Raw genomic sequence first — 144,179 nt, 5'->3', positions numbered from 1 at the left:
CATTGATGCTATGGACCTAGATTACTAGATGAATTGATAAGATTACGTGAAAGGAATTGTCTTACCAGCACATAGCGAATAGTATAACATAGTAATTAAAGTTGAGCGTTCAGCTATAACTATAACTTTACAATAATTTGTCATTTGTTGAGGTAACGTTATATGGAAAGTTAGCGATAGAGAATAATATATATTGTAGAGGGTTTACAAAGTAAGTAAGTTCATTGGGTGATGAGACATGTTGAATTAATGTTGAATTGAATTGTTTGAAGAAGGTTAAGTAGGTTTATTGGGATGATATGAAGAACATGTCTAGATAGTTGAATATGGAAAGTTATTGGATTATTGGTAATTATTATTATTACATTATATAGTTTGTTTAAACAACATTGACTTATGCAGACAGTTCATTCAACAACAAAAAAAGATAATCTGTTTATGGTACGTTGAACAATGGGATATCGTTTTTAATATTAGGATGATGGATTAAATAAACATTTTTTGTGAGTTATGAAGTTATTAAACAATAGGTGTATATTTTATGACATCAATACAACAGGTTGCAAGGATTAAATTAATAGAAAGGGGTTATAGGTTTATATTAGAAGGTGTGGTGTACTTCAGGAAATGTGTTATTATCTAGTGTCTTCTAAGTGGGAGTTTTTTTTCCAGGATTGATGGAAGTCTCCTATAGTATTATGTTAGGGGTAAAGTAGGAGATAACGTATCAAACAATTTTTAAATCGATGCTGGGTCAGAGGAGTACGTGATTGTATTGGATAATGTATGACATTTTACATGTAGAGGGAAGTTAGGAACAATAAAAGGGGAAACTGTCACGTCTGTTGTATAAAGGATTGGACCAAGGTGCAGCGTGGTATGCGTACATAGTCGTTTATTCTAATAAACACCGACAAAATAACAAAATCCAACAGAACGTAAAGTTCAAGAGGCTAAACATAAAACAAGCCAAACAAAACAGAAACAGAATCAGAAACAAGATCCCACAACATAGGTAGGCAAAATGGCTACCTAGGTATGATCCCCAATCAGAGACAACGATCGACAGCTGCCTCTGATTAGGAACCACACCCGGCCAACATAGAAATATATAACATAGAATGTCAACATTCACACCCTGACCAAACTAACTAGAGAATAACAGGGTTCTCAAGGTCAGGGCGTGACAGTAACCCCCCAAATGCGCGGACTCCGGCCGCAAAAACCTGACTCAATAGGGGAGGGTCCGGGTGGGCATCCTGCCTCGGTGGCTGCTCCTTTGCACACCTGGTCCGGTCTGGACCCCGGCGTGATGCTTCCCCTCTCAGTCCTCCCACGATGCACCAAGCCCTGTCTGGACCCTGGTGTGGAAGCCCTCGACCCTGGAGAGGCGTTGACGTCTGGTTCCGGCTCGGCAGTCCTCCCGCGATGCACCAAGTCCTGTCTGGACCCTGGTGTGGGAGGCCCCGATCCTGGAGAGGGATTGACGTCTGGTTCCGGCTCGGACCCCGGTGGAGCAGATGGCTCCGGCATGGAGGAAGAGTAGACGACCGGACCCGGACAAGGCACCGGTGGAGCCGGACTGCTCTGGCTCCGGACTGGAGTTTACAATGATTCTTTTAAATTGATTACCCTTCAGACTTCATCCTCTGTAATTCTCACAATGATTATTCAACCCCTAAATCTGCTCCTTTTGATCCCATATCAAATTATCTATTATCGTTTACTGTATCAACAACCTAGGAAATATCAGTTTCTGTCACGCCCTGACCTTGAGAACCCTGTTATTCTCTAGTTAGTTTGGTCAGGGTGTGAATGTTGACATTCTATGTTATATATTTCTATAATATATATAATAAATTATCAACCCTGCAAGCAATTCAAGACAATATTATTATGGTGGGGGATTATAATACTGTTTTAAATAGCTCAATGGTCCGTAAAGGAAATCACACCACAAACAATCACCCACATGCCCTTAAGGAAATCGTGAATGTCATGGATACATTAGAACCAGTAGATATATGGAGGCTTAAATATCCTGATCTAGTGAGATATACATGGCGGAGACTCAATCAAACTAGTCGTCTTGACTTCTTTCTTATCTCATTCTCGTTGGCACCAAAAGTTTAAAAAGTGTTGATAGGGGACAGAATGCGGTCGGACCATCATACCATCATACCACCATTGTTCTCCCGAGTGGCGCAGTGTTTTAAGGCACTGCATCGCAGTGCTAGCTGTGCCACTAGCGATCCTGGTTCGAATCCAGGCTCTGTCGTAGCCGGCCGCGACCGGGAGACCCATGGGGCGGCGCACAATTGGCCCAGCGTCGTCCAGGGTAGGGGAGGGAATGGCCGGCAGGGATGTAGCTCAGTTGGTAGAGCATGGCATTTGCAACGCCAGGGTTGTGGGTTCGATTCCAGTATAAAAATAAAAATGTATGCACTCACTAACTGTAAGTCGCTCTGGATAAGAGCGTCTGCTAAATGACTAAAATGTAAAAATGTAAAATAATTGGCATATACATTACTCTTACTGAATTTCCATGTGGGCGAGGATATTGGAAATTTAATCAAAGCCTATTGGATGATAATTAATTTTTAACTAGGACAAAGGAATTTATAACTGACTTTTTCCGACATAACATAGGAACAGCAAATCCCCTTATTGTATGGGACACCTTTAAATGTGCCTTTAGAGGCCATGCAATTCAGTACTCATCTCGAAAACAAAAGCAATTTAGGTCAAAATAGATTATACTAACAAAGGAAATAGAAAGTCTAACAGAACAGATAGATGGCAATAAAAACTGTAACATAGAGGCTCAGAATAAATTAGAGGAAAAATAAAAAGAAATTGAGAAACTTATTCAAGAAAGATCAAGTGTAATATATTATAAAAAATAAAGCAAACTGGATGGAATATGGGGAAAATGCACCCAGTTCTTTTTTAATCTTCAACATAGGAATGCTACCAAAAATGATTTAATGAAACTGGTTACTATTGACGGAGTAACCCATGATTCACCAAATGACATGAGATTTTTTTTCTATTGATATTGTAAAATTAACAGCCATACAGAAAGACTCATGTGAAGGTGAAATTACAGAGGAGGAACTTCTGAATGCAATTAAAGACTTTATGTCCGGGAAAACTCCAGGGTTGGATGGCATACCAGTCGAGGTATACCAAACCTTTTTTGATATACTAAGAGGACCGTTATTAGCATGTTTTAACCACTCCTATGTAAATGGTAGATTATCTGACACTCAAGAAGAAAGTCTGATCTCATTATTGATAATTTAATCAGATTGAAATAGCGACTGGGGATGAAAAAGCGTGAACAGGCTGGTTCTACTGTTTTCTACTGAAACAGGATACAAGTGGAAAATATAAAGATCCAGTCCATTAAAAAAATTGGAGGCCCCTTACACTTCAGTGTTGTGATGCAATGATTCTAGCTAAATGTATAGCGCATAGAATTAAAAAGGTATTGTCGGATATTATTCATTCTAATCAGACTGGTTTTTTACATGGAAGATACATTGGAGATAATATAAGGCAAGTATTGGAAACAATATAACACTATGGAAAATCTGGGAAACCAGGCCTGCTATTCATTGCAGACCACGAAAAGGCATTTGATAAAGTACGACTGGGGTTTATATATAAATGCCTGGAGCATTTAGATTTTGGAGAATCTCTTATAAAATGGGTCAAAATCATGTATAGTAACCCTAGGTGTAAAATAGTAAATAATGGCTATTTCTCCTAAAGTTTTAAACTGTCAAGAGGAGTGAAACAAGGTTGTCCACTATCGGCATATCTATTTATTGTGGCCATCGAGATGTTAGCTATTAAAATCAGATCCAACAATAATATCAGGGGATTAGAAATCCAGGGCTTAAAAACAAATGTGTCATTGTACGCTGATGATTCATGTTTTCTTTTAAATCCACAAGTAGAATCCCTCCACAGCCTCATAGAGGATCTAGATACATTTTCTAACCTCTCTGGATTACAACCAAATTATGACAAATGTACTATATTACGTATTGGATCACTAAAAAATACTATTTTAACATTACCATGTAGTTTACCAATAAAATGGTCTGATGGTGATGTGGATATACTCGGAATGCATATCCCAAAGGAAATACATTATCTCACTTCAATACATTTTTATAGAAAGTTAGCAAAAATAGATAAGATCTTGCTACCATGGAAAGGTAAATACCTGTCTCTTTAGTATTATCCCAGTTTACCTATTTGCTTATGGCCTTGCCTACGCCTAGCGAACAGTTTTTTAAATTATGTGAGAAAAAAATATTCCATTTTATTTGGAACGGCAAGCCAGACAAAATTAAACGGTCCTATTTATATAATGAATATGAATTCGGAGGAAAGAAATTATTAAATATTAAAGCATTAGACCTATCACTAAAAGCTTCAGTCATACAAAAGTTATACTTAAATCCGAACTGGTTCTCTAGCAAATTAGGAAGATTTTCTCACCCAATGTTCAAGAAAGGGCTTTTTCCCCTTTATTCAGATTACAACTCATTTGCAGTTATTTGAAAAGGAAATCATCTCCCAAATATCACTATTTCTAAAACAAGCCACAGAAAGTTGGTTGCAATTTCAATTTAATCCTCCAGAAACGACAGAACAAATAATGCAACAAATATTGTGGTTAAATTCAAATATACTAATTGACAAAAAAAAAAAAAAAATTGACAAAATGTTTAAAAAAGGTATAATCTTCGTAAATGATATCATCGGTAGGACTGGTGGAGTTATGTCGCACATGCAGCTAACAAAAACATATGGAAATGTCTGCTCTACCCAAAATTACAACCAAATAATTGCAGCCTTACCGCAAAAGTGGAAGAGGAAAGTGGAAGGGGGAGAAAGTAAGGAACTTGTCTGTCGGCCTTGCATTAAATAACATAATTGGTTAAGGAAAACTGTGATAAATAAAAAAGTATATCAGTTTCACTTGAGGACCAAAGGATTGACAGCCGTCCCATATAGATTGCAAAATAGTTGGGAAGAGATCTTTGACGTACCGATCCCATGGCATAGTGTTTATGAACTGACATGCAAAACGACACCGGATTCAAAAATTTGAATCTTTCAATTTAAATTATTATATAAAATTCTTGCTACCAATAGAATGTTATTTATATGGGGGATACAATCTTCCCAGCTCTGCAGATTTTGCTGTGAAGAGACAGAATCATTAGATCATTTGTTTTGGTTCTGTCCATTTGTAGCATGTTTTTGGACACAGGTCCAGGAATGGCTAAAGGATATTTACCTGGAGCTAACCTTGCAGATAGCATTACTGGGTGATCTGAAAAGTCATAGTCAATCAATCAATAATATAATAATACTTTTAGCAAATATGTTTATTTTTAATTCACAATCTGTAGAAGCAATGAGAATAGAAAGGTTCAGAACTTTTGTAAAACATCACAGTACGGTTGAAATATATATGGCACATAGAAATCCTATATGGATGGTGTTAAGAGATAGATGGGCGGTATTGAATAGAGTTGAAGGATGGGACTAATAACAAATAACAACAAATAATAACAAAGATAGCTAATAATGTAAGCATACTGTGTCCATAATAAGTATATAGGTTGTATGTTGGGAGCTTTTGGGAAAGAGCACAGTTAGAAAGATATGGCATATAGAAGCAAACCGGATGGAAATCATGAAAATGATCGGAGAGGTTGAGAGTAGAGGAAGATCAGGAGAAAAAACAAACAAAATATAATTATTGTAAAATTGACTGTGTCCATAAAATGTAGATAGTAGGTATAAGCTGGAAGTAGAGGCCTAAGCATTGTTGTTCACTAGTTTACTCCAAGTAGGGAAAGGGTGGTGGGGTTGGAAAGTAATAAAGGGGAATATATATATATTTTTTAAGGATATGTATGTGTATGTATATACGTATGTGTGTATGTATGTGTGTGTATGTGTGTATATGTGTATATATATGTGTATATATATATATATATATGTATATGTATGTGTATGTATATGTATGTATATACAGTGGGGAAAAAAAGTATTTAGTCAGCCACCAATTGTGCAAGTTCTCCCACTTAAAAAGATGAGAGAGGCCTGTAATTTTCATCATAGGTACACATCAACTATGACAGACAAATTGAGATTTTTTTTTTCAGAAAATCACATTGTAGGATTTTTTATTAATTTATTTGCAAATTATGGTGGAAAATAAGTATTTGGTCACCTACAAACAAGCAAGATTTCTGGCTCTCACAGACCTGTAACTTCTTCTTTAAGAGGCTCCTCTGTCCTCCACTCGTTACCTGTATTAATGGCACCTGTTTGAACTTGTTATCAGTATAAAAGACACCTGTCCACAACCTCAAACAGTCACACTCCAAACTCCACTATGGCCAAGACCAAAGAGCTGTCAAAGGACACCAGAAACAAAATTGTAGACCTGCACCAGGCTGGAAGACTGAATCTGCAATAGGTAAGCAGCTTGGTTTGAAGAAATCAACTGTGGGAGCAATTATTAGGAAATGGAAGACATACAAGACCACTGATAATCTCCCTCGATCTGGGGCTCCACCCAAGATCTCACCCCGTGGGGTCAAAATGATCACAAGAACGGTGAGCAAAAATCCCAGAACCACACGGGGGGGACCTAGTGAATGACCTGCAGAGAGCTGGGACCAAAGTAACAAAGCCTACCATCAGTAACACACTACGCCGCCAGGGACTCAAATCCTGCAGTGCCAGACGTGTCTCCCTGCTTAAGCCAGTACATGTCCAGGCCCGTCTGAAGTTTGCTAGAGTGCATTTGGATGATCCAGAAGAGGATTGGGAGAATGTCATATGGTCAGATGAAACCAAAATATAACTTTTTGGTAAAAAATCAACTCGTCGTGTTTGGAGGACAAAGAATGCTGAGTTGCATCCAAAGAACACCATACCTACTGTGAAGCATGGGGGTGGAAACATCATGCTTTGGGGCTGTTTTTCTGCAAAGGGACCAGGACGACTGATCCGTGTAAAGGAAAGAATGAATGGGGCCATGTATCGTGAGATTTTGAGTGAAAACCTCCTTCCATCAGCAAGGGCATTGAAGATGAAACGTGGCTGGGTCTTTCAGCATGACAATGATCCCAAACACACCGCCCGGGCAACGAAGGAGTGGCTTCGTAAAAAGCATTTCAAGGTCCTGGAGTGGCCTAGCCAGTCTCCAGATCTCAGCCCCATAGAACATCTTTGGAGGGAGTTGAAAGTCCGTGTTGCCCAGCGACAGCCCCAAAACATCACTGCTCTAGAGGAGATCTGCATGGAGGAATGGGCCAAAATACCAGCAACAGTGTTTGAAAACCTTGTGAAGACTTACAGAAAACATTTGACCTGTGTCATTGCCAACAAAGGGTATATAACAAAGTATTGAGAAACTTTTGTTATTGACCAAATACTTATTTTCCACCATAATTTGCAAATAAATTCATTAAAAATCCTACAATGTGATTTTCTGGATTTTTTTTTCTCATTTTGTCTGTCATAGTTGACGTGTACCTATGATGGAAATTACAGGCCTCTCTCATCTTTTTAAGTGGGAGAACTTGCACAATTGGTGGCTGACTAAATACTTTTTTTCCCCACTGTATGTATGTACAGTGGGGAGAACAAGTATTTGATACACTGCCGATTTTGCAGGTTTTCCTACTTACAAAGCATGTAGAGGTCTGTAATTTTGATCACTTCAACTGTGAGAGACAGAATCTAAAACAAAAATCCAGAAAATCACATTGTATGATTTTTAAGTAATTAATTTGCATTCTATTGCATGACATAAGTATTTGATCACCTACCAACCAGTAAGAATTCCAGCTCTCACAGACCCATTAGTTTTTCTTTAAGAAGCCCTCCTGTTCTCCACTCAATACCTGTATTAACTGCACCTGTTTGAACTCGTTAACTGTATAAAAGACACCTGTCCACACACTCAATCAAACAGACTCCAACCTCTCCACAATGGCCAAGACCAGAGAGCTGTGTAAGGACATCAGGGATAAAATTGTAGACCTGCACAAGGCTGGGATGGGCTACAGGACAATAGGCAAGCAGCTTGGTGAGAAGGCAACAACTGTTGGCGCAATTATTAGAAAATGGAAAAAGTTCAAGATGACGGTCAATCACCCTCGGTCTGGGGCTCCATGCAAGATCTCACCTCGTGGGGCATCAATGATCATGAGGAAGGTGAGGGATCAGCCCAGAACTACACGGCAGGACCTGGTCAATAACCTGAAGAGAGCTGGGACCACAGTCTCAAAGAAAACCATTAGTAACACGCTACACCGTCATGGATTAAAATCCTGCAGCGCACGCAAGGTCCCCCTGCTCAAGCCAGCGCATGTCCAGGCCCATCTGAAGTTTGCCAATGACCATCTGGATGATCCAGAGGAGGAATGGGAGAAGGTCATGTGGTCTGATGAGACAAAAATAGAGCTTTTTGGTCTAAACTCCACTCGCCGTGTTTGGAGGAAGAAGAAGGATGCGTACAACCCCAAGAACACCATCCCAACCGTGAAGCATGGAGGTGGAAACATCATTCTTTGGGGATGCTTTTCTGCAAAGGGGACAGGACTACTGCACCGTATTGAGGGGAGGATGGATGGGGCCATGTATCGCGAGATCTTGGCCAACAATCTCCTACCCTCAGTAAGAGCATTGAAGATGGGTCGTGGCTGGTCTTCCAGCATGACAACGACCCGAAACACACAGCCAGGGCAACTAAGGAGTGGCTCCGTAAGACACATCTAAAGGTCCTGGAGTGGCCTAGCCAGTCTCCAGACCTGAACCCATTAGACAATCTTTGGAGGGAGCTGAAAGTACGTATTGCCCAGCGACAGCCCCGAAACCTGAAGGATCTGGAGAAGGTCTGTATGGAGGAGTGGGCCAAAATCCCTGCTGCAGTGTGTGCAAACCTGGTCAAGACCTACAGGAAACGTATGATCACTGTAATTGCAAACAAAGGTTTCTGTACCAAATATTAAGTTCTGCTTTTCTGATGTATCAAATACTTATGTCATGCAATAAAATGCAAATTAATTACTTAAAAATCATACAATGTGATTTTCTGGATTTTTGTTTTAGATTCCGTCTCTCACAGTTGAAGTGTACCTATGATCAAAATTACACACCTCTACATGCTTTGTAAGTAGGAAAACCTGCAAAATCGGCAGTGTATCAAATACTTGTTCTCCCCACTGTATATATACAAATATACGTTTTTTTGTTGTTGCTTTTAATTCAGTTGCATAAGAGGCAATTCTACTGACCAAAAACAAAGCGAATGGAGACGGCAAAGCTGTGGTTGGCTAGCTAGCTAGATCATTGAGGCTGGGCTTGTGGTGCACCTCATATACCGGGGATTTCTATATCTTTGATATAAGACAATATGGGAGAGGTTTCATCTGTTAGAATTTATAGGTATATAGCTATGATTTAATTAAACTTCAGCTATAAATTCCCAAAGTTTCCATACAGTTAATTACCATAGTAATACTTGACAGCTGTGTGTCAGCTTTGGAGGATCAGTCAAAAGCGAACGGGGGAAACCTGCACATTGGTAGAATTGTATTCCCTATATGAAAACAATCTACATTGACTTGTGGTAGAGATTTACACAATGCAACCTTTGTTCATACTACAGGAAGAAAGTGCCAAATACAAGTGCAACAGCTAAACTGACAGTATGCAGGTTTTTACCTTTTTGATTGAGTAACCCTGAAGTACTTTTATAAAACAGTAAGCTACGCACAATTTTCAATTACAGTTTATTTGTTCTATCAATATATATCCATTTACATTTAAATACATATAATGGCCACTTTGCACATATCTTGGTCTTTTGATTAAACATAATACACGAGATCCAAAATCATTTACTTCTTTCATGAAACAGCCACTGTTGTACATAGATGTCAGTAGGATGGATTATGTGACCCCAACTCTGAGCACTAGACTCGATTCAACATTATTCAATTCAAGAAAGGTTATTTATCTCTGATGGGCAGTTACTTTGGGGGCACGTGAGTCAGCAACATAACAAATGACATACCACACACAGCGACGTGGACTCGAATGTGCACACTTTAATGAACACCCACTGTGACGTATAGCCCCGCCCACCAGGCCAAATGCAGTGTAAGAGAGTCCCGGCTGCAAAGAGCTGTCCCATATCCACTTGTCACAGAGTGTAGGATAAATGATGACAACTAAACCAACCTCAGACTCTCTAATATAAAGGATGCTACACATTGGTAGTGGAACAGGTGTGTTCCCCAATGTGAAGACATTCAAGTGCTAGGTAAGCGCTACGTAAATGCAGTCCATCAATTGTAAAGGTAGTAGCACTGAAAACTCTCCCTGGTTGCGAAGTAGCTCTTGATAGCGTTGATCATGTCAATGGAAGTCTGGGTTTCAAGGCTTCTTGCTGTGGAGACGAAACAGTCATAATTAGGCATATTTTATTGCATAAGTATGGTGGTTGGATGAATGGATGGATAGATGCCCATATGGAAAGGATTTATACAATTACTTATTTTATAAGTCAAATCTTATATGATTAAGATCTACTTCTTATTAAAAAAAAACATGCACAGATGTGGTCAAATATTTTGGGACCATTGTACTTTACTATAGAGCAGAATGTTCAGTTTTTTCTTTTCAAAACTCTCTGAAGGCTGTTTTTACCTATAGGCACCTGCAACTTACCACAGGTGAGATAAATTATACAATAAATGAGAATCATTGCCCCCAATCAAATTAATTTGAATTTGAAACAAGGCAACAGTAAACATGTCATATGTCGATTTCATCGTAGGGGACAATAATTTAGTCTAGGCCGTTTTCTGAATTTGAAGTGAAGAATCTAAATTTCAGTTTAGATTTTTTTGTGTGTGTCCTGTGCAGTTTTAAATCAAACAAATATACCTGTAAATACCAAAAGGTTTTCAATTTCAACTTATTTTAGAAGAAATAGTAAATCATGCAAGGGTGCCAATATATTTGAACACATCTATATTTATGATTTTTATATCATTCCTGTGGTTCTCACATATGTGAAAACATATCAATAAAACATATGGTTATTGTATTATGCCTGCGTACGATTGTGGCCTACTTCATATACCACTTATATGTTACCTACAGTTGCGGCCAAATATATTGGCACCCTTTCACCTTTCTTAAATAATTCCCTATTTCTTCTAAAATAAGTTGAAATTGAAAAAAAACTTTTGGTCTCCACACCTTGTTACTGGAACATTTCACTCCAAAACACCTTGATAATCTGATGATTTCATGATGTCTTGCACACATTCAAGGCTCTCAGTACAGAGACAGCAAAGCAACCCCACAGCATTATTGAACCCTCCCTATAAGTGATTGTAGGGAAGGTGCTCTTTTCTTTGAATGCTTCATTTGGTTGTTGGTGAACATAGGAAGACTCCACTGCTGAAGGAGGCACAAGAAAGCCTGAATGAACTTCTCAAAAACCCACTTAAACAAGCCTAAATCCTGGGGAAAATGTTCTGTGGACCAGTTCAACAAAATTAGAGCTCTTTGGCGATACTTTACTGAAGAGAAAATGAAGTGTTCAATGAAAAAAACACCCACTCTACAATCAAAGATGGGGGAGGTTTGATAATGCTGTGGGGTTGCTTTGCTGCCTCTGGTAAAGGGGGCATTGAATGTGCACAAGGCATCATGAAATCAGCGTATTATCAGGTGTTTTGTAGTCCAATGTTCAAGCCAGTGTCTCCATTAAAGGTTGTGGGTCTTCCAGCTGGAGAACGACCCCAAACACACATCAAAAAGCACCCAGCAATGGTTAAGAAGCGATGCTGGACTGTTCTGGAGTGGACAGCGAAGAGTCCAGATCTGAATCACATCCATAACCTATGGCGAGATCTAAACAGCAGTTGGTGGAGGGCACCAATGTTCCCTCTAATGTTTTTCGGCACTGAGCAAAATTCAGGTCTGCTGAGCGCAAACTTAAACTTTGTGAAAAAACTTCCAGCGCGCATTTACTGTGAACACTGAGGCTATACCCGCTTTAAGTTACAGTTTTAACAGTGGCCAGGTAGGCTACTGTGGCTATTTGATAATAATGTAGGCATACCAGAGTGGCCTACCATAAAAAAAACAATGGAGAAAATGCATCCCATAACATTTTAACATGGAAATAGCTGTTCTATCATTCAGCCTACAGTAGCAGCCAATGTGTGGTGTTCAATGTAGGCCTACATTCCATGACACGTTTGAAAAAAACATGCAGGGCTTGACATTAACCTGTTTATCCACTTGTCCATCAGACAAGGAGGTGACTGAAAATGCTGTTGTGTTGTTTGATGCAAGAAACCACTTTACAAAATAAAATGCATTATTATTCTCATACCATTATTACAGAGAATCAGACAAATTATGCTACCCTCTGCCTATTGGCTACTTAGCTTATTCAAGCCAGTCTCAAAATACAACACTGCCCCTTTAAGGCAAAAAAAAGCTCTTTACCTGACTCACTTTTCAAAGATGTCTATAAAAATGTACACATTTTGTGCTCTTGTAAGAAGCAATCACTCCCCTATTGCTGACTACCAATGATCTATAACTGGGCTAATAACTCACTAACTAGCAAAGGATATGAACAACATGTGCACACGTGGCTACATGCAGCTCTCGCTTTGATCTCAAAAGAAGCGCATCTACTCACGACCGCTAATGCTGTGAACACAGTCCAGTTCAAAGTACTGACCAAGGCCCTTCTCCCTCGATTGCTCAGTTTGGCCTGGCAGCCAGCTCTAGGAAGAGTCTTGGTGGTTACAAACTTCTTCCATTTAAGATGGAGGCCACTGTGTTCTTGGGGACCTTCAATGCTGCAGACATTTTTTAATACCCTTCTCCAGATCTGTGTCTCGACACAATCCTGTATCGGAGCTCCACAGACAATTCCTTGAACCTCATGGCTTGGTTTTTGCTCTGACATGCACTGTCAACTGTGGGACCTTATATAGACAGGTGTGTGCCTTTCCAAATCATGTCCAATCAATTGAATTTACCACAGGTGGACTCCAATCAAGTTGTAGAAACATCTCAAGGATGATCAATGGAAACAGGATGTACCTATGCTCAATTTCGAGTCTCATAGCAAAGGGTCTGTAAATAAGGTATTTCTGTTTTTAGTTTTAAATAAATTTGCAAAATTTTACTAAACATATTGTTGCTTAGTCATTATGGGGTATTGTGTATAGATTGATGAGGAATTGTTTTTATTTAATCAATTTCAGAATAAGGCTGTAACGTAACAAAATGTGGAAAAAGTCAAGGGCTCTGAGTACTTTCCGAATGCACTGTATTGCGTTGATTCGATCACAATTGCCACAGTAAAGGGAAACGTTGACAGTGTTAACTGGGCAAACTCTAGAGCAGTGGTCACCAACCTTTTCTGAGTGAAGATCACTTTCTGAGTCAAAATGCAAGCCGAGATCTACCGGTCAGATGTTTTATTTTAATGATTTAAAAAAACGTAAGCCTATGCAACATTAACCAATTAAAAACAGTACTGTCGAAATGTTGTATTTGTATTTATCATATATCCCCATTAGCTGCTGCCAAGGCAGCAACTACTCTTCCTGGGGTCCAGCAAAATTAAGGTAGTTATACATTTTAAAAAACCTGACAATATATTCATAACAGATTTCACAGCACACTAACTCAGGCCCCTACTCCACCACCACATATCTACCACACAAAATCCATGTGTACGTGTGTGTATAGAGCGTATGTTATCATGTGTGTGCATGCATGTCTGTGCCTATGTTTGTAATGCTTCACATTCCCCGGTGTTCCATAAGGCGTATTTTTATCTTTAAAAAAAAAAATCTGATTCTACTGCTTGCATCAGTTACCTGATGTGGAATAGAGTTCCATGTAGTCATGGCTCTTTGTAGTACTATGCGCCTCCCATAGTCTGTTCTGGACTTGGGGACTGTGAAGAGACCTCTGGTGGCATGTCTTGTGGGGTATGCATGGGTGTCTGAGCTGTGTGCCAGTCGTTCAAACAGACAGCTCGGTGCTTTCAACATGTCAACACCTCTCACAGAAATTAGGTTTGTGCAGTAAGCTATAGGCCCAATACATTATCACTGCATATTGGCTTTGCTTGAATTGCCCTGCCAAACAGCAGCTTTTTGCTGTATTCGTTGACAGTCTCTCTCTAGTCATGGTTTTAAATGTTTTTAAATCTCACAGTATCCATTTTGTTGTAGCTTTATTTTATGCCTGCTACTTTACTGCTGACACGGTAATCTGAGCCATCTGATTGGCCAGCGGTAGGCCTATTGTGCACTTGATTTGCTCTCCGGGCCCCCCGGGAAGGCAGAGTTTGTACCTTCAGACACATGAAATGGTACAAAATGGCAACAGTTCGCCTACCCGGCGCGCAGGGCAGCTGAATTGTGTGCACCTACCGCCAACAGCCCGAGACGAATAAAAATGTATAGGAACACAAGGCTTTATCGTTGGTTTTTTTACAGACATTTTTGGCGATTGACTAGGAAAGCCTTGGAGATCGACCAGTCGATAGTGATCGACCGGTTGGTGACCACTGCTCTAGAAAGTTGAGTGAAATTCAATCTCCCGCTTCTCTCCATGGGCTGATATTTCTTCTCTGCAGCAGTCCCAGGGAGCTGTGCAGCAGTCTCGGGCTACTGAGCGCCCGCACACGCACGCAGCTTAGAGGGAACATTGGAGGGCACCCCTAAAATATTTAAGAATTAGAGCAGTTTGGCCTCCCGAGTCGCGCAGCGGTCTAAGGCAGTGTTGCGGCGTCACTACAGCCTGGGGTTCGATCCCAGGCTGTGTCACAACCGGCTGTGACCGGGAGTCCCATATGGCGGCGCACAATTGGCCCAGCGTCGTCCGGGTTAGGGGAGGGTTTGGCCTGGGGGGCTTTACTTGGATCATCGCGCTCTTGCGACTCCTTGTGGTGGGCCAGGCGCCTGCAGGCTGACTTTGGACGTCAGTAGAACGGTGTTTCCTCCGACACATTGGTGCAGCTGGCTTCCGGGTTAAGCGAGCAGGTGTTAAGAAGCGCGGCTTGGTGGGTCATGTTTCGGAGGACGCATGACTACCTTCACCTCTCCCGAGCCCGTTGGGGAGTTGCAGCGATGAGACAAGATCGTAATGACAAGATTGGGGAAAAGAAGTGGGTAAAAAAACAAAAAAAGTGCTGAAAAGTGGGCCAAATTGTCAGTAGAATGGTGCAACATGCTCATTGATGGCTACAAGAAGCATTTGTCTGCAGTTATCTTGGCCAAAGGCTGTGCAACCAAGTACTAGTTCCGGGGTGCCAATAATTTTGTCCATGCCATTTGTCTTTATTTTCTAAATTAAAATTGTAAACTTAAGTTTACAAAAATAAAATTGGTTCTTCTATAATGAAAATCCAATAACAAGGTGTGGTGACCCAATTTTCAACTTATTTTAGAAGAAATATGGAATTGATGTTATCCGGATATGATTCATATAGATCCTTTTCCAAATGGGTGGATAAGGTAGAGAGACAAACATTTGGTTGTTTTACCCAGTCAGTTTATACCATGTCTTTAGGCTGTATGAGTGTATCTTGTACTTACTTGGCCAGCATCTTCTCAATGAACTTCTTGATCCAGGGAGCGCTGATGTCCAAACAAATCTCCTTACTGCTCCCCTTCAGAGTGGCTCTGCAAGACAGGCACACAGCACAGTCAGAAACAGAACTAACATTACCACAACCTGGAACTAACATTATCACAACCTAGAGCTAAATCAGCTTTTGTAAATGAAATAGGAGGTAGTAAGCAAGGACTCACATAGAATAATTTAAGATAAATATCTGAATGTGAACATCGTATAATAACCATATTTTAGAGTCAGTGTTAGTGTTATAACTCAACTAACTAATAATCATTTAAGATAGTCAACATTACATGTTAGCCATACTTTAGTCAGCACTAACTTAATTAAATAAGTGTCATGAGCCCTCTCACTCCACCGGGTTACCACCTTAATTGGTTTCCACTATCTTCCACTCTGCTCACCTCCCTCTCTCTACTCAGCCTAACTAGCTCCACCTGTCCCTGCTCTGCTCGGCTCTAATTACTCTGCCAGCTGCGCTGCATTACCCACTAACCTCTCCCAGTATTTAAGGCCCTGTCTTTCAGCTCTCCGGTGTCAGATCGTCTGCAAAGCTCACACCCGGAACCTGTTTGCTCGCGCTTCTGGCTCACCCTGGTTTTGTGACCCCGGACCTGCCTGTTTATTGGATACTCTTCTGCCTTAGGAGATCCAGACCTGCTTCTGCCATTACGACTCCTGACTACTCTTCAATCCCGGTAACTCTGACCAGCCTTCTGCCTTGCTACTACGTATTTTGGATTCCCTTGAACTGTACTGCTGCCTGGTTTCATTCCGCCCTGTTGTGTCTGTGTCTCCCCCCCCCCAGGACTTCTGGACCACCCACCACCGGCTTCATAGGACGCATCGCTGCCACTGGGGGGGGCACAGACCCAGCGCATTGGACGGGATCCCTGTTACCCCTGGAGCCTTCATTCACTCCCTACTTCCCTTTCCCCTTAAGTTTAATAAACTTTCTGGTGTGACGCAATTGTGGTCCTCTGGTCGTCTGTCTGAATCGTGACAGTACGATCTGACCATTATGGACTCAGCGCACACTTTCCCCGACATGGAAACCGATGAGCATGAGCAGCAGTTCCAGCAGCAGCAACAACAACTCGCCATGCTCATTCAACTCCTCACCAACCTTACCCCAGCCAGTCTGCCCACCAGCCCAGCCCCCGAGTTACCTGCCCCGGTCATTGCAGCCGCTGCTCCGAACCCAAGATTGGAAACCCCGAGCGGTTCAACGGCGATTCAACCCAGGTCCGGCCATTCCTGACTAGCTGCCGACTTCAGTTCTCCTTGCAGCCAAGGACCTTCGCCACGGAGGGGGCTAAAGTTGGGTATGCCATCACTCACCTGACGGGCCGAGCTCGACTCTGGGGAACAGCAGAGTTCGAACGTCAAACCCCCGCATGTGCAACCTTCGACCTGTTTGCTGAGGAGATGCTGAAGGTGTTTGACCTGGATTCACCCACCGCAGAGGCGTCTCGTGAACTGTTCAGTATTCGACAAGGCAGACGTACAGTCGCAGACCATTCCATCGACTTCCGAACCCTGGCTAGACGAAGTTCTTGGAACACACCACCGTTGGTGGACGCGTTCTTCCATAGTTTGGCTGACTATATCAAGGGACGAGTTGGTCTCCCATGAACTGCCTTCCACTCTTGATGAAGCCATCGCACTGACTGTCAGGAACGACAGAAGGATACAGACCCGTCGTCGTGAGAGGGGGCGCCAAGGTCCACCTACTACCGGCATTCGGAGAGATCCGACTGGGCTCCTGTCATCTACTGCCACTCACCCAGGTCAGCTTGATCAGTCTGAGCCTATGGAGATTGGGCGAGCCTCCCTCACTCCTGCAGAGCGCCAGCGCCGCCTCACCTCAAACCTCTGCCTCTATTGTGGAGGTGATGGACATCGTGTGGTAACCTGCCCTTTAAAGGGCCGAAGCTCACCGGGCGTAGGGGGAGTCCGGTCGAGTTCAATGACCATCCAGTCCTCCGACCGCAAACCCCTGCTGCAAGTTCACCTCCGCCTCTCTGACTCAACTCACACCCTGGCTGCTCTGGTGGATTCTGGCGCCGAAGCCAACATAATGGACGTCAAGCTGGCACGCCAACTGGGACTGGAGAACCTCCGTTTGACACCTCCTATTCCTGCCCGGGCACTGGACGGACACTTACTCGGATCGGTCACTCATGTCACGGCCCCGGTCTCGATGGGTCTGTCCGGAAACCATCAAGAAACTATCCAGTTTCACCTGCTCCCCTCTCCAGGCCAACCCCTCATCCTGGGTTACCCATGGCTCCGCCGGCACAACCCTCAGCTCGACTGGGTGACCGGGGTGATCAGGGAGTGGGGAGAGGACTGCCACCGAACCTGCCTGCTTGCTGCCGCACTACCCCCTCGGCCAGTACCTACTAACTCCGCTCCGGACCTCTCCAATGTCCCAGAATGCTACCATGGTCTCAGAGAGGTGTTTAACAAAGCAAGAGCCACATCTCTGCCCCCTCACCGACCGTACGACTGTGCCATCGACCTCCTCCCTGGAACAGCTCCTCCAAGGGGTCGTCTTTATTCGTTGTCTGCTCCTGAAAGAAAGTCCATGGAGGACTACATCAATGGCTCTCTGTCCGCAGGATTAATCCGTTCATCTTCATCTCCTGCTGGTGCTGGCTTCTTCTTTGTGGGGAAGAAGGACGGATCTCTTCGCCCCTGCATCGACTACAGGGGACTCAACGACATCACAGTGAAAAACCGTTACCCTCTGCCTCTGCTCACCTCTGCTTTTGAGTTGCTCCAGGGAGCCACTGTTTTTACCAAGTTGGATCTCAGAAACGCTTACCACCTAGTGCGGATCCGGGAGGGAGATGAATGGAAAACCGCATTCAATACACCAACAGGCCACTACGAGTATCTGGTTATGCCTTTTGGCCTCACCAATGCTCCTGCTGTGTTCCAGGCTCTAGTGAATGATGTACTGCGGGACATGTTAAACAAGTTTGTCTTCGTTTACCTGGATGACATCTTAATTTACTCCAGAAACCTGTCTGAACACACCCGCCATGTCCAGCAAGTCCTTCATCGTCTTCTGGAGAATTCCCTCTACGCCAAGGCAGAGAAATGTGAGTTTCACGTCAAGACAGTGGCCTTCCTGGGGTACATAGTGGCAGAAGGAAGTATCCAAATGGATCCTGCCAAAGTATCAGCAGTCACTTCGTGGCCAGTTCCGGAGAACAGAAAGAAGCTGCAACAGTTTCTGGGGTTTGCTAACTTCTATAGGAAGTTTATCCGGAACTACAGTACCGTTGCTGCCCCTCTCACTGCTCTAACCAGCACCAAGCAACCCTTCACCTGGACCCCAGCAGCCGACAAAGCCTTCAGTACCCTCAAGGTGAGGTTCACCTCCGCTCCCATCCTCCAGATGCCTGATGTGGACCGGCAATTCATTGTGGAGGTGGACGCCTCGGATGTGGGAGTTGGTGCTGTGATTTCTCAGTGGGCTGCGGAGGATAGGAAGCTCCATCCCTGTGCCTTTTTCTCACGTCGGTTGTCCCCCTCTGAGTGCAATTACGACATAGGGAACCGTGAGCTGCTGGCTGTGAAGCTTGCCTTGGAGGAGTGGCGTCACTGGCTGGAGGGGTCCACCATTCCATTTCTCGTTTGGACCGATCATAAGAACTTGGAGTACATCCGCACGGCCAAACGGTTGAACTCCAGGCAGTCCCGCTGGGCCCTGTTCTTCACCAGGTTTAATTTCACTCTGTCATACCGGCCTGGATCACGCAACACCAAGCCAGACGCCCTCCTCCGGCTCCCCTCCTCCCGCCCGGCGTGGTGTTGCTCTTGGGACTTCTGGGGCCGTCCCTTGGGGGGGGGGGTTCTGTCATGAGCCCTCTCACTCCACCGGGTTACCACCTTAATTGGTTTCCACTATCTTCCACTCTGCTCACCTCCCTCTCTCTACTCAGCCTAACTAGCTCCACCTGTCCCTGCTCTGCTCGGCTCTAATTACTCTGCCAGCTGCGCTGCATTACCCACTAACCTCTCCCAGTATTTAAGGCCCTGTCTTTCAGCTCTCCGGTGTCAGATCGTCTGCAAAGCTCACACCCGGAACCTGTTTGCTCGCGCTTCTGGCTCACCCTGGTTTTGTGACCCCGGACCTGCCTGTTTATTGGATACTCTTCTGCCTTAGGAGATCCAGACCTGCTTCTGCCATTACGACTCCTGACTACTCTTCAATCCCGGTAACTCTGACCAGCCTTCTGCCTTGCTACTACGTATTTTGGATTCCCTTGAACTGTACTGCTGCCTGGTTTCATTCCGCCCTGTTGTGTCTGTGTCTTCCCCCCCCCAGGACTTCTGGACCACCCACCACCGGCTTCATAGGACGCATCGCTGCCACTGGGGGGGGCACAGACCCAGCGCATTGGACGGGATCCCTGTTACCCCTGGAGCCTTCATTCACTCCCTACTTCCCTTTCCCCTTAAGTTTAATAAACTTTCTGGTGTGACGCAATTGTGGTCCTCTGGTCGTCTGTCTGAATCGTGACAATAAGATTAATATAAAATGGCCATAGCCGACATCAACATGATTTAAAAGCCATATCAATATCAACTTATATACCATTGGAGTCAACATTAGGAGCACCTTCCTAATATTGAGTTGTGCATTCCACAGGTATGCTGGCCCATGTTGACTCCAATGCTTCCCACAGTTGTGTCAAGTTGGCTGAATGTCCTTTGGGTGGTGGACCATTGTTGATACACACGGGAAACTGTTGAGCGTGAAAAACCCAGCAGCGTTGCAGTTCTTGACACAAACCGGTGCACCTGGCACCTACTACCATACCCCGTATAAAAGGCACTTCAATCTTTTGTCTTGCCCATTCACCCTCTGAATGGAACACATACACAATCCATGTCTCAATTGTATCAAGGCTTCAAAATCCTTATTTAACCCATGGCCTACAATGGTCGCGCCCCTGTGGAAATCTAATTAACATAATAAAATATCCCCATCAAAATCCATCTGTTTAGACTAGAGATATGTGTTTTTTTTGCATGGGCTGCGTCTCAATCCACCGCATCCGCCGATCACGCCCTTCCCTATCTGTGGTGAAAGGTGGCCGAGTTAGAGAGGTGTTTGTCAGAACATGAGACATCGCGATAATCGGTCTTCTCACAAAAACGTCTAACGGTTTGGCCTACAAACTATTATGACCCCTCTATTGAAAGCTGAGACTCTCACGAATATGATGGTTTTACTCTAGGACGCCCACAAGCCTCAAGTTTTGCTCTAGGACGCCCACAAGTCTGAAGTCGGTACAGCCTCTTCTGCCAACTTCTGTCTGTAACGTCCGTACGGTTTGGACTACACACTAATATGAGACTCTCATGAATAAGCTGGTTTTCTCCACAAGCCTCACAAGACTCATCTGAAGGTCCCTGTTACCAGTTTAAATGGAAGTATATATGGAGATAATTTATTGCCTTAAATAAGGGGATGAATAAATGTAAAAAAATAGTTTCCTGATCTTTCTTATATCTTTTAGATATAGGACAGACACTTCAGAACAAACTTCCTTTAGATTTTCTTTTGGACTATATGTTGTTCCATGTAGTGAATCTGTTACTCAATGTGTTTGTTGGCTAATAACAGTAATGCCAAATTCAATGTTTCATCCAATATTTTGTTAAAATATATTTTTAAGGGGTCTTAAAAGGGTTAACCTGTCTCCTCCCCTTTATCTACACTGATTGAAGTGGATTTAACAAGTGACATCAATAAGGGATCATAGCTTTCACCTGGATTCACCTGGCCAGTCTATGTCATGGAAAGAACAAGTGTTTTTAATGTTTTGTATGCTCAGTGTATAATAGTCATATTTTAGGGTCAGCGTGTTAGCTAGTGAGATGGGTCGGTAGTCTGAACTCACATGATCTCAGTGTCTTTGCAGTGCGAGCTGGGAGGGAATATCCCCACCTTCTCAATGAGTTTACCAATCCGACGTCCCTCCGTCTGGATACAGCGACAACGTGAGTCTGACCCCAAGTTGCCTAGGCTCATCCCTGTAAAAGGTCAGAGGTCAGTTTTAGACTACATCATATTGGGTATGGGGGGTGGAAGTCACAAAAATGTTAATGAAAGAAGCAAGCTTTTATTTGTTAAAGACTCCAGCCACCCAAGCCATAGACTGTTCTCTCTGCTTTCGCACGGCAAGCGGTACCAGAGCAACAAGTCTGACAACAAAATGGCTTCACAGACTATCTGCATTTACCCTTCTATTACATGTATTTTTATTTTTGCACTGACCGTATGCACACACTCAGTTACTGACACTCCAACACACACTCACACACACACTTCATTTGCTCACACACACATAACACGTACACAGATTCATACTGACTCTACACACATGCACACACACTCACATACAGTACAATCATTATATACGCTGCTGCTACTCTGTTTATCATATATCCTGATGCCTAGTCACCTTACCCCTATACATACTGTATCTAACCCTCCCACTCCAGTGTCCATGCACATTCTAAATATGTTATTGGCACTGACTCTGGAACTGACCTTGTATATAGCTTACTTACTTTCTTGTGTTCTTCTTATTTCTGTTTCTCTTGTGTTTTTGTTCTACTTGACTTTGTTATAGTACTACAGATACTGATGGCTGCGTTTTTGAGAAAGAGCAAGAAAGGCATTTCCCTTTTCTTGTGCACGTGACATAAAAAATTTGAAACTTGAAAAGCCTTCAAATCAAACTACACACTGTAGTCCAGTCCCTTTAATGAACAAATTAATCTTTCAAATAAAACCATTAACAGTTAGATCATATGACCATGATTCAACTCATGAAAAGCCTAGCAGTCGAATGAAATGCACACCTCTCATGTAATGTAATTGGAGTGTAAGTCAAATCAAAGGTAATACTGTCTGTTTATTCAGCTCTTTAAGCTTTGATTCAAGCGATGTCTGTTTCATTCGAATGGTGGGACTTTCATTTTAAAGCTGTCGCTCCCCTATAACATGTCAATCATATTGCTCCGCCAATGATGTCACAGTCTAGGGGTGCATTCTTTTTAGTTTAGCTTGCCCGGTGCCCTGGGCTGCTAAATATACTGAATTCAATTATCAGAAGTTTTACACTTTTTTGTCTTTGCCACATGAGTTTTGTTGTCGTTTTGTTTTCAAATAGCCAAATAGCCAGTATCGCCATAGGTTCTGAGTGGTGCATTCAGAGTTCCCCACCGGTCCCCTACATTTGAAATCGAGTGCTAACTCTGCCCACCTGGCAAGGACTGGGCATCCCAGCTTGCAAAACGACTGCGCCGATGCATGGGCTGGGCAATTGGATTGACAGGTTAGGAAGCGACAGCTTTCAAAGGATCGTCCCACCATTCAAATGAAACAGACAAGGCTTGAATCAAATCCTAAAGAGCTGAATAAACAGTCAGAGTATTACCTTTGATTTGAATTACACTTCAATTACATTACATGCATTTCATTCGACTGTTAGGCTTTTCATTATTTAAATCGTGATTATATGATATCTGATGCATGTTTGAAAGGTGAGCGTTACTCATTCAAGAGACTGGAATACACTTAGGAATTTGATCTAATGCTTGTTTGTTTCATTCTTTGCTTGTTACTGTAATTCAAAAACAATTGTGAGTTACAACACTCATAATTGGGAGCCATGATCGGCTTGATAGAAATTAGAGTTACATTTAAATAGGCAGATGTAGTTGTTTCTCATATACTCACATACTGTACTGTCAGAAATACAAATTATCTCTAAAATGTATTTATTTACTTATTATTGCTATTGTCTACCCTTGACTCTTACACTGAGGATGATGCATTTAAGTCCCGATGCCCCTTAAATGCAGAGATGTATTTCCCATGTTGCATCCTGGGAGAAACCATACGCGTGCCCCGCTATTGCACTGGAGAACTTTGAGTGTTTTTACATTCGACATAAGAGAAACCGCACGCTTGCATTTGCATGTCTGGATTGTTCTTTCGGTATTTACCCATGTCTCTGGACTGTACGCACTGGACTGTATACAATATGGTTCTAGTACTGTCTGTGAATCCAAATGTTGTAAAAATCCGATCTAGACTTGCCATAATTTTGCTGCTGATACTGTCAGGAAATGTGCAATCTAACCCAGGTCCTTAAATTTCAACCCAATTTGAATTAAAAAGTCAGAATGGTCTGAAGTTCTGCACATACATGTAAGAAGTCTTCTTCCGAAACTTGATTTTGTGAATATTAGGATATAAAATGTAGACCTACTGTATATGTATGTATGCTTTCTGAAACCTGACTCAAAAAAATCTATCACTGATAAAGACATTGGCATTGATGGTTACAATGTTTTTCAGTCAGATCGCAAATCTAAGGGTGGTGGTGTCGCTATATACATAAAAGGCACATTTTCAGCGACCATTCTGACTTCTGTTACAAACCCAAGCAATTTGAATATCTGGCTTTGAATATAAATCTCTGCGCATCCTTAAATCTTGTTTTATCCTGTTGTTATAGACGGGGATCTGCTATTGCTGGCTCTCTGGATTGTATTTTTGAATTATTATCACAGAATGTCATATCTGAATTTGTGCTTATGGGTGACCTGAACATAGACTGGTTGACATCCAACTCTGATCAACTCAAGAATCTATGTAATACCTATGATCTTACTCAGATTGTTAACAATGTAACCAGGTTGAATGCAAAGTGTCCTCTAAAACGTTTTTCACGCTCAAGTTTCCCATGTGTATAAAGATTGGTCCACCACCCAAAAGATATCCAGCAAACTTGACACAACTGTAAGAAGCATTGGAGTCAACATGGGCCAGCATCCCTGTGGAACACTTTCGACACCTTGTAGAGTCCATGCCCCAACGAATTGAGGCTGTTCTGAGAGCAAAAGGGGGTGCAACTCAATATTAGGAAGGTGTTCCTAATGTTTTGTACACTCATGTAAGTACACATTAAATAGAGTCCCATTCACGGATAGGTAATTAGAGCCTATTGAGACTCCAACCTTTGTAATCTTGGACACCCAGCTTATCTTACCAAGAGATTACAACCTTGTGACAGTTATTACTAAATCTGATGCAGCTGAGACGAAACAAAACACTAAATTGGCGAATTTAGTGGAAACTTACCCATTAGTAATAAGCATGTTAACAAGCATTTGTTGTAACACCTCTGTAATTAGACTGCAATTACCACCAGTTACATGTTGTTATTACAGTGTAACTATGAGTTATTACAATGAACTACAATACTTGTTACAGTGTAATTACACATTTAATTACACTGTAATATAATAAGGACCCCTTAAAATGAAGTGTTACCATTTGTTCTTAATTGACTAGCCTAGTTAACGGTTAAATAAACAAAAATGTATAATAAGTACATTATATATTGATAACTTGACTTGTTGTCCATAGGGTGTCAATGCATTGAGTCAGAGTGATAACAGAGTAGGTCATAATATACTCACCCTCAGTGATGGTCAGGAGGGCCAGGAGTACAATGACAGAGCTGGCTGACATTCTGATGCTCATCTTCATCTTAGCGACAAACTGGAGTTCCAGTAACTAGACAATAAGGTAGTATGATTCTAAGACAAGCTGGAGTTACGGTAACTATGGTCCTGCTGGAAGCCTAAGCTCGAATAACAAAATAAACCATGTTAATAGTTTATTAGATATTAATCTGTTTATCGTTGTGAGATTGCTGGTCCTGAGTTAAGTACTTAATTGTTGTATTAAAACCACGTTTAGATAAAGTTTCCTATTGCTGATCCCCTGTCATGCAATTTGATCCACTGTGTGCATGTATTCTATATGTCAACTTGCTGGTTTTAAATGTTTTATGATTTAGTATGATTTAGTCTCATTATCTGTCTCTCTCTCTCTCTGTGTGGAGAGGCACCAGTCCTTTATATACAGACAGTGAGTCACTAGTCAGATCAGGGTTGGTTTTGACATAGTGGGAATCACCTCTTATTTAAACCAGTTGTCCGATTATGTAATCAAAGTAAAACCACAGAAATGTCTTTTGGGCAAATATTACAAGAGTTTACAGTCTATGGCCTTTAGAGATTAATCAGACTGGCTGAACGCCAAGAAAACCATGTTCTTACACCATCTGATCTTGTCTTTTACGCAATCAGGGAAAGTTGTAGATGCCCTGGGGGGGGCTGGGCATTCATCAGGCCGGTTTTAGAAAAGCAAGATCAACCACAAACAACATTTTACAGTTTTGTCGATTGCTTGAACACTTTTTTTGATTCAGGGATCACTTTTACAGCCCACTGAACTGCATTTCTCTTGCAAAATGCAGTAACACTATTAACATTTTAAATACTTTTTTTTTAATAACTATCAAACCAGTATAATTTGTCATCTAATGAGATTTATTTTGCTAAATGAACTAACACCGTCTCAATTTAAAATACATGTTACAAAAGCTGCAAACTCAATAAATAAGTATCCTTTGTCATAAAATGAGATCATATCACCATTGATTACATAATGTCTCAACAAATATTAACTATAACCATCAAAATAACCAGCAAATACTACGAGATGGTAATCAAACATTTGGTAACACTTTATTTGATAGAAGTGAGCTGTATTCTTGCTCTCTTAATTGGGATGAAATAATGAAATAGGAAGAATTTCACGAAAGGTGTAAAAAACTAAATGAGATACTGTTTAGAATTGCAAAGTGTTCCATCCTGTATATTGTAATGCTGAAATTGTTAACAATACAGTAGGCTAAACATAAATCATATCCATCAAAAGTACTCAGAACCAAGCAAGTAGTTCAGGTACTACAAACCAAATATGTTACTGTGAGGTAGTTAGGCCTACTGTATATGCTGTAAAGCTAAACTTGCCTGACAAAGCCCTCCTACGTAAAATATGATTGGGCCTCTGCAAAAGCAACATGGAATACAGTCATATTGAAAGTAATTCCAGTTACTGTAAAACAGAGTGACTGAAATAGCAGTTCAATTCCATTCTCTGGGGGACCATGAAAGAGACCAACTGTTGAAATTAAAACTAGCTTTTCAGTTGCTTTTGATACCACTTATTTTGTCTGCACAAGAATGTATACACTTACAATATTCACACTTACAATATTCACACTTACAATATTCACACTTAAGACACAAATGAGTTAGAAAGTGAAGTTAGAAATGACCTTTTAGCCTAAAACCTTAAATGTATTCTGATACTGATAATCAGCTGTTTCATGTGGGCTAGTCTGAAGCCTTTGCAGTGCGTTTCATAGTGATAAGCTTGCTGTGTGTGTCAAAAATGGGTGGGCGTATTACGTACAGCATTTTAGCTAATTAGCAACTTTTCAACTACTTGCTACTTTTAGGCTACTTTGCAACTACTTAGGATGTTAGCTAACCGTTCCTCTAACCCTAACCCTTTAACCTAACTCCTAAAATTAACCCTAACCTTAACCCCTAACCCTAATCCCTAGCCTAGTTAACGTTACTGAGCTAGCTAACGTGAGCCATCTAGATACAAATTGTAATTCGTAACATATCATACGAAATACTCTGGGTCTTCCATTCCTGTGGCGGTCCTCATGAGAGCCAGTTTAATCATAGCACTTGATGGTTTTTGCGACTGCACTTGAAGAAACTTTCAAAGTTCTGACTGACCTTCATGTCTTAACATTTACATTTACATTTACGTCATTTAGCAGACGCTCTTATCTTAAAGTAATGATGGACTGTCGTTTCTCTTTGCTTATTTGAGCTGTTCTTGCCATAATATGGACTAGGTCTTTTACCAAATAGGGCTATCCTCTGTATACCCCCCATACCTTGTCACAACACAACTAATTGTCTCAAACACATTAAGAAGGAATGAAATTCCACAAATTAACTTTTAAGAAGGCACACCTGTTAATTGAAATGCTTTCCAGGTGACTACCTCATGAAGCTGGTTGACAGAATGCCAAGAGTGTGCAAAGCTATCATCAAGGCAAAGGGTGGCTATTTGAAGAATCTCACATTTGTTTAACACTTTTTTGGTTACTGTATGATTCCATATGTGTTATTTCATAGTTTTGATGTCTTCACTATTATTCTACAATGTAAAAATTTTTTAAAAAATAAAGAAAAACCCTTGAATGAGTAGGTGTGTCCAAACTTTTGACTGGTAGTGTATACTCCAGCATTTCGGATTTGAGATTAAATGTTTCATATGAGGCGACAGTACAGAATGTCACCTTTTATTTGAAGGTATTTTTGTACATATCTGTTTCACGTTTAGAAATTAAAGCACTTTATGTATTTAGTCCCCCCCCCCCCATTTGAAGGTGTCATAAGTATTTGGAAAATTCAGTTATAGTGTATTAAAGTAGTCAAAAGTTTAGTATTTGGTCCCATATTCCTAGGAAGCAATGACTACATCAAGCTTGTGACTCTACAAACTTGTTGGATGCATTTGCAGTTTGTTTTGGTTGTGTTTCGGATTATGTTTTGCCCAATAGAAATGAATGGTAAATAATGTATTGTGTCATTTTGGAGTCATTAAATTTTTTGGGTTGGTTGGGGGCCCCCTTATTTTGCTTATGCCTAGAAACGGCACTGGTGGCAGACATAGGGAAGTGAAGTTGCTATAAATTACACAGAGGCTGATCAATAACGGGCAGAGTTAATTTACTGTATAGATGTGGGGGAGGGAGAATTACCCTTCTAAGAACGAGGAAGTGAATGTATATTTCATAAACAATAATAGGTGAATGATTCATATACAATTTCCCTCCCTATCTCTCTTTTTCACACACCTACTCATTCCTCAGAAGGCTGCCAGAGAGGTATCACACTAGTAGACAATGTAGATCACTCACGTTTACTCATATCCTTCAGACAGCCTGGGTGCCAACAACATGTTGTTCTCACACTGTTTGGTTAAAGTCACAATCTGTAATTAAACAGCAGTACCTATTGCAGATTGTACCTTTAATGAATGGGTCTTTGAAAGACCTCTACCTCTCCTCCTCCACTGTTACAACAGAAGAGTGTTTTTTTGGGGGGGGCGGGGTGGGGTGGGAAGATTAGCGTTAATATTAAGGGGTAGAGCTTTAATATTGCAATTATCAATGTAATTGTCTGCATCATTTCCAATCCCCCATATATTTTCTTACTTATTTTTTAAATATATTTTACTACTTTATTATTTTCCCCTACCACCCCTCCCCTAATTGGAGTGAACTAAAGGACAACAATACTTAGGCTTCTACTTCCATCTTATACATACTATATAAATTTTACGGACACGGTACATTTTACATTAGTTATCAATTGTATTTTATTTTAGTCCCACCCTTCAGCTACCCTCAACCCCTCCCATCTACCTCTGAAAACCATCCAGTTTTGATTTCTACTTGCATATATTTTTCAACTGTGCTGTGATGTTTCGCAAAAGTTCCGAACCTTTCTATTCTCATAGTTTCTACAGATTGAAAATGAAAGATGCCTTTTTTAAATTTAGAGTATTATTACATTATTGATCGATTGACTATGGCTTTTTAAGTCACCCAGCAGTGCTATTTCCAGTTAGCTTTAGGTAAATGTTGTGATTTTACGATTTCCTGAACCTGTGACCAAAACGAGTGATCTAATTAAATCTGCATAGCTGGGATGGTTGTATCCCCCATATACATAACATTATATTGGTTGCAAGAATTTTGTATATTTTTTTCAGTTGAAAATCTCTACATTTTGAATCGGTGTTGTTTTGTATATCAGTTCATAGACCATGTGCCATGGAATCGGTACATCGAACATTTCTTCACAACTATTTTGCAACCTGTATGGCGCAGCTGTACCATTTTTTGGTCCTTAAATTGAACTGGTACTACTTTGACTGGTACTGTGTGTGTATATATATATATATATATATATATATATATATATATATACACTGCTCAAAAAAATAAAGGGACCACTAAAATATTGCACATCCTAGATCTGAATGAATGAAATAATCTTATTAAATACTTTTTTCTTTACATAGTTGAATGTGCTGACAACAAAATCACACAAAAATGATCAATGGAAATCAAATTTATCAACCCATGGAAGTCTGGATTTGGAGTCACCCTCAAAATTAAAGTGGAAAACCACACTACAGGCTGATCCAACATTGATGTAATGTCCTTAAAACAAGTCAAAATGAGGCTCAGTAGTGTGTGTGGCCTCCACGTGCCTGTATGACCTCCCTACAACGCCTGGGCATGCTCCTGATGAGGTGGACTAAAGCATCCGCCAACTCCTGGACAGTCTGTGGTGCAACGTGGCGTTGGTGGATGGAGCGAGACATGATGTCCCAGATGTGCTCAATTGGATTCAGGTCTGGGGAACGGGCGGGCCAGTCCATAGCATCAATGCCTTCCTCTTGCAGGAACTGCTGACACACTCCAGCCACATGAGGTCTAGCATTGTCTTGCATTAGGAGGAACCCAGGGCCAACCGCACCAGCATATGGTCTCACAAGGGGTCTGAAGATCTCATCTCGGTACCTAATGGCAGTCAGGCTACCTCTGGCGAGCACATGGAGGCCTGTGCGGCCCCCCAAAGAAATGCCACCCCACACCATGACTGACCCACCACCAAACCGGTTGTTGCAGGCAGCAGAACGTTCTCCACGGCGTCTCCAGACTCTGTCACGTCTGTCACATGTGCTCAGTGTGAACCTGCTTTCATCTGTGAAGAGCACAGGGCGCCAGTGGCGAATTTGCCAATCTTGGTGTTCTCTGGCAAATGCCAAACGTCCTGCACGGTGTTGGGCTGTAAGCACAACCCCCACCTGTGGACGTCGGGCCCTCATACCACCCTCATGGAGTCTGTTTCTGACCGTTTGAGCAGACACATGCACATTTGTGGCCTGCTGGAGGTCATTTTGCAGGGCTCTGGCAGTGCTCCTCCTGCTCCTCCTTGCACAAAGGTGGAGGTAGCAGTCCTGCTGCTGGGTTGTTGCCCTCCTACGGCCTCCTCCACGTCTCCTGATGTACTGGCCTGTCTCCTGGTACGCCTCCATGCTCTGGACACTACGCTGACAGACACAGCAAACCTTCTTGCCACAGCTCGCATTGATGTGCCATCCTGGATGAGCTGCACTACCTGAGCCACTTGTGTGGGTTGTAGACTCTGTCTCATGCTACCACTAGAGTGAAAGCACCGCCACCATTCAAAAGTGACCAAAACATCAGCCAGGAAGCATAGGAACTGAGAAGTGGTCTATGGTCACCACCTGCAAAACCAGTCCTTTATTGGGGGTGTCTTGCTAATTGCCTATAATTTCCACCTGTTGTCTATTCCATTTGCACAACAGCATGTGAAATTTATTGTCAATCAGTGTTGCTTCCTAAGTGGACAGTTTGATTTCACAGAAGTGTGACTGACTTGGAGTTACATTGTGTTGTTTAAGTGTTCCCTTTATTTTTTGAGCAGTGTATATTTCTTGGGCCAAGAAACACGAGCAATGGACATTAGACCGGTGGAATCTGTCCTTTGGTCTGATGAGTCCAAATTTGAGATATTTGGTTCCAACCGCCGTGTCTAAGGTTTTGAGGCTGACGTTTGGCAACTCGAACCTTCAGCTCCCTCCACAGATTTTCTATGGGATTAAGGTCTGGAGATTGGCTAGACCACTCCAGGACCTTAATGTGCTTCTTCTTGAGCCAATCCTTTGTTGCCTTGGCCGTGTGTTTTGGGTCATTGTCATGCTGGAATACCCATCCACGACCCATTTTCAATGCCCTGGCTGAGGGAAGGAGGTTCTCACCCAAGATTTGACGGTACATGGCCCCGTCCACCGTCCCTTTGATGCGGTGAAGTTGTCCTGTCCCCTTAGCAGAAAAACACCCCCAAAGCATAATGTTTCCACCTCCATGTTTGACGGTGGGGATGGTGTTCTTGGGGTCATAGGCAGCATTCCTCCTCCTCCAAACACGGCGAGTTGAGTTGATGCCAAAGAGCTCCATTTTGGTCTCATCTGACCACAACACTTTCACCCAGTTCTCCTCTGAATCATTCAGATGTTCATTGGCAAACTTCAGACGGGCATGTATATGTGCTTTCTTGAGCAGGGGGACCTTGCGGGCGCTGCAGGATTTCAGTCCTTCACAGCGTAGTGTGTTACCAATTGTTTTCTTGGTGACTATGGTCCCAGCTGCCTTGAGATCATTGACAAGATCCTCCCGTGTAGTTCTGGGATGATTCCCCACCGTTCTCATGATCATTGCAACTCCACGAGGTGAGATCTTGCATGGAGACCCAGGCCGAGGGAGATTGACAGTTATTTTGTGTATCTTCCAGTTGCGAATAATCGCACCAACTGTTGTCACCTTCTCACCAAGCTGCTTGGCGATGGTCTTGTAGCCCATTCCAGCCTTGTGTAGGTCTACAATCTTGTCCCTGACATCCTTGGAGAGCTCTTTGGTCTTGGCCATGGTGGAGAGTTTGGAATCTGATTGATTGATTGCGTCTGTGGACAGGTGTCTTTTATACAGGTAACAAACTGAGATTAGGAGCACTCCCTTTAAGAGTGTTCTCCTAATCTCAGCTTGTTACCTGTATAAAAGACACCTGGGAGCCAGAAATCTTTCTGATTGAGAGGGGGTCAAATACTTATTTCCCTCATTAAAATGCAAATTAATTTATAACATTTTTTACATGCGTTTTTCTGCATTTTTTTGTTGTTATTCTGTCTCTCACGGTTCAAATAAACCTACCATTAAAATGATAGACTGATCATTTCTTTGTCAGTGGGCAAACGTACAAAATCAGCAGGGGATCAAATACTTTTTTTCCCTCACTATATATACATATATATATATATATATATATATATATATATATATATATATATATATATATATATATACACACACAAAAGTAAGTGGACACCCCTTCAAATTAGTGGATTCGGCTAGTTCAGCCACACCGTTGTTGACAGGTGTATAAAATCGAGCACTCAGCCATGCAATCTCCATAGACAAACATTGGCAGTAGAATGGTCTTACTGAAGAGCACAGTGACTTTCAACGTGGCACCTTCATAGGATGACACCTTTCCAACAAGTCAGTTCGTCAAATTTATGCCCTGCTAGAGCTGCCCCAGTCAACTGTAAGTGCTGGTATTTTGAAGTGGAAACGTCTAGGAGCAACAACGGCTCAGCCGCGAAGTGGTAGGCCACACAAGCTCACAGAACGGGATCACCGAGTGCTGAAGCGCATAGCACATAAAAATTGTTTGTCCTCGGTAGCAACACTACCAAGTTCCAAATGGCCTCTGGAAGCAACGTCAGCACAAGACCTGTTCGTCAGGAGCTTCATGAAATGGGTTTCCATGGCCGAGCAGCTGCACACAAGCCAAAGCTCGCTGCCATCGGAGCAGTGGAAATGCATTCATCAGGAGCTTCATGAATCTGGGTTTGGTGGATGCCAGGAAAACGATACTTGCCCCAATGCATAGTGCCAACTTTAACACATTCTGGACATAACTTTGTAAGGACTGTGTTTGTACAAAATGTTTCTGTGAAAAAAACAGTGTGGCCAGCTCAAATGCTGATCGTTGCGTCAATCGAAACTGGACGTTCTAAATAAGCGTTCTAATCATACCAGTTTGTGCGTACGCTGCAGGGACCACTGTAGAATGATCACACCCGTTTGTTGGTACCTGTGAAAAGGTTAAAACCGTATTATAATCTCCCACCATAACAATAGAGTCGAGTATTGCTTGTAAACGCGATCAATTATTACATATATTTTTGAAGAAGCGTGGATTACCATTTGGACGGTATAGATTAATGAGCCAAATCTGTTTATGATCCAATAGCATATTTAAAAGGATCCGCCTTCCTTTCGGATCTGTTTGGACAGTTCGAAATTATTGTTAATAATATCATCACCCCTTTTGAGTTTCTTTGCCCATGGGAGAAGTATATTCCAGTCCTTTTCCCACACAACCTCATCTAAAGATGTTAGAACTAGACTTTTAGGATCCTAGGGCCTTTGAGAGTTTGGGACACATCCCTTGCCACCTACAGAACATAACCAGATTAGCAGCCAACGGCATTTCTAACACTTTCACCTAGGTTGTACTGTATATAGTTATACATGGCTTGTTGGATGTTTAGCCTTTTGAACTTCACGTTCTGTTGGAATTTGTTATTTTGTTGGTGTTTATATAATAAACGACTATGTACGCATACCACGCTGCACCTTGGTCCAATCCTTGATACAACGAACGTGACAGAAGATCCCACCACCAACGGACCAAGCAGCGTGAACAGGAAGAGCAGACAACATGGACATGGGAGGATATTTTGGACGGTAAGGGATCCTGGACTTGGGAAGAGATCCAGGCAGGTATGGATCGCCTTCCTTGGGAGCAGACGGAGACAGCGAGGGAGAAAAAACGGCGACTCAAAAGATCCCGATCACTAAGGAAGCCAGAGAGGCAGCCCCAAGAAAAAAATTTGGGGGGCACACAGTGGGCGAAGCAGCAGGAGGCCCTGAAAGACCTGCAGCTCAGCACTCTGAGAGAGGAGACCACCACCTTAAGAGGGCTGATAGAGAAGAGGGAGCAGGAGCTCTCCCTTCAGCAGGAGGCACTGCAGGAGGCCCACGGGGAGAAGGAGTTAGTGGATGCACGGAGAGAGGAGCTGGCTAGGCAACAGGAGGAGCTGAGAGAGGAATTAACCCTAGAGAAAAGGAGAACGCAGTCCTTAGAGCAGAGGCTGGCGGAGCCAGGTTTCAGAGTAGAGCCAACTCCCCGCACTCGTGTTAAGGAGCGTGGGACCATACAGGCACCCTGTTATGCTGTGATACACACTGTATCTCCAGTGCACATTCACAGCCCGGTGCGCTTGGTGCCTGCGCCCCGCACTTGCCGTGCTAAAATGAGCATTCAGCCAGGACGGGTTGTGCCTGCTCCTCGCACCAAACCAGTGGTACGTGTCTCCAGCCTGGTAAGGCCCGTGCCTGCTCCTCGCACCAAACCAGTGGTGCGTGTCTCCAGTCCGGTACGGCCCGTACCTGCTCCTCGCACCAAACCAGTGGTGCGTGTCTTCAGCCCGGTGCACCCCATTCCTGCTCCTCGCACCAAACCAGTGTTGCGTGTCGCCAGCCCGGTACGCCCCGTACCTGCTCCCTGCACCAAACCAGTGGTGCATGTCTCCAGTCCTGTACGGCCCGTACTTGCTCCACGCACCAAACCAGTGGTGCGTGTCGCCAGCCCGGTACGCCCCGTTCCTGCTCCCCGCACCAAACCAGTGGTGCGTGTCTCCAGTCCTGTACGGCCCGTACCTGCTCCTCGCACCAAACCAGTGGTGCATGTCGCCAGCCCGGTGCGCCCCGTACCTGCTCCTCGCACCAAACCAGTGGTGCGTGTCCCCAGCCCGGTATGGTCCAGTCCAGGGTCAGAGCAGTCCGCTCCACTGGTGCCTAGTCCAGCTCCGGTCAGCTGCTCCACTCCAGTGCCAGAGCAGTCCGCTCCACCGCTGCCTAGTCCAGCTCCGGTCAGCTGCTCCACTCCAGTGCCAGAGCAGTCCACTCCACCGGTGCCTAGTCTAGCTCCGGTCAGCTGCTCCAGTCCAATGCCAGAGCAGTCCACTCCACCGGTGCCTAGTCCAGCCCCGGTCAGCTGCTCCAGTCCAGAGCCAGAGCAGTCCGCTCCACCGGGATCCAGTTCAGCTCCAGTCCGCGGCTCCACTCCAGTGCCAGAGCAGTCCGCTCCACCGGTGCTGAGTCCGGGTCCGGTCGTCTACTCTCCCACACCAGGGTCCAGACAGGACTTGGTGCATCGCGGGAGGACTGCAGAGCCAGAACCAGACGTCAACCCCTCTCCAGGGTCAGGGCCTCCCACACCAGGGTCCAGACAGGGCTTGGTGCATCGTGGGAGGACTGAGAGGGGAAGCATCGCGTCGGGGTCCAGACCGGACCAGGTGTGCAACGGGGAACCAGAAAAGGAGAGGACAGTAAGGTTGACATCGCGCCCGGAGCCGGAGCCGCCACTGAGGCTAAATTCCCACCCGGACCCTCCCCTAATGAGTCAGTTTTGCGGCCGGAGTCCGCACCTTTGGGGTGGGGTACTGTCACGCCCTGACATAGAGATATCTAGTTGGTTTGGTCAGGGTGTGAATATCTATGTGTAGATCTATGTTATCTATGTCTATGTTGGCCGGGTGTGGTTCCCAATCAGAGGCAACTGTCGATCGTTGTCTCTGATTGGGGATCATACTTAGGTAGCCATTTTGCCTACCTATGTTGTGGGATCTTGTTTCAGTTTGGCTTGTTGGATGTTTTGCCTTTTGAACTTCACGTTCTGTTGGATTTTGTTATTTTGTCAGTGTTTATATCATAAACGACTATGTATGCATATCACGCTGCACCTTGGTCCAATCCTTTATACAACGAACGTGACAAGTTCAAGTACGCCAAATTTGTTATTTATCGATTTTATCAGTTCGGTTTCTACGGTGATGAAAAGCATAGGTCATCCGTGTCTGTTGAGTCTTATAGGTTTCTTTTGGAGTTTGGTTTTCCATGCTTTCCATGGTTACTCTCCGACATGATTTGGTGTTGACTGTGTTGGTAGTATTTGTCAACAAAATAATTCCATGCTTTCCATGGTTACTCTCTAGTTGTCAATAAAAAGCTGTCATCAAGGCAAAGGTTGGCTATTTGAAGAATCTCAAAAAACACTTTTTTGGTTACTACATGATTCCATATGTGTTATTTCATAGTTTTGATGTCTTCAGTATTATTCTACAATGTAAAAAAAAGTAAAAATAAAGAAAAACCCTTGAATGAGTAGGTGTGTCCAAACTATTGACTGGTAGCGTATATTTTTTGGGGGGGGTAACTTTGCTCCATCTTTAATAGAATATGTTGGTTTGACCACAAGGAAATCAGTGTCTTTGTCTCCTCTATGGACTAGACATTTTCAATATTGATGATAAAACGATGATCTTGTGTGCAAATAGCAAGCGTGAATGCAAAGATTTTGGTATTCCTCTCTAGTGAATATTTGTTTATAAATGTTGATGGATACATCCTTTGACCTCTAACACTGCAATGCTCAGAGGGGGATAAGCGAAGGCAGGTTAGCGTTTTACGTCATGAATCTTGTTCTGGTGGCATCTCTGCAGTGGTCACTAACTGGCACAGCCACAAAGTCATAAAAAAGTTTAAACCTCATCCTAACCTTAACCCTAACCACATTGGTAACCCTAATGCCTAACCCTAACCTTCAATTTTGACTTTGAAGCTGGCCTATCTCAGGGGAAATCGGTCAGTTCTGCCTCAAGGACAAGACTCATTGTCAGGTTTTGGCCATGACTGTTCGGGTTTTGGTCACTAGATGTCCCCATTGCACCTTTTTTGTACCTTTTGTTTTTTCTTGATCTAATTATTGTTTGCACCTGTAGGTCATTCCCTTGTTAGTATTTAAACCCTGTGTGTTCCTCAGTTCCTTGCTCAGTGTTTGTAAGTTAGCACCCAGCCCCAGCCCAAGCCTTGTGTTATATGGATATTTCTCTGGTGGGATTTTTTACCACTTTGTGGAGTTTCTTTGTTTTTGGAGGTTTTCCTCTTTGTGCCTCTTGGCTTTATTTTTGGACATTGTGGATTTAGTTTCTTTGCCTGAGGATTTTGTTCTTTATTAAACCACCATCTCTAGTACTGCTGTGTCTGCCTCATCTTCTGGGTTCTGACAATTATTAGTGACTGTTTCTCGCACCGGGTCCTGACAGAAACACTGAGCCATTATTATGAACCCAGAGGCAGCCAGTACCCAGGATTTTTTTTCCATGCTGTCCCACCAGGAGGGGGACTGTCCAACGCCACGAAGCTGCTCTGGTTCAGCAAGAGGCCTTAATGGCTAGACATTCTCAACTTCTGTCAGAGATGCTGACTTCCATAAAGCAGATTTCGGATCGACTTTCCCCGGCAACCGCTTCTGCTCCAGTTCATCCGATTCAAGGGCTCCTGGCAGTTAATCCCCTGGCGGAACCTCGTCTGCCGCCTCCTCAACGGTTCTCAGGGGACCCAAGTGTTTGTAAGGGGTTTTTCACCCAATGTTCTCTCTCCTTTGAGCTGCAACCATCGTCGTTTCCCACCGACCGGTCCAAGATAGCATATATCATCACCCTGCTGTCGGAAAAGGCTCTAGCCTGGGCTACTGCTGTGTGGGATGCCCAAAGTCCCTGCTGTGCCAGCTACTCTACCTTTGCTGAAGAATTCAAGCGAGTGTTTCAAGGTCCTACCAACGGCCCTGACTCAGCCAAACAGCTCCTGATTCTCCGCCAAGGTCGGCGCAGCGTGACGGACTATGCCATCCAGTTCCGCACTGTGGCAGCAGCAAGTGGCTGGAACGACGAGGCGCTCACAGTGTGTTTTTTGAAGGGCCTTTCTGACACCATCCAAGATGAACTGGCCACTCGGGAACCACCGGACAACCTCGAGTCCCTTATCAAGTTGGCTTCACGCATAGACCAGCGTCTGAGAGAGAGAGAACAAAACCATAGACCGCTCACCCTAGTTCCTATCGGTTCCAACTCCGAGTCTCCACCTTTATCCTCGCTGGCTCCACCAGAACCCATGCAGGTTGGACGCATCTCCCAGGCTGAGAGAGATCGCCGAATGAGGGAGCGATGCTGTCTATATTGCGGCAAACCGGGCCATTTCCGCTCCACGTGTCCCGGGCTCCAGGGAAACGCACTCTCCCGTGCAGGCCTGGGAGGACTGTAACGGGAAACATAACCTCCTCCCATCTATCCAACTCCCGCCTGCTCATTCCTGTTACCCTTTCCTGGGACGACCACGAGGTTTCTCTTCAAGCCTTGGTAGACTCTGGAGCCGCAGGTAACTTCATGGATGGGATCTGGGCGAAGGAGAATGGCGTTCCTTCTGAACCTCTAAGTGACCCCATAAGGGTTACTACGTTGGATAGAAGTCCTTTGGGATCTGGACTTGTCACTCGTGCCACTACCCCCTTACGACTTTCAGTTTCCCAACACAAGGAAGTGATGAACTTTCATCTGATCGCCTGTTCCGAAGTTTCCTCTCGTCCTTGGCTATCCCTGGCTTCACAGCCATAACCCTCACATCGACTGGTCTGTGGGCACTATCAAGCAGTGGGGTCCCACGTGCCAAGCCACTTGTATCTTCCCGAGTTCCCAGAGTTCTCCTTCCGAGTCTCTAGAATCCATCGACTTGTCCCGAGTTCCCGAAAGTGTTACCATGACCTCAAACTGGTATTTAGCAAACAGAGGGCCACCAAACTACCACCCCATAGACCTTACGATTGCACCATCGACCTGTTGCCAGGGACCTGCCCTCCCAGGGGTCGGATCTTTTCCCTTTCTCCTCCCGAACGAGCTGCTATGGATACCTACATCAAGGACGCTCTGACAGCAGGCCTCATGCGTCCATCTACCTCGCCGGCGGGAGCAGGGTTTTTCTTTGTGGCCAAGAAAGACGGCGGATTACGACCTTGCATCGACTACCGGGGACTCAATGCCATAACCGTCCGTAACCGCTACCCGCTACCTCTTATGGCCACAGCCTTTGAGCTGCTCCAGGAAGCAGTTGTCTTCACTAAGCTTGACCTGCGGAACGCATACCATCTGGTGCGGATCAAACCCGGGGACGAGTGGAAGACCGCTTTCAACACGCCTACTGGTCACTACGAATACTCGGTGATGCCCTTCGGCCTGACCAACGCTCCGGCTGTGTTCCAAGCGCTCATAAACGATGTGCTTAGGGATATGCTTAACATCTTCGTGTTTGTGTACTTGGATGACATCCTCATCTTTTCGAGCTCCCTTCAAGAACACACTAAGCATGTCAGACAAGTGCTCAAACGCCTCCTAGACAGCCATTTGTACGTTAAGCCGGAGAAGTGTGAATTCCATTCCTCTCGAGTACAATTCCTGGGATTTATAGTGGAACCCGGACGAGTCCAGATGGACCCCAAGAAGGTAGAGGCGGTAGCGGATTGGCCCACCCCCAAGTCCGTTAAGGAAGTTCAACGTTTCCTGGGCTTCACCAACTTTTACCGCAAGTTCATCAAGAACTTCAGCTCGGTGGCAGCCCCTCTCTCGGCGGTAACCAAGGGTGGCAACACAAGGTTTCTGTGGGGAAGAGAAGCTGAGACGGCCTTCCAAGGACTCAAGCAGCGCATCCTCTCTGCTCCCATCCTGACACTACCAACGGCGGAGGAACCTTTTGTGGTGGAGGTAGACGCATCAGAGGTTGGGGTTGGAGCTGTCCTGTCTCAGAGGGGTGAAGACAAGAAGCTTCATCCTTGCGCCTTCTTCTCTCACCGGCTTACCCCGGCCGAGAGGAATTACGATGTGGGGGACCGTGAACTCCTAGCGGTTAAGATGGCATTGAAGGAATGGAGACACTGGCTCGAGGGGGCTTCTCAACCGTTTCAAGTGCTTACGGACCACAAGAATCTGGAGTATATCCAGCAGGCGAAGCGGTTGAACGCCAGACAGGCTCGATGGTCTCTTTTCTTCAGCCGATTTCAGTTTATCCTCACCTATAGACCCGGGTCGAAGAATCTCAAACCGGACGCCTTGTCACGAATCTACTCTCCTGCCATTCGAGAAGATACTGACATGACTGTCCTTCCGGCCGCTAAGATCGTGGCTCCGATCTCGTGGCAAGTGGAGGATACCGTGAAACAAGCTCAAGCCATCGAACCGGGCCCTGGTGGAGGTCCTGCTAATCGGTTGTTTGTTCCCAAGGCAGCAAGGTCCCAAGTCCTTCGGTGGGGGCACTCCTCTCGCCTCACCTGTCACCCGGGCATAGGCCGCACCTTGGAGTTCATCCAGCGTAAGTTCTGGTGGCCCACCATGAAGGAAGACATTGCCACTTTCATCAAGGCCTGTTCCGTGTGCTGTCAGGGCAAATCTTCTCACCTTCGCCCTCAAGGACTCCTTCACCCTCTATCTATTCCCCACCGACCCTGGTCCCATATCTCATTGGACTTTATTACTGGCCTTCCTCCGTCCCATGGTAATACTACGATCCTAGTCATCATCGACAGGTTTTCTAAGGCGGCCAGGTTTGTTCCTTTGACCAAATTACCTTCTGCCAAGGAAACAGCTGAGTTGGTGATTAACCATGTGTTCCGAGTCTTTGGGATCCCGCAAGATATGGTTTCCGACAGAGGTCCCCAGTTCGCCTCAAGGTTTTGGAAGGCCTTCTGCCAACTCATAGGGGCCACGGCCAGTTTATCTTCCGGGTACCATCCGGAGTCCAATGGCCAAACTGAGAGGATGAATCAGGAGCTGGAAACCACCCTCAGATGCATGGTTTCCAACAACCCGGCCACTTGGTCATCCTTCATTGTTTGGGCCGAGTACGCGCACAACACCTTGTGCTCCTCCTCCACTGGTATGTCCCCGCATGAGTGTCAGTTTGGCTATGCACCTCTATTGTTCCCGGACCAGGAGGCAGAAGTCAGAGTGCCTTCAGCCTCGAGGTTCATCAGACGCTGTCGGCTTACGTGGAAGAAGGCACGTCTTAATCTTCTGCGTTCCTCTCAGCAGTACCAACGACAAGCCAACAGAGGTCGCCGTCCCGGTCCTACCCTGTACCCCGGCCAGAGAGTATGGCTCTCAACTAAGAACCTACCGCTACGGGTGGAGTCTCGCAAGCTGTCCCAGAGGTTCATCGGTCCCTTTAAGATTGCCAGGAGAGTCAATCCCGTTACTTTTCGCCTGCACTTACCCAGATCCCTTAAGATCAATCCAACATTTCACATTTCTTTATTAAAACCTGTTGTTTTTTCTCCCCTTATTCCGGCAGGCAGACCTCCCCCTCCGCCCCGTGTCATCGGTGGCCAGTCGGCTTATACCGTCCACCGGATACTGGATTCCCGCCGGGTGCAGCGGTCCTGGCAGTATCTGGTGGACTGGGAAGGCTACGGTCCCGAGGAGCGCTCCTGGGTTCCTGCCAAGGACATACTGGACCCTGACCTCATTCGTCAGTTCAGGGCCCTCCACCCTGAGAAGGCTGGTAGGAACGTCAGGAGCCGTTCCTAGGAGGGGGATTCTGTCAGGTTTTGGCCATGACTGTTCGGGTTTTGGTCACTAGATGTCCCCATTGCACCTTTTTTGTACCTTTTGTTTTTTCTTGATCTAATTATTGTTTGCACCTGTAGGTCATTCCCTTGTTAGTATTTAAACCCTGTGTGTTCCTCAGTTCCTTGCTCAGTGTTTGTAAGTTAGCACCCAGCCCCAGCCCAAGCCTTGTGTTATATGGATATTTCTCTGGTGGGATTTTTTACCACTTTGTGGAGTTTCTTTGTTTTTGGAGGTTTTCCTCTTTGTGCCTCTTGGCTTTATTTTTGGACATTGTGGATTTAGTTTCTTTGCCTGAGGATTTTGTTCTTTATTAAACCACCATCTCTAGTACTGCTGTGTCTGCCTCATCTTCTGGGTTCTGACAATTATTAGTGACTGTTTCTCGCACCGGGTCCTGACACTCATTACATTAAACGTCAACCTGCGAATCGAAGTGTCGTACACTACCGACGGAGATAACGTGGAGGTTGAAAGGTCCGATTTGAATTGAGATTTGCGTCTTTACACTACTGAAATATGTGTATGCCAAAACTCTTGAGTAAAAAGCCCCTTAATCAACATACAGTTCAATGGAACCTGCCGAAACAAAGTTTACACAGTCTTTGTTTACATACTATTTACATACTATTACAAACAAATGTTTTATTCTGAAAATTATAAGCATATTCCTAGTAGTACTGTAGTTGTCTGAAATGCTTATAACCATAAAAAGAAAGGAAAATAGTTTCTGGACCAGCTTGAACATGATGCAGCAACTTCTGGGGAAAAGTGTCAGAACTACAGACTGTAGCCTTTATTGTCATGTAGACACGCAAGGAGTGGAAGTGGTCATCCAAAACATTGGTACTTTCCTCTCAGGGTTGGTTTCACAGACACAAATTAAACCTACTCCTGGACTAAATAGCATTTTCAATGGAGATACTTCACTGAAAGCGCTTTTTAGTCCAGAACTTGGCTTAATGTGTCTGGGAAACTGTCCCCTGGAGTATCAGCCTTCAATTCGTGTTTGAGTTGAGGCTTTAGGGTGCATTCACACGGTGTTAAAGGATGGAGTTCAATGGGGAACGTGTGTCTGAGTGGCGGAGGGTTAAAGCACATCAGTTGCATGAAGTTGCACTAAACAACAGACTACCAACACTGATGATGATGGTGATAATGATGGTGGTGGTGATGATGATGATCGTGATCATATGTCCTGCCAGTCATGTCATACTCCACGACACTCCCACATTTCCACAGCTCACTAACAGCATCACAATAAAACACACAGAGGCGTTTGTTGAAGTAAATACTTCCTTTCCCTCACACTATTGGTTCCTCAATGTTGTCCAATCCCGCCTCCTCCACTGTCCACTTCCCCCCCTTTTGCCCGTCGTACATACCCATCTCACAAATTCAACGCAGGCCCTGGTGTGGTATCAACTTTGTGACATCATGATTTTGCCCCATATTAGAACATCCGATGAGGGAAGAACCTGAAACACACATTTTCTATTGACGTTTTTCCTGATCATATGACCTTGCCAGCAAAAAACTCTGCTATCAGTTACTGACTATAACCAGAGTTTTCCCAGTAAGATCACTTTAAGCTCAGGAAAAACTCCTGTCCCTACTTATTACACATGCATTGCAGCACAATCTGTGATCTATACAAAATCACCCATCAATCTTATTACAATTACTATTTTCAAAAATGACACACTTCCTCTCAAAGATCGGGGCTGCATGGCCATACATGGTGTTGGTTCATGTTGAAGTTTCTAAATGTGGTTTTGGGAACCCTCTTTTCCCGCAACACATCCAAAGCAAGTGTTTTTTCCCTACCGTTTTTAATGCTGTATTGTGAGAGCACTAGTGAGTAAGATTTCCAAAGTAAATCAAATCAAATTTTATTGGTCACATACACGTGTTTAGCAGATGTTATTGTGGGTGTAGTAATATCTAACAAGTAATATCTAACAATTTCACAACATTCAGGGCTGGAATGTGTGGAAGTGGTTTCAGTATAAATCTGGAGTAAACATACTTAATATGATCTAAGAGAATAAACAGACATTGAGTTGAGTAAGCAATAAAGAGCTGTGTACTAACATTTTACATTTTAGACATTTAGCAGACGCTCTTATCCAGAGCGACTTACAGTTAGTGAGTGCATAAATTTTTTTTTCATACTGGCCTCCCGTGGGAATCGAGTTTCCTGCCTCACTCAACCTGTCAGTCAGCCAAATCCCAGTTTTCGCATTCCTCCATGTCACAATGACTTACAGTGGGGGAAAAAAGTATTTAGTCAGCCACCAATTGTGCAAGTTCTCCCACTTAAAAAGATGAGAGAGGCCTGTAATTTTCATCATAGGTACACGTCAACTATGACAGACAAATTGAGGAAATAAAATCCAGAAAATCACATTGTAGGATTTTTAATGAATTTATTTGCAAATTAAGGTGGAAAATAAGTATTTGGTCACCTACAAACAAGCAAGATTTCTGGCTCTCACAGACCTGTAACTTCTTCTTTAAGAGGCTGCTCTGTCCTCCACTCGTTACCTGTATTAATGGCACCTGTTTGAACTTGTTATCAGTATAAAAGACACCTGTCCACAACCTCAAACAGTCACACTCCAAACTCCACTATGGCCAAGACCAAAGAGCTGTCAAAGGACACCAGAAACAAAATTGTAGACCTGCACCAGGCTGGGAAGACTGAATCTGCAATAGGTAAGCAGCTTGGTTTGAAGAAATCAACTGTGGGAGCAATTATTAGGAAATGGAAGACATACAAGACCACTGATAATCTCCCTCGATCTGGGGCTCCACCCAAGATCTCACCCCGTGGGGTCAAAATGATCACAAGAACGGTGAGCAAAAATTCCAGAACCACACGGGGGACCTAGTAAATGACCTGCAGAGAGCTGGGACCAAAGTAACAAAGCCTACCATCAGTAACACACTACGCCGCCAGGGACTCAAATCCTGCAGTGCAAGACGTGTCCCCCTGCTTAAGCCAGTACATGTCCAGGCCCGTCTGAAGTTTGCTAGAGTGCATTTGGATGATCCAGAAGAGGATTGGGAGAATGTCATATGGTCAGATGAAACCAAAATATAACGTTTTGGTAAAAACACAACTCGTCGTGTTTGGAGGACAAAGAATGCTGAGTTACATCCAAAGAACACCATACCTACTGTGAAGCATGGGGGTGGAAACATCATGCTTTGGGGCTGTTTTTCTGCAAAGGGACCAGGACGACTGATCCGTGTAAAGGAAAGAACGAATAGGGCCATGTATCGTGAGATTTTGAGTGAAAACCTCCTTCCATCAGCAAGGGCATTGAAGATGAAACGTGGCTGGGTCTTTCAGCATGACAATGATCCCAAACACACCGCCCGGGCAACGAAGGAGTGGCTTCGTAAGAAGCATTTCAAGGTCCTGGAGTGGCCTAGCCAGTCTCCAGATCTCAACCCCATAGAAAATCTTTGGAGGGAGTTGAAAGTCCGTGTTGCCCAGCGACAGCCCCAAAACATCACTGCTCTAGAGGAGATCTGCATGGAGGAATGGGCCAAAATACCAGCAACAGTGTGTGAAAACCTTGTGAAGACTTACAGAAAACGTTTGACCTGTGTCATTGCCAACAAAGGGTATATAACAAAGTATTGAGAAACTTTTGTTATTGACCAAATACTTATTTTCCACCATAATTTGCAAATAAATTCATTAAAAATCCTACAATGTGATTTTCTTGATTTTTTTTTCTCATTTTGTCTGTCATAGTTGACGTGTACCTATGATGAAAATTACAGGCCTCTCTCATCTTTTTAAGTGGGAGAACATGCACAATTGGTGGCTGAATAAATACTTTTTTCCCCCACTGTACTTCCCGAACTCATCTTTAAAACGTCTTTCTCCCCACAGTGGCAGATAAAATAAGTGTCTCTCTCCTCACAGCAGCAGATTCAAACTTACCACAGACAGAGAAAGAAAGAAAGAAAGAAAGAGAACTCACAAACAGACTGACAAAGAGAGACAGATATAACGATACAATACTTCACTAAACTTGCTACCAACGAGATAACACCATTAGACTATATTAGAGGATTAATGTCATACTGTATCTCCAAGATGAAGATTTGAATGTCAGCCAGCCTCGCTGTGCTCTTGGCCTTCCTGGCCATCACTGAGGGTGAGTTTCTATTATTATCTACATCACTCTGACTCAATGCATTGATACCTATGGACATGAATATAATGGTTACGAGCAGTAGGATTACTATTTACCTTTTCTATACTGTACTGTATCTTATTATATACTGTATACAAATCAATCTGTCTATCTGCATCTCTCTCTCTAACTAATCAAGTGTTTGTCATCACGGTGGATGTCACCTGTGTATTCTTTCTACCCCTGACTGATAACCTCTTACCTCTAACAAGGATGAGTCTGAGAGGCGTGGGGGTTGACCTACGATGTCGCTGCATGCAGTGCGAGTTGGGTGGGAACATCTTCACCTTTTTGATTAGTTTACCGATCCGACAGCTCTCCGTCTGGATGAGACACTAAGATCATGTGAGTCCTGCTGCTTTCTAATTATAGTCCTATTACAAAGGCAAACACAGACTAAAATATGGCTATTATATGAAGTTGACATTAAATATGGTTACTATAAAACTTTAAAATAATTTAACTTAAATGAATCAGTCCTACTCCCTGACTACCATCCCATTTCACTAGCTATTGTTGACTCTAAAATGTAGTTATTACCAGGTTTCATGATTTTCTGACTGTGCTGTGTGTCTGTCCTGCAGAGCCACTAGAAAGGGGAGTGGTAAGGAGATTTGTCTGAGGTACATTGAGAAGATGCCGGAAAAGTAAGTACAAGATAAATTCATACAGCCCAAGGATGTAAAGCGACCGGATTGAAAAAACACAGATAGGATGACTATAATAAACAGAGAGTTTAATTGTACAGAATTATGGATATTTACCTGTCATAAATACAGCAGAGTGTGACTTAGCTTCTCCTGAGATAAATATGGCTAATATTCAAGTTCAATTTTCCTTAATCTTTAATAATCCTAAGCTTGGGGGGATTTTCCTGTCTAGCTTTACAAAAAGGTCTAAATCCAATTCACATTGTCAATTCTATTGTAGTAATATCATCTATTATTTTCATCAACAGCAATAAATGAAGGGGGAAATCATGACATGAGTACTCTGGGATACTGAACTGTTACAAGATACAAACCATTTTCTTTCCAGGTTGAAAAACAATACTTGATTTAAAATGGGATGTAGAACTAAAATGAGACTTTTTCCAAATGAAGAGACAGTTTCTTATACAGTGGCTTGCGAAAGTATTCACCCCCCTTGGCATTTTTCCTATTTTGTTGCCTTACAACCTGGAATTAAAATTGATTTTTGGGGGTTTGTGTCATTTGATTTACCCAACATGCCTACCACTTTGGAGATGCAAAATAATTTTTTGGGTGAAACAAACAAGAAATAAGACCAAAAAAAAGAAAACTTGAGCGTGCATAACTATTCCCCCCCACCAAAGTCAATACTTTGTAGAGCCACCATTTTGCAGCAATTACAGCTGCAAGTCTCTTGGGTTATGTCTCTATAAGCTTGGCACATCTAGCCACTGGAATTTTTGCCCATTCTTCAAGGCAAAACTGCTCCAGCTCCTTCAAGTTGGATGTGTTCCGCTGGTGTACAGCAATATAAATTGGATTGAGGTCTGGGCTTTGACTAGGCCATTCCAAGACATTTAAATGTTTCCCCTTAAACCACTCAAGTGTTGCTTTAGCAGTATGCTTAGGGTCATTGTCCTGCTGGAAGGTGAACCTCCGTCCCAGTCTCAAATCTCTGGAAGACTGAAACAGGTTTCCCTCAAGAATTTCCCTGTATTTAGTGCCATCCACCATTCCTTCAATTCTGACCAGTTTCCCAGTCCCTGCAGATGAAAAACATCACCACAGCATGATGCTGCCACCACCATGGCTCCAGACGTGATGCTTGGCATTCAGGCCAAAAAGTTCAATCTTGGTTTCATCAGACCAGAGAACCTTGTTTCTCATGGTCTGAGAGTCCTTTAGGTGCCTTTTGGCAAACTCCAAGCGGGCTGTCATGTGCCTTTTACTGAGGAGTTGCTTCCGTCTGGTCACTCTACCATAAAGACCTGATTGGTGGAGTGCTGCAGAGATGGTTGTCCTTCTGGAAGGTTCTCCCATCTCCACAGAGGAACTCTGGAGCTCTGTCAGAGAGACCATCGGGTTCTTGGTCATCTCTCTGCTCAATTTGGCCGGGCGGCCAGCTCTGGGAAGAGTCTAGGTGGTTCCAAACTTCTTCCATTTAAGAATGATAGAGGCCACTGTGTTCTTGGGGACTTTCAATGCAGCAGAAATGTTTTGGTACCCTTCCCCAGATCTGTGCCTTGACACAATCCTGTCTTGGAACTCTACTGACAATTCCTTCGACCTCATGGCTTGGTTTTTGTTCTGACATGCACTGTCAACTGTGGGACCTTATACAGACATGTGTGTGCCTTTCCAAATCATGTTCAATCAATTGAATTTACCACAGGTGTACTCCAATCAAGTTGTAGAAACATCTCAAGGATGAAAATGGAAAGTCTCATAGCAAAGGGTCTGAATATTTATGTAAATAAGGTATTTCTTTTTTAATAAATTTGCTAAAATTTCTAAAAACCTGTTTTCGCTTTGTAATTATGGGGTATTGTGTGAAGATTGATGAGGAAAAATGTATTTAATCAATTTTAGACTAAGGCTGTAACGTAACAAATTGTGGAAAAAGGGAAGTGGTCTGAATACTTTCCGAATGCACTGTATGTACTAAGCTAATATTTTCTTTATATTTATTAAGTTAGTTTTTCTGTCACTGTTATAATCTTATTATGAGATGTACATGCATTACTGTTGTAATGGAATTATTTCCTAATGAATGTCACATCCTTCTTGACCCTCAAATTAATGTTTTTATGCAAACCTCAGTATGTTTATTTATTTATTTATTTAATTGCTTATTTATTCATATTCAACTGTTTTATCATGTTGAAACTTATAATCTAATTCTATGACAACCTCAAAATAAATGTGTGGGGAAAAAAACACTGAAATCTGTCTCTCTATTTCCCTCCCTCTCTAAACCTCATTAACTTGTGTACAACTACTAAAATCTGATTCACAACCTGTGGAACCTACATCTTTGCGCAACATGGGCCTCGGAGGCCCATAACATGATGTATATATATTCTGTATAACAAATGTGTATACAAATGCTGACCAAAAGTTGAAATGAGATCAATTTGACTCATTTTAGTAAACAGCACACTTTTTTTCTTCATATTTTTCATCATATAAAAGCGTTTGAAAATATGTTAACCTCTTAAGGATCAGACCCTTTTTTTAAATTTTCGCCTAAAATGACATACCCAAATCTAACCACCTGTAGCTCAGGACCTGAAGCAAGGATATGCATATTCTTGATACCATTTGAAAGGAAACACTTTGAAGTGGAAATGTGAAATTAATGTAGGAGAATATAACACATTAGATCTGGTAAACAATAATACAAACCAAAAAAACATGTGTTTTTTTTTGTGTGTTTTTTTTCATAATCTTTGAAATGCAAGAGAAAGGTCACAATATAATATTGCAGTTTAGACGCAATTTAGATTTTGGCCACTAGATTGCAGCAGTGTGTGTGCAAAGTTTCAGATTGATCCATTGAAGCACTGCAATACTAGACTATTTTGTATCAAGTCTGCCCAAATGTGCCAAATTGATACATAGGACACATGTACATATTACCTCAATTTCCTCGACTAACCGGTGCCCCTGCACATTGACTCTGTACCGGTACCCCCTGTATATAGCCTCCCTACTGATATTATATTTTACTGCTGCTCTTGAATTATTTGCTATTTCTTATTTTTTACTTATCTGTTTTTTACTTAACACTTTTTATTTTTTAAATAAAAAAACTGCATTGTTGGTTAAGGGCTTGTAAGTAAGCATTTCACTGTAATGTCTACACCTGTTGTATTCTGTGCATGTGACAAATAACATTTTATTTTATTTAGAAGAAAATTGCTTAAGCCTGGCCAAACATGATTCTCATTGTCTAAATTTGCAACACAACTGCCTTGTATAACACTTTTTCACTCAATTCAGTGTAAACACCTAACTGGGTCATTCCATGAAGAGAGTACATTATGGGTAGTGTAACTTGGTAAAAACAACAAGAAAAACAATGTAATTTCACCTATTCTTAACATTCTGTCATAAAGAGCACATGTTCAACTTAATAAAAAACATGTTGTCCCAACTTAAAAATAAAAATAAGACTATAGTAGGTGACAATAAAGTGCCATTAACAGTTCATCTTAACCTTTTCACACGTACCAACACACGGGTGTGATCATTCTACAGTGGTCCCTGCAGCGTACGATCAAACCGGTGTGATAAAAACACTTATTTAGAACGTCCAGTTTATTAGTTGTTATTGACTATTGACTATTTACTAGTATATTAATTGTCCAAACGCAAGACCGCTTTCCCACTCTATATTGCTATAGAATTTTCAGAAATCCCTTACTATGAATTTATGAAAACGTGAAATTGACCATATCTCAGTGCTTGCTTGTCAGAAAATGTAAAAATAAATAAATAATTAAGTGTCATATTGTTCCTGGGGGGTGTATTTGAACAGATTTGAATAAGATTTAATGTTGCTAAAAGGCTGTCAGTTCCACGTTAAACTTAAACCCAAAATAATTTTCTGCATTTTTATCAATTCCTGCACTAATTTGGGATCATTTACACACTGCCACATAGGGCTGCACAATATTGGCAAAAAATCTTGACCTTATTTTTAACCAAATGTTGCAATTTCGATTTGACTCGCGATTTAGATCACAACACTTGGGTGAACAGTTGGAATCATGGAAATAGAATGATTATTATAATTCTTTAGTTAGAATATAAGTTAGTTAGAATGTCTCTCATTATGACTAAACCATGCTGTTAAGGCAAAATACAATTTGCTCTTAACGACTTTTATAGCTAAGTATAAAACAGAATCTGGCTGTAAAACGCCGCTAGCTAGCTAACCAACTCTAATTTATCAGTTGTAGCCAAACTAGCTAGCTTGACACTCACTCAGTAGCGTTAGCTTACTTTGTTATTTGTGTGTGTTTTTAATGGTGCGTGTGCTGCACAGCAGCAAATAATCAATTTTATCTAAAATTACCAATGTCGAATATAAAAAAAAGTGACATACTGTATCATATTGATACATATATGCACTACACATTATTGTTTGGGGGGTGCTAATGTGAAACGTTGAACACTTGTCGTACTGAACGCACCCCAGGCAAATGCAATAGAGCAATGCGCCGTGGCATTGATCAACCAATTGTGTGTTAGATACCACCCACATACGTTTGCTTGACACCCACTCATTATCATATTGGTGGAAGAATACAGAAATAAAGAAATAAAGAAATAATAAAAATGAATGAAAGCGGGATTCATTATTTTTTATAATGATGTATCTATTTCTGTGTGCATGCATGCATTCATCCATTTATTTAGGTCTGCATTTATTTATTTATGTATTTATCTATTCAAGTGTGCTTTATTTATTTCTAATTATGGCAGTTTTGGTCCTCCATAAATCTTGGACCCCAATATAGATTTGTTTTGCTCTTGGATATAGTAACTTGAAATTAAATGTACACTACACTTCATATACTGACTAGGAGGGTTCCATGTAATAATGTGCTGCATGTATGGTTAGTTTCTATATTGACAAAAAATAACGAGTAATTAATACAACAGGGCTAAGGAGCTCTGATAAGGGAACATGGGCACACATAGTCCAACTGTACTTCACCTGGAAGAGCAACTATAATAGCTATCAAGAGCATACAGAAATCATAGTTTATATGCCTTTTGGTTCACGATACTGTATCTTACACGGACCCCAAACTGGTTGTGCAAGCGTTGCAAAATAATTTAACTAGTACATGTTAATCATCATTGCTGAGCAGATGCTTGAAGCTTCGGTTTACATTGCAAACTGCACGAAGCCAAACTCCATAGGAAAGGGTTACGTCTGGCGGCCAGTTTGGGGTCCGTATTATGGGCAATCTGATTAGTTAGGTAATTCTGCCAGACATTTTCAATATTGATGATAAAACGATGATCTTGTGTGCAAATAGCAAGCGTGAATGCAAAGATTTTGGTATTCCTCTCTAGTGAATATTTGTTTATAAATGTTGATGGATACATCCTTTGACCTCTAACACTGCAATGCTCAGAGGGGGATAAGCGAAGGCAGGTTAGCGTTTTACGTCATGAATCTTGTTCTGGTGGCATCTCTGCAGTGGTCACTAAATGGCACAGCCACAAAGTCATAAAAAAGTTTTAACCTCATCCTAACCTTAACCCTAACCACATTGGTAACCCTAATGCCTAACCCTAACCTTCAATTTTGACTTTGAAGCTGGCCTATCTCAGGGGAAATCGGTCAGTTCTGCCTCAAGGACAAGACTCATGACATTAAACGTCAACCTGCGAATCGAAGTGTCGTACACTACCGACGGAGATAACGTGGAGGTTGAAAGGTCCGATTTGAATTGAGATTTGCGTCTTTACACTACTGAAATATGTGTATGCCAAAACTCTTGAGTAAAAAGCCCCTTAATCAACATACAGTTCAATGGAACCTGCCGAAACAAAGTTTACACAGTCTTTGTTTACATACTATTTACATACTATTACAAACAAATGTTTTATTCTGAAAATTATAAGCATATTCCTAGTAGTACTGTAGTTGTCTGAAATGCTTATAACCATAAAAAGAAAGGAAAATAGTTTCTGGACCAGCTTGAACATGATGCAGCAACTTCTGGGGAAAAGTGTCAGAACTACAGACTGTAGCCTTTATTGTCATGTAGACACGCAAGGAGTGGAAGTGGTCATCCAAAACATTGGTACTTTCCTCTCAGGGTTGGTTTCACAGACACAAATTAAACCTACTCCTGGACTAAATAGCATTTTCAATGGAGATACTTCACTGAAAGCGCTTTTTAGTCCAGAACTTGGCTTAATGTGTCTGGGAAACTGTCCCCTGGAGTATCAGCCTTCAATTCGTGTTTGAGTTGAGGCTTTAGGGTGCATTCACACGGTGTTAAAGGATGGAGTTCAATGGGGAACGTGTGTCTGAGTGGCGGAGGGTTAAAGCACATCAGTTGCATGAAGTTGCACTAAACAACAGACTACCAACACTGATGATGATGGTGATAATGATGGTGGTGGTGATGATGATCGTGATCATATGTCCTGCCAGTCATGTCATACTCCACGACACTCCCACACTTCCACAGCTCACTAACAGCATCACAATAAAACACACAGAGGCGTTTGTTGAAGTAAATACTTCCTTTCCCTCACACTATTGGTTCCTCAATGTTGTCCAATCCCGCCTCCTCCACTGTCCACTTCCCCCCCTTTTGCCCGTCGTACATACCCATCTCACAAATTCAACGCAGGCCCTGGTGTGGTATCAACTTTGTGACATCATGATTTTGCCCCATATTAGAACATCCGATGAGGGAAGAACCTGAAACACACATTTTCTATTGACGTTTTTCCTGATCATATGACCTTGCCAGCAAAAAACTCTGCTATCAGTTACTGACTATAACCAGAGTTTTCCCAGTAAGATCACTTTAAGCTCAGGAAAAACTCCTGTCCCTACTTATAGCACATGCATTGCAGCACAATCTGTGATCTATACAAAATCACCCATCAATCTTATTACAATTACTATTTTCAAAAATGACACACTTCCTCTCAAAGATCGGGGCTGCATGGCCATACATGGTGTTGGTTCATGTTGAAGTTTCTAAATGTGGTTTTGGGAACCCTCTTTTCCCGCAACACATCCAAAGCAAGTGTTTTTTCCCTACCGTTTTTAATGCTGTATTGTGAGAGCACTAGTGAGTAAGATTTCCAAAGTAAATCAAATCAAATTTTATTGGTCACATACTGTGACACTCTGGCTCCACGGACCTTGATATTTGAGCCAGGGTTGTTTAGTTTCATTGTTTGGGTGTATTTCTATGTTGGGGATTTCTGGTTGTGCATTTTCTATGTTTGGTTAATTGTTCTTGATTAGTCGTATGACTCCCAATCGGAGGTAACGAGTGTCAGCTGTCGGCTCGTTATCTCTGATTGGGAGCCATATTTATACTGTGTGAGTTCACTTTGTGTGGTGGGTTATTGTTTCTTTGTTGCTGTTAGTAGTATTCAGTATAGAACTTCACGGATCGTCATTTGTTGTTTTCTTCGTGGTTGCCTTAAGTTAATAAAATCATCATGTTCACTCGCAACGCTGCGCATTGGTCTCCTCCTTCAGACGGTCGTGACAGAATAACCCACCAAAAAAGGACCAAGCAGCGCGTCCAGGAGCAAGGGGTCTGGACACAGGAGTTATGGATGCCTCCTAAGGACTTTTGGACATGGGAGGAGATTCGGGCTGGAAAGGGTCCTTGGGCACAACCGGAGGAACATCATCGCCCTCGTGAAGAGCTGGAGGCAGCTGCAGCCGAGAGGAGGTGGTCTGAGGAGGAATATCACCGCCCTCGTGAAGAGCTGAGGCAGCTGCAGCCGAGAGGAGGTGGTATGAAGAGGAAGCGCGGAGTCGAGGCTGGAAGCCCGTGGTTACTCCCCAAAAAATTTTTTGGGGGGCACATGGCTTTGGGCGCCTGGGCAGCAGGAGGCTGCCACAGGGAGAAAAGGAGAGAAGGCTATCGGATTACGGGAGCCATTGGCGAGTAGAGGGAGGGAAGTTGTTGTGGCACGGCATGAGAGACTGAAGTGTGTTCCCAGTCTGGTCCGGTCCGTTCTTGATCCCCAGTTAAGGCCAGTGGTGGGTGTTCCCGGTACGGTCCGGCCTGTTCCTACTCCACGCACCAGGTCCACGATGTGCGTCGCCAGCCGGCCTGAACTGGCCGTCTGCCCAACGGCGCCTGAACTGCCCGTCTGCCCAACGCCGTCTGAACTGCCCGTCTGCCCAACGCCGTCTGAACTGCCCGTCTGCCCAACGGCGCCTGAACTGCCCGGCTGCCCAACGCCGTCTGAACTGCCCGTCTGCCCAACGCCGTCTGAACTGCCCGTCTGCCCAACGCCGTCTGAACTGTCCGTCTGCCCAACGCCGTCTGAACTGCCCGTCTGTACTGAGCCTGCAAAGCCGCCCGTCTGCCATGAGCCTTCAGAGCCGTCCGCCAGACCGGGAGCCGCTAGAGCTCTCCGCCAGACCGGATCAGCCAGAGCCTTCCGCCAGACAGGATCAGCCAGAGCCTTCCGCCAGACAGGATCAGCCAGAGCCTTCCGCCAGACAGGAGCAGCCAGAGCCTTCCGCCAGACAGGAGCAGCCAGAGCCTTCCGCCAGACAGGAGCAGCCAGAGCCTTCCGTCAGACCGGATCAGCCAGAGCCTTCCGCCAGACAGGATCAGCCAGAGCCTTCCGCCAGCCATGAGCAGCCAGACCCGTCAGCCAGCCACGAGCAGCCAGATCCGTCAGCCAGCTATGAGCAGCCAGATCCGTCAGCCAGCCATGAGCAGCCAGATCCGTCAGCCAGCCATGAGCAGCCAGATCCGTCAGCCAGCCATGAGCAGCCAGATCCGTCAGCCAGCCATGAGCAACCAGATCCGTCAGCCAGCCATGAGCAGCCAGACCCGTCAGCCAGCCATGAGCAGCCAGACCCGTCAGCCAGCCATGAGCAGCCAGAGCCGTCCAGCCAGGATCCGCCAGAGCTGTCCAGCCAGGATCCGCCAGAACCGTCTAGCCAGGATCCGCCAGAGCCGTCCAGCCAGGATCCGCCAGAGCCGTCCAGCAAGGATCCGCCAGAGCCGTCCAGCCAGGATCCGCCAGAGCCGTCCAGCCAGGATCCGCCAGAGCCGTCCAGCCAGGATCCGCCAGAGCCGTCCAGCCAGGATCCGCCAGAGCCGTCCAGCCTGGATCCGCCAGAGCCGTCCCGCCAGGATCCGCCAGAGCCGTCCCGCCAGGATCCGCCAGAGCCGTCCCGCCAGGATCCGCCAGAGCCAGCCAGCCAGGATCCGCCATCTAGTCAGGTACTGCCCCTTAGTCCGGTACTGCCCCGTAGTCCGGTGCCGCCCCTTAATCCAGTGGGGTTTAGTTGGGGGTGGTCATGAGGAAGGGATACGGAAGCGGATAGTGACTAAGGTGGGGTGGGGACCACGACCTGGGCCAGAGCCGCCACCAGGGACAGACGCCCACCCAGACCCTCCCCGAGACTGTATGCTGGTGCGCCCGGAGGTCGCACCTTTAGGGGGGGGTAATGTGACACTCTGGCTCCACGGACCTTGATATTTGAGCCAGGGTTGTTTAGTTTCATTGTTTGGGTGTATTTCTATGTTGGGGATTTCTGGTTGTGCATTTTCTATGTTTGGTTAATTGTTCTTGATTAGTCGTATGACTCCCAATCGGAGGTAACGAGTGTCAGCTGTCGGCTCGTTATCTCTGATTGGGAGCCATATTTATACTGTGTGAGTTCACTTTGTGTGGTGGGTTATTGTTTCTTTGTTGCTGTTAGTAGTATTCAGTATAGAACTTCACGGATCGTCATTTGTTGTTTTCTTCGTGGTTGCCTTAAGTTAATAAAATCATCATGTTCACTCGCAACGCTGCGCATTGGTCTCCTCCTTCAGACGGTCGTGACACATACACGTGTTTAGCAGATGTTATTGTGGGTGTAGTAATATCTAACAAGTAATATCTAACAATTTCACAACATTCAGGGCTGGAATGTGTGGAAGTGGTTTCAGTATAAATCTGGAGTAAACATACTTAATATGATCTAAGAGAATAAACAGACATTGAGTTGAGTAAGCAATAAAGAGCTGTGTACTAACATTTTACATTTTAGACATTTAGCAGACGCTCTTATCCAGAGCGACTTACAGTTAGTGAGTGCATACATTTTTTTTTCATACTGGCCTCCCGTGGGAATCGAGTTTCCTGCCTCACTCAACCTGTCAGTCAGCCAAATCCCAGTTTTCGCATTCCTCCATGTCACAATGACTTACAGTGGGGGAAAAAAGTATTTAGTCAGCCACCAATTGTGCAAGTTCTCCCACTTAAAAAGATGAGAGAGGCCTGTAATTTTCATCATAGGTACACGTCAACTATGACAGACAAATTGAGGAAATAAAATCCAGAAAATCACATTGTAGGATTTTTAATGAATTTATTTGCAAATTATGGTGGAAAATAAGTATTTGGTCACCTACAAACAAGCAAGATTTCTGGCTCTCACAGACCTGTAACTTCGTCTTTAAGAGGCTGCTCTGTCCTCCACTCGTTACCTGTATTAATGGCACCTGTTTGAACTTGTTATCAGTATAAAAGACACCTGTCCACAACCTCAAACAGTCACACTCCAAACTCCACTATGGCCAAGACCAAAAAGCTGTCAAAGGACACCAGAAACAAAATTGTAGACCTGCACCAGGCTGGGAAGACTGAATCTGCAATAGGTAAGCAGCTTGGTTTGAAGAAATCAACTGTGGGAGCAATTATTAGGAAATGGAAGACATACAAGACCACTGATAATCTCCCTCGATCTGGGGCTCCACCCAAGATCTCACCCCGTGGGGTCAAAATGATCACAAGAACGGTGAGCAAAAATTCCAGAACCACACGGGGGGACCTAGTAAATGACCTGCAGAGAGCTGGGACCAAAGTAACAAAGCCTACCATCAGTAACACACTACGCCGCCAGGGACTCAAATCCTGCAGTGCCAGACGTGTCCCCCTGCTTAAGCCAGTACATGTCCAGGCCCGTCTGAAGTTTGCTAGAGTGCATTTGGATGATCCAGAAGAGGATTGGGAGAATGTCATATGGTCAGATGAAACCAAAATATAACGTTTTGGTAAAAACACAACTCGTCGTGTTTGGAGGACAAAGAATGCTGAGTTACATCCAAAGAACACCATACCTACTGTGAAGCATGGGGGTGGAAACATCATGCTTTGGGGCTGTTTTTCTGCAAAGGGACCAGGACGACTGATCCGTGTAAAGGAAAGAACGAATAGGGCCATGTATCGTGAGATTTTGAGTGAAAACCTCCTTCCATCAGCAAGGGCATTGAAGATGAAACGTGGCTGGGTCTTTCAGCATGACAATGATCCCAAACACACCGCCCGGGCAACGAAGGAGTGGCTTCGTAAGAAGTATTTCAAGGTCCTGGAGTGGCCTAGCCAGTCTCCAGATCTCAACCCCATAGAAAATCTTTGGAGGGAGTTGAAAGTCCGTGTTGCCCAGCGACAGCCCCAAAACATCACTGCTCTAGAGGAGATCTGCATGGAGGAATGGGCCAAAATACCAGCAACAGTGTGTGAAAACCTTGTGAAGACTTACAGAAAACGTTTGACCTGTGTCATTGCCAACAAAGGGTATATAACAAAGTATAGAGAAACTTTTGTTATTGACCAAATACTTATTTTCCACCATAATTTGCAAATAAATTCATAAAAAGTCATACAATGTGATTTTTTTGATTTTTTTTCTCATTTTGTCTGTCATAGTTGACGTGTACCTATGATGAAAATTACAGGCCTCTCTCATCATTTTAAGTGGGAGAACTTGCACAATTGGTGGCTGAATAAATACTTTTTTCCCCCACTGTACTTCCCGAACTCATCTTTAAAACGTCTTTCTCCCCACAGTGGCAGATAAAATAAGTGTCTCTCTCCTCACAGCAGCAGATTCAAACTTACCACAGACAGAGAAAGAAAGAAAGAAAGAAAGAGAACTCACAAACAGACTGACAAAGAGAGACAGATATAACGATACAATACTTCACTAAACTTGCTACCAACGAGATAACACCATTAGACTATATTAGAGGATTAATGTCATACTGTATCTCCAAGATGAAGATTTGAATGTCAGCCAGCCTCGCTGTGCTCTTGGCCTTCCTGGCCATCACTGAGGGTGAGTTTCTATTATTATCTACATCACTCTGACTCAATGCATTGATACCTATGGACATGAATATAATGGTTACGAGCAGTAGGATTACTATTTACCTTTTCTATACTGTACTGTATCTTATTATATACTGTATACAAATCAATCTGTCTATCTGCATCTCTCTCTCTAACTAATCAAGTGTTTGTCATCACGGTGGATGTCACCTGTGTATTCTTTCTACCCCTGACTGATAACCTCTTACCTCTAACAAGGATGAGTCTGAGAGGCGTGGGGGGTTGACCTACGATGTCGCTGCATGCAGTGCGAGTTGGGTGGGAACATCTTCACCTTTTTGATTAGTTTACCGATCCGACAGCTCTCCGTCTGGATGAGACACTAAGATCATGTGAGTCCTGCTGCTTTCTAATTATAGTCCTATTACAAAGGCAAACACAGACTAAAATATGGCTATTATATGAAGTTGACATTAAATATGGTTACTATAAAACTTTAAAATAATTTTACTTAAATGAATCAGTCCTACTCCCTGACTACCATCCCATTTCACTAGCTATTGTTGACTCTAAAATGTAGTTATTACCAGGTTTCATGATTTTCTGACTGTGCTGTGTGTCTGTCCTGCAGAGCCACTAGAAAGGGGAGTGGTAAGGAGATTTGTCTGAGGTACATTGAGAAGATGCCGGAAAAGTAAGTACAAGATAAATTCATACAGCCCAAGGATGTAAAGCGACCGGATTGAAAAAACACAGATAGGATGACTATAATAAACAGAGAGTTTAATTGTACAGAATTATGGATATTTACCTGTCATAAATACAGCAGAGTGTGACTTAGCTTCTCCTGAGATAAATATGGCTAATATTCAAGTTCAATTTTCCTTAATCTTTAATAATCCTAAGCTTGGGGGATTTTCCTGTCTAGCTTTACAAAAAGGTCTAAATCCAATTCACATTGTCAATTCTATTGTAGTAATATCATCTATTATTTTCATCAACAGCAATAAATGAAGGGGGAAATCATGACATGAGTACTCTGGGATACTGAACTGTTACAAGATACAAACCATTTTCTTTCCAGGTTGAAAAACAATACTTGATTTAAAATGGGATGTAGAACTAAAATGAGACTTTTTCCAAATGAAGAGACAGTTTCTTATACAGTGGCTTGCGAAAGTATTCACCCCCCTTGGCATTTTTCCTATTTTGTTGCCTTACAACCTGGAATTAAAATTGATTTTTGGGGGTTTGTGTCATTTGATTTACCCAACATGCCTACCACTTTGGAGATGCAAAATAATTTTTTGGGTGAAACAAACAAGAAATAAGACCAAAAAAAAGAAAACTTGAGCGTGCATAACTATTCCCCCCCACCAAAGTCAATACTTTGTAGAGCCACCATTTTGCAGCAATTACAGCTGCAAGTCTCTTGGGTTATGTCTCTATAAGCTTGGCACATCTAGCCACTGGAATTTTTGCCCATTCTTCAAGGCAAAACTGCTCCAGCTCCTTCAAGTTGGATGTGTTCCGCTGGTGTACAGCAATATAAATTGGATTGAGGTCTGGGCTTTGACTAGGCCATTCCAAGACATTTAAATGTTTCCCCTTAAACCACTCAAGTGTTGCTTTAGCAGTATGCTTAGGGTCATTGTCCTGCTGGAAGGTGAACCTCCGTCCCAGTCTCAAATCTCTGGAAGACTGAAACAGGTTTCCCTCAAGAATTTCCCTGTATTTAGTGCCATCCACCATTCCTTCAATTCTGACCAGTTTCCCAGTCCCTGCCGATGAAAAACATCACCACAGCATGATGCTGCCACCACCATGCTTCACCATAGGGATGGTGCCAGGTTTCCTCCAGACGTGATGCTTGGCATTCAGGCCAAAAAGTTCAATCTTGGTTTCATCAGACCAGAGAACCTTGTTTCTCATGGTCTGAGAGTCCTTTAGGTGCCTTTTGGCAAACTCCAAGCGGGCTGTCATGTGCCTTTTACTGAGGAGTTGCTTCCGTCTGGTCACTCTACCATAAAGACCTGATTGGTGGAGTGCTGCAGAGATGGTTGTCCTTCTGGAAGGTTCTCCCATCTCCACAGAGGAACTCTGGAGCTCTGTCAGAGAGACCATCGGGTTCTTGGTCATCTCTCTGCTCAATTTGGCCGGGCGGCCAGCTCTGGGAAGAGTCTAGGTGGTTCCAAACTTCTTCCATTTAAGAATGATAGAGGCCACTGTGTTCTTGGGGACTTTCAATGCAGCAGAAATGTTTTGGTACCCTTCCCCAGATCTGTGCCTTGACACAATCCTGTCTTGGAACTCTACTGACAATTCCTTCGACCTCATGGCTTGGTTTTTGTTCTGACATGCACTGTCAACTGTGGGACCTTATGCAGACATGTGTGTGCCTTTCCAAATCATGTTCAATCAATTGAATTTACCACAGGTGTACTCCAATCAAGTTGTAGAAACATCTCAAGGATGAAAATGGAAAGTCTCATAGCAAAGGGTCTGAATACTTATGTAAATAAGGTATTTCTTTTTTAATAAATTTGCTAAAATTTCTAAAAACCTGTTTTCGCTTTGTAATTATGGGGTATTGTGTGAAGATTGATGAGGAAAAATGTATTTAATCAATTTTAGACTAAGGCTGTAACGTAACAAATTGTGGAAAAAGGGAAGTGGTCTGAATACTTTCCGAATGCACTGTATGTACTAAGCTAATATTTTCTTTATATTTATTAAGTTAGTTTTTCTGTCACTGTTATAATCTTATTATGAGATGTACATGCATTACTGTTGTAATGGAATTATTTCCTAATGAATGTCACATCCTTCTTGACCCTCAAATGAATGTTTTTATGCAAACCTCAGTATGTTTATTTATTTATTTATTGAATTGCCTATTTATTCATATTCAACTGTTTTATCATGTTGGAACTTATAATCTAATTCTATGACAACCTCAAAATAAATGTGTGGGGAAAAAAACACTGAAATCTGTCTCTCTATTTCCCTCCCTCTCTAAACCTCATTAACTTGTGTACAACTACTCAAATCTGATTCACAACCTGTGGAACCTACATCTTTGCGCAACATGGGCCTCGGAGGCCCATAACATGATGTATATATATTCTGTATAACAAATGTGTATACAAATGCTGACCAAAAGTTTAAATGAGATCAGTTTGACTCATTTTATTAAACAGCACACTTTTTTTCTTCATATTTTTCATCATATAAAAGCGTTTGAAAATATGTTAACCTCTTAAGGATCAGACCCTTTTTAAAAATTTTCGCCTAAAATTACATACCCAAATCTAACCACCTGTAGCTCAGGACCTGAAGCAAGGATATGCATATTCTTGATACCATTTGAAAAGAAACACTTTGAAGTGGAAATGTGAAATTAATGTAGGAGAATATAACACATTAGATCTGGTAAACGATAATACAAACCAAAAAAACATGCGTTTTTTTTTGTGTGTTTTTTTAAATAATCTTTGAAATGCAAGAGAAAGGCCACAATATAATATTGCAGTTTAGACGCAATTTAGATTTTGGCCACTAGATTGCAGCAGTGTGTGTGCAAAGTTTCAGATTGATCCATTGAAGCGCTGCAATACTAGACTATTTTGTATCAAGTCTGCCCAAATGTGCCAAATTGATACATAGGACACATGTACATATTACCTCAATTTCCTCGACTAACCGGTGCCCCTGCACATTGACTCTGTACCGGTACCCCCTGTATATAGCCTCCCTACTGATATTATATTTTACTGCTGCTCTTGAATTATTTGCTATTTCTTATTTTTTACTTATCTGTTTTTTACTTAACACTTTTTATTTTTTAAATAAAAAAACTGCATTGTTGGTTAAGGGCTTGTAAGTAAGCATTTCACTGTAATGTCTACACCTGTTGTATTCTGTGCATGTGACAAATAACATTTTATTTTATTTAGAAGAAAATTGCTTAAGCCTGGCCAAACATGATTCTCATTGTCTAAATTTGCAACACAACTGCCTTGTATAACACTTTTTCACTCAATTCAGTGTAAACACCTAACTGGGTCATTCCATGAAGAGAGTACATTATGGGTAGTGTAACTTGGTAAAAACAACAAGAAAAACAATGTAATTTCACCTATTCTTAACATTCTGTCATAAAGAGCACATGTTCAACTTAATAAAAAACATGTTGTCCCAACTTAAAAATAAAAATAAGACTATAGTAGGTGACAATAAAGTGCCATTAACAGTTCATCTTAACCTTTTCACACGTACCAACACACGGGTGTGATCATTCTACAGTGGTCCCTGCAGCGTACGATCAAACCGGTGTGATAAAAACACTTATTTAGAACGTCCAGTTTATTAGTTGTTATTGACTATTGACTATTTACTAGTATATTAATTGTCCAAACGCAAGACCGCTTTCCCACTCTATATTGCTATAGAATTTTCAGAAATCCCTTACTATGAATTTATGAAAACGTGAAATTGACCATATCTCAGTGCTTGCTTGTCAGAAAATGTAAAAATAAATAAATAATTAAGTGTCATATTGTTCCTGGGGGTGTATTTGAACAGATTTGAATAAGATTTAATGTTGCTAAAAGGCTGTCAGTTCCACGTTAAACTTAAACCCAAAATAATTTTCTGCATTTTTATCAATTCCTGCACTAATTTGGGATCATTTACACACTGCCACATAGGGCTGCACAATATTGGCAAAAAATCTTGACCTTATTTTTAACCAAATGTTGCAATTTCGATTTGACTCGCGATTTAGATCACAACACTTGGGTGAACAGTTGGAATCATGGAAATAGAATGATTATTATAATTCTTTAGTTAGAATATAAGTTAGTTAGAATGTCTCTCATTATGACTAAACCATGCTGTTAAGGCAAAATACAATTTGCTCTTAACGACTTTTATAGCTAAGTATAAAACAGAATCTAGCTAGCCGCTAGCTAGCTAACCAACTCTAATTTATCAGTTGTAGCCAAACTAGCTAGCTTGACACTCACTCAGTAGCGTTAGCTTACTTTGTTATTTGTGTGTGTTTTTAATGGTGCGTGTGCTGCACAGCAGCAAATAATCAATTTTATCTAAAATTACCAATGTCGAATATAAAAAAAAGTGACATACTGTATCATATTGATACATATATGCACTACACATTATTGTTTGGGGGGTGCTAATGTGAAACGTTGAACACTTGTCGTACTGAACGCACCCCAGGCAAATGCAATAGAGCAATGCGCCGTGGCATTGATCAACCAATTGTGTGTTAGATATCACCCACATACGTTTGCTTGACACCCACTCAGTATCATATTGGTGGAAGAATACAGAAATAAAGAAATAAAGAAATAATAAAAATGAATGAAAGCGGGATTCATTATTTTTTATAATTATGTATCTATTTCTGTGTGCATGCATGCATTCATCCATTTATTTAGGTCTGCATTTATTTATTCATGTATTTATCTATTCACGTGTGCTTTATTTATTTCTAATTATGGCAGTTTTGGTCCTCCATAAATCTTGGACCCCAATATAGATTTGTTTTGCTCTTGGATATAGTAACTTGAAATTAAATGTACACTACACTTCATATACTGACTAGGAGGGTTCCATGTAATAATGTGCTGCATGTATGGTTAGTTTCTATATTGACAAAAAATAACGAGTAATTAATACAACAGGGCTAAGGAGCTCTGATAAGGGAACATGGGCACACATAGTCCAACTGTACTTCACCTGGAAGAGCAACTATAATAGCTATCAAGAGCATACAGAAATCATAGTTTATATGCCTTTTGGTTCACGATACTGTATCTTACACGGACCCCAAACTGGTTGTGCAAGCGTTGCAAAATAATTTAACTAGTACATGTTAATCATCATTGCTGAGCAGATGCTTGAAGCTTCGGTTTACATTGCAAACTGCACGAAGCCAAACTCCATAGGAAAGGGTTACGTCTGGCGGCCAGTTTGGGGTCCGTATTATGGGCAATCTGATTAGTTAGGTAATTCTGCCATCTTGTGGTATGTTGTGGTACATGCATGGGTGTCCTACACATCACTGAGCGATCATTGAGTTTGATGATTGTACAAAGTGGGACCAACTACAGATGTCTTATCCTAATTTGAACACTGTTGTTGCAGGGAATATCCCTGTGCTGCAGGAAAATCAAATGAGCCTTGTGATTTACTTAAATTCACTGAAAACCCAGAATTATCTTTCTCTCTCGCTTGCTCAAACTCTTGTAATGCCAGGGTAGTGGGTTCGATCCCTGGGACCACCCATATGTAAAAATGTATGCACGCATGACTGTAAGTCGCTTTGGATAAAAGCGTCTGCTAAATGGCATATTATTTACTGTCGGTCCTACTACTGCAACAATCAAATGTAAAAAATGTATCTGAAATGCAGCCATACACATCAACAACCATCATTTTATATAGCTTAACAACACAAGATAGATATTTGTCTGGACTACGACATACTGTACAAGTGAATCCGAAATGCAGCCGTAGCCTACACCTAAACTATAGCCTACTGTAGTCTATCAAAACAAATTTCCCATTAGAAATTATAATTTTTTTTGAGAATAATCAAATCCCCGATACCTGATTATTTTACTCCTGCGACGAGACTGGTCAAATTAAGATCTGACATCTGTATCATTGTCAGTATTCAGTCATACTGTACTACTACAAAGGTGTATACAACCATTTTTTTCTATTCCCTGCCATAAAGACTTTACCATCTGTACTGTTATCTGTCCCGTGCTACTTTGAACCCATACAATCATCTATCAAAAGACCCCAAACAGAATCGTATGTTTGTACTTCAGTATACTTTTCTGTTATAGTTCTCTTTGCCCAACCGAATTAGAATCAAGCAGACACAGGTAGCGCCCTGTTTAGACAGTGGTTGTATTATATTTACTGATGAATAACAAGGATCCCATTGGGGCATAAAAAAACGGAGATATTGTTCACCCTTTGAATTACTACTAATGAGCGAGGTAGATAAACATCATCTTCCTGTTGAAAAAAACCGCCTGCTCACATCAATGAGAATTTGAAGCCCTGAGAGAAAGATAAGTGCAAGCATGCTTCAAGGGTACTGAGAGAAAAAAAAGAATGAATTGAAATGGTTGACATTTAATGAACTTCAAAATATAAAACCATGAGGGTGGTTACTGTATCATTGTTTAGATGTCATCAACAGAGAAATGTGTTCCTATCAGGTTGAGTTTGTTCTGGATGTTATTTGTCTGGCATTTTGATCTGGCATGTTTGTGTTTGAGTATAAACCACCCCTGGTACCCAATAGAATTATGTGGGGATAAAAATAGACTAATCAAGACAAGCCATGTGAAAAATATTGCAACTTTATTCATTTCATTCATCTACAATGTCAGTATGTAACAGTATTCACTTTACATAAAAATCAATTAGCTATAAATTGAATCTCAACACTTGAAAATAAAACATTATTAAAATACAGCTTTAGTTTGATGCAAGAATCAACCTATATACTGAGTGTACAAAACATTATGAACACCTGCTCTTTCCATGACATAGACTGACCAGGTGAATCCAGGTGAAAGCTATGATCCCTTATTTGATGTCACTTGTTAAATCCACTTCAAGCAGTATAGATGAAGGGGAGGAGACAGGTTAAATAAGGATTTTAAAGCTTTGAGACAATTAAGACATGGATTGTGTATGTATGCCATTCAGAGGGTGAATGGGCAAGACAAAAAATTTAAGTGCCTTTGAATGGGGTATGGTAGTAGGTGCCAGGCACACCGGCTTGTGTCAAGAACTGCAATGCTGCTAGGTTTTTCACGCTCAACAGCTTCCTGTGTGTATCAAGAATGGTCCATCACCCAAAGGACATCCAGCCAAGTTGACACAACTGTGGGAAGCATTGGAGTCAACATGGGCCAGCATCCCTGTGGAATGCTTTCGACACCTTGTAGAGTCCATGCCCGACGAATTGAGGCTGTTCTGAGGGCAAAAGGGGAGAGGTGCAACTCAATATTAGGAAGGTGTTCTTAATGTTTTGTACACTCAGTGTATACTTCTAGTGATAAAGAGGATTCAAAGGAGGAAAGACTAAACTATAGGCAAAACAAACCAATGGACAAAGAGAATGTGGTAATGCCCCACATTCTTGATAAAAAGCTTTTCCAATGAGTTCAGAACTTCAGAGTGAGGTTTGCCTAAACATTACAAACTTTAAAATACTCCGTATCCCCAGCAAGCTTAATTAACATATTTAATAATAATATTCTATGTACTAAAAACATGTTCAATAATACTGCCATTAAAACATATCTTTGAAATAATGTAACATGCAACATTTCCTCTACAGTGTTTTATTATAGTTTCAACCTCTGTGTGTGAAATATTGCAACACAAAATAAAGTAATGACAAAAACATACCAATCTACAATAGCATATTCTCATGTTTAACAAAAGTTTTGCATTGACATTTGCAGTATCAAATTATGTAAAGTATTTAAAGTCATTTTAAAGTTTAAACAAATCTTCATACTATGTAGGCCAAGACTTTTCTGAAAATGTACATGATTCTTGATGTGAAGTAATTATGGAATTGAATAATGGATTGATAATCAATATTGAAGTGCAATTGATCAATGACAGGTTCTCAATTAAATCAACGTCATTAGTTCCAATGTGCAGCTGGTTCCATATGTTTTAATGATATTGGATGTTGTGTTGTAACCATGACTACGTCCTGCTGAGTGCTTGTCTGTCGGGGTTGGGGTCAATTCGAATTGAAGTCAGTCAATTCGGGAAATAAACAGAAATTCAAATGTAATAATAAATTGACCGACTTCAATTCGAAATGACCCCAAACTGGTTGTCTGTAGATCCTTACAGATTATGAGAATATAATCTTAGGTAGTCAAAGGCAGTATGAAATAGTCTGATGTTTAATAAAAAATATATACAAGTATATTTTTCAGGAATTACAAGTAAACCACAAAAGAGATTGAGCAGTTGAATTCGTTTCAAGCAGTTCTGCTGTCATATTATGCAACCTGTTCATCGTTTTAATGCCTGGTTCACAACTTAAAGGGATAGTTCACCCTAATGACATATTGGATTTGTGCCACAAATGCTAGAAAGTTAGCATTTGGAGACAGCGGCCAGGTAAACAAAACCAAAGCATGGATTGCTGTCTTAACTTGTCCATAGACTACTTACAGGGTAGGAAAACCAATGTAATTTTGTAATTTGGGTGAACTATCCCTTTAATGCATTCACTTTGCTTTTCATTCCAATACTCTTGAGGTTTACACATGTGGCCAGTGCATGTTCCTCTCACTATGGTAAACCAATAAAATCCATCTATATGGACACGCTGCCATGAGGTCATATCATTTCATTTTCACAGGGAGCAGAACAATTACAAGAGAAGAAGCTCAGGGCTCTATTTTCGGCAGGAGCTACAGAGGCATAAGTGCCAAACGCACAATTTCAGCAAGTAAAAACTGGCACTCTGGCGTTTTCCACCCCATGCGCCAGGTTCAGCAATTTACCAGTCTAATATCAGCTCGTTTGCGCTGTGACAATATTTGAGGTGTGCCCTTGAAAACAAGCACAAAAGTGACAATTTCATTTCGGGAGGTTTAATACCATCGAAAAACAGGTCATAGCGGTAACGTAGTTGGTAATGGCATGGATTTTGTGAGCGGAAACGCAACCTATCCAGCCGTGACACACAGTGCCCTTATCCTCATGGAACAAAATATGAGATGTGCTTTTTGTGCAGGTAATTGTATTAATAAAAAATAAAAAAAACATGTATATATTTTTTTCATTTGATTAAAAATCGTGCATATAGTCTCCCCTCAGTGAAGGATGTTTTTTTGTCCTGCCCAATGCGTTCGCCAAGTAGCTAAGCCTATCAATAAAGGGTTTGGCTCGTGAGACTGCTTTGAAATCAATCTTAAATCATCAAAGCTCTATTAAAAATTCAAGTTTGGGAGCCGCAAAACAGTGGGCAGACTTCCCCTTTTTACCTATGTATTGTGCAGGCCTACATTATTTTAACCAGCTCCCGTTTTGGATGTGCGTAAAACCCCTCCATGTAGGCTACATGTGTCCATATGCCCATCATGAAAGGAGAGATGAGATGATGCTGGTGACCCTTTAGAACTTATTTTCCTTTAACAATTGCTTGTTTTCCGTTTTATACAGTATGATTAAAAACCAAGCCCTCCTGTAGGCTACCATTTTCAACTTCATATTAATCATCTCCAGCACCACCCCAACATCAACATATGTGAAAATGGTGCGTTTCTATGTTTTTTGGTTAAAAAAAGATAGAGGAAGATAAGCGTTTCCAATGACATCATCGGTGTGCATCGTGTGATTTTGTCCAATTGTGAGTAGGCATTGCCTACTAATTGGTTAATGATAACATTGGAAACACTTATCTTTATATTTTTTTACTACAAAACATAGAAACGCGCCATTTTCACATACTGTATGTTGATGTTGGGATGGTGCTGGAGTTGATGAATATAAAGTTGGAAAAAAATTGAAATGTCCCTTTAACCTAGGCCTATAAAGCTATAACGAAGGCTGGTTCAACAGCAATCCGTAGTATCTTTTTTATCCTGTCGATTTTATTATATCATGCTATTTAGAAATATAGTTGATAAAAAAAACAGATTGCTTGTTTTGACGTTTAATTTAATTAAAAAACTAACTCATTAGAATTATTAATTGACCTGGCTTTATGATGAGAAGGTTCAGCTTGCATGCAATGAAATGTAGGAGCCGTCTGCTTTTTCTGGAGAAAAGTGAATGCGATATGTAAGATGGTTCCATTATGTTTATAAAACATATTTGGAAGCAGTATAACGGTGAGTGGACATTACCTTTATATTGGATCTTTGTCCAGCTTCTGTGCCTTAATATTATATGCACACGGGGAGCAATTATGGTGCCTAACTGTATTTGGACATAGCCTACTTAAAACAATATGTTTTGTTTTGAATATAATTATTCACTCTCTTTTTAGGCCTTATCAATAGTGAATGTAATCTTGCTTACTGACAATGTCTGGCATGTCCATGGCTCAGCCATAATTACATTTACATTAGGCCTAGCCCCTATATCAGTGTGAATGCTATGTTTAACAATATATTTCCATATTGAAGCAATGCAATTACTTAGAGCAATATGGACTGCAAACATGTTCAACGTATTTAGCAAAGATGGGATAGGCCAACATTTAGTTATTTTGTTTCTGTAGGCTATTTAACAAACGGACTAACATTTACATTTGCGTTGATGACAACTTAAAACATAAAAGACCATAAATACACAACTTGAAGCAACCACATGTTTAGCCATGGACCATGTTCTGATTGGCCAGTGAGGGCTCAAGCCTCCAACTTATTTATTCATAAAAATCCATCCCTTTCACGCCCCTGCCAGCTACTGCGCCCATAATTTCTGCAGTGAAAATAGCACAAATATTTCTGACACACCCCTGGACCTAGCGCTACCACCAGCACTAAGACTTACCCTTGCATTAAGTTTGTTGAAATAGAGCCCCCAGTCACTTACAGAAATCTGGTAGCACTATATCCCTTTGGTATGGTTGACAGATAAAACAAGCCACAACCTAGGCTGCCATGTCTCTTATGATTTGATTGTGTGACAGAAGATTAACTAGTGTAAAATGCTCTTCACTCTCAATTCTCTTTTACATGACTGACAGTGAGTGATTAAAAGAGTATTGTATCTATCCTCCATGCCATGCAAACTAAGCTGTGTTGGTAATGCTTGAGATAATGTAATGCTTAACTTGGTGTTCTCGTTACGTGCTCAGATCTCAGGTTAGGATTCTGGCCTGTAATACTAAGCCAGCCACAGTCACATCAGAATTAATATCACCCATATATCTTCCTGCAACTATTGAAGCCCTATAATCACAACCAGAGGTCTCTTACAAAGGGTGCTAACGTGGTACTTTATTTCTCTCAAAAACCCCATGCCACTCGTAGAACGTGCTTCATTTGATTAATTTGTTTGTTCAAGCACAGATGTTACTCTCTTGCGCCTGAGAGGCTGGGTTGTCGAGCGCCACATGCCACATCCGCTTTCGGGGAAACTCACCCCAGATAAACTACAGTATATATCGGTACTGTACAGTCTCTCACATGCTTGGAATGTACGTGATTGCTTTATCCCATATTAGCAACAAGCAATATTGTACCCTTCCCTTTATTTACCAAGGGTCCTGGATTAGAGCCCCATTTGATCTGGCAGTCCTATATAATAAACACACATTGGAGGAAACCAGCTCCTGTTTAAGTGTGGCCCTGCCTTCCCATTGTCCTTCCACCAAGCTATTTCATTTAATTGGTTTCACACAGTGGTCATACAAACCAGTCTGGAAACTACAGACTAGACAAGAGCCTATCAACAACAAACTCTTACATTACTTACAGTTGGTTCTCTTGCACAAAGAAATACTGCGATTACATCTAGATTCCTACTGTGACAGGAGCCTTGCCTTCAATACGCCAATGGTTTTGGTTTTTAAACAAGAATGTTCTTGTAATATTGGGAATCATCTATGGCCTTAGGCACTGAGCTCCTCTCTGCCATATTTGTCCGTCTAAACAAAGTAGATTCATACTGCATGCACAGTTTCACACAACAGGCGTCTATATTCTGTAGTCTTTTGCCAAAAGTTTGGTGTGCATGGTGTATTTCTGGGCCACTGCCTGGAGGTTTCTAGAAGCGGTATTCCAGCTTGCAATCGATCTGGGCCTTCTTCCTCCTACCCCCACTCCCCAGTCTACCTCTCTGCACTGATCTTATAGCGCAGCACAAAGTACGCAAGGAGGCGGAGGGTCACAAAGAACATGCCGAGCACTATGAAGTCAAGGTAAAGTTTGGCATCTTCCACGTCAAGCTCTTTCAAGATGGCCTCCGACTTCTGGAAGTGGCATGTTTCATCCATGTCGCAGTGGAGGTCCTCCCGGTCCAGCCCATAGATGGAGAGGATGACACCTTCAAAGCCATACCTACAAAATAATAAGAACTGCTTTATGGTGCTGCTAAAGAGGATGAACGGTAGGGGAGAGTGGGGTAAGTTGAGCCATTTATTACATTCAGCATCCCTACATCAATGGAAATATATAATTCTTTCTAAGAAAGATATCTACATATATTTCAGGATGTTGTGTGTCCCTGTAAATAATCAGAATTCATGTAAACATAACAGTTTTGAAAACATTGTTTGTCCAGAAAAATGTGGTCTCTTGGCACAACTCACCCCGGGTACGGGGTATGTTGAACATAGGGTCAGGGTAAGTTGAGCCACCTTGTGGTAAGTGGGTGATGGTGTCCTGTGACAGTGGGTGCTGGTAGGTCAAAGTTGAATTCATGGAATGGGGGTGTGGTTTATTGTATATCTTAAATGTATGCCTACATTCAGATATAGATCTCTCTGTTCCATTCTATACCCTTCCATTTCTTAACCAGTTGTCTGAGACAGGGATGTTGTGTCGATGTGCCAATTCGCAGGCAAGTTCTCTGCATTTGAGGCTACTAAGCCCATGAAACTGGTCCATGAGATTCTTGATACGTTTAGCAAGCTCAGACTCCATGCAATCAGAAAATACCTTCTGTGCCTCTGCTCCTCTATCATAGCCTCTCTTTCGCACAGATGCATGTTCATTTTCTTTTCTGTCAATGTACCTCTTCAGTGTCATTCAGTCTATTTTTTCATCCCTTGCTGCTGCTCAAATGGACTTCTTCACTTCTCTCACTTCCTTGGCTGCTCTCTCAAGAACCTCAACGGGGACTAGACCCCTGCTTATTTTACATTTGTATACACGGGCATGATGATGTCTGCTCTGTAACAATAAAAATCTTGAATTCATATGCATGACACATTGCAAAAATACTATGCATATTATGCATAAAACTGATTTTTTAAATATAATGATTTGTATGGGGTATGGTGGCCATTGGCTCAATGTACCCCATGGCTATTGGCTCAACCTACCCCAAGGCAAACATTTGGACTATATTAGCCCACACAGTTACAAGGATGCACTTTCATACTAGGTTTAGGACCTCATATTGTAGCTTATAGAGACCCCAGCTGATGTATAAAACCATCTTAAAACTATCTAATTTGGTTTAGATACAAACAATAAATTCATTTGACTATGTGAAAATCGTTATTTTGGACCTAACTTGCTTACCACTTATTCCATATGGTTTCTTCTTTCACAGACTCCATGAAATGATGACCTCTTCCTAAATATTTGGTCACATTATTAATTTTGTGTATGGTTTCCTAGAAACAAGGGGTGGCTCAATTAACCCTTTGGCTCAACATACCCCACTTTCCCCTACTGTTCAAGTGCCAAACACATGGTACTTTCTCAGTATTAGGGGCAGGTCACACGGTCAGTTAAAAGTCAGGGCCCTTGTAAGTCTGAAAAGTATCTGAAAAACGAGTTACCTGACATATGAAATGTATGACATCCACTGAAGATACCACGGAATTGTGTCAAAACTGACAAAGAAGCCAGAGAAAAGCAGTACGGGTATGGCAGTCACCGGACCTACAAACGTGGCAACCTGAGATATGGACAAGCGCAAAATCAGAGGTAGGACATGACTCACTTAACCATGTTACATGTACATACTGCATTTAATCATCTGCTTAGAATAAAATTGGGTACCACTCTGAGAAACATATAATTATATGCATATACTATAGGTTGGTACTGTGTAAATACAATGTGGTTGGTGTGATTGTGCCAGGAAATATAGTTTAAAATATATAAATATTTGTTTAATTAATTTTAAAAAGTTGTATTTACAGATACAAATCAGAAATGTAGATGGGGGGACAGGTGAGAGGGATACAGCAGAGAGAGTGAGTGGTGGAACAGGGGATCGAAACACTGCCTCCAGGGGCATACAGTATGTGGTACGGGGGCGGCACTACGCTTAGACCAGCCCCACGCTTAGACCAGCCCCACGCTTAGACCAGCCCCACGCTTAGACCAGCCCCAAGGACAAACTATATTTTTTATGAGCAAATAATATCAATACACAGCCAGAATGTGCTAATAATATCAATCCTCAGCCTGAATGGTCACAATAGAGTTTCATTTACAAATCTCAAGCTGCAAACAACAGGCGTAGCAGTTGTTATCGTGTGTTAGTATTGAGAGAATGGAGGACGTACCTGTAGCGAGGTGGAAGCCGCTCCTATCAGCAGGCCCAGAGACTGGGCCACAAGAGAGGTGAGGACTCCCAGGGCCAAGAAAAGGATGAAACGCACAGCGTCAGGCGGCTGGGACGTCATCCAATAGACGATGCTGCAGTAGGCGACTGGGAACACTATCTGTGAAGCAAAATAAGAAAAATACTTGATTGTTAATTTGTGGACACAGAAATTGTCCTGTCAGCTTTTTTCTCTCGACCCCCAACACACGCACGCACAGTTGCACACACGCCCAACCACACATTGACAGATTGGAAGGCAGCACCCCAAGGGTCGTGTAGGGGGGTAAGTCCCTTGCTGAAGGGCACAACAGCAGGAGAAGCTGTTGTTATCAAGGATTGTGATACGGCCACCTCATATTCCTCATGTTCAGCCAACAGTGCCTCACCATGGAAAACACATTGAGTATCATTGAAACATCAAACTAAAACACTTTTATTCATGTGGAAAATCAAAGTCGAGCTGTATGCGCTTTGAAATAATCATTTTGAATTGTTGAAAAAAGCCTAATTAGATGTGAGTAATTCAATACAATAATTGAAAACATGTAGTAGACCTTTCTGTCAGTTTTAATTTAGAGCACAGGGGGATGTCTGGTGAAGCGTAAAGCCTCCTTATGTAATGTTATTGTGGGATTTGTCTAAATCTGACAAACAGAATGGCTTTTTGACCTTGATGCTAAAGCCCCATAACAGGTTTCTTCAGTTACAATACCGTTGCTCTTTTCAGTGAATGATAGAATCGACATGTTTTTATAATTTTTTTGCATTTTGATGAAATACCAATTTACAGATTTTCTGGGACACAACACACTACTAAAAATGACCCTCCAGAGTTCTATGTGACATTGCAATTACCTGGAAGGGGAGGTCCGCCATAGTCTTGGCCAGATAGTAAGCCTTCAGGCTGTACCAGTAGTTCAAGTGCTCTCTTAGGAACACTCCCATCTCCAAAGGGACTGCATTAGAGAGATGGAGAAAACAGGGTCATAGTAATCTCATTTAGGTAATCAGAAAACAACGGCATGATAAATCTCAGCACAGTCTACTCCTAACATACTGTATGCAATAGCTTACGACTGTTGTGAATTCATGCACTAAATCAATGCATGCAGATGTCTGTCAGTAAGAAGAGCTGAGAATACTCACACGTCAGAACAGTAGGCATGAGAGCAGCAAACATGAGGAAGAGCATGGAGAAGAAGAGGAAGCCGGAGTTGCTGAGCACTTTCTTGGCGTCGTTGCCGATGCCCAGGTAGAGCAGGCCAATCAGAATCCCAATCCCAATGTGAGAGGTGATTCTTAGGTGAGTCAGCACCTGTAGGGCCAGAACAGGAGGAGAAAAAACATTTTGTTTATATATTTTCCTATCCATTGTGTTTCTGCATCTGCATTGCTTGCTCTTTGGGGTTTTATGCTGGGTATCTGCAAAGTCCTTTGTGACAACTGCTGATGTAAAAAGGGCTAGATAAAATACATTTGATTGAATCTGATTGAGAGGAAGAGGAAGGAGGAGGGTGGAGAAGAGGAGATGAGAAGGGAAAATGTAGTGGTTGTGAGAGTATGGTATGAATAGATGTATTTTTTGTTTGTGTTATGACGTTCTCATCACAATTTGTTGAATTTCGTTTTTTCCTCTGTTATTCTTTTCATATGCTTTTGAATTTTATTAAAGTGTTTGGGGTTCATTATGCAACATTTTGTTATTTTAAAGGGGGCTGGAAGCTGTTGCAGTACAAAAACAAACCAGTAGGTGACAGTATGTCTTACCGTATCTCTAATGATGCATTGAAACGTCCTTTTGAACAGGATGCAGAACTGAGTCAGACAACTGGCAGAGAAACTGTGGCAGCCCTCACCGGAAGAGGAGTCCTGAGAGGATTTTGAGAGAGAGAGAGAGAGCGAGAGAGCGAGAGAGCGAGAGAGCGAGAGAGAGAGAGAGAGAGAGAGAGAGAAAGAAAAAACCGTGACTGAACAACCTGAAGTGCTAATGCCTCTCAACCGCTCTTTCCTGAAACATTTCAATGAAATGCTTTGACTCTGAAAATGTCACTTCAATGAGATTCTTCATTTCAACCCATTGAGAGCTGTAGTAATACACTAATCCCCCTTTTACCTCCTCAGAAGATTTGTGCCACAGGAAAGGGTTGAGGGGTCCATCGTTCATGTCTGTCTTGTAGACCTGCTCACATTTCCCCTCCTGCACGGCCTTCACCAGATGAGCCGTCTGATCTCCGTACTCCCCAGACGCCACCTCCATCACTGGGATAAAATGGAGAGAGAGGTACGCATGTCACAGAAACCCCAGTGAATACTGCATGAGGAACCATCTTTAAAGTTATTCTGAGATAATTCATTTTCGGTTGAACTAATAGATAGAATAGTTTCTAGAACGCTTTATACCAACGTATATTAAAATAACTTTCAGGGACAGTTATTCTAAGAAAATAAGACAGATTCCTGAATACACTGATATACATGTGTAAATAAGGTGATTATAACAATGATGACAACACATTTGACTTGTTTCTCATTAAACTGGTAAGAGTTTCTCACCAAAGTCTGCAGGGTTGTGATACGTTGGGCAGTTGAGCCCCAGCTCTCTAAGGTAGGGGACCAGGTTAGGCACTTTCCCTCTGTAGATACACTGACCCTGGCTAAGGACATACAGCTAGGGAGGGAAACACAGGGGCACGAAGCAATCAGAATACAGTACATTCGTTTAGCAGACCATTCATTTAGTATTGCGCCACATGTCTAGCTAGCTACATACAGTTTCTCATTTCCAACTGTGATCCTGTGGTATCATTGTGCCTTTCATAGATTCCCATGCAGGATGGCTAGCCTGAATCCCAGATCTGTTTATGTTGTCACGCCAATGACGTAGGAGTTGGTAAGACAACACAAACAGATCTGGGACTCAGGCTAGCAGTAGGCCCGGTTGGAGGCTGACCTTGTTGAAGAGCTCAAAGAGCTTGGCGCTGGGCTGGTGGATGGTGCAGATGACGGTGCGGCCACCATGCGCCAGGGCCTTCAGCAGAGACAACACCTGGAAGCAGGAGGAACTGTCCAGGCCACTGCAAAACAGAGTATAGAGGCGAGGGTTAGCGTATAGGGGACAATGTCAAAGCAAAGAATAGATTGGCTTTTGCACACGTAAAGTAACATCTTAGATCATCAATTCGGAGGAGAAGCAAACAAGTGAAGTGAACATTCCATGAACTTGCACTATTTGGCACATGTTTATGACAAAGCAACAAACAATGAGTTGGTACGAATTCGGTACAGTCCTTTCCATGGCCAGTATTTGGTTACCCCTCATCTTCTTCTCTACATCTGTTTCAAGCCTGCAATCAACAAGTGCTCAGAGTGGGAACGAAGGGGGCTTTTCACAATGACTAACGTTAGCTACTTAAGTTAACATGATGTTTTCTGCACACCTTCACACATGTTCTTGTATGTGATCTAATGGTCCTATCACTGGACACTGATATGAATCATGTCAGTAATTTTGAGCAGGTGAGAAGATTCTTTGGATTGGGAGTGTGTATCACAGTTCAGTTAAGCAGTTGGAGGTGGCTGAGAGAGAGGCTAAAGAGGCAGATGAAGTGTCAGTCTTAGAAGGCATCAGAGGATTGGGCATCAGGAGTAAATCCCCTTAAGAGACTGCACGCTGCTGCTCTCAAAAACTATGACATCATTCCAGTTTCAGACCAGGGTCAATTCGAATTTGAAGTCAGTCAATTCAGGAAGAAATTTGAACACTTAAATAAACCGTTTCTCCTTTTTGATTTATTGAGAAGTCATTGAAAATAAAATAAAATATTTTCCCAAATATTGAATTAGAATTTCAGTTTACTTCATGAATTCAAATTGACCCCAACCCTGTTTCAGACACATCCCTATCTCAATAGCAGCGTACAATGGACCCTAAAAATGACATTGAGTCTTAAACAACAAGAGCACTTCAGAACGTTTATGGTAAGGTTACCAAATGTGGTAGCTCTACAGTCCTCTACTGTTTATTGATTTTATTTGTCAGGGACTTTCCATCTGCCCTATCTCAGTCCCATATGTTGTCAGATTGACTTTTGAAGATACCGTTTCAGATGCTTGGAATATTTACAGTGCCTATAGAAAGTCTACAACCACCTTGGATTTCTTTAAATTGTATTGTGTTACAAAGTGGGAATCAAATGGATTTAACCCCCTAATGTCAATGCCTGCGCCCCACCGAAACCTAATTAGCATAATAAAAAGATCCCTATAAAAATCTGTCAGTTTAAGCTAAAGTTCGCTATTTTTCCATTGGATGCGTCTCAATCCACCGCATCTGCCAATGTCACACTTCTGTATCTGCGGTGAAAGGTAACAGAGCAGTGTTTCTCAGACCATGAGACGATTTTACCATGTCAATCTTGATGGGGCAAAAAAAAATGTTTTGTTACAACTGGCTATCAGCAGAGCCTTGTCTGGCAGCGAAACAGTTCATTCAGCCTCATTTACTGCCTTTAAAAAAAACATAGCTGATAGGGCTGACTTGCTTAAACAAATTTGGTTTCTACTGACAATTGACATGTTCAAACTATGGCATAAGGGGACGACGAGCGGATAAGAGGCAATCCGTAATTTTGATTAAGACATTAATGAGCGAGGTAGGACAGACGTAGTCAATATAACTATTTGTTCAGCACTTTTGAGATGCACAGTGACAGATTTCAGAACATGGGCCGTTCTTACAGTATTCTCCCTGTACACCAAGTCAGAACCATAGCTTCTACCCCCAAGCCATAAGACTGCTGAACAAGCCATAAGACTGCTGAACAATTAATCAAAGGCCACCAGTTTTTACACTGCTGCTACCCACTGTCTATTATCTAAAGTTGAAGTCGGATGTTTACATAGCCAAATACATTTAAACTCAGTTTTTCACAATTCCTGACATTTAATCCTAGTAAAAATTCCCTGTTTTAGGACAGTTAGGATCACCACTTTAATTTAAGAATGTGAAATGTCAGAATAATAGTAGAGAGAATGATTTATTTCAGCTTTTATTTCATTCATCACATTCCCAGTGGGTCAGAAGTTTACATACACTCAATTAGTATTTGGTAGCATTGCCTTTAAATTGTTTAACTTGGGTCAAATGTTTCGGGTAGCCTTCCACAAGCTTCCCACAATAAGTTGGGTGAATTTTGGACCTTTCCTCCTGACAGAGCTGGTGTAATTGAGTCAGGTTTGTAGGCCTCCTTGCTCACACACGCTTGTTCAGTTCTGCCCACAAATGTTCTATAGGATTGAGGTAAGGGCTTTGTGGTGGCCACTCCAATACCTTGGCTTTGTTGTCCTTAAGCCATTTTGCCACAACTTTGGAAGAATGCTTGGGGTCATTGTCCATTTGGAAGACCCATTTGCGACCAAGCTTTAACTTCCTGACTGATGTCTTGAGATGTTGCTTCAATATATCCACATAATTTTCCTTCCTCATGATGCCATCTATTTTGTGAAGTGCACCAGTCCCTCCTGCAGCAAAGCACCCCCACAGCATGATGCTGCCACCCCGTGCTTCACGGTTGGGATGGTGTTCTTCGGCTTGCAAGACACCCCCTTTTTCTTCCAAACATAACGATGGTCATTGTCTGTAAACAATTGTTGGAAAAATTACTTGTGTCATGCACAAAGTAGATGTCCTAACCGACTTGACAAAACTAGTTTGTTAAAAATAAATGTGTGGAGTGGCTACAAAACTAGTTTTAATGACTCCAACCTAAGTGTATGTAAACTTCCGACTTCAACTGTATATATATAGTCACTTTACCCCTATCTACATGTACAAATTACCTCGACTAACCTGTACCCCCGCACATTGACTCGGTACCGGTACCCCCTGTATATAGCCTCGTTATTGTTATTGTGTAACTTTTTATTATTTTTTACTTTAGTTAATTTGGTCAACTCTTTCTTGAACTGCATTGTTGGTTAAAGGCTTGTAAGTAAGCATGTCACGGTAAGGTCTACACCTGTTGTATTTGGCGCATGTGACAATTAAAGTTTGATTTGATTTGATAGGATAAATAAAGGGGGCATATAAGCAGACAATGAAAGCTCTTTTTTACCCCCCCCCCCCCAAAAAAAAAATATTTTTTTATTATTAATTTTTTTAGGAGGTAGATCAGCTTTAATATTGCAGATAGATTATAACTTCCATCAATGTATAATTGTCTGCATCACTTCCAATCCCCCATGTTTTTTTCCCACAGATATATATGTAAATATACACATTTACCTACATACATACAAATACATATACACACACATATCCTTTTTTAAATATATTTTCCTTTATTACTTTCCAACACCACCTCCCCTCCCCTAATTGGAGTAAACTAGTGAACAACAACGCTTAGGCCTCTACTTCCAGCTTATACATACTATATAAATTTTATGGACAGAGTCAATTTTACAATAATTATATTTTGTTTGTTTTACTCAACCTCTCTGAACATTTTCATGATGTCCACCGGGTTTGCTTCTATATGCCATATCTTTCAAACTGTGCTCTTTCACAAAAGCTCTCAACCTATAACCTATATACTTATTATGGACACAGTATGTTTTACATTAGTTATTTTGTTGTTATTAGTTATTAGTCCCAACCTTCAGCTCCATTCAACCCCTCCCATCTATCTCTTAACACTATCCATATTGGATTTCTATTTGCCATATATTTTTCAACTGTACTGTGATGTTTCACAAAAGTTCTGAACCCTTCTATTCTCATTGTTTCTACAGATTGTACATTGAAAATAAACATTTTTGCTAAAAGTATTATATTATTGATCGATTGACTATGACTTTTCAGATCACCCGGTTGTGCTATCTGCAGGGTTAGCTCCAGGTAAATATTGCAATCCTTCAGCTCTTCTTGGACCTGTGACCAAAGACAAGCTACAAATGGACAGTACCAAAAGAAATGATCTAATGATTCTGTCTCTTTGCAGAAATATCTGCAGAGCTGGGAAGATTGTATCCCCCATATAAATAACATTCTATTGGTAGCAAGAATTTGGTATAATAATTTAAATTGAAAAATTCAAAGTTTTGAATCCGGCGTCGTTTTGCGTATCAGTTCATAAACCATTTGCCATGGAATCGGTACGTAAAAAAATCTCTTCCCAACTATTTTGCAATCTATTTGACGGCTGTCAATCCTTTGGTCCTTAAATGAAACTGGAATAATTTTTTATTTATCACAATTTTCTTTAAACCAATTATGGTCTTTAATGCAATGCCGACAGACAAGTTCCTTACTTTTTCCCCCTTCCACTTTCCTCTTCCATTTTCGCGGTAATGCTGCAATTATTTGGTTGTAATTTTGTGTAGAGCAGACATTTTGTCACGCTCGTTGATAGACGGATCAGACCAAGGTGCAGCGTGGTATGCGTACATATTCCTTTATTAACTGAATACAGATCAAAACAACAAAATACAAACGAACGTGAAGTTCAACAGGCTACACAAGCCAAAACAGAAACAAGATCCCACCACTAAGGTAGGCAAAATGGCTGCCTAAGTATGATCCCCAATCAGAGACAATGATAGACAGCTGCCTCTGATTGGGAACCACACCCAGCCAACATAGAAATAGAACATCTACAGTGGGGAGAACAAGTATTTGAAATCACATTGTATGATTTTTAAGTAATTAATTTGCATTTTATTGCATGACATAAGTATTTGATACATCAGAAAAGCAGAACTTAATATTTGGTACAGAAACCTTTGTTTGCAATTACAGAGATCATACGTTTCCTGTAGGTCTTGACCAGGTTTGCACACACTGCAGCAGGGATTTTGGCCCACTCCTCCATACAGACCTTCTCCAGATCCTTCAGGTTTCGGGGCTGTCGCTGGGCAATACGGACTTTCAGCTCCCTCCAAAGATTTTCTATTGGGTTCAGGTCTGGAGACTGGCTAGGCCACTCCAGGACCTTGAGATGCTTCTTACGGAGCCACTCCTTAGTTGCCCTGGCTGTGTGTTTCGGGTCGTTGTCATGCTGGAAGACCCAGCCACGACCCATCTTCAATGCTCTTTCTGAGGGAAGGAGGTTGTTGGCCAAGATCTCGCGATACATGGCCCCATCCATCCTCCCCTCAATACGGTGCAGTCGTCCTGTCCCCTTTGCAGAAAAGCATCCCCAAAGAATGATGTTTCCACCTCCATGCTTCATGGTTGGGATGGTGTTCTTGGGGTTGTACTCATCCTTCTTCTTCCTCCAAACACGGCGAGTGGAGTTTAGGCCAAAAAGCTCTATTTTTGTCTCATCAGACCACATGACCTTCTCCCATTCCTCCTCTGGATCATCCAGATGGTCATTGGCAAACTTCAGACGGGCCTGGACATGCGCTGGCTTGAGCAGGGGGACCTTGCGTGCACTGCAGGATTTTAATCCATGACGGCGTAGTGTGTTACTAATGGTTTTCTTTGAGACTGTGGTACCAGCTCTCTTCAGGTCATTGACCAGGTCCTGCCGTGTAGTTCTGGGCTGATCCCTCACCTTCCTCATGATTATTGATGCCCCACGAGGTGAGATCTTGCATGGAGCCCCAGACCGAGGGTGATTGACCGTCATCTTGAACTTCTTCCATTTTCTAATAATTGCGCCAACAGTTGTTGCCTTCTCACCAAGCTGCTTGCCTATTGTCCTGTAGCCCATCCCAGCCTTGTGCAGGTCTACAATTTTATCGCTGATGTCCTTACACAGCTCTCTGGTCTTGGCCATTGTGGAGAGGTTGGAGTCTGTTTGATTGAGTGTGTGGACAGGTGTCTTTTATACAGGTAACGAGTTCAAACAGGTGCAGTTAATACAGGTAATAAGTGGAGAACAGGAGGGCTTCTTAAAGAACAACTAACAGGTATGTGACAGCCGGAATTCTTACTGGTTGGTAGGTGATCAAATACTTATGTCATGCAATAAAATGCAAATTAATTACTTAAAAATCATATGATGTGATTTTCTGGATTCCGTCTCTCACAGTTGAAGTGTACCTATGATAAAAATTACAGACCTCTACATGCTTTGTAAGTAGGAACACCTGCAAAATCGGCAGTGTATCAAATACTTGTTCTCCCCACTGTAGAATTCACACCCTGACCAAACCAACTACAGAAAAACAGGGCTTTCAAGGTCAGGGCGTGACAGTACACCCCCCCCAAAGGTGCGTACTCTGGCCGCAACAACCTGACTCATTAGGGGAGGGTCCGGGTGGGCATCTAGCCTCGGTGGCGGCTCCGGCTTCGGGCGCGACGTCGGTATTAACCTCTTCTCCCTTCCTGCCTCCCCGTTGCACACACGGTCCGGTCTGGACCCCGGTGCGATGCTTCCCCTCGCAGTCCTCCCACGATGCACCAAGCCCTGTCTGGACCCTGGTGTGGGAGCCCTCAACCCTGGAGAGGGGTTAACGTCTGGTTCCGGCCCGGCAGTCCTCCCGCGATGCATCAAGCCCTGTCTGGACCCTGATGTGGGAGACCCCGACCCTGGAGAGGGGTTGACGGCTGGTTCCGGCTCGGCAGTCCTCCCGCGATGCACCAAGCCCTGTCTGGACCCTGGTGTGGGAGGCCCCGACCCTGGAGAGGGGTTGACGGCTGGTTCTGGCTCGGCAGTCCTCCCGCGATGCACCAAGCCCTGTCTGGACCCTGGTGTGGGAGGCCCCGACCCTGGAGAGGGGTTGACGTCTGGCTCCGGCTCGGACCCCGGTGGAGCGGATGTTTCCGGCATGGGGGAAGAGCAGATAACCGGAGCTGGACTAGACACCGGTGGAGCGGACTGCTCCAGCACAGGAGTGGAGCAGATAACCGGAGCTGGACTTGGCACCGGTGGAGCGGACTGCTCCAGCACTGGAGTGGAGCAGCTAACCGGAGCTGGACTAGACACCGGTGGAGCGGACTGCTCCAGCACAGGAGTGGAGCAGATAACCGGAGCTGGACTTGGCACCGGTGGAGCGGACTGCTCCAGCACTGGAGTGGAGCAGCTAACCGGAGCTGGACTAAGCACCGGTGGAGCGGACTGCTCTGGCACCGGAGTGGAGCAGAGGACCCTCGCTGGAGGTCGGGTGCGTGACGCTGGAACGGGCCGACAGGAGACACGCACCACTGGTCTGGTGCGAGGAGTAGGCACGGGCCTTACCGGACTGGAAACACGCACCACTGGTCTGGTGCGAGGAGCAGGCACGGGCCGTACCGGACTGGAGACACGCACTACTGGTCTGGTGCGAGGAGCAGGAACGGGCCGTACTGGACTGGAGACACGCACCACTGGTCTGGTGCGAGGAGCAGGCACGGGCCTTACCGGACTGGAAACACGCACCACTGGTCTGGTGCGAGGAGTAGGCACGGGCCGTACCGTACTGGGGACACACACCACTGGTCTGGTGCGAGGAGCAGGCACGGGCCTTACCGGACTGGAAACACGCACCACTGGTTTGGTGTGAGGAGCAGGCACGGGCTTTACCGGGCTGGGGACACACACCACTGGTCTGGTGCGAGGAGCAGGCACGGGCCTTACCGGACTGGAGACACACACGCACCACTGGTTTGGTGCGAGGAGCAGGCACAACCCGTCCTGGCTGGACGCTCACTTTAGCCCGGCAAGTGCGGGGCGCAGGCACCAAGCGCACCGGGCTGTGAATGCACACTGGAGACACAGTGCGTATCACAGCATAACAGGGTGCCTGAACGGTCCCACGCTCCTTACAGCGAATGCAGGGAGTTGGCTCTACTCTGAAACCTGACTCCACCTGCCTCTGCTCTAAGGACTGAGCTCTCTGCTGCTGGTGGGTTAACTCCTCTCTCAGCTCCTCCTGTTGCCTGGCTAGCTCCTCTCTCAGTGCATCTACTGACTCCTTCTCCCTGTGGGCCTCCTGCAGTGCCTCCCTCTGAAGGGAGATCTCCTGCTCCCTCTCAGCTATCAGCCCACGTAAGGTGGTGGTCTCCTCTCTCAGAATGATGAGCTGCAGGTCTTGGAGGGCCTCTATCATAGCGGCCTCCTCCTCCACAGTCAGCCCTTTCAGGGCCTCCTGCTGCTTCGCCAACCACCTCGTGTGCCCCCCCCAAAAAAATTTATTGGGGCTGCTTCTCGGGCTTCCTTCGCGGTCTTGAACTACGATGTCGCCATAGATCCTTTCCTGCCTGGGCTTCTTCCTTCACCCAGGGTCCCTTACCGGCCAATATCTCCTCCCATGTCCAGAATGTCTTCCCCACCTGTGTCCAGCATGCCTGCTCCTCCTGGCCACGCTGCTTGGTCCGTTGGTGGTGGGATCTTCTGTCACGCTCGTTGATAGACGGATCAGACCAAGGTGCAGCGTGGTATGCGTACATATTCCTTTATTAACTGAATAGAGAACTTTTAATCGATTTTCCTTGAAGATTGGGTACAGAACTTTGCGCCGTTCTGCAATCTCCCTCGGGAACTGATCATTCATGCCTATTTTCGTGCCAGCAAGTCTTTTACCTAGGCTTTTAACCATTACTTTATCCTTAAAGAAAGCAAATTTGGCAACGATTGTCGCTCATATCTCTGTCTTCTTTGTCCGAAACAGTGTACACATTCGAGATGGATTTTATCAACAGCAACGAGTGGGATTTGAAGAGCTGTAAGAAAGAAGTCCTTCACTATTTTTTCGGGAACCTCTCCTTCTTTTTCTTGGATACCCTTAAGTACTAGATTTTCTCTCATAGATCTAGTCTGTATGTCTAGTAAGGCTTCTCTCAGAAAGATGTTCTCATTTTTAAGTTCATTAACATCCGTTTCTATCTAAGTGAATGTCCCATTTAGCTTTTTAAAAATCTTTCTACATTATCGCAGCTCTTTCGTCACACATTTCAAGGCTCGCCTTCAACTCCTTTACATCCTTACTGACAAATTCTAGTATGCCCAGTTTGTCATTTATCGACTTCAACAGATCGCTTTCCACACTTACCAGTCCCAGTGGTGAAAAGCATAAATCATCTGTATCCGTCGAGGAGTCGCGTTTTCTCTTGGAGATTGATTCTCCTCGTTTATCCGCCATCATGTTTGAGTGTTGCTTGTTGTTGTAATATTTGTCGATACATTTCTCTACCCTCATGATTTGTTTTGTGTTATTATCCAGATTGAATGTTATTACCCACGAGTATATGAAGTGCTAATATTTAGTCTAACTTACTGATATTGAATATTCAGTTTTTATCTTGAGGTGATTTGCACCGCTGTGTGTTCAATACGCCATCTTGTCACGTGACCTGCCTAACACTGGGACCAAATTATTAGGGTGGGGCACATGGGCTACTAACACAACATACACTTAGTATTACTTTCTTAGCTACAGTATACATATCTCCCTGGCATATGACATAATTTATGCAGCAGCATACAAGACATTTTTGGACTCACCTTGTTGTGCTGTGCTCACTTGAACAGGAAGGTGGCACGGCGGTCCTTCGTGGGCAAATTTTGTCATCAAACTTTGTCATCAAAATCTGTCATTCTCTGGATTTATGTTGTTTTCAACTGGGAACTTGGAAAAAACAAGGTCGAATCATGACGTTAGTGATCTTCAGGTCAGAGCTCTAGAAACTGGCCCGAGTTCCCGACTTGGAATTCCGAGTTGGATGACCGTTCAAAACGTATTTTCCCAGTCGGAACTCGTTCTTATACGAGACGTACAGATCAGGGTTGGGTTATAAAAAAATATCAGAAACTTTGAACATCCCACGGAGCACCATTAAATCAATTATTAAAAAATGGAAAGAATATGGCACCACAACAAACCTGCCAAGAGGAGGGCATTCATCAGAGAGGCAACAAAGAGACCAAAGATAACCCTGAAGGAGCTGCAAAGTTCCACAGCGGAGGTTGGAGTACCTGTCCATAGGACCACTTTAAGCCGAACACTCCACAGAGCAGGGCTTTACGGAAGAGTGGCCAGAAAAAAGCCATTGCTTTAAGAAAAAAATAAGTAAACACGTTTGGTGTTCGCCAAAAGCCATATGGGAGACTCCCCAAACATATGGAAGAAGGTACTCTGGTCAGATGAGACTAAAATTGAGCTTTTTGGCCATCATGGAAAACACTATGTCTGGCGCAAACCCAACACCTCTCATCACCCCGAGAACACCATCCCCACAGTGAAGCATGGTGGTGGCAGCATCATGCTGTGGGGATGTTTTTAATCGGCAGGGACTGGGAAATTGGTCAGAATTGAAGGAATGATGGATGGCGGTAAATACAGGGAAATTCTTGAGGGAAACCTGTTTCAGTCTTCCAGAGATTTGAGACTGGGACGGAGGTTCACCTTCCAGCAGGACAATGACCCTAAGCATACAGCTAAAGCAACACATGTGATTTAAGGGGAAACATTTAAATGTCTTGGAATGGCCTAGTCAAAGCCCAAACCTCAATCCAATTGAGAATCTGTGGTATCACTTATAGATTGTTGTACACAAGAAAAAATATTTTGCATCTTCAAAGTGGTAGGCATGTTGGGTAAATCAAATGATACAAACCCCCCAAAAATCAATTTTAATTCCAGGTTGTAAGGCAACAAAATAGGAAAAATGCCAAGCCACTGTATTCAGACCCCTTCATTTTCCACATTTTGTTACGTTACAGCCTTATTCTAAAATTGATCAAATAAAAAATGATCAATCTACACACAATACCCATAACGACAAATTGAAAACAGGTTGTTAGAATTTTTTGCTAAAAATAAAAAACAGAAATACCTTATTTACAAAAGTATTCAAGCCCTTTGACTCGGAATTGAGCTCAGGTTCATCCAGTTTCCATTGATCATCCTTGAGATGTTTCTACAACTTGATTGGAGTCCACCTGTGGTAAATTCAATTGATTGGACATGATTTGGAAAGGCACCCACCTGTCTATATAACGTCCCACAGTTGACAGTGCAAAAACCAAGCCATGAGGTCGAAGGAATTGTCCCTAGAACTCCGAGACAGGATTGTGTATAGGCACAGATCTGTGAAAGGGTACAAAACATTTCTGCAGCATTGAAGGTCCCCAAGAACACAGTGGCCTCTATCAATCTTAAATGGACGAAGTTTGGAACCACCAAGACTCTTCCTAGAACTGGCTGCCCGGCCAAACTGAGCAATCGGGGGAGAAGGGCCTTGGTCATGGAGGTGATCAAGAACCCAATGGTTGATCTGACAGAGCTCCAGAGTCAGGTCTTTATGGTAGTGTGGCCAGATGGAAGCCACTCCTCAGTAAAAGGCACATGACAGCCCGCTTGGAGTTTGCCAAAAGGCACCTAAAGGACTCTCAGACCATGAGAAACAAGATTCTCTGGTCTGATGAAAACAAGATTGAACTCTTTGGCCTGAATGCCAAGCGTAACTTCTGGAGGAAACCTGGCACCATCCCAAAGACGAATGGAGCAAAGTACAGAGAGATCCTTGATGAAAACCTGACCCAGAGCTCTCAGGACCTCAGACTGGGGCCAAGGTTCACCTTCCAACAGGACAACAACCCTAAGCACACAGCCAAGAGAACGCAGGAGTGGCTTCAGGACAAGTCTTTGAATGTCCTTGAGTGGCCCAGCCAGAGCCCGGACTTGAACCCGATCAAACATCTCTGGAGACCTGAAAATAGCTGTGCAGCGACGCTCCCCATCCAACCTGACAGAGCTTGAGAGGATCTGCAGAGAAGATTGGGAGAAACTCCGCAAATACAGGTGTGCCAAGCTTGTAGCATCATACCCAAGAAGACTCAAGGCTGTAATAGCTGCCAAAGGTGCTTCAACAATGTACTGAGTAAAGGGTCTTTATACTTATGTAAATGTTATATTCCAGTTTTTTTTTTTTTTTTGCTAAAATTTACAAAACCCCGTTTTTGCTTTGTCATTATGAGGTATTGTGTGTAGATTGATGAGGGGGGGAAACAATTTAATCCATTTTTGAATAAGGCTGTAACATAACAAAATATGGAAAAAGTCAAGGGGTCTGAATACTTTCTGAATGCACTGTAAATCGAACTTTACAAGATTGAGTTTGTTATTTTGTTGTAGGCAGAGGCAGAGCGCAACAGAGTATAATTCTATTGGAGGGTTAGCCCACGAGCGGTCTTTCAATCACCCACGTGTGAATGCACTTTTCAGATCAGAGCACAGAGCTGCGCGTGTGCACATTTGTTGATATGTTTTGCTAGTTAGTGAGTTATTAGCCCAGTTATAGATAAATATACGTCAGCAATGGGGAGTTACTGCTTCCTACAAGAGCACAAAACGTGTAGGCTACATTTCAAGCTCTCTTTGAAAAGCCAGTAAGTTAAAAAGCTTATGTCTTAATTAAAGGGGCAGTGTTGTATTTTGAGACAGGCTTGAATATGCAAATAAGCCAATAGGCAGAGAGGTAGCCTACATTGTCTAATTCTCTGTATGGTAACAATAATCAATTTTATTTTGTAAAGTGGTTTCTTGCATCATACAACACAATACAATGCAATTTTCAGTCATCTATTTGGCCTATCGTGTTACAGACCAAGTAAAAAAATCATGAATTAATGTCAAGCCTTTCATAATGTAAAAACGTTTTTTAAAAGTCTCATGCAATGTAGGCCTGCATTGAACACCACATATAGGCCACTGTAGGCTATATCATAGAAATCAAAAGATATTTCCATGTGAAAATGTTATCCATTGGTTTTGTTGTTAGGCCTACATTATGCTCAAATAGCCACAATAGCCTATTGCCTACTGTCTAAAACTGTGAGGGTACAGCCTCAGTGTTCACTGTAAACGCACGCCGGAAGTTGCACAAAATTCTCACAATGTTCAAGTTTCCGCTCACAAGACCTAAAATTTGCTCAGTAGAGGGAACATTGATTATAACCCCTCTATGGAAAGATGAGACTCTCACAAACACAATGGTGTTCTCTGTTTGCTCTACGACTCCCACAAGCGTCAGGGGACTCATCTGAAGTCGGAACAGCCGTTCTGCCAACTTCTGTTTGTAGTGTCCGAACAGTTTGGGCTACACACTAATACTACCCCTCTGTGGAAAGGTGAGACTCTTACGAACACGTACATGTTGGTTGTTTTGCTCTAGGACGCTCACAGTCTCACAAGACTCGTCTGAAGGTCCCCTGGTACCAGTTGAAAACATTTATGGAAGTAAACTGCATATGGAGATTGTTTAGTTCCAAAAATAAGGGGTTAAATAAATGTAAAAAAAAAAAAAAAAAATGATAATAATTATAATTTTCCTGATCTTTCTTATCTCTCTCAGATATAGGACAGACACTTCAGATGTAGTGTAGTGAAGCTGTTATTCAATGAGTTTGTATGGGCTGTAAGGCCAAATTAATTGTTTAATCAAATCATTCTTTTATATATATTTTTGATACTTCAAGGGGTCTTAAAATTCAAAATCAAATAGCAAAATGATCCTTGGTATGATCTTCTTAAAACAATTCCATATAGCTTAGTAGAACCCACTTAGGAACATTCACTGTCTTCTTGGTAAGCAACTCCAGTGTAGATTTGGCTTTCCGTTGTAGGTTATTGTCCTGCTGAAAGGTGAAATCCTCTCCCAGTGTCTGGTGTAAAGCAGACTGAAGCAGGTTTTCTTCTAGGATTTTGCCTGTGCTTTGCTCCATCCCGTTTCTTTTCATCCTGAAAAACTCCCCAGTCTTTGCCAATGTCAAGCATCACCATACCATGTTTTAGCCACCACCATGCTTGAAAATAAAGAGGCAGTTACTCAGTGATGTGTTGTGTTTGCCCCAAACATAAGGCTTTGCATTTAGGCCAAAAAGTGTATTCCTTTGCAGTATTACTTCAGTGCCTTGTTGCATACATATGCATGTTTTGGAATATTTTTTATTCTGTATATTTGTATTCTTCTTTTCACTCTGTCATTTAGGTCATTATTGCGGAGTCACTACTATGTTGTTGATCCATCCTCAGTTTTCTCCCATCACAGCCATTGAACTCTGTAGCTGTTTTAAAATCACCAATGGCCTCATGGTTACATCCCTAAGCAGTTTCCTTCCTGCAGCTCAGTTCAGAAGGAGGACTGCATATTTTATGTGTCTGGGTGGTTTAATACACCATCCACAGCATATTTATTAACTTGACCATGCTTAAAGATATAGTCAAATGTCTGATTTGTTATTGTTACCCATCTACCAATCACTGCCCTTCTTTATGAGGCTTTTGAAAAGCTCCCTGGTCTTTGCAGTTGAATCTGTGCTTGAAATGCAATACTTGACTGAAGGACCTTACAGATGTTCTATGTATGGGGGACAGAGGAAGGGGTAGTCAATCAAAAATCACGTAAAATCATATGCCTAATCCCAGACAACAAAAACAACAACAAATGTACTTTACTGTAAGGTCATTTTCACCCTTCATTTATCACAGTGCCAAGAGACAAGTCAGTGTGAGCTTCAGCAGTGGGCAAATCCATACAGATTGTACAAATCTAAACCCAAAGGAGGACAAACTTTTTGGTCATTAAGGACTTTGGGACTCATCTGTGTCCCCTGGTGAGACTCAGTCGTTCCTAACCAGAAGCCAACAAGGAGAAACGATATTCAATTGCATCCTCTTTTCTAAAAGAGGATAGGTTACCTTGGAAGACACAAACGAAACAGAAAAAAAAAACACACAAAAAAGGAACACAACTAACACCTACACTCAACAACAACGTCGTATTGCCTGTACATCTCATGAAAGAATAGCATTGACTCTAAATATGGACTGTACAGTGTGCTTAGACCATGGCACGTTATAATGCATTGTCACATCAGGACTTTCCATGCCACTGACACACATGCATGTGTATCTGAATAACATGTGTGAAATGCTTGATAATGTATGTGATATCAATAGAGGTATACTTTCTGGGTGATTTAAATATTGACTGGCTTTCATCAGGCTGCCCACTCAAGAGAAAGCTTCAAACTGTAACCAGTACCTGCAACCTGGTTCAGGTTATCAGTCAACCTACCAGGGTAGTTACAAACAGTACATGAATGAAATCATCAACATGTATTGATCATAGCTTTACTAATGCTGCAGAGATTTGTTTGAAAGCAGTATCCAAATCCATTGGATGTAGTGATCACAATGTAGTAGCCATATCTAGGAAAACCAAAGTTCCAAAGGCTGGGCCTAATATTGTGTATAAGAGGTCATACAATAAGTTTTGTAGTGATTCCTATGTTGTTGGTGTAAAGAATATATGTTGGTCCGTGGTGTGTAATGAGGGGCAAACAGACACTGCACTTTACACATTTATGAAATTGCTTATTCCAGTTACTAATAAGCATGCACCCACCCAAAATGACTGTAAAAACTGTTAAATCCCTGTGGATTGATGAGGAATTGAAAAATTGTATGGTTGAAAGGGATGAGGCAAAAGGAATGGCAAATAAGTCTGGCTGCACAACCGATTGGCAAATGTATTGCAAATTGAGAAATCATGTGACTAAACTGAATAAAAAGAAGAAGAAACTACACTATTAAACAAAGATAAATGACATAAAGAATTATAGTAAAAAGCTTTGGAGCGCCTTAAATGACATTTTGGGAAAAAAGGCAAACTCAGCTCCATCATTCATTGAATCAGATGGCTCATTCATCACAAAACCAACTGATCTTGCCAATGAACAAATCATTGCCATATTTTCAATTTACTAGAATGGAATGTGTGTGCCCCCAGGCTTGGAGGGAATCAAAAGTCATTCCGCTACCTAAGAATAGTAAAGCCCCCTTTACTGGCTCAAATAGCCGACCAATTAGCCTGTTACCAACCCTTAGTAAACTATTGGAAAAAATAGTGTTTGACCAGATACAATGCTATTTTACAATAAACAAATTGACAACAAACTTTCAGCATGCTTATAGAAAAGGACATTCAACAAGCACAGCACTTACACAAATTACTGATGATTGGCTGAGAGAAATTGATGATAAAAAGATTGTGGGGGCTGTTTTGTTAGACTTCAGTGCGGCTTTTGACATTATCGATCATAGTCTGATGCTGGAAAAACATATGTGTTATGGCTTTACTCCCCCTGCTATATTGTGGATACAGAGTTGTCTGTCTAACAGAACACAGAGGGTGTTCTTTAATGGAAACCTCTCCAACATAATCCAGGTAGAATCAGGAATTCCCCAGGGCAGCTGTCTAGGCCCATTACTTTTTTCAATCTTTACTAATGACATGCTACTGGCTTTGAGTAAAGCCAGAGTGTCTATGTATGCGGATGACTCAACACTATACATGTCAGCTACTACAGCGACTGAAATGACTGCAACACTTAACAAAGAGTTGCAGTTAGTTTCAGAGTGGGTGGCAAGGAATAAGTTAGTCCTAGATATTTCTAAAACTAAAAGCATTGTATTTGGGACAAATCATTCACTAAACCCTAAACCTCAACTAAATCTTGTAATAAATCATGTGGAAATTGAGCAAGTCGAGGTGAATAAACTGCTTGGAGTAACCCTGGATTGTACACCGTCATGGTCAAAACATATTGATACAACAGTAGCTAAGCTGGGGAGAAGTATGTCCATAATAAAGCGCTGCTATAGCTTCCTAACAGCACTATCAACAAGGCAGGTCCTACAGGCCCTAGTTTTGTCACACCTGGACTACTGTTCAGTCGTGTGGTCAGGTGCCACAAAAAAGGACTTAGGAAAATTGCAATTGGCTCAGAACAGGGTAGCACGGCTGGCCCTTGGATGTACACAGAGAGCTAATATTAATAATATGCATGTCAATCTCTCCTGGCTCAAAGTGGAGGAGAGATTGACTTCATCACTACTTGTATTTATGAGAGGTATTGACATGTTGAATGCAACGAGCTGTCTGTTTGAACTACTGGCACACAGCTCGGTCACCCATGCATACCCCACAAGACGTGCCACCAGAGGTCTCTTCACAGTCCCCAAGTCCAGAACAGACTATGGAAGGCGCACAGTACTACATAGAGCCATGACTACATGGAACTCTATTCCACATCAAGTAACTGATGCAAGTAGTAAAAAATAGATTTTAAAAAACAGATTTTAAAAACCTTATGGAAGTGCGGGGACTGTGAAACAACACAAACATAGACACATACATACACACACACGATAACATACGCACTATACACACACGCACACATGGATTTTGTACTGTAGATATGTGGTAGTGGTGGAGTAGGGGCCTAAGGGTACACCGTGTGTTGTGAAATCTGTGAATGTATTGTAAAGTTTTTTTAATTGTATGAACTGCCTTAATTTTGCTGGACCCCAGGAAGAGCTAATGGGGATCCTAAATAAATACAAATACAAATGTGTTCTATACGATGTGCAATAGGAGCTTCTGACCTGGTGGGCTCGTCAAAGAACATGATGGGAGGGTTGTTGACAAGCTCCAGGGCGATGGCCAGCCTTTTTCTCTGCCCCCCTGAAAGATGTGACGTTCGGGTTTTCGCACACTCAAGGAGGCCCAGGGCCATCAGGATCTCCCTCACCTAAATACAACATAGGAGGGTTACAAACACCTACAGTGCATTCGGAAAGTATTCAGACCCCTTCCCTTTTTCCACATTTTGTTACGTTACAGCCTTATTCTAAAATTGATTAAATAATTGTTTCCCCTCATCAATCTACACACAATACCCCATAATGACAATGTGAAAACAGGTTTTTAGAAATGTTTGCAAACGTATTAAAAATAACAAACTGAAATACTTTATTTACATAAGTATTCAGACCCTTGCTAGGAGATTCGAAATTGAGCTCAGGTGCATCTTGTTTCCATTGATCATCATTGAGATTCTACATGGTCCTCTGTAGCTCAGCTGGTAGACCACGGCGCTTGTAACGCCAAGGTAGTGGGTTCGATCCCCGGGACCACCCATACACAAAAAAATGTATGCACGCGTGACTGTAAGTCGCTTTGGATAAAAGCGTCTGCTAAATGGCATATTATTATTATATTATTACAACTTGATTGGAGTCCACCTGTGGTAAATTAAATCATTAGACATGATTTGGAAAGGCACACACCTGTCTATATAAGGTCCCACAGTTGACAGTGCATGTCAGAGCAGAAACCAAGCCATGAGGTCAAAGGAATTGTCCGTAGCGCTCCGAGACAGGATTGTGTCGAGGAACAGATCTGGGGAAGGGTACAAAAAACTTTCTGCAGCATTGAAGGTCCCCAAGAACACAGTGGCCTCCATCATTCTTAAATGGAAGAAGTTTGGAACCACCAAGACTCTTCCTAGAGCTGGCCGCCCGGCCAAACTCAGCAATCAGGGGAGAAGGGCCTTGGTCAGGCATGTGACCAAGAACCCGATGGTCGCTCTAACAGAGCTCCAGAGTTCCTCTGTGGAGATGGGAGTACCTTCCAGAAGGACAATCATCTCTGCAGCACTCCACCAATCAGGTCTTTATGGTAGAGTGGCCAGACGGAAGCCACTCCTCAATAAAAAGGTACATGACAGCCCGCTTGGAGTTTTCCAAAAAAGCACCTAAAGGACTCTCAGACCATGAGAAACAAGACTCTCTGGTCTGATGAAACCAAGACTGAACTCTATGGCCTGAATGCCAAGCGTCATGTCTGGAGGAAACCTGGCACCATCCCTACGGTGAACCATGTTGGTGGCAGCATCATGCTGTGTTTTTCAGCGGCAGGACCTGGGAGACTATTCAGGATCGAGGGAAACATGAACGGAGCAAAGTACAGAGGGATCCTTGATGAAAACCTGCTCCGGAGCGCTCAGGACCTCCGACTGGGGCGAATGTTCACCTTCCAACAGGACAGCAAACCTAAGCACACAGCCAAGACAACGCAGGAGTGGCTTCGGTACAAGTCTCAATGTCCTTGAGTGGCCCAGCCAGAGCCCGAACTTGAACCAAGTCGAACATCTCTGGAGAGACCTGAAAATAGCTGTGCAGTGACGCTCCCCATCCAACCTGACAGAGCTTGAGAGGATCTGCAGAGAATATTTGGAGAAACTCCCCAAATACAGGTGTGCAAAGCTTGTAGCTTAATCCATTTTAAAATAAGGCTGTAACATAACAAAATGTGGAAAAAGTCATGGGATCTGAATATTTCCAAATGCACTGTATAACCACATCCCTCCCTCTCAGAAACTTAACGTATACGCCTACATTAATCACAGATCTAGGGTCAGATACCCAACCCTTATTGCATGCTAGCTAGCAGATACCCATAGACTTCCAGTCATTGTGCTAATGCCAGTTAGCATTGGCTAGCGAAACTACCTCTAACTTCCTTCATACGTGACACAGAGACATACAAATAGTATCCACTAGTTCATCTGTCTCTGGGGAAGTAGATATAGGGCTTCATTGCCAAAATCCCAAAGAATCCCTTTAAGCATAAGGGGGAGGGAATAGTATCTGACCCTGTATCAGTGGTTAGTAGCAACATATATACTCCTTCCCAGCCACCCTCATCATATCACTTTACATCCATTCCAGCCTGTTTAAAGCCAGTACTGACTGCATTAGTGGCAACACTCCAGTGCTGAACTAGTAATGGGTCCTAGTTTCCAGTTCGTGGGTTTAGGGAACATTTTAGTCATTTAGCAGACGTTCTTATCCAGAGCGACTTACAGTTAGTGAGTGCATACATTATCATACTGGCCCCCCGTGGGAATCAAACCCACAACCCTGGCGTTGCAAACGCCATGCTCTACCAACTGAGCTACACGGGACTATGCTGGAGATTAAGGTGAGGGAGGATTCTGAAGCCGTTCCCATGCAACTCTCTTACCATGTCTCTCTTGCCCTCATCCTTTTCCTGGAGCTTCAGATTAGCAGACACCTAGGAGACAGAGAGGAAGATTTAGTTCACACTACGGCTGCGTCCCAAATAAGAGAAACAAAGCCTACGTGTGCAGGTACATAGAATCTTTCACGTCTCAGAAGCAACCATGTAGAGAGAAGAAGGTGTATCTTATCAATGTGAAGAAAGCCCCAGGTTAGGAGGGCACAATGTCACATAGAAATGCATTGTGTAGAACAGACATCATGTGGAATAATGAATTCTGACGGCTCTAATACATTGCATTTCTATCTGCAGCGTTATAAATGTTTCACCCATTTAACTTATTGTTTACTTCCGGAGCTTGAATTTCCATTGTGTATGCACTGTAATGTGTTTAATCTATTGACCTGCCCTCTTGGCCAGGTCTCCTTTGTAAAAGAGGTCTTCTGACCTCAATGGGACTTCCTGGATAAATAAGGATTAAATACAATGTAAAACAATTACCATCATGGCCTCCTGTACTGTGAGGTGAGGCAGAAGCATGTCATCCTGCATGATGTAGCACGAGACCTTCCTGAAAGAGCGCAGGTCACGAGGCTTTCCATTGATCAAGATCTCCCCCTTCATCCCTGTCTCCCTACAGACAGAAGGCAAAGCCATACCTGGGTTATGCATTTGATCCATATGATAGACTTGATTTATTTCTGGGTTTAAAAGAGAAATGAAAAAGAGAAATAGAAACAATAGAGAACAGATAAGATATTAACGTAAACAACATGAATAACACTTATTTCCAAAGTGGTCATCGATTGGAAGAGGACTAACCAGTTCAAACATGAAAACATACACATACAATAAAAATGGAATATATACAAAACTACATACACTAATCATTCTCAAAAATGTATTTCATGACATGGGTCATTGTTAAATGATTGCGAATGAACTTGGCGCTTGGCTTCACCCTGCGAGAGTCACAGCAAGGTAACAGCAAGTTGCAGCAAGGCATTTTGTAATTACAACTTTTTAATGCCCAGAACTGTAGGTGTGGCGTGATTCTTGTAAGTAGAAGTTACTCATCTATCAGTGACCTTGTACACCTATTGGGTGTTAAGTGTCGGGCCTGTGGCTCACCTGTAGCCGGCCAGAATATTCATCAGCGTAGATTTCCCAGCTCCTGAGGGACCCATGATGGCCACCAGGCCGCCGCTGGTAAATTTCCCAGAGATCCCTTTCAGCAGGGTCTTGTAACCTGAGAGCCGGGTACAAAAGAAAGCAGAACCATATAAAACCCTCCATCAGCCTCACAATGGCACTTCAGGCTTTCAGCTTCACACAGTACCTGCTTAAACCGGTCTCCAAACCATGCATTCCCTCCGCCTCGGATAAAACCCTCTGTGTTTCGGGTTGAAAGGGCGTATTTGTATTTTGTGTTTTCTGAGTGAATGCACCCATCTGGTTGGGTGTCTATTACATTGTAATCTCCTCATGCTCACCTTTCAGACCTCAGAACATGCTTGTATTAGAAGGGTTCCAACATCAACATGCTCACCCACACTGCTTTTTGTGAAGCACTTTGAGCTGCATTTATAAAATATGCTTTATAAATAAAGTTATTGTTATACCTTTTAGAATTCAATCACATTTTACATGAGCTGTTTATCTATTCTGTTTGAACAACCCATTTGTGTCAACGGTGAACACACTGTTGTTCTATCCCAGCACTAGCACACCCAATTCACCCGGTGTGTTAGAGCTGGGCTAGAACAAAACTGTGCAACCCTGTGGCCAAGGTCTCAGTACTAGAGTTGAGAAACATTGTCTCACTCTAAATCGATCATATATGATAACACTGTAAATAAAAATGGAAATTAAATCATCCCCTAGCCATAAGCATGCAGAAGGGAGAGGAATGGCCTATAGTAACCTGCTGGACATTGGTATCTGAACGCTAATCCAGTTGATTGCAGTGGCTGCCAGTTTAATTGGATTTTCTGTTATAATCCTTCAGAGCGATACACAAATACCTCTGACCTTATCTGTCCTCTTTTAATGGAACCTAGTGTTCCCTGCTAGGAGGAGAGGATGCACTTTAGTAACCTCTCCCTTGTGAGGACAGTGTGTAAACCATGCAGTGGGTGCATAGACAGTAATTGACTGGTTCAGGAAGGGCATAACTTCTTCATTTGACGGCTTAATTCCCATACGGGTACGTTTTTTTTTTGTGGGGGGGGGTATGGGGGGGTGAAGCACTGAGTGATGATGTAAATGCACTAGGATGTGGATAAACATAGTTTTTCCCTCAAAACACACAAAAATAATAATTGCGCTTGGAGTATGTTATATGTCTAGTTGGTGTTGAATTCCACTACAATGGTAGCTACATCCTTCAACAGACAAGTGAAAAGATATGCAAACCCTGTGTCACTATACTCATGTGATGAGTAACCTTTTGTCTGAGACTAAAGCTAATGCCTAGTGGAACGTCACAGTTGTCGGTGTCCATATTTGCATGGTATCGGACAGAAATCGTCAAAAATGCTTTTCAAACAAACCTGGAAAAAACTAAGCAGGTAACCAAATTCTGCAAAGACTTGTATTACACCCAATGAGCACATGTAAACAATAGGATTAATCACAGTTCATTGGATTGGTTGCATTCACTGAAAGACCAATGTTCTTGCCCTTTGGCAAAATAATGACAGAGTAGGTCGAAACCACACACTCTGCATAAAATCTGAGCTTTGGAAGAAGATAACAAGTATTTATTATCCATTTAATATGAGTTGAACAATTTGGGTCAAAGGGTTTAAGAGTGGGCAGCTAAATAAGTGGGTTGGATTTATTTTAATAGATACTCCCCTGAAGTTCTACTAAGTAAATTATCCATAAACAAATAAATAAATGCAATAAAGTTGCATTAAGTGCTTTCCAACTGACCTGTATGGTCCAAATATATATTTCAGATGTGTGTGGGGGAAATTAAAGATGGTCTAAAAAGAGGTGAAATAATTCATATTTAATGCATGTCCATTTGCATCAGTGAGCAGCTGCAAGGAGAGAGGGGAGATAGTGAGGGAGCAAGAGAGGTGAGTGAGAGGGAAGGAATGAGAGGGAGGGAGGATAGAGAAAGCTGTGAAGGGGTTTAAAAGGGAAAACATGTGGCGGGCATAGCGACACCTGCTCTGGCTGTAGCTACTGCCGCAGTACTCCCAGTGTTTGTGTTTGTGTTTGTGTTGGGGATGCTGATGAAGGATGAGAGATTAGGGCCTCCCCTCCCCTTCTCTTCCTGAGAAAGACACTAATGCCGGGGCGGAGATGGAGAGCAGCCAAGGAGGATGAGCACCCGGTGTCTCCCTTTGCTGCTCAGCTTATAAAGGCACAAACACCCAGTGTTCACTCTGTGATTCTCGAAATTGGACTAGCCCGAGACGAGTCGTAACACTAAGAGTCATTCCACTAACTTAGAGCCATGATATTTCAAGAGCAAGAAACAGTCAGCCAGGATTTGATTAAAAGTCAATGAAACTTTTGAATTTATTTTAATTGACCTAAGTTAGGCCTACTCAATAAATACAATCTACAGTTCCTTTTTAGTCCTTTGCTTTCCGGTCTCATAACAGCACTCGGAAAGTGATCTTGACCTTCGAAAGTGTTGTTTGTTACCAAAAGTATGTGTTACTCATAACAAAACATTAAATGCGTACATGTAGTAGGAGATCAAGATAGTTAGGATAAAAGTTAAAGTGACAGTAGGATGTAGCAGTAGGTTAAAACAAAATCAAAAACAATGTGACAAATGAACAGAACCGATTCTGGTTTAGCGTGGGTGTTCCTGTGTAGTGGGGTAATATTTATCATATGCATATTATATATCAGGGTTCCCCAACTGGCGGCCCACGGGCCAAATCTGGCCAGCAAAAATTAATTAGAAATATTTTGTTCCTTACAATAAATTATAATAATAATACAAACATCTCGGACACGAGATGCAAAAACTCCCAAATGCAATGTCCCAAGAAGGAAGTTACCCTACCTAAATAATGCAAAAGTTACATTTTAACTTCATTCATGTGGAGAGAGAAAGCAGGAGAAAATATAGCTAACTTGTTATGCAAGTGTTGCACAGCAACAGTCGACTAATTCATTTCAACAATAACCTTCATTTTAATTTGACTTTACAAAACAACAAGAGGGCTTAATTGGAGTCTATTTCTTCAGAGCCTAGGCCTATATAAAATAACTTAGCTGGCTTAGGTAGGCTATGAGGCTTAACAGCATCTTTCACAAGAAAAACAAATATAATAATAATAAATAATAATATGCCATTTAGCAGACGCTTTTATCCAAAGCGACTTACAGTCGTGCGTGCATACATTTTTGTGTATGGGTGGTCCCGGGGATCGAACCCACTACCTTGGCGTTACAAGCGCCGTGCTCTACCAGCTGAGCTACAGAGAAATATGGCCTAATAGAAGTAGGATTTTCTTTTATTAGGCCTACTTACAATTGCAACTGGCCAAAAATGTACAGTGCCCTGCAAAAGTATTCATCCCCCTTGGCGTTTTTCCTATTTTGTTGCATTACAACCTGTAATTTCAATTTATTTTTATTTGGATTTCATGTAATGGACATACACAAAACAGTCCAAATTGGTGAAGTGGAATGAAAAAAATAACTTGTTTCAAAAAATTCGAAAAAATAAATAACGGAAAAGTGGTGCGTGCATATTGTGATGTCACGAGAGGCTGTGTCCTGGAGGGACGTTACATCCCCCTGAGGTGGCTGCAAACCCAGACAGCTATGGCTCCATCTGCTGGTATGGTCGGGAACTCCACCCCTCTATGGCCAATCTTCCCACGCAGCTGAAACAAATGAGGAGCTGATGAGCTGAAGGTTTGGGAAGGGAAGAGACACACTGAGGGAGTGTGTGGGGGGTGAAGAGACACAATCTCCAACCTGGGCTCTCTGGAGGACAAGAGTGCTGCACGTCCACTTCCATGAGGAATATAAGGATTTGGAGATACTTACCTTTGGGAAATACTCACCTTTGGATATATGCACCTGTGGAAATACGTGAGAGACATTTGGAAGGACTTTTTGCTGGGTTGGCCACTAGCTGCAACGTGGACTACAGTAAGACTGGGGAAAAGTTATCTGAGCGAGGGAGAATTATGATTTTGGATGTGGAAGAGACATCCCTGAACTGTTAACCCTTAAAGAGCCACAAGAGAACAGAATTTTGTTATATTTTCGTTAATTTCCCAAGACCTATAATAAAATCCTTGTTTTGTTTGAACCTTGTCTCCTTGCACTACTTGAGCAATCCCGCTGAAAGCTGTGTAGCCTCTCGTGACGTCACAATATGTATTTACCCCCTTTGCTATGAAGCCCCTAAATAAGATCTGGTGCAACCAATTACTTTCAGAAGTCACATAATTAGTTAAATAAAGTCCACCTGTGTGCAATCTAAGTGTCACATGATCTCAGTATATATACACCTGTTCTGAAAGGCCCCAGAGTCTGCAACACCACTAAGCAAGGGGCACCACCAAGCAATCAGCACCATGAAGACCAAGGAGCTCTCCAAACAGGTCAGGGACAAAGTTGTGGAGAAGTACAGATCAGGGTTGGGTTATAAAAAAATATCCGAAACTTTGAACATCCCACGGAGCACCATTAAATCCATTATTAAAAAATGTAAAGAATATGGCACCACAACAAACCTGGCAAGAGAGGGCCGCCCACCAAAACTCACGGACCAGGCAAGGAGGGCATTAATCAGAGAGGAAACAGAGAGACCAAAGATAACCCTGAAGGAGCTGCAAAGCTCCACAGCGGAGATTGGAGTATCTCTCTATATGACCACTTTAAGCTGTACACTCCACAGAGCTGGGCTTTACAGAAGAGTGGCCAGAAAAAAGCCATTGCTTAAAGAAAAAAATAAGCAAACACGTTTGGTGTTCGCCAGAAGGCATGTGGGAGACTCACCAAACATATGGAAGAAGGTACTCTGGTCAGATGAGACTAAAATGTAGCTTTTTGGCCATCAAGGAAAACACTATGTCTGGCGCAAACCCAACACCTCTCATCACCCCATCTCCACAGTGAAGCATGGTGGTGGCAGCATCATGCTGTGGGGATGTTTTTCCATCGGCAGGGACTGGGAAACTGGTCAGAATTAAATGATGGATGCCGCTAAATACAGGGAAATTATTAAGGGAAACCGGTTTCAGTCTTCCAGAGATTTGAGACTGGAATGGAGGTTCACCTTCCAGCAGGACAATGACCCTAAGCATACTGCTAAAGCAACACTCCAGTGGTTTAAGGGGAAACATTTAAATGTCTTGGAATGGCCTAGTCAAAGCCCAAACCTCAATCCAATTGAGAATCTGTGGTATGACTTAAAGATTGCTGTACACCAGCAGAACCCATCGAACTTGAAGGAGCTGGAGCAGTTTTGCCTTGAAGAATGGGCAGAAATCCCAGTGGCTAGATGTACCAAGCTTATAGAGACATACCCCAAGAGACTTGCAGCTGTAATTGCTGCAAAAGGTGGCTCTACAAAGTATTGACTTTTGGGGGGGTGAATAGTTATGCACGCTCAAGTTTTCTGTTTTTTTGTCTTATTTCTTGTTTGTTTCACACCAAAAAAGATTTTGCATCTTCAAAGTGGTAGGCATGTTGTGTAAATCAAATGATACAACCCCCCCAAAAAATCTATTTTAATTCCAGTTTGTAAGTCAAAACGAAATAGGAAAATTGCCAAGGGGGGTGAATACTTTCGCATGCCACTGTAGCATCCTACATAAAACAATAATTTAAAGAAAAAAAGGCGATGTCTGTGTCTGAATGTCTGTATCGGGATAGCCTGCTCTTGTAACGACAGAACAATTAGAAAATACTGTCAGCTTGAGACATAAATATCCCGGAATAAGCACTCACAATAATGTTAGTATTTACTAAATACAGTCATATAGGCCACTAAGTTACTTACTTAATGGGAAAAGTTGCATTTCCCCTCAGACACGATCTTGTGGGTGTCGCGTGAGATGGATGTGATTTTGATGCGCAGGCAGTCCTCGATTGACTTATGTGAAAGCCGGTTCCTGTCATGAATATATATTCCGTTCATAGAGGGAAATGAGGACTCGCAGACATAAGTCGATCCAAACATTGTTAGCACATACAATTCTTTATTGTATTCCTCTGAGCATGCCACCCAAAACGCACACAATGACTTGGCACTCCTGAGCGCATACCTGATTTGGCTCGATGTCTGGAATTCAATCAGCTCAGTTTGAATTGCGGCCTCATCCACCGAGGGTATCGTTTTCTTAGCAAGAGAGGAGAATTCTCCACCTGGGCAGACTGTTAGAGGATCACATACAAACGAAATGATATACTTGGGCATGCTGTAGTCTCCAAATCTGGTGGAGAAGTTGTCCCTCAGCTGCTTGATGAAATCTTCCATCACCTCTGTGACAATGCTGCGGCCTGGTCCCTCTGCCTGTCGTTTCTTCAGTGTGCTGAAGTGCAGTAGCCTTCCAGATGACAAGTTCAAATCGAACAACTCAAGCTTCCTAGTAAAAGTCTCAAGTTTTTCCACTATGTCCGCAACTGTTTTCCCTCTTCCTTGTAACTGCAGATTTAACCCGTTTATGTGCCTGTTTTGCATGTTATTTTGGCATTAATATCTGTCACATATCAGTTTGCAAACAATGTAATTTTTTTTAAATAATAATTTAGTTAATAAAGCCGCATACAAACTTGGTCTCTTTTTTTGCTATCTTGAGTAAGGCAGCTCCAAAATGCAGGTGTTTCAGCCTAGCTCAGTGATTTCTGTACTGGTGGGGCAGCCAGCGGAAAATATGGAGCGTAGGGGTTGGTAATGTTATCTAGTTGCACCGTGATTGGCTAAGTGTTCTGTCACTCATGGGGACACTACGTCACTGCAAGATCTACGGGTAGAGCTCGAAAATTCAAGCCTCTTGGGTGCTGCCATAGTTACATTAGAAGTGCCCATCCAAGAAGGCTCAAGGTCATTGGCCACAGATAAAATGACGTCAAATCACGTTCTATCTACAGTAGCTTTGATTGGACTGATCATGTAAACATCATACTTTCAAAATCTTAGCTAGCAAGCTAGCAGTCATCATCATGAACCAAATTGACAATCTACTGGCAAATCCTTTTCATATGAAGAGAAATAATGAGAAATTATAGATAAAATGTTTCGGTGCTCATAGGCCATTTGTCAATCCAGCATGACTTCTGCCACGCTCAAAACAACTGGAAACTCTGAAATCTCAGACTTCAGTGAGTTCAAGACAACTGGGAACTCTGAAAAAAACTAGCTCCAACTGGGAAAATACGTTTTGAACGGTCATCCAACTCAGAATTGCAAGTCGGGAACTCAGGCCTCTTTCTAGAGCTCCGACCTGAAGATTACTGATGTCATCATGATTCAACCTTTTTTTCCCCGAGTTCCCAGTTGTCTTGAAAACACCATAAATCCAGAGAATGACAGACTTTGATGACAAAGTTTGATGACAAAATTAGCCCACAAAGGACCGCCGTGCCACCTTCCTGTTCAAGTGAGCACAGCACAACAAGGTGAGTCCAAAAATGTATTGTATGCTGCTGCATAAATTATGTAATTATCCAAGGAGATATGTATACTGTAGCTAAGAAAGTAATACTAAGTGTATGTTGTGTAGTAAACTGTTAGTAGACCATGTGCCCCACCCAAATAATTTGGTCCCTTTTCCCCTCATAATTTAGCCTAACGTTCTGACTTGGTGGTGCACATGTAGCCTATAGCCTATTTTAGAGAAATGTAATTATCGAATATTGTAAGAGCTTTCATTGTCTGCTTATATGCCCCCTTTATTTATCCTACGGTTCTGACATGTAAATTGTCAGTAGTAACCACATTTGTTTAAGCAAGTCAGCCATATCAGCTATGTTTTTTTTAAAGGCAGTAAATGAGGCTGAATGATCTGTTTCGCTGCCAGACAAGGCTCTGCTGATAGCCAGGTGTAGCAGTGGTAAGGTGTTGCGACTGCTGTTGGGACTCTGCTGTTGGGACAGCTTTATGTTTGCCCCACCAAGATTTACATGCTAAAATCGCCACTGCGTGTGTGTAGCTTGCAGTTAACGCTTCAATGTTTCTGCGTCGGGCCTCTGTCTGGGGCGCGAAGGCCACTTTGAATGTTCCATGCTTAGATTCATAATGAAGTCTGAGATTGAATTATTTGCAAACAGCGACATTTTCATTGCAAATAAGACCCACTGGCTTGGCATTGGGAAAAGATGGTAAGATGAACGCATATCTCTCTGTACATTCTTCCCTGAAACTTAGATTTTCATTATCCACCTTTTGATACTTTTTGAGAGCGACATTTTCTCTTGCTATCAATGTAACGATCCCGGCTGTCTGAGTCGGGTCCTGTCTGGTGACTAGTGTTCCGGTTCGTAATCTCCAGCTTCCCGAGGGTTCGGGAACGCTCCGGGGAGCGCTCTTGTTTTCCGCACCTGCATCCCATCAGCAATCTGCACACCTGGTCCTGATCATCACCCTTCTTAGGCTCTGGCCTAACATCCAGTTCCTGCCGGATCGTTAGCTATGAACAGTATGTTTGTCAGCGTATCAGCCTCTGAGCCATTAGTGTTAGTTTTGTTGTTTTGCACCTTGTTACTTGCTGTGTACTGACCTCCGTTTTTGTTCTGTCTGCAGTCTCTCACCCGGAACCTTCACCCAACCTCTGCCTGATGGTCGGCGGCTGCCGAGCCAGTACCGGACCAACCACTGCACCCTCAACAACCCATCCACGCCACCCGCTCTGTTCCCTGGATTATTCAGCCTCACTCGGAATCTATTAATTAAACACTCACTTTTCTCTCAACGTACCTTGTCCTTGTCTGCTTCTGGGTTCTGGCATAGTAAACCGTGACAGAACGATCCGGCCAGTAATGAACCCAGCGGACCTGGACTCCGTTCGCCATGCTATTACCCAGCAGGAGAAGATGTTGGGCCATCATAGCACGGTACTACAGGAGATCGCGTTGTCAGTTCGGAACCTTTCTACCGGTCTGACGGAGGTCCAGAACCAACGTAAGTGTCCGGTGGAGGATCCACTACCGGTTTCACCCATCTCGCCTGCCGCTTCTGAAGCTGTGTCCATCCGTGAGCCCAAGGTTCCGACGCCGGATAAATATGAGGGGGAGCTGGGAAGATGCCGTTCCTTCCTTATGCAGTGTGGATTAGTGTTCGATCTACAGCCCTACTCTTATGCCACAGACAAGGCTAGGATAGCCTTTGTGATTGAGTTGCTGCGTGGTCGAGCGCTGGAGTGGGCTTCAGCCGTTTGGGAACGACAGGATCCCTGCATGGCTTCATACCAGGGGTTCACGGCCGAGATGAGGAAGCTCTTCGACCATTCCGTCCGAGGGAGGGACGCAGCTAGGCGCCTGTTTTCGCTTCGCCAAGGAACTCGCAGCGTGGCCGACTTCGTGATCGAGTTCAAGACGTTGGCTGTGGAGAGTGGGTGGAACGAGGAGTCTCTGCAAGCGGCCTTTTACCAGGGTCTGTCGGAGCAGCTCAAGGATGAGTTGATCTCCTATCCGGAGCCTAGTGACCTGGACAGCTTGGTAGCCTTGTCTATTCGGGTGGATAATCGAGTCCGAGAGCGAAGGAGGGAGAAGCAATGGGGGTCCGTCCAATCGATCAGCTTCTCAGTTCCCAGTCGGGTCGGGTGGTGGACCAGAACACGTCGATCATTCTCCACCACAATGGATTAGTGGAGAGGTCCTCTCTCCCGATTCTGAACCCATGCAAGTGGGGCGGCACGGGTTAACCAAGGAGGAGCGTCAACATAGACGTAAGACCAACTGCTGCCTCTACTGTGGTAGCTCGGGACATTACATCTCCACTTGTTCCCGGCGGTCGTCAAACTGCCCGGCTCGCTAAAGTTGGGAGGACTTTTAGCGAGCCAGTTTCAACCTCTCAGTACCTCTGTCAGACCCCGTTTCCCGGCTACCCTTGTGAACAGGAATCAGAGCTTAGCGCTTAACGCTTTTATCGATTCAGGTGCCGATGGAAGCTTTCTTGATGCCGAGTTGGTGGAACAGCTGGGGCTTTCCAAGGAGCAATTGCCGGAAGCCATTGAAGCGACCACTCTGAACGGCAGTAGTCTGGCACGTATCACGATGAGGACTGAACCGGTTAAGATGCGGTTGTCGGGGAATCATTCTGAGATGATTTCATTCTTCATTCTGCCGTCTTCCCATGTTCCTCTGGTCCTTGGATACCCCTGGCTGAAGGAACACAATCCCACGTTCGATTGGGTGACGGGCAAGGTAACGAGTTGGAGCCTTGATTGTCATGCTAACTGTCTCAAGACTGCCTGCCCCCATTCGGTTCCCAGTCAGGTGATTGAGGCTAAACCCCCAGATTTGTCCCTGGTTCCCGAGACATATCACGATTTGGGGGAAGTTTTCAGTAAGCAGAAGGCTCTGTCACTCCCTCCCCACCGACCATATGATTGTGCCATCAACCTGGTCCCTGGAGCTGTCTACCCCAAGGGAAGGTTATACAGTATCTCCCGACCTGAACGTGAGGCGTTGGAGACCTACATCAAGGAGTCCCTAGCTGCTGGTCTCGTTCGTCCCTCGTCATCACCCCCTGGGGGGCAGGATTCTTCTTTGTGGGTAAGAAGGATGGCTCTCTTCGACCGTGTATTGATTATCGGGGGTTGAATGACATCACGGTCAAGAACAAGTATCCCCTGCCCTTGATGAGTTCTGCCTTCGACTCCTTACAGGGTGCTACGGTGTTCACCAAGCTAGACCTACGCAATGCGTATCACCTGGTCCGGATCAGAGAGGGGGACGAGTGGTTGACGGGTTTCAATACACCGATGGGTCACTTCGAGTATCAGGTGATGCCGTTTGGACTGACCAATGCTCCAGCGGTATTCCAGAGTATGGTGAACGACGTCCTGAGAGATATGATCGGTCTCTTTGTGTTTGTTTACCTGGATGACATTCTGATCTTCTCGAAGGAACCTTCCGACCACGTCCAGCATGTCCGGCAGGTTCTGCAGCGATTGTTGGAGAATCGTCTGTTCGTGAAGGCCGAGAAGTGCGAGTTTCACGCCCACACGACATCCTTTCTCGGGTACATCATCTCCAGGGGAGAGATTAGGATGGACCAGGAGAAGGTTAGAGCGGTTCTGGAATGGGCCCAGCCCGGTACGAGATTGCAGCTCCAGAGATTTTTTGGGGTTTGCGAATTTCTACCGCAGATTCATCCGGGATTACAGCCGTGTGGCCGCTCCGTTAACTGCCTTGACTTCCAGTATCAGGACCTTCAAGTGGAATCCGGAGGCGGATCGAGCGTTTCTGGATTTGAAGAGGCGATTCACCAACGCACCGATTCTCTCTCAACCGGACACGGCCCGTCAGTTCGTCGTTGAAGTGGGACGCGTCTGATGTGGGAGTTGGCGCCATCCTGTCGCAGCGATGCTCCACGGACAGTAAACTCCATCCCTGCGCCTACTACTCTCGTCGCCTTTCGCCTGCGGAGAGGAATTACGATGTGGGTAACCGGGAGCTTCTCGCGGTGAAACTTGCCTTGGAGGAGTGGCGCCACTGGTTGGAGGGGGCGGAGCAACCGTTTATTGTCTGGACTGACCACAAGAATCTTGCTTACGTGCAATCGGCTAAACGTCTCAACTCCCGTCAGGCCAGGTGGGCGTTGTTTTTCGGACGATTCAAGTTTGCCCTGACGTTCCGACCTGGATCTAAGAACGGCAAGGCGGACGCCTTGTCCCGGATGTTCTCCAAGACGGAGGAGAGTGGGTCCAAGACCGAGACAATCCTCCCCCGGAACTGCGTCGTGGGAGCAGTTATGTGGAAGATTGAGGAGGAGGTGCTGGCGGCCCTTCGGACTCAGCCCGGTCCCGGTAACGGTCCACCCGGTCGGTTGTTTGTGCCTGAGTCGGTTCGTCCTGCTGTCCTCAAATGGTCCCACGCCAGCAAGATGGCTTGTCACCCTGGCGTGGCTCGGACAATGGCGTTTCTTCGCAGACGTTTTTGGTGGCCTGCCATGGCCGAGGATACTCGGGGTTTTGTTGCTGCCTGTCCAGTGTGTGCGCAGAATAAGAGTACCAATCGGCCCAGCTCTGGACTACTTCACCCCCTTCCTATTCCCCGGCGACCATGGTCGCATCTGGCCCTGGACTTCGTCACTGGGTTGCCCGCTTCTGAAGGGAACACGGTCGTTCTGACTATCGTGGACAGATTCAGCAAGTTCGCCCACTTTGTGCCTATTGCCAAGCTTCCCTCTGCCTCGGAGACGTCCGAGATCCTGGTTAGGGAGGTTTTCAGGGTCCACGGTTTGCCCAGTGATATCGTTTCCGACCGTGGCCCTCAGTTTACCTCTGCTGTCTGGAAGTCCTTCTGTTTGGCCATTGGAGCTACAGTCAGTCTCACATCTGGTTTTCACCCCCAATCCAATGGTCAGGCGGAGAGAGCCAACCAGAAGATGGAATCCACGCTACGCTGTCTGGTCTCTTCCAACCCCACCTCCTGGGTCTCTCAGTTGCCTTGGGTTGAGTATGCCCACAATACTCTTCCTACATCTGCCACTGGGATGTCTCCCTTCCAGTGCCTGTATGGCTACCAACCTCCCCTGTTTCCTTCTCAGGAGAAGGAGCTCTCAGTGCCTTCTGTTCAGGCCCATATTCGTCGTTGCCACCGGACCTGGCATCGGGCCAGAAAGGCACTCCTTAGAGTTTCGGACCGGTATCAGCTCCAGGCGAATCGTCGCCGGATCCCCGCTCCCACCTATACCATCGGAGATAGGGTTTGGTTGGCCACACGGGATCTTCCGTTACGGACTGAGTCTAGGAAGTTGTTACCGAAGTTCATTGGTCCGTTTGTGGTGGAGAAGGTGATCAATCCAGTGGCAGTTCGACTCAAACTACCGAGGACGCTCAGAGTCCATCCCACCTTTCATGTCTCCTGCCTCAAGCCTGTCTTCCTCAGTCCTCTGTTGCCTCCTCCGCCTCCTCCTCCTCCTCCTCGAATGATCGGAGGTGGTCCTGCCTACACGGTGCGTCGCATCATGGATTCCAGACGGCGGGGCCGGGGTTTCCAGTATCTCGTGGACTGGGAGGGGTATGGCCCTGAAGAGAGGAGTTGGATTCCGCGGCGACAGGTCCTAGATGCGGACCTCATCAGTGACTTCTACCGCCTCCATCCTGGCGCTCCGGGGAGTCCGCCAGGTGGCGTTCGTCGGAGGGGGGGTACTGTAACGATCCCGGCTGTCTGAGTCGGGTCCTGTCTGGTGACTAGTGTTCCGGTTCGTAATCTCCAGCTTCCCGAGGGTTCGGGAACGCTCCGGGAGCGCTCTTGTTTTCCGCACCTGCATCCCATCAGCAATCTGCACACCTGGTCCTGATCATCACCCTTCTTAGGCTCTGGCCTAACATCCAGTTCCTGCCGGATCGTTAGCTATGAACAGTATGTTTGTCAGCGTATCAGCCTCTGAGCCATTAGTGTTAGTTTTGTTGTTTTGCACCTTGTTACTTGCTGTGTACTGACCTCCGTTTTTGTTCTGTCTGCAGTCTCTCACCCGGAACCTTCACCCAACCTCTGCCTGATGGTCGGCGGCTGCCGAGCCAGTACCGGACCAACCACTGCACCCTCAACAACCCATCCACGCCACCCGCTCTGTTCCCTGGATTATTCAGCCTCACTCGGAATCTATTAATTAAACACTCACTTTTCTCTCAACGTACCTTGTCCTTGTCTGCTTCTGGGTTCTGGCATAGTAAACCGTGACAATCAAGCTAATTGTTCTGAACAAATGTTGACGTAAAAAAAGTAGTGTAGCTACGTAGACCTCTTTTTCCCCAGCAATCAACGCACAGAAAAATAGACAAAAATAATAATTGAATAGAGACATGGTAATTTATGAGCGTAATCAGATCAAAATTATTATGTTATTGTCACTGAATGTATTATGTACTAATCAGATGTGTTAAAAATGTTGTTCAATTTGTAGTGCAGGCCAATTAATTGTGCTAATATTATATACTAATTATGTTTTGGCCCGCCTACTATTAGCGCAGAAAAAAATTGGCCCGAGGATAAACCTAGTTGACGAACCCCTAATAAGACTATAAAATTAATATGTCTATAAAATGAATTTTCAGTGTCCATTAAGATAATTTAGCTATATGCAAGCAGGACTATTGTTGCTTTAAAAAAATAGGCAATCAAGAAAGGTCTGAGAATGGAATTCTAAATACAAGTGAATTTAATTACTTTGTAAAATGACTGAAATCACATACAAGGCATAAAGCTTAAATTACAAGGCAATACTGACATTAACAAGGCATTTAGTATCTAGGCATGATCAGACAGGGAGAGAGAGAGCGAAGTCATAGCCTGAAAGGTCATGCCCCAAGCGTCGCTGGAGAGGAGAGAGAAAGAAAGAGGGAGTGTATCTCACCACTGTAGGTCAGGAACAAAGAAAGAGAAAGAACAATGACTCTAAGACCCTTTTATAAGCAGCTGACTTGTTTGGATTCAAAATCTGAGTTGTTGACCAATAGTATTACAGTAAAGTTAACCTCCAATCAGATATCAGACCTACAGGATGTTATCACAACAGAACCTCTGTTACCCAAAGGTGTGAGACAATGGAGGTTGGACAGATAATGCAGCATTCCTAAGACAACACAAAGGAAATCCTTGCATACAGTGTAAAGAGTCACTTCGGGGCCTGGACCACCATACACCTCCAAATGCAGGCATACAGTACATGTTGGTGCTGAGGGAGTTATTTTGATGCCAGACCAGTCATGGTGCTCTTCATCTTTTACTCTAATCTGATAGCTTCCATGTTTCGTCTGATGAAGGATGACATCTTGGGGTGTATTCATTAGTGCACACTGTAGCATTACATTTTCCCAATCCGTTTGGTTCCTAATGAATACACTCCTAACAGAACAACACTGCCCTTTTCCATCAGACTGAAGGGACACTTGTTTCTTATTCTGTTCTGTCAAATCTCCCTAATTGAAAAAAGCAATGAAAGCATTCCACGATGGAATATGAAATATGATATATTGCAGGGTTTAAAATAGAAATGCCACTATAGTTGCCTGACAGCAACAAAACAGACATACATTTCAGCTCCAATACAGCAAAATAGTAAAGAGAGTTTTCCCATCAGATGATAGTTTTTCTCCTTGCATATGTGAGGATATATCAAACGGCCAGGCTGTAACATAAGTTAGACTCACACTGTGGCTGTTGAAAGAGTCTTTTTGCATGTGTTGGTGCTTGTTGTTGTTTTATGTAGCCCTCTAGCAGACCACCTCAGCTATATCTAACACATGCCTTAGCTATGAGTAACAGCCTCTGATACCTCTCATGGAGGCTCCCACCCAAGAACATGCTTATCTCAGGGCAACAGACTGTCAAAACTATAGACTGTAATGAACTGTTTTAGATCTGCTGCAAAGCACCACCGCTCTAACCCAAACATAAATTATGGAATGTGTAGAGGCACGTCGAGAGGAGCTGGTTAGGGAGCAGAAGGAGCGGGGGTTAATAAAGGAACCCAGTCCTGCTCCTCGCACCAAGCAAGTGGTGCGTGTCGCCAGTCCAGCCCGGCCTGTTCCTGCCCCCCGCACCAAGCCAGTGGTGCGCGTCGCCAGCCCGGCCCGGCCTGTTCCTGCTCCTCGCACCAAGCCAGTGGTGCGCGTCGCCAGCCCGGCCCGGCCTGTTCCTGCTCCTCGCACCAAGCCAGTGGTGCGCATCGCCAGCCCGGCCCGGCCTGTTCCCGCTCCTCGCACCAAGCCAGTGGCGCGCGTCGCCAGTCCGGCCCGGCCCGTTCCTGCCCCTCGCACCAAGCCTGTGGTGCGTTTGTCCAGCTGCTCCACTCCGGAGACAGAGCAGTCTGCTCCACCGGTGCCTGATCTAGTTCCGGTCAGCTGTTCCACTCCGGAGCCAGAGCAGTCCGCTCCACCGGTGCCTGATCCAGCTCCTGTCAGCTGCTCCACTCCGGAGCCAGAGCAGTCCGCTCCACCGGTGCCTGATCCAGCTCCGGTCAGCTGCGCCACTCCGGAGCCAGAGCAGTCCGCTCCACCGGGTTCCAGTCCTGCTCCGGTCAGCGGCTCCACTCCGGAGCCTGAGCAGTCCGCTCCACCGGTGCTCAGTCCAGCTCCGGTCAGCGGCTCCAGTCCAGACCATGACGTCAGCCCCTCTCCAGGTTCGGGGTCTCCCACACCAGGGTCGAGACAGGGCCTGGCGTATCGTGAGAGGAAGGAGAGGGGAAGTTGCGCGCCGAGGTCCAGACCAGGGGCGCAACAGGGAGGCGGAGAGTGAGAGGTCGTCACACCCCGAGCCTGATCCGCCTCCGAGGTGGAATGCCCACCCGGCCCCTACCCTGTTATGTTTATGTTGTGCGGTCGGATTCCGCACCTTTGGGGGTACTGTCACGCCCTGACTCAGGGGACTCTTATATGTTGAGTCAGGGTGTGTATATTCTTTGTTATATATATTCTATGTTGTAGTTCTATTATGTGTAGATCTATGTTGGCCGGTGTGGTTCCCAATCAGAGGCAGCTGTAGCTCGTTGTCTCTGATTGGGGAACATACTTAGGCAGCCTTTTGCCACTAGTGGGTGGTGGGATCTTGTTCCGTGTAAGGTATGTTGTTTGTGTCTACCTTGGACTTCACGTTTCGTTTTGTTTGTTGTTTTGTCGTTGTGTTTATTCGTATTAATAAACATGTATGCATATCACGCTGCGCCTTGGTCCATCCCGTCCTTCAACGAACGTGACATATTCTTTCAAATATATGTGATATATTTGTGATATATTTCACTATTTGAAATTACAGAAAAAAATGACAGTGTGGCTTTAAATAACTTATATGCTTACATCCTCATGGCGGTGCCAAATAATGGTTACATAGTTACATAAGTTAATAATTCAAAAAATATATAGACTAATTGTATATACAGTAATATAACTTAATAATATGAATAGGTCAATAATATCTGTCTGATGTTTTGTTTTCTAGATGACGTGTCCCTGGGGGCCTGCTGGGATGTTTCTGCTCCTGGACAGAGGGCACTACAGCAGCTCTCTCATGGACTCACTATGTCCCAATGTGATTTGGGCCTTTATTTATAAAGCATCTCATAGTAGGAGTTCTGATCTAGGATCATGTCCCACCCTTTCCTATTCATTGTGATCTGAAAGGCAAAACTGAATCTAGATCAGTAGGCTTCTCCTACTCTGAGAGACTTTGAGAATATGGGACATCAAGGGGAGGCTGCTGCACTGCCTAAGTCACAGGACACCATGGTCAGGGTGATGTGTCTACGGGGTCTGTCGCCTCCAGTCATGGATGATAGAATACCCTGGAAGAAGAGCATCTCAGCACAGCAGCCAAAAACCTCCTTCAGAAAATCTACAAAATCAGTACTAGTTAGAAAAGACAAGTGTGAGCTTAAAGACAAGTGTGACTCTCTCACTCACCATCTCTCTCTTTCTCTCACTGCCTGAGTGCAATAATGAGGTATTAATTTAACACTCATCTAAATGCAGATCTGAACACATTGCTAAAGTCGCCAGGATATCCCAGGGATCATCAGTGGCACAAATCTGAGAGTAATCCAACCCAGCCTACCCAGTGCAGGTGGCCATGCTCTGACAGACATATTGTAGATGCTGACATCCCTTAGTGACAGTGACTCAGTTGTACTACCCTGTTATAAATATTTCCCATGATCCTGTAGGATCCTGAAAGATAGTTGAAAATCCTATAGAGATTGTAACCAGGGCAGAGCTCTTTTTCTTTTCAATCAAAGCTGACATAAAAAGAGTCTGACTCAGTTGTGTGAATTCTATAAAAATAAATCAGGGATCAGACTCCTTACAAACATTTCTAAAAAAGCTATATAGAGCCATGCCAACAAACAACAGCTTACAGTGGCCTAAGTCCTTGGATATTAGTCCTCTGATATGCTTTAAAAACGGGGAGCAAAACATTTTGTCATGCTCGATCGCACACACACACACACACAGACGCACACAAGCAAGCATGCACACTTTCTCATCACCACCAATACTATTTGGTGTAAACGGCAGAGTAATGGCATGTCTGTATGTCTAGAGGGTTCAGCCTAGGTGAAATACATCAAGGTCTTTTAAGCGCAAACTGACACATCAGCTAATGGATTTCCAGGGTGATAGCCATACCTCGTCATCCTCTCAGTAAGACAGATGGTCAGTCAGCAAAGACAGGCCTGAGTCTAGTTAAAAGGACATTTCAAAATGTCTATGTTTTGTGTTCAAAAATGGTGTGCATCATCTGATTTTAACAATTTAGTAGGCAATGCCTACTCATAATTGGTTGAAATCACATGATGCACACTAGATGATGCCTTTTTTGACTACAAACATAGAAACGCGCCATTTTCACATACTGTATGTTGATGTTGGGGTAGTGCTGGAGATGAATATTAAGGTTGAAAAATTGTGTAATGTCCCTTTAAACCATCATCACAACTAGCTATGCAAATAAATGCAGGTTCTAAATTAAGTGGCATAATGAATTGAAATGTGGTTGAGGACGATTTGACATCTAAAATTAACGTTACAGGTGTATTATTATCAGTGAATTGTATGATGCACACAGCTCCATCGGTCAATTAAGAATTGAAGCCTTAGACATTTGTTACTGTAAAAAACCCACTAGTCATTGCTCTTTTAAGAGATGAAAGGCAGCTCACGCAGCATCCTTTTTAGTTTCTATCTTGGCGAGTGCAAAGCCCATGGCATCCCACTGTGTTATCATCAGCCCCACCCCCACTGCATCTGGGTTACTGCAGTTTGCTGACCGATAGTAACCGGCTGAGAGCAGCTCAGGCTCTCTTAGCTGCAGCTGCAGCTGACTTGCTACAGAGTGTTCTCAGTTTCCTTTTCGGATGTATTACAAAGATTTGCTGGATAGCTCGACGGCCCAGTTTCGATTTCAGTCAATAAGGAACAATACCGGCTGGGACAATTAAGTCAGGTCAAGTCTATGACGTCAGACAGAAGTCCCCATTCAATTTAGATTCCCTACATTTCCTTCGTGCTCATTGGTTTGATGAAGAATAGATACATGTGCTCCACTGCATGTTTTCTACCTATGATGCTTTGCTAATCATTCCTAATCCTATCACTGCATTTTACTGTAGGCTGCCTTGTAATGATAATGACATGTTTGTATTCTCTGCACTTCTATATGTTAATGTTGTCTGTATGTACTTTGACTTGATGCCCTTTGGCGATAATAAACGTCCTAAAATTTAGCCTAGTCTAGGGTTCTCCATAAGTAATAAAAAGTGGCAGCCTTGGGTTGGGCCAGATTGCCTTTGACCCCCCAAATATTCAATTGAAGAGTTTATTTCCAAAACGCTATATCAACCGCTTTTTCAATTATTATTATTTTTCATCAGAAATGATTGCTTATGGGTACCTTCATGTGTGTGTGTAAAATATTACTGTTCTCAGATTTCTTATTCATAGATTTTAGATGTGTATGATTATTATTTTTTTTGCTAAACATTATATATCCATTGTTTAGCTGGAATGGAATGTTTGTATCATGTATACACAGAGTGTACAAAACATTAGGAACACCTTCCTAATATTGAGTTGCACTCCATTTGCCCTTAGAACAGACACAATTCGTCGGGGCATGGACTACAAGGTGTCAAAAGCGTTCCACAGGGATACTGGCCAATGTGACTCCAATGTTTTCCGCAGTTGTGTCAAGTTGGCTGGATGTCCTTTGGGTGGTGGACCATTCTTGATACACACAGGAAACTATTGAGCGTGAAAAACCCAGCAGCGTTGCAGTTCTTGACACACTCAAACCTACTACCATACCCCATTCAAAGGCACTTTGAATATTTTTGCCATTCACCCTCTGAATGGCACACATAAACAAAACTGTCACGCCTGCTCCCGTTCCCCCTCCCTGGCTCTCGAGGGCGCCAGGCTGCCCATCATTACGCACACCTGTCACCATCGTTACACACATCAGCGCTTCAATGGACTCACCTGGACTTCATCACTGCTTTATTACCTCCCCTATATCTGTCTTTTCCCTGTGTCTGCATTGATGTTGTTTTGTTTCTTTCATCCAGATGCTGTTCTTGCTTTGTTTCATGTATATTTATTATTAAATCCTCACCCTGCACTTGCTTCCTGTCTCCCAGCATCTGTCGTTACACAATACATGTCTCAATTGTCTCAAGGCTTAAAAATCCTTCTTTAACCTGTCTTTTCCCCTTCATCTACACTGATTGAAGTGGATTTAACAGGTGACCTCAATAAGGGATCATAGTTTTCACCTGGATTCACCTGGTCAGTCTATGTCATGGAAAGAGCAGGTGTTCCTACTGTTTGATACACTCAGTGTATTTGACTGTGATATGTGGTAGTCTCACCTAGCTTTCTTAAGATGAGTGCACTTACTGTAAGTCGCTCTGGATAAGAGCATCTGCTAAATGACAAAAATGTCAGATCTAAATGTTTTACACAGTTCTCATATTACTGTATTTAATTATATATTTTTTACATTTAAATATTGATGTCACAAATGAATAATTTGTACATTTCTTGTGTAAAACCTAGCAGTACTACTTCTTTATCTGAGAGTGAGGCAGATATATAGCATTTTGCATAAAAAACATGATTATTTGTCTCTCTAAAATGAAACCATCAAGTGATATATTTTAAACAAATACATGTATGTCATTGAACAGCCCCATGCCATGATTAGATAGTGAAAAACACACCAATTTCTTTCATAATTTCTTTAAACAATTAAAGCTAATTAACCAAATTTCTGAAAATGGATATATAGCGTTTTGGAATGAAACTATTCAATTGTCATTTCACTCTCAATATGAAAATACACTCTTTCGTACCAAAGGATTCAAAAGTAGTGAATAGCCATTTGTTAAACCATCAAAGCTATTTTTTTGTGAGAGGAGGTCCTCATCCATGTCCTCTGACAGCAGGTTTATTCTTCATATAACTTTCATGTAGAACGAGATCTGGGCCCGTATTCACAAAGCATCTCAGAGTAGTAGTGCTGATTTAGGGTCAGTTTAGCCTTTTAAATCATAATTAATAAGAGGGAGAACCTGATCCTTGATCAGCACACCTACTCTGAGCTGCTTTGTGAATGCAGGCCCTGACCCCGTTTTTGAGAAACAAACAATTCTAATGCGAATGCCTTTTGGATGAGAGACACAGACCACAGATTATCCTACAGAGTCTTGAATCCCTCCAGGGTTCAACAAAATCAAACTTGATGCCACAGGTCAGGCAATGATTTCCGAGCTGCTCACCAGCTTTAGAAGGGATACTGTATTTCTCAGTGACATAAACTGCAGTCTGGAATCTTAAACATAACGCTATAATGTGCAAGTGTGCATAACAATAGTAAGAGAGAGAGAAAGAGAAAAAATGCCAGACATGATGCTACAGCACACAGACTAGTCAAAGAAACTAGACCATACTACTCTGATACTATATATTTGTCCAATCTGATTTTGCCACTGCCCCTTTGAGCTTTGAGCAGGAGATGGAGACAGAAAGACAGTCAGTTTCCTTTTCATATTGATTACAAAGATTTGCAGGACAGCTTGATGGCCCAGTTTCCATTTCAGTCAAGCAGGAACAATACAGGCTGTAATGTTGCCGAGACGGCATCCGGTCAATTCCATGAGGTCAGACAGAAGTTCCCATCATCTAAATCAAACGTCCATTCAATTTAGATGACCTACATTTCGTTCATGCTCATTGTTGATGTGTTTTTTGTTTATGTAGAATACATGTGCGTCACTGCATCTTACTGTAGGCTTCCTTTGAATAATTAGGTTACGTTAGATTAGATTACATGTTTGTATTCTCTGCACTTCTATATCTTAATGTTGTCTGTATGTTTCTCTGATCTAGACAGATGGACAGATGCACAGACAGACAGAAGGTGCAGGTCCGTATGCCAATGAACACCCATGGAGAGTGCTAATGAAGACCACAGTGCTTTGCTAAGATGTGATGGGAGGAGGGCCCCCTCCAGTAAAGACGTGCCAGAGTAACTAGCCAGCTGTGCAGTTGCGTCAACACAGATTCACAGAAACACTACCACCAGCACCCAATCCCAAATGTAAAGCAACCTCGCTAACGACTCTCTCTCTCTCTCTCTCTCTCGGCTCTTGTGGGAGAGCAATCACTTACCCGGAGGGAGTAAGGATGTGCCTATTCAAAGGCTAACAAGTAATAGCTTACTTTGTTTACAGTAATTTGTATGATGGCACGTCTTTGAAGCAATAGCCTTCCGTCCCGCTCAACATCAAATCAACTTTTATAATGGTTGGTGATTCTTAAAATGCTCAGTGGGATGGAGTGATGTCGGGCAGCTGATTCCTCTAAAAGGTGATTTGAGGTCCCTAACTGGAGCTGATACTTGTTATGTGAACACTAGATGGTACAAGCTTGATTGAACCACAAAATACGATCCCTGCAAAATCAATCCTATCTAGCGGCTATTTCTGCCTACAAATATGCAAATCCTCATTTATATATGATAATCCACCAGACATAACAATCATTGCGTAACATCATGCAGCTCAGCGAATCCATGTGATTAACATTTCTGAAGCTATACAGTCGCTAGTAAAAGTCTACACACCTCTTGCACAATCTTCATATTTTTCAACCTTAAAATTACATCTACAAATGCAATATATTTAATTTTTTTAGCAAAGCCCAGATAAAAAGTTAGAGGAAACCCTGCTTCAGTCTTCTGAATGCCGAACCTTGGGATGGAATAAAAATGTTCAGTGGGCCAATTACACACATTTTAATGCCAATGACACCAGAATGGATTTCCAATAGATGTTGAGTGTTGCTGAATGGTCACGTCTCAGTCCTGACTTAAATCTGCTTCAAAATCAGAGATAAGGTTTGAATATTGCTGTCCATCAATGACTCCCAACTAAATGTCCTGAGCTTGAGCAATTTTGACAAAAACAATGAATAAATGTTGCCCTAAGAGTTGTGCAAAGTTGGTAGAATCTTATTCAAAATTATTCACATCTTAATGGCTGCCAAAGGTCCTTCCACCAAGTATTAACTCTGGGGTGTAAACGCAATCAAGACATCTTGTTTTTTAGGGGTTCAGCAGCAAAGTTGGTGAAACCTATTGTATTTGTTGGCCTTCATTATTATTATTATTCCTCTTCTTCTGTAAGGCAAAATTATAATTCCTGTGAGGTGAGGCCTAAGAAGGTGCAACCTTGCATGATAGTAAAAGCCATGGGCCACACCCTCACACGTAATGGCAAGCCAATTGGCCACATGGTAGCGCTATAACACTTGATTTAACATGCACATTTTGCAAGGTCACGCCCCTCACCCAGTGTGAGCTAGAGTCCAAAAAATGGGTACGTAGGTCCCTCTCCTCACAAGGAACAAATTTGCCTCATGATCCCCTAAGGTCCGCCATGATGGATTTTCCGCAATTTTAAAATGTAAAAACACTCAAAAACGCTACTCCTCTGGCACCGAATGACCGATCTGGTCGAAACGTTATATATAGCATATATAGACCAAGGTCTCTCAACTCAACATTTTCCAGACCAGTACCTAAAACAACATGGATGCTATTGACCAATAAACATTCAGATGGGAGTGACCTTGTACATAAATGCATATAAATCAGATACGGATATTCGTATTGTACCAAAACTTGGTAGACATGTTCCAAACGCCGTCAAGACTAAATCTATGCAAGCATATTCAGATCGACCACATGGTGGTGCTATAAATGGCAGATGTTTACATCTCTTGATCTTTTTGACTCAGAGTGATGACATTTGGCACACATGCTCAGGAATATGAGTCTAGCTAACCAGTAAAGTATGGTTCAGTTTGGCCACACGGTGGCGCTGTTGGACAAGAAATAACATTCATACAAGCTCATTGGCTCACAGCAGTCATATTGTTAGAAATAGAGTCCTGCAAAAGGTTGCATTTAAAAACATGTGTACATAGATGCTATGTACCAAATTTGGTGCCGATCGGTCCAGCGGTCTTGGAGAAGAAGACGTTTAAAGTAGTCAACATCATTGAAAATGGTCCACAAAACCTGAAAAGCATATTATATTGCATGATCAGTTTGATTTTGAGTTCTGATATTTGGCAAGCATGGTAAACAGTACAGAAGTAACTCGTCCTAGGGCAATGTCTCAAGCAATGTCCCCGGCAATGCTGCTTGTAGCTTAACATTTGTTGTTGTTTTTCTGAGAATTTTCTATAATTGTTCTTTCACTTTGAAAATCTGGAGTAGGAAAAAAACAATTAATTAAATAAATAAAAAATATTAGGCAGCAATATGTGAAGACTGTGCAAGAGGTGTGTAGACTTTCACTAGGCACTGTATGTTGCAGTTTTCTCTAGTGCACTATGTACAGACAACATTCATTACTCTTTCAGTTGGAAAGGTAAGTACAGAATTGTAACAATTGACCTACTATTGATTGACTTAATATTCAATGAAACTGGTTCTTTAGAAGGGCAATCTGCCGTTGAAATAATAGCAAAGTATCACCCCACCACTGCTTTGACAAAACGCTGAGGGATGGGCTGGAGAAATGTAACCACTCTCAAATTCATAGACAGAGCTATGGACGCACGGACTGACCATCCATGATTTCAAAATTATAGTTTTAATCATATTTTAAGGGTTTACAGTGTTTGTTTACAAACATTGGACTAAAACAAGCTTATATTTTGGGTTCTGAACGGGTAGGACAGTTGAACTAAGCTGATGAGGCATTTAGAAGTTATATTCTTCAAGAATCTAAGGGTATATTTCATTAATTTATAAGTCCAAAAATGTATGTAGCAACTGCAGATTTCCCCTTTGAGATGCAGGTTGACATTTATTAGAATATGACTTGTTCTTGAGGCAGAACTGAGTGATAGGAATAATTTCTCCAAACTATATAAATATTTTCTCCAAACGATTTGAGGGAGTGCGCACATGCGGCTATTCTGTGTTGAGTGGTTAACAAAGAAATAGGTACTCCTATATGCTTAATTTAGAGTTATTCATGTAACTTTAGTTGTTCTACAAACGTTGGGCTATATGTTTTGATTTTTAATACATTGTAAGGCTGCATGATGCGACTCTAATGATGATTTGAAAAAAGTCGCTTGAAAGGCAGGTTGTACACACTCAAATAGTCTCTCATTCACAATTTGACAAGCACTTGATAATGGCTCGAACTTCACGGCAGCATCCCCTTTGTGTGGCCGAAATGCACCCTAAAATAATCCATGCCGTTTGCAGCCCGTGGTGCTGTGTTGCGCCCTTCTCCCTGTGTGTGCTGCGCAATCCGAAGCGTCTCTCACTCACACGGCTCTCTGTCACGTGATCGGGTCTTTCTCACAGGCTACAAGTTAAGACCGAAGCATCGGGGACGCAACTGCGCGCGTAGTTATCCAATTCCGAGGTGCATATTGAAGATATTGGAAGAACTGTCCACATTTACTTTTTGTCAGCCAACAAGATGAGTAGGCCTAACGAACAGCAAAAGCACTAGCCTATGTCAATCTACTATCCCCCATAGTACAAAAGTCGACCTATTCTATTCTGTGCAAGAAATAAATATTCCAAACATCGTCTGGGACATTTGTGGGATGCGATAGATCCCAAATTAATACAGCCACTAGCATCAAAAAAACGTTTTTATGCAATGTGGCTGACGCAACAGATCAGAACGTTTAGCTTAAAATGTTGATAAACTATTAGGCTATTTCTTCACACTTGGTAGTAGGCTATAAGTGTGAATGTTCCATTAACGGGAAAACACCATTATCAAAAGTGACCGCAAATGCAATTATGCATGTAATGCTTTTATTATAAAGATGCATTTTTATGGTGAAAATTATCTTCCCCAAACTTGAAACTCACACGATGCTTATATATGCCAGTTAGGCTCTACACCCCTTGTAAAGCTGATTCATGTGCTTAATTTTAAGAAGTTATTTGGCCACTTTAGTTGTGATACAAACTTTATTAAAACATATAGGCCTATGGGCTAGGCTACAGGAGGTGTGCGACTATGATTCCATCAGACTATTCTTGATTTAATCTTGTCTTTCATACACTAAATAATATATGTGTGACATTTATTTTGATTCAGAATGGACCATTATCATGCACCTGTATCGAAACAGGAGCAGCGGACAAAATTAGGGTTGCACGACATTGGAAATAACTGACATTGCGATATTTTGTTTTTCTGCTATATATATTGCGATATGAAAAAATACAGGATGTATGTATGATCCTCTGGGAAAAATGCAGATTGCAAACAGCGACTTTTCAGGTGGAAGTCCTCATTAATAAAGTGTACGGTCAGACTTATGTAGGGCTCCGTTGTCCGGCTGGACCACAAGTCCGTTGTTGCTGTATAATATTCCACTTGTGACAGCTCTGTTTCAACTTGTGCCTTGCATTTCTCGTACAACTCTGGGATGGCAACTTGAGAAAAATAGTTGCGTGATGGCATTACATAACGCTTGTCAAGCGACCGGATCATGTTTTTAAAACCCTCTTTGGTAACCGTGTTAATTGGTACCATGTCTTTGGCGACGTGAAATGTTATTGATTCTGTGATTTCTCTCTGCCGTTTGGAACCTTTCTCGTATGGTGTAATACTGGCAAAGGCATCCATTTACATTTGACATTTTAGCATCCGAAATAGCTTTTTGCTTTGGAGGGCATTGAGATGCTTTGCACTCGTCATACAAAGATTTGTGGTGCCGCCTTAAATGATCGAACAAATTGGTCGTGTTGCCTCGTGTTGTGGCAACAATTGCAAGGCACTCTCGACAAAGTACCTGTTTTTGGTCAACATCATTGTCATGATCGTCTAACATAGAGGAGGACCAAGGCGCAGCGTTGCAGGCAAACATACTCTTTATTGAGCGAAACGCGATCAAAACAACAAAGACGGTAACGTGACAGTACACGGTCAAACACAACCAACTTGAAACAAGAACCCACAAAAACCAAAGGAAAAACCGACAGTTTAAATATGGCTCCCAATCAGAGACAACCAGCAAACAGCTGACACTCGTTGCCTCTGATTGGGAGTCACTCAGGCCAACATAGAAATAGAGAACATAGATCTACACACCCTGGCTCAACATAACAGTGTCCCCAGAGCCAGGGCGTGACAGTACCCCCCCATAAAGGCGCGGACTCCGACCGCGCCAACTAAATACCACAGGGGAGGGACCGGGTGGGCACTCCGCCTTGGCGGCGGATCCGGCTCTGGGCCCGATCCCCACTCCCTCTCCAACCCCCCAAAGTACCCCTGGTCCGGTCTGGCCCCGCTGGCCGGAGCCGGACTGACGACACGCACACCTGGCTTGGTGCGTGGAGCAGGAACGGACCGGACCGGGCTGACGATGCGCACCCCTGGCTTGGTGCGTGGAGTAGCAACTGGCCGGACCGGGCTGACGATACACACCCCTGGCTTGGTGCGTGGAGTAGCAACTGGCCGGACCGGGCTGACGATACACACCCCTGGCTTGGTGCGTGGAGCAGGAATGGACCGGACCGGGCTGACGATACACACCCCTGGCTTGGTGCGTGGAGTAGCAACTGGCCGGACCGGGCTGACGATACGCACCCCTGGCTTGGTGCGTGGAGCAGGAATGGACCGGACCGGGCTGACGATACGCACCCCTGGCTTGGTGCGGGGAACAGGCACGGGCCGTGCTGGACTGACGACGCACACCACTGGCTTGGTGTGGAGAGCAGGAGCGGGCCGGACAGGGCTGACGAAACGCACCACAGACTTGGTGCGGGGAGCAGGAATGGGCCGGACTGGGCTGGCGACGCGCACCACAGACTTGGTGCGGAGAGCAGGAACGGGCCGGACAGGGCTGACGAAACGCACCACAGACTTGGTGTGGGGAGCAGGAACGGGCCGAGCCGGGCTGACGAGACGCACCACAGACTTGGTGCGGGGAGCAGGAATGGGCCGGACTGGGCTGACGAAGCGTACCACAGGCTCGATGCGGAGAGCAGGAACAGGCCGGACCGGGCTGGCGACGCGCACCACAGGCTCGATGCGAGGAACAGGAACAGACCGGACCGCACTGGGGACACACACCACTGGCCCTACGCAGAGATCAGGAACGGGCCCGACCGGACTGGTAACACACCCCAGTACCTCTCGCCGTGCCTCCACACTTTCCCTCTCCTCTGTGACCAGTGGCACCCTTAACCTGGCGGCCTCCTCTGCGCACCCGCTGGACCACTCCATCGCGGCCTCCTGCTGCCCCGTCGTCCACGACGTGAGCCCCCCCCCCTAAAAATTTTCTGGGGGTCTCTCCTCCCCGTGGACCAGGCCTCCCTAGTTCTCGCCAGACTCTCACCCCACTGCTCCAAAGTCCAACCTCTCTGCTCTTCACTTGGCTTGGCCCAGTCGAGACTCCTACTCCACTGATCCCAGGTCCATCCTCTCTCCTCCTCACGCTGCTTGGTCCTGTCTTGGTGGGTTCTTCTGTCACGATCGTCTAACATAGAGGAGGACCAAGGCGCAGCGTTGCAGGCAAACATACTCTTTATTGAGCGAAACGCGATCAAAACAACAAAGACGGTAACGTGACAGTACACGGTCAAACACAACCAACTTGAAACAAGAACCCACAAAAACCAAAGGAAAAACCAACAGTTTAAATATGGCTCCCAATCAGAGACAACCAGCAAACAGCTGACACTCGTTGCCTCTGATTGGGAGTCACTCAGGCCAACATAGAAATAGAGAACATAGCAGTGTCCCCAGAGCCAGGGCGTGACAATCATCCTGTCTGTAGCCAAAATATTTCCATATAATTGACGATGCATTTCTTTTTGCAACCAAATTTTCCATTTCGTTTTTTTTTGCCTGTTCCTCGCTCATCATTTCGTCACGCGCAAGCAGAGCCTGCATGTCAACCACGTGCAGCAACGAACTCCGTGTTTAAAATAATAATAATAATAATAAACTGTGTATCCAATAACCCATAAATCTGAGTAATTTACGTTATATCAGACATATATAATGCTAGTATAACATTTTAAAAATACATATATTGTAGACTGATATATGTTTACCTTACTAAATCGCACGTTCTGCGATGTGACTATTGCGGATGCATACATCGCAATGTCGATGCTGAAATGATATATCTTGCAGCCCTAGACAAAATACATGTAATATATGCACTTAAATAGCGAATGGAGGACGCTTTTCCCCATGGTTTATTTTCATGCCAGCCAGGTAGGCTATACTCCTGTTATAAATATAAGCAATGTGCTTAATATTAGGAAAGTTGAGAAATAAATATATAGTAGGCCTTATGGGATCCTCCGCTTTTTATTAGTGGCCATCACTCTGTTTTCTCCTGCAATTGCCATAGCCTACAGAAATGTTGCGCAACATGAGCTCATGGGCTCTCATGAAGTGTTTGATTAGATTTTCGAATACATTTGCATTGATGTCAGAGTGATTAGAGGGACAATAGAGTGCTGAGTACCAGGCAGTTAGCAAGTTTGGTAAGCTACTAATGACCAACAGCAGCATCAGAGCTTGGAGAAGCCTAATTACCGTGACTAAATGGTAATGTTGAAATTTGACTGCATTCATGACTCGTGACCGCCGGAGTGGCGGTAATACGGTCACTGCAACAGCCCTAGGGCCAGCTGCAAAATCAAAATGGGCTATATTGTAAAAATTCATGAAAACAAAAATGAGCTTTTTGGTCTTAATTTAAGGTTAGGATTTTGCATTAGGGTTAGCAGTGTGGTTAAAGTTAGGGTTACGGTTAGGTTAAAAATCTGATTTATGACTTTGTGGCTGTGCCAGCTAGTGACCACTCTGCCTCCAGAATCAGATTCATGATGAAAAACGCAGGGAATGCAGGGAAACTGAAATCTGTTTTACCAAATTTTTATCAGCATGTCACCATGCTGATAAGGCTGGTCATAAGGCTGGTCATGGCTCACATCAACACCATCATCCCAGACACCTTGGACCCACTCCAATTTGCATACCGCCCCAACAGATCCACAGATGACGCAATCTCTATTGCACTCCACACTGCCCTCTCACACCTGGATAAGAGGAACACCTATGTGAGAATGTTGTTCACTGACTACAGCTCAGCATTAAATCCCATAATGCTCTCCAAGCTCATCACTAAGCTCAGGACCCTGGGACTGAACACCTCCCTCTGTGGCTGGATCCTGGACTTCCTGACGGGCCCCTCAGGGGTGCATGCTTAGTCCCCTCCTGTAATCCCTGTTCACCCACAACTGCATGGCCATGCACGACTCCAACACCATCATTAAGTTTGCTGACAACACTACGGTGGTAGGGCTGATCACAGACAGCCTATAGTGACCTGGCAGTGTGGTGCCAGGACAACAACCTTTCCCTCAACATCAGCAAGACAAAGGAGCTGATCGTAGACTACAGAAAATGGAGGGCCGAGCACGCCCCCATCCACATCGACGGGGCTGTAGTTGAGCGGGTTGAGATTCAAGTTCCTCGGTGTACACATCACTAAGGACATGGTCCGCACACACACCAACACAGTCTACACCTGTTGTTTGATTTGATTTGAAAAATAAGATTCCTCAGAAACGCCTATAATGCACCCACCTTTCTTTCCCCACCATGGTCCCTCGGGAACTGAGTAGCAGACATCTTTGAATTCAATGTTAACTGCTGGTCGACGTGGCAGGTAGGAAAAACGTTGGGCTTCAGTTAGACTGTTCTCCACTTTCTTCAGATGCCCATGTAATAATGGAGTCTGTTGACTTCTCACATGATTTGATTCCACCTCATCATCGATAGATACACATACAGTTCTGGAGTCCAGCATCAGATCAGGAGGCCCATTGGTGTTCTGGTGGTGATGGAGAGAGAGGTAAAACAGGTGGTTTGGGGTATAAAATGATTGAATTATCAAAAAGTTAGCAAACAATGTGGGGCAGGTTACACCATTAAAGCTGGGCATTGAAAAACGGCCGCCTCGCCACTTGTTTTGATATACAGAGTTGAGGGATGAGACTAAGAAAATGTAACCCCTCTCAAAATCATAGGCAATGCTTGTGATGCAAGGAATGACAGTCCATGACAGCCAAATGATAGTTTCAAACATTTGAGGCTATACATTGTTTGTTGATGATCTTGGTTATTCCCAACAACAAAACATTTAGTAATTTTTTGTTGTTGTTGATTATGATAGACCAAGACAGTTGTGCTGAGCCTGAGAGGCATTTATAAGTTATATTCTTCAATAATCAATGTCAATAATTGTAATTTGACCACTGAACAGATCCCAGATAACAATCAAACTTGAATACAATAAAGATATCTTATAACACAATTCATTGATATGATGCACTGTGCATGTACATTTCTGATAATTTCACGTTTCAGATTTAGGCTAAGTGAATATTGGCATAGGCTACTGTAGGCTGCTGCAGAGTCGCCTAATCTGTGTCTATCTATATGCAGAGTGCCCGGGGTTACAATCGGACAAAGCTTAGCTTACTCTGGGCGCATAGAAAAACAACAGCCATGCAATAATTAGCCTGATACTGATTAACTACATGGTATGTGTTAACTACATATGCAAATGGGGTAATTAAATATTGATTATTGAAGAATGAGGGCAGTCATTCAACCTATGGTTCATACACAAAAAAATGCTGGGTTGTTTGGTTGACCCAACTGCTGGGTTGCAGGCGTTGGGTCACTTAGTTGGGTTGTTTTCTTTAAAAAGAGCAAGGTTGGGTTGTTGATGCTGGGTTATTGGTGCTGGGTTGTTGAGATATGTACTATACGTAGTTTAGTAGGGGTGTGGCTTTCAGTTTGTTCTTTTTAGCCAGCCGTAAGAGTAAATGTTATTCCTTTTCATCTGTTCTGTTGTATAGTTATCACATGTTACGGTTGAACATTGTCATTTTTGTAGCTTCAATGAGGTTTACAGAAGTGCATAAGTTCCCTAAAAGCCTATACAAATCCCATTGTTGGGATAGATACCAGCGTACTATAATATGTAATAAATAATCTTAATATTCTAGAAGAATGTGTAAAATGATAAACATTTTAAGGAAACATTTTATTTGCAATATGTAAACTTACATGGTAAGAAGCAATGACATCTACTCTCATGGGTGGCCATTAAAAATATACATCTGAAAGCCACACCCTAATAAACAACGCCTCCTGAAAATAACCTAGGGATTACGTAAAAAAAGACCCAGCTGCTAGGTCAACCCAGCACGTAAGTAAAAAATACGCAACTGATGGTTAAATTAACCCATGTTTGGGTAATCCCAACAACACAACATGTTGAGTTATTCACGCAACCCAACTGTCTTGGTCAAAACAACCCAGCATATGTTCTTTCCAATATTTACCCAGCGCTGGGTTACCAAATAACCCAAATTGGGTTGTTTTTAAGCCAGCATTTTTATTTTTTTTATGGCCATAAGGTTAAACAAAATGCCTAAATGAGAAACTCACAGATTGATATAGTCATGTTGCCTAATAATCAGCAAATATTGTTATCATTATTGTAATTATCATGATTTGAAAAGGCAAAACATATATTAAAGTACTTCCCACATAGTATACTGACACAATCATAATGCGTTTCAATCATTTGGAATGGGGTTATCACAGTTCATCCTCTCATCTAGGCTGCCTATTTTGATGACCAATTTTGGATGAGCAGAACTGATAGAAAAATGCTGATCAGACATGTTCATTTATAGAAATGCATTGAAAGAAATGCACAACATGCCAGGCCAACATTGTAAATAAGCATTTGTTCTTAAACAACTTGCCTGGTTAAATAAAGGTTAAATAAAAGGATGAAAAAGATGTCATTAAAGAAAATACCATTAATATTATCACAATACATTGTCACAATCACATTTTCATTTTTAATGAATAAGAGAGTTGTCTTACCATTATAATGGAGTTAGTGACACTGGCGTTATTAACAGAAAAGGCTGCCATAAGACATGCCATTCCCCTCCAATTTTTTTCTCCAATAAATGGACAAAAAGATCCCACCTAATAGCCGGCACACATCTGTTGCATCGCTGCTTTGTGTGCGCTGAGCTCCTAAAAAATGTGTTCACTCTTCCTAGTTCTGTTCTCTCCGGCGTGTCTTGCCTGCCCTGTGCCCAGGACCCAATCAGTAGTCTATTGTTTACAAGCGCACAACCAGCCACCGTGTTTAGAATGTGACGTCACAGACCGGACTGGCTGCGACTGGAGGTCTACCGGTTGAAGGAGATGCTCGCCTCTCTCCAGGTTGTTCGTGGAATTGCACAATACGCAGCTCATCTGCAGTTTGCCAGACACGATGTAGGCCTCCAATACAAACCTTATAATAGGTTAACTAAGTAGCTGAGGAAGGCTCAATTCCGTTCTCTTATATCGAGGCGGAGTTAAATATTGATAAAACTGGTCATCAGTCGATACTTGTAAAAATTTCAATTCTCAAAACGCTTACCTGTACCTATGTTTGTCCTGTACACCTGCGGTCCTTCTGCGGGGTGCTGAAATTCTAACGTTTAATAAAAATGTGTAATAAATACAACCACATACTTTTTTTTCCTCATTTGTGTTTCTCAACTAAGCGCGAATTTGTGTGTGCCAATTAATGCCCTGTTCAAAACAACTGGGAAGCCCCTACTCCACCACTACCACATATCTACAGTACAACAATCCATGTGTACGTGTGTGTATAGTGCGTATGTTATCGTGTGTGTGTATGCATGTGCCTGCGCCTATGTTTGTGTTGCTTCACAGTCCCTGCTGTTCCATAAGGTGTTTTTTATCTGTTTTTTTTAATCTAATTTTACTACTTGCATCAGTTACTTGATGTGGAATAGAGTTCCATGTAGTCATGGCTCTATGTAGTACTGTGCGCCTCCCATAGTCTGTTCTGGACTTGGGGAGGTAACTCTGTATCCACAACATAGCAGGTGGAGTAAAGCCATACAACACATATGTTTTTCCAGCAGCAGACTATGATCGATAATGTAAAAAGCTGCACTGAAGTCTAACAAAACAGCCCCCACAATATTTTTATTATCAATTTCTCTCAGCCAATCATCAGTCGTTTGTGTAAGTGCTGTGCTTGTTGAATGTCCTTCTCTATAAGCATGCTGGAAGTTTGTTGTCAATTTGTTTACTGTACAATAGTTTACTAAGGGTTGGTCACAGGCTAATTGGTCGGCTATTTGAACGAGTAAAGGGGGCTTTACTATTTTTGGGTAGCAGAATGACTTTTGCTTCAGTCCAAGCCTGGGGGCAAACACATCCTAGTAGGCTTAAATTGAAAATATGTCAAATAGGAGTGGCAATATCGTCCGCTATTATCCTCAGTAATTTTCCATCCAAGTTGTCAGACCCCGGTGGCCTGTCATTGTTGATAGACAACAATAATTTTTTCACCTCTTCCACACTCACTTTACGGAATTCAAAATTACAATGTTTGTCTTTCATAATTTGGTCAGATATACTTGGATGTGGTGTCAGCAATTGTTGCTGGCATGTCATTCCTAAATTTGCTAATCTTGCCAATGAAAAAATAATTAAAGTAGTTGGCAATATCAGTTAGTTTTGTGCTGAATGAGCCATCTGATTCAATGAATGATGGAGCTGTGTCTGCCTTTTTTCCCAAAATGTAATTTAAGGTGCTCCAAAGCTTTTTACTATCATTCTATAACCTGAACCAGGTTGCAGGCACTGGTTACAGTTTGAAGCTTTCTCTTGAGTGGGCAGCCTGATGAAAGCCAGTAAATATTTAAATCACCAAGAAAGTATACCTCTCTATTGATATCACATACATTATCAAGCATTTCACACATTATCCAGATACTGACTGTTAGCACTTGGTGGTCTATAGCAGCTTCCCACCAGAATGGGCTTTAGGTGAGGTAGATGAACCTGTAGCATTATTACTTCAACAGTATTTAACATGAGATCCTCTAATCTTCACAGGAATGTGGTTCTGAATATAAACAGCAACACCTCCACCATTGGCATTTTTATATTTTCTGTAAATGTTATAACCTTGTATTGCTACCAATGTATCATCAAAGCTATTATCTAAGTGAGTTTCAGAGATAGTCAGAATATGAATGTCATCTGTTACTAGCAAATTATTGATTTCATGAACCTTGTTTCTTAAGCTCCATATGTTAACATGGGCTATTTTGAGCACTTTTCTTCTGGGATGCATACTTGTTTTCATTGCTTTACTGGGAAGCAAAATTGTTCTTAAAATCATATCAATTATGGTTTTGATGATATTCCCATGTAATATCACATAGGAAAGGATAACAATAAGATTATAGGCAACATTCATGTTGTGTTCTCTTGTGATAGGCTATAGAATGTATTTTTCATGGACACATTTTTATTTGTTATTATGGGGAGCAGGGCTCCCAGGTCAAACAGGTTTAGTAATTTTAACACTCCCTCTTGTGGATAGTTGTACACAAACAACCATCTCATCAGTCATGTTTGCCTAGTGTTAATGAACATTTATACCAGGGACTGCAACTACATTGGCCCAACATAATTTCGTATGGTCAGAGCTGGAACATAATTATACAAATCTTAATGCATATAATACTTTTTCTTACCAATTGGTCTGTCTTTGTATTTAGCAAAGACTGTTCATAATGTAGATTTTAATTCAAAATGAAAATTCAATGTCAATATTAGGAGTAATCACAATGTCAGGGATGTGTAGGCTACTAATATAGATGTAAAAGGCAATGCAGTAGCCTATTTTGTAGCAGTGCTCTACCCCTCTCTGGGGGGCTGTGCATGTGGAAGAGGCAGCCAGTCATGGGCCTCTGCTAATGCTGGTGCTAGTGTTGCCTGTGATGGGTCCTGAATAGTACATTTCTGCTAACAAGGCTGTGCATAGTTCTCCACAGTCACACCTGTTTAGCGTTTTGTTGAAATCTGCAGTGACTCTCAGATATGAACATGAAACTATCCTATAAGAACTGGTGATAGAATGAAGAGGGACACCATGAGATGTCACGGTTCAGACAGACGACAAGAGGACCACAATTGCGTCACACCAGAAAGTTTATTAAAACTTAAGGGAAAAGGGAAGTAGGGAGTGAGTGAAGGCTCCAGGGGTTATCCCGTCCAATGTGCTGGGTCTGTGCCCCCCCCCAGTGGCAGCGATGCGTCCGATGACGCCGGTGGTTGGTGGTCCAGAAGTCCTGGGGGGGGAGGAAACACAGACACAACGGGGCGGATGAAACAAGGCAGAAGTACAGTTCAAGGGAAATCCAAATACGTTGTAGCAAGGCAGAAGGCTGGTCAGAGTTACCGGGGTCGAAGAGTAGTCAGGAGTCGTAATGGCAGAGAGCAGGTCTGGTTTTCCTGGGGCAGAAGAGTATCCAAGAATCAGGCAGGTCCGGGGTCACAAAACAAGGGTGAGCCAGAAGCGCGAGCACACAGGTTCCGGGTGTGAGCTTTGCAGACGATCTGACAAAGGAGAGCTGAAAGACGGGACTTTAAATACTGGGAGAGGTTAGTGGGTAATGCAGCGCAGCTGGCAGAGTAATTAGAGCCGAGCAGAGCAGGAACAGGTGGAGCTCGTTAGGCTGAGTAGAGAGAGAGAGATGAGCAGAGTGGAAGATAGTGGAAACACATTAAGGTGGTAACCCGGTGGAGTGAGCGGGCTCATGACAGAACCCCCCCCCCAAGGGACGGCCCCAGAAGTCCCAAGAGCAACACCACGCCGGGCGGGAGGAGGGGAGCCGGAGGAGGGCTAGAACTCCTCCGAACGGTCCGAGCGAACGCCCTCATCCTCGGAGGAAGCCGGAGGGCCGTGGTCGGGAGATGGGACAGGTCCCGAGACAGGATCAGGCACAGGACAGGAAGCCGAGCGGGCAGGACGGTTAGGGATCCCTCTGGGGCGGCCCCTACGGATTGCAGGTTGATCAGGATGCCGTTGGTGGAAGGCGGTGATGAGAGTCCTATCCACAATCCGACTAGCTGGCACCCAGGTCCTTTCCTCAGGTCCATAGCCCTCCCAGTCAATGAGGTACTGGAGACCCCTACCCCTCCGTCTGGACCGAAGCAGGCGGCGGACGGTGTAAACCAGACCACCATCGACGAGCCGTGGAGGAGGAGGACAAGGCGCAGCAGGGACCAGCGGACTCTCATGAATGGGCTTAATCTTAGACACATGGAAAGTGGGGTGCACCCTCATGGAATTAGGCAGTTGGAGCCGGACAGCAGTGGGCTAATCACTCTTATGATAGGGAATGGGCCAATGAACCGAGGTGCCAACTTCTGCGACTCCACCCTGAGTGGCAGGTTCCTTGATGACAACCACACCCTTTGACCAACATGGTAGGTGGGAGCAGGGATTCTCCGACGGTTGGCCCCGGTAGTGTAGCTGGCAACGGATCTGAGAAGTGTGGCTCGGGCCTGTGACCAGGTGCGGCGACATCGACGGGCAAACGCAAGTGCAGATGGGCAAGTAACCTCCCCTTCCTGACTGGCAAATAGAGGAGGCTGGTATCCATAAACACATTGGAAAGGGGACATACCGATGGCAGAGCAGGTCAGAGAATTGTGTGCGTACTCCACCCATGTCAATTGCTGCGACCAGGAGTGGGGGTTGCGTGAAGTCATGCATCGCAGTGCCTTCTCGAGCTCCTGATTTGCCCGCTCTGACTGCCCATTGGATTGGGGATGGAATCCGGAAGTCAGACTGACTGTGGCTCCCAGCAGGTGACAGAACTCCTTCCAAAAAGCGGAGGAGAATTGTGGACCACGGTCAGAAACTACATCCTTTGGCAGTCCGTGGATCCGGAAGACGTGTTCCAGGACCACCTGGGCGGTCTCCTTGGCGGTTGGGAGCTTGGGGAGGGGAATGAAGTGTGCCATCTTGCTGAATCGGTCAACTATGGTGAGAATGACGGTCTTGCCCCTTGAAGGGGGCAGCCCCGTGACAAAGTCAAGGGCGATGTGAGACCAGGGACGTCTGGGCACAGGCAGGGGCTGCAGCAATCCGGCTGGGGGCTGGCAGGACGACTTGTGTTGGTTGCAGATGGGGCAGGCTTGGACGAATTCCCGTACATCCTTTCTCAGAGCGGGCCACCAGAACCTCTGGGCGAGCAGGTTGTAAGTGCGGGTGGAGCCAGGGTGACAAGCTAGGCGGGAGTCATGTCCCCACTGAACGACCTGGGACCTTAGGTTTTCGGGGACAAAAAGGCGGTCAGCTGGGCAAGTGCTGGGACCGGGCTGGTTACGGAGAGCTTCCAGCACCTGTTCCTCAACAGCCCAGGTCAGAGCTGCTACGATGCAGGGACTTGGCAGAATCGACACAGGATCCTTGGAGGGGTTGTCATCCTTCTGGAATTGACGGGAGAGGGCGTCTGGCTTGGTGTTGCGTGATCCAGGCCGGTATGACAGAGTGAAATTAAACCTGGTGAAGAACAGGGCCCAGCGGGACTGCCTGGAGTTCAACCGTTTGGCCGTGCGGATGTACTCCAAGTTCTTATGATCGGTCCAAACGAGAAATGGAATGGTGGACCCCTCCAGCCAGTGACGCCACTCCTCCAAGGCAAGCTTCACAGCCAGCAACTCTCGGTTCCCTATGTCGTAATTGCACTCAGAGGGGGACAACCGACGTGAGAAAAAGGCACAGGGATGGAGCTTCCTATCCTCCGCAGCCCACTGAGAAATCACAGCACCAACTCCCACATCCGAGGCGTCCACCTCCACAATGAATTGCCGGTCCACGTCAGGCATCTGGAGGATGGGAGCGGAGGTGAACCTTACCTTGAGGGTACTGAAGGCCTTGTCGGCTGCTGGGGTCCAGGTGAAGGGGTTGCTTGGTGCTGGTTAGAGCAGTGAGAGGGGCAGCAACGGTACTGTAGTTCCGGATAAACTTTCTATAGAAGTTAGCAAACCCCAGAAACTGTTGCAGCTTCTTTCTGTTCTCCGGAACTGGCCATGACGTGACTGCTGATACTTTGGCAGGATCCATTTGGATACTTCCCTCTGCCACTATGTACCCCAGGAAGGCCACTGTCTTGACGTGAAACTCACATTTCTCTGCCTTGGCGTAGAGGGAATTCTCCAGAAGACGATGAAGGACTTGCTGGACATGGCGGGTGTGTTCAGACAGGTTTCTGGAGTAGATTAAGATGTCATCCAGGTAAACGAAGACAAACTTGTTTAACATGTCCCGCAGTACATCATTCACTAGAGCCTGGAACACAGCAGGAGCATTGGTGAGACCAAAAGGCATAACCAGATACTCGTAGTGGCCTGTTGGTGTATTGAATGCGGTCTTCCATTCATCTCCCTCCCGGATCCGCACTAGGTGGTAAGCGTTTCTGAGATCCAACTTGGTAAAAACAGTGGCTCCCTGGAGCAACTCAAAAGCAGAGGTGAGCAGAGGGAGAGGGTAACGGTTTTTCACTGTGATGTCGTTGAGTCCCCTGTAGTCGATGCAGGGGCGAAGAGATCCGTCCCTCTTCCCCACAAAGAAGAAGCCAGCACCAGCCGGAGATGAAGATGAACGGATCAATCCTGTGGACAGAGAGTCATTGATGTAGTCCTCCATGGACCTTCTTTCAGGAGCAGACAACGAATAAAGACGGCCCCTTGGAGGGGCTGTTCCAGGGAGGAGGTCGATGGCACAGTCGTACGGTCGGTGAGGGGGGCAGAGATGTGGCTCTTGCCTTGTTAAACACTTCTCTGAGACCATGGTAGCATTCTGGGACATGGGAGAGGTCAGGGGCGGAGTTAGTAGGTACTGGCCGAGGGGGTAGTGCGGCAGCAAGCAGGCAGGTTCGGTGGCAGTCCTCTCCCCACTCCCTGATCACCCCGGTCACCCAGTCGAGCTGAGGGTTGTGCCGGCGGAGCCATGGGTAACCCAGGATGAGGGGTTGGCCTGGAGAGGGGAGCAGGTGAAACTGGATAGTCTCTTGATGGTTTCCGGACAGACCCATCAAGACCGGGGCCGTGACATGAGTGACCGATCCGAGTAAGTGTCCGTCCAGTGCCCGGGCAGGAATAGGAGGTGTCAAACGGAGGTTCTCCAGTCCCAGTTGGCGTGCCAGCTTGATGTCCATTATGTTGGCTTCGGCGCCAGAATCCACCAGAGCAGCCAGGGTGTGAGTAGAGTCAGAGAGGCGGAGGTGAACTTGCAGCAAGGGTTTGCGGTCGGAGGACTGGATGGTCATTGAGCTCAACCGGACTCCCCCTATGCCCGGTGAGCTTCGGCTTTTAAAGGGCAGGTTACCACACGATGTCCATCACCTCCACAATAGAGGCAGAGGTTTGAGGTGAAGCGGCGCTGGCGCTCTGCAGGAGTGAGAGAGGCTCGCCCAATCTCCATAGGCTCAGACTGATCAAGCTGACTTGGGTGAGTGGCAGTAGCTGACAGGAGCCCAGTCGGATCTCTCCGAATGCCGGTAGTTGGTGGACCTTGGCGCCCCCTCTCACGACGACGGGTCTGTATCCTTCTGTCGATCCGGACAGTCAGTGCGATGGCTTCATCAAGAGTGGAAGGCAGTTCATGGGAGACCAACTCGTCCTTGATATAGTCAGCCAAGCTATGGAAGAACGCGTCCACCAACGATGGTGTGTTCCAAGAACTTCGTCTTGCCAGGGTTCGGAAGTCGATGGAATGGTCTGCGACTGTACGTCTGCCTTGTCGAATACTGAACAGTTCACGAGACGCCTCTGCGGTTGGTGAATCCAGGTCAAACACCTTCAGCATCTCCTCAGCAAACAGGTCGAAGGTTGCACATGCGGGGGGTTTGACGTTCGAACTCTGCTGTTCCCCAGAGTCGAGCTCGGCCCGTCAGGTGAGTGATGGCATACCCGACCCTAGCCCCCTCCGTGGCGAAGGTCCTTGGCTGCAAGGAGAACTGAAGTCGGCAGCTAGTCAGGAATGGCCGGACCTGGGTAGAATCGCCGTTGAACCGCTCGGGGTTTCCAATCTTGGGTTCGGGGCAGCGGCTGAAATGACCGGGGCAGGTAACTCGGAGGCAGGGCTGGTGGGCAGACTGGCTGGGGTAAGGTTGGTGAGGAGTTGGATGATCCTGGCGAGTTGTTGTTGCTGCTGCTGGGACTGCTGCTGGTGCTGCTGGAACTGCTGATGCTGTTGGTGGCCGACCTGAAGCAGAGAGGTGATGTCGCCGCTCATGCGACCTAGCTCTCTCTCAGTGTGTTCCAGGCGTAGCATGGCGGTGGGTTGCTCAGGTTCTTCGGTTTCCATGTCGGGGGAAGTGTGCGCTGAGTCCATGATGGTCAGATCGTACTGTCACGGTTCAGACAGACGACAAGAGGACCACAATTGCGTCACACCAGAAAGTTTATTAAAACTTAAGGGAAAAGGGAAGTAGGGAGTGAGTGAAGGCTCCAGGGGTTATCCCGTCCAATGTGCTGGGTCTGTGCCCCCCAGTGGCAGCGATGCGTCCGATGACGCCCGGTGGTTGGTGGTCCAGAAGTCCTGGGGGAGGAAACACAGACACAACGGGGCGGATGAAACAAGGCAGAAGTACAGTTCAAGGGAAATCCAAATACGTTGTAGCAAGGCAGAAGGCTGGTCAGAGTTACCGGGGTCGAAGAGTAGTCAGGAGTCGTAATGGCAGAGAGCAGGTCTGGTTTTCCTGGGGCAGAAGAGTATCCAAGAATCAGGCAGGTCCGGGGTCACAAAACAAGGGTGAGCCAGAAGCGCGAGCACACAGGTTCCGGGTGTGAGCTTTGCAGACGATCTGACAAAGGAGAGCTGAAAGACGGGACTTTAAATACTGGGAGAGGTTAGTGGGTAATGCAGCGCAGCTGGCAGAGTAATTAGAGCCGAGCAGAGCAGGAACAGGTGGAGCTCGTTAGGCTGAGTAGAGAGAGAGAGATGAGCAGAGTGGAAGATAGTGGAAACACATTAAGGTGGTAACCCGGTGGAGTGAGCGGGCTCATGACATGAGACCGATTTGGGACTATTAATATATAGTATAAATCCTATCTTATTTCACTTATGCTCCATATCCAAATGTGGGTTTTGCAAGCTAAGTGACATATAGCAAATGAAAGCTAATCAGGTATTTTGGCTCCAATGTTCAACAACAGAAAAATAGGTGTAGTGATCATCAACAAACATTGGATCTACAAAATACAAAACTAACCCTGTATCATTTCTCCCTATCTGGTATAGTGATTTTATTTTATTCAGGGAAAACAGAAATGCTTGAACACAAAACAGAAATGCTTGAACACAAAATACAGTACAAGTCAAAATGATCACAGCAGTCTTCATCAAATTGATAACACAGTCTTTAGGTCCTCACCTTCACAGCCATTGTAGCTTGTGCCTTTTGTCATGTATTGAGTCTCACACTCATTGGAAATTATTAAGAAAATGATGAAACAGGATGATAGGTGTTGACGCCAAAGACTGTGTAGGCCCTACAGTATTACATATCTAAAACAGACGCTCATAAGCACAAGTATCATAGGATGGTGATTGCAATTAGCAAACAAATATACCCATTGTTACATGGGCAAAATATATCTTGCCAGCCCAACCTGGTGAAGGCTGGCCATTGTTTACTGGAGAAATAACAGTGGTTATACATGTAACGCTATTGGGTTAAATGGTAGTTAAAATGACTAAATGGTTATCATTATCTTATGTATTGGTGACTAAACAACATTTTCTCGTGGTATTCCACGGAAAACTTTTTTGCATGAATGACTGGGGGGTGAAAGATGTGTGAAACCCCAATGAATGCACAATCAAAGGTTCTGAACATAGAGAGCGAAAATTTACGAACGGGACAATCTGACAACGCTCTGAATTTACGAACGCCCTGAGCGCACTCTGGCACTCCAGATTGAATTTAGGAACACACCCTACATCTCATATTATAGTGTTCGAATTTGTAAACATGGCTGCATGGGATTTCTGTTAATGTGACTCCTTGCAGGCAATGGCAATGTCCGCTTTAGTTTTAATACCCGGAGCCACTAAAACCAGAGCCAATTGTGGATTTCACCGCAGTTCCACCTCCTACATGTCAAAACAACCGTTATGCGGATGTCTGCTAAAGCCGATCTGATTGAATAGAGTCCTTAGTACAAAACTCTAAACTGATAACACTTCTAATGCCCCCTATCTTATATGTTTCAGAGCGCACACTGGACGCTCTGGCCGAGGAGTAGGGTTGATCCGAGCGTTCTGACCACACAACGGCAGTCAAGCACCCAAGCTAACTGGCTAACGTTGGCTAGCTTTCTAGCTACTTCCAGACACAAATGAGATAACACCTCACTCTGACCATTTGACTCGCCCTAGCAAAGCTGGTTAGACTGTTTTCATGTTATCCGGAGCGTTGGTGACTAACTGTGCTGCTGGCAACAATTTAATTACGCTTTTTTGCCGAAGTTTACTGACACCAGCCATATTCAATGGGGGTTGAGCGTTCGTAAATTCATCAGTTACTTTGCACTCTGGCACACTCACACTAGAGTGCTCTGAAATCAGAGTGAATTTAAGAAAGCACCCGTAATCTACATTTAGATTAGGATGATAGAAATCCTCATTATTTTGTTGAATGATTTTTCATTTTGAGCATAATTATTTCTATATAGCCTACACGTTCTCGTTCTGAACTTCTAACGCGAGTTGGGCGGGTGTGGCTTCCTGACATAGATCGCAACAGCATCGGCTCACCGATTTCACCACTCCACCACAGTTCCACCTCTGACACCGCCAAAACATCCACTATGCGGGTGTCTGCTATCGCCTGTTTAAGCTTGATCTGATTGAATCCAGGCCCAAGAGAGATAATAAAAACGGTGTATTGCGATCATTTAATGTTTGCACTAACAGAATGATTCACATAGTGGCGACCCATCATTCAGGGCCCCCACCTGTTTAGCAAAGAAATATACAGTACCAGTCAAAAGTTTGGACACACCTACTCATTCAAGGGTTTTTCTTTATTTGAACTATTTTCTACATTGTAGAATAATAGTGAAGACATCAAAACTATGAAATAACACATATGGAAACATGTAGTAACCAAAAAAGTGTTAAACAAATCAAAATATATTTTTACTCCTGAGTGGCGCAGTGGTCTAAGGCACTGCATAGCAGTGCTAACTGTGCCACTAGAGATCCTGGTTCGAATCCAGGCTCTGTCGCAGCCGGCCGCGACCGGGAGACTCATGGGCGGTGCACAATTGGCCCAGCGTCGTCCAGGGTAGGGGAGGGAATGGCCGGCAGGGATGTAGCTCAGTTGATAGAGCATGGCGTTTGCAACGCCAGGGTTGTGGGTTCGATTCCCACGGGGGGCCAGTATAAAAAAATATGTATTCACTAACTGTAAGTCGCTCTGGATAAGAGCGTCTGCTAAATGACTAAAATGTAAATGTGTAATGTAGATTTTAGATTCTTCAAAGTAGCCACCCTTTGCCTTGATGACAGCTTTGCACACTTTTGGCATTCTCTCAACCAGCTTAACGAGGAATGCTTTTCCAACAGTCTTGAAGGAGTTCCCACATATGCTGAGCACTTTTCCTTCACTCTGCGGTCCGACTCATCCCAAACCATCTCAATTGGGTTGAGGTCGGGTGATTGTGGAGGCCAGGTCATCTGATGCAGCACTCCATCAATCTCCTTCTTGGTCAAATAGCCCTTACACAGCCTGGAGGTATGTTTTGGGTCATTGTCCTGTTGAAAATCAAATGATAATCCCACTAAGCGCAAACCAGATGGGATGGCGTATCGCTGCAGAATGCTGTGGTAGCCATGCTGGTTAAGTGGGCCTTGAATTCTAAATAAATCACTGACAGTGTCACCAGCAAAGCACCATCACACCTCCTCCTCCATGCTTCATGGTGGGAACCACACATGCGGAGATCATCCATTCACCTACTCTGCGTCTCACAAAGACACGGCAGTTGGAACCAAAACTGTCATTTCTCTTTGCTTATTTGAGCTGTTCTTGACATAATATTAACTTTTAACAAGGATCACCTGTTAATTGAAATGCATTCCAGGTGACTACCTCATGAAGCTGGTTGAGAGAATGCCAAGAGTGTGCAAAGCTGTCATCAAGGCAAAGGGTGGCTACTTTGAAGAATCTCAAATATAAAATATATTTTGATTTGTTTAACACTTTTTTGGTTACTACATGATTCCATATGTGTTATTTAATAGTTTGATGTCTTCACTATTATTATACAATGTAGAAAATAGTAAACATAAAGAAAAACCCTGGAATGAGTAGGTGTCCAAACTTTTGACTGGTACTGTATATATAGACAATATTTTGGTGCCTGTTTTGTATGTTATTTTGACATTCATTCGTGTCACATATCAATTTTCAAACAATATTTAAAAAAATATATTGACTTAACAAACCGCATACATGGTCTCTTTCTTGAATAAAGGTAGCTCGAAAATGCATGTGTTTTAGCCTAGCTCAGTGCTTTCTGTGGTGGAGGGGCAGCCAGCGGAAAATACAGAGCATATGCGTTGGTATTCTTCTCTTTATTGAAGAAGCAGAATGAGGAGACTGGGTTTGGCCATGCTAGTTCTGCTGCTGCTGACAGCAGTGCAAGGTATTGTACACTTGAAGATAGATAGTCCAGTGAACAGAGAGGCATCACTCACAATACAAGAACTCATGTTGGTCATGAAGGGGCACTTCCATTCATTTCAGTTTTGAAAATTAATCTTTCTTCTATTTTTCTTACAGCTGATGACACAGATGTTCAGGGCTGGACCTGTGGCTACAGAGGGGCTTGCCGCAAATATTGCTATGCTCAGAAGTACAATGGTTGGCTTGGTTTGATTGAGGAGTTTGCACTTTTGGGACTACTCCATTGGTTCAATTGTACCAGTTGAGCCAAATCAAGCTCA

The 144,179-nt window shown here is 43.6% G+C and overlaps 2 protein-coding genes across 2 annotated transcripts; both read right to left on the bottom strand.

The window, feature by feature from the left end:
* Positions 1–9,246: 9,246 nt before the first annotated feature.
* On the bottom strand, positions 9,247–25,660 carry LOC121568225 (permeability factor 2). The gene is made up of 4 exons (XM_041878778.2): positions 25,267–25,660; positions 21,669–21,801; positions 15,705–15,791; positions 9,247–10,501 (listed from the first exon to the last, which is right to left on the bottom strand). The coding sequence occupies exons 1-4, from the start codon at positions 25,334–25,336 to the stop codon at positions 10,489–10,491; spliced, it is 303 nt and encodes a 100-aa protein (XP_041734712.1). The 5' UTR covers positions 25,337–25,660; the 3' UTR covers positions 9,247–10,488.
* Positions 25,661–71,314: 45,654 nt separating this feature from the next.
* Positions 71,315–131,410, bottom strand: LOC121567318 (ATP-binding cassette sub-family G member 1-like). Its single transcript, XM_041877267.1, has 15 exons — positions 131,207–131,410; positions 128,885–129,131; positions 98,197–98,314; positions 97,567–97,699; positions 97,069–97,119; positions 94,647–94,792; positions 77,221–77,344; positions 76,824–76,938; positions 76,384–76,529; positions 76,038–76,139; positions 75,417–75,585; positions 75,126–75,226; positions 74,230–74,388; positions 73,495–73,613; positions 71,315–72,043 (listed from the first exon to the last, which is right to left on the bottom strand). Exons 1-15 carry the CDS (start codon positions 131,267–131,269, stop codon positions 71,815–71,817), a joined length of 2,022 nt encoding a protein of 673 aa, XP_041733201.1. The 5' UTR covers positions 131,270–131,410; the 3' UTR covers positions 71,315–71,814.
* Between the last annotated feature and the right edge of the window lie 12,769 nt (positions 131,411–144,179).

This window comes from Coregonus clupeaformis, chromosome 6 (assembly GCF_020615455.1).
Source record: "Coregonus clupeaformis isolate EN_2021a chromosome 6, ASM2061545v1, whole genome shotgun sequence".
Lineage (NCBI taxonomy): Eukaryota > Metazoa > Chordata > Actinopteri > Salmoniformes > Salmonidae > Coregonus > Coregonus clupeaformis.
This window is presented reverse-complemented; position numbering and strand designations above follow the sequence as displayed.

Bases quoted from the DNA above. Each gene is read 5' to 3' on its own strand.
- LOC121568225 (XM_041878778.2), bottom strand. From the start codon at position 25,336: ATGAAGATGAGCATCAGAATGTCAGCCAGCTCTGTCATTGTACTCCTG. The intron at 21,802-25,266 runs GTGAGTATATTA...GACCTTTTACAG, and splicing joins CCTCCTGACCATCACTGAGG to GGATGAGCCTAGGCAACTTG. The intron at 15,792-21,668 runs GTGAGTTCAGAC...CCTGTCTTGCAG, and splicing joins TGCAAAGACACTGAGATCAT to AGCCACTCTGAAGGGGAGCA.
- LOC121567318 (XM_041877267.1), bottom strand. From the start codon at position 131,269: ATGGCATGTCTTATGGCAGCCTTTTCTGTTAATAACGCCAGTGTCACT. The intron at 75,227-75,416 runs GTGAGTATTCTC...TCTCTAATGCAG, and splicing joins CATGCCTACTGTTCTGACGT to TCCCTTTGGAGATGGGAGTG. The intron at 72,044-73,494 runs GTAACTCGTTTT...ATTATTTTGTAG, and splicing joins TCATACATTTCATATGTCAG to GTATGGCTTTGAAGGTGTCA.